Source organism: Amphibalanus amphitrite, unplaced genomic scaffold, assembly GCF_019059575.1.
Source record: "Amphibalanus amphitrite isolate SeventyFive unplaced genomic scaffold, NRLGWU_Aamphi_draft 000281F_arrow, whole genome shotgun sequence".
NCBI lineage: Eukaryota > Metazoa > Arthropoda > Thecostraca > Balanomorpha > Balanidae > Amphibalanus > Amphibalanus amphitrite.
In genome coordinates this window covers 239,075-360,970 of record NW_024881776.1, presented here as the reverse complement: position 1 = coordinate 360,970, position 121,896 = coordinate 239,075, and the positions used below count along the sequence as shown (strand labels likewise).

Below are 121,896 nucleotides of genomic sequence, written 5' to 3'. Positions count from 1 at the left end.
GGTCAGTCGGAGGCGGGTCGGAGAGCACTGCGACCCGGCCAGAGACGAAGAGAGACATGGCCCCGTCTGTTACCGTGGTGCCGTATTGAAATCGGTGGACGCGGCACGCTACGACTCCAGAAACGGCGACTGTCATCGGCCGGCCGAGCGCTGCGTCTGTGCAGTCGAGGATGAATGATGTGCAGATATTGACGGGGATGCAGGGAAACGCAGACGTGCCATGCGGCGATCTGGTCTGAGGAGGATATGCGAGTCATACTTCAGGGCGTTGTTTGACGTACACGAAATTTAATTAATCCAAACCTATCAACTAGTTAGCCTATGTCCATGTAAACCAAATCTCCTTCTAATTGTCTTAGTGAATATAATGGCCAGGCAACTACTCTATGTAAGAGGCTAAATGTTATTTATATGTCATGACAGAGTACACAGATCATTGCTACTTTGTCACAGAGATGAGGTGCAATGTTGAAATAAAAGCAAGATGGCTGTACTTGTAAACATTGGCCTTTTTGTACCTTCGTTTTTCCATGATACACACAAAATCAAATGCGTCGAAGTCAAAAGACAGGGTAAGTCCAAGTGCAGAAGCAAGTGCAGCAGAAGGGTAGATGTGAAACTGGACGAATAGAATTGCGTTGCATACGCTATCTACAATCTTTTTTTTTTTTTTTTTTGCTTTTCTGTAAGTGTTCCATCCGCTTTCCTTCTTTCTACTATAGTGTTTGCTTCATTCGAGGAGTGAATGCTGCGACTGGCGTTAGATTAGAGTCATTGTACTCATGTGTGCCTTAACCCGCGCCCCGTAGGGGGGGGCCGAAACGGCCCCCCCTGTCCTTTTCGGTCGATATCTCCTAAACGGCTGGAGATATCGCCAACAAACTTTCAGGACCCCTCCGGGCATCAATTTTACACATTGTGACCAAAAATTTTTCTAGAGGCTATGATAGGTTGGCCACAAATGACGTCAGAGTGACGTCATGTTCTGTCATTTTCGACCGAAAAAAGACCTTCGCGAGAAGACCTGTCAGGACTACAGCTTTGAAGATATAGAAAAATGATCAAGACATAAAAGGTGTAGAATTGACAGGGCTACAAAACTGCTATCTCGAATTTTTGAAATTTTTGAGTTTTGACCCCCAAAAATCAAAAAAGCATTTTTTTGGATATATTCGCCAAAAAATCCAAAAAGTTTTTGAGTTTCGAAAAAACCGGAATATATGTGATAGTGCCTACCATCTTCTATCTACATACCAAATTTCAGATCGATACCTCGTTTTTTGGCCAAGTTATAGCGAAAAAACTGTTCAAAAATGATGACGTCAAATTTTCAAACTCAATTTTTGGCAATTCTAGAACTTGTAGAGCAAAACGAAGACCACCATTAGACTCCCCGTGACGAGCTGCATCGAATCGATACCCATTTTATGCAAAAATATCAACTTTGAAATTTGACCTAATTTGACCTGACCTTGACCTGACCTTCACAAAAACGTGACCTAGGCTGGCCCCAAAGGCTGCCTAACCCACATAATCGCATTTGTCATGTAAAATGGACCATAAAACATGTATCACACGACACATTCATATTGTGACCCCCGGTGACCTGACCTCGCTGTGACCTGACCTGGTATCAGTGACCTCAGATAGCAAAGTATGTGTTTGACGAACAATGTACCATCGATGGTTTTCAATAAATTACCAATTTACTCGCTTTCACAGCACATTTCTTGAATTGCCTGTGAACGGTGAAAATCTGACCTTTGACCCGACCTGTGACGTCATCGGTTTGACCTAGGTCAATGAAATTTGGTCACAAGGTAGTTCCCGGGTGGGGCTATCGAACGCCGTTTGAATTTTGAAAATCAGCCGGTAACTTTCCGAGATCTTAGGGGGGGGGCCGAAACGGCCCCCCCCCCTACGGGTGGTAGGGTCCGCCGGTAGCCCTACGGGGCGCGGGTTAACCCTAGAACGCCTAGGGGGGGGGGGTTGTATCAACCCCCCCCCTGAGGTTTTTTCGAAGTGCACGCTAAACGGCTTGTCGTAGCAGGCTGAAATTTTCAATACCCTCTGGGGCAACCTTTGCGCATCTTTTGCCGAAAAAAATTGATCGGGTCATGTCAGGTCACGGAGTTATGACGTCATAAGAGGTACAGCCTCCGGCCGACAGTTACCAAACGTGTGCGCCGAATCCCTAGGTTTTCTGCCGGTGCTACCCACATTGTTTGATGGATCATGATGAAACTTCCCATGCATGTTGGGGCAAGCATTGGCTATCGTGTGGTGCAAGAAAATTGACCGGGTCAGGTCAGGTCACGGAGCTATGACGTCACAAGAGGAACAGCGTCCGGTACTATTTTTGAAAAGCGCCCGAACCACTATTTTGCTAATTCTTGTCACCTCAATGGGAATATGCAGCAATATTAGCTTCTATAGGGAGCAAATGGACCTCCCAAATCCAAAAATACAATCAGATTTCAAAAATTTAAATTTTGATTTTTCGAATTTCTGCCGCCGACTGTGACCTTGCCGACTTCCGGCGCTCCCAACGCGCCATTTTTAGAGCTAGGGAAACGAAATACATACCAAACGATAGAGAATTGATCAAGAAACACGATAGTGAAGGTTTCAAGTCGATATCTTCCACCGTTTTGCCGCAATCGCCGCGGAAAGTTGAAAAAGTTTGATTTTTTTTTTCGGAAAATTTGACCTTTGACCGGTCATAAGTAGGTCAAATGTTGACCTAGGACCAAAAAATATACCACCAATCGCGAGATCTCGTTGAGAGCAATCCGTTGGTTTTTTCCGCTAAGCTCTACGACCTTCCGTTTCGAAACGCCAGGGGGGGGTCGTAACAACCCCCCCCCCCTGGTCGTTCGTGTTATGAGAAATGGCCTGGTCGTGCGAGGGTTAACGCGTCTGTGAGTGGTGCATTTTCCCCTGTTTGATTCTGTTTGCCTGTTGGTTAGTGGAAGTAAGCAAAAATAAGATAATTAAAACTGAAATAATCGTAATAAAGTTCCCAACTCCCAATCAATTTTACCACCTGCGACAATGTTACGTTATGTGCTTTCTTGGAACCAGCTGTTATCACGTTAACTTTTGGTGCATGCTTCTCTAAAGTTGCGTTTTTACGTAAGGCATAGCCTAGAACATCCGTAAATATCGGTCAAATATTACAAGTAGCTTGCTGATCTGTTGTTAACAAGTTTGCTTGAATAGTTTCCTACTTGTGCGACAACATGGCGCTGGTTCCGTGAACTTGCACGACGCCAATAATTGCCCCGAAAACAAGCCTGAATGGCGACATTGAAAGTAATATTGCTTGAAGCTACAAATACCGTATTTGCTGCAGGTTTGTCGTTACATGCACTGAAGGGCATCTGCTCTGTCTAACCGATAGCATCCGAATCGGTGTCATCTTTTTTTTGGGGGGGGGGGGGTGGTTGCAACGATAATTGTGTTTGTATGTGCGCACAGCGCACGTGAACGCGTAATCATATTCACCGTTCCAGTCCACGTATTATTCCCCTGAATGAAGCTGGACACAGGGCCTTACTGTACTGTTTCGGTTTGATCAAATGTAAATACTCCTGTTAATGCTGCAAGTTTTCTGTGACTGCATAGCATTGAAGCTGTAGTAAAAACACGCAGCCGAATATTTCGTTTCAAACAAGAATGCATCAGTAATTTTTGACATGGCTGATACATAGAAAAAGACCACTAATGCACCGACAAAAACAAAAATTATAGAAAAAAATAGAAGAGATAAATCATAGAAGAAATAAATCCAAAATTAAACGCATGCACTTCGTGACTCCTAGTGCGACTTCAACATGTAACCTGACTGTTTATCATATATCATATCTGCATGCTGCCCTCTTCAACGGCACCTGAGCAAAGGTTGGAACTAAACATCCATTCGTATCGTCAGTTTTAGTTCCTCAGTCCTCACTCATTTAATGAAATTCCGTCGCCCCGATGTGGATTGACAGACACAGCTTTTGAATGACATTGGACCGGACTATGTAAGGTCATGTGACCGCTCAGTTCCCCGCCTTAAACCCAGGTCAATTTCTGCTGTCACCTAATTACCGAGAGAAGCCAACGATTATACAACTATTTTTATTGATCCAATGAAATAATATCTGCAGCTATAGCTTATTGGTTGCCGTTGAGCCTTTTCCTTTTACGCAGCTTATTTTAGGAGGCGTGGATGTTAATTGCCTGACATGTTTTTCACTAAAGAGAAACATCGATGCCTTAAAGTAATATAAGCAGTTTACCAACCTACGCTTCGTGCGTAGAACAATAAAACCAAGAGTCATTGGTACATTATACTCTGTGATTTATTGTGCGTGAACGTATGACATTTATGATAATGAATCGGACCATTTTTGCCAATACGATTGTGCAAGCAGTGTTTAAGTGCACATAATGGGACATCATCATTCAAAAGGTTTGACACGGCCTCTACAATACAAAGACTATCGTGCATAGAGTGCGGCTTCCATAAAGGTTAGCGTTCCGACCGTTTCCTGAATGCATCGCTAAACCGTGTGCCTGGCATTGGTGCAGTGAGACCTAAGCTGGCACGCAAATGTTCAGTTCGTCGCCTTGTGCGCGGTAATTGATCAACATTAGACACCCAACAACAGCTAGCGTGTTTAGTGCAATGACGTAGATTTAACAGTACCCTTTTGAAGCCAAAATCAAACAGCCAAATTTTGATCCAAAATAAGCCAAATTTTGGCTTATTTTGGAATAAGCCAAAACGACATCATAAAAATACTTCGAATATAACCGATTTAAAATGGGGAATCAGATAATGCTCGTAAGCATTGTATGTACTCCAGTATATAACGCTGCAATTTCAATAAAAATAAGAAAATGCGTGGATGCATGTTAGGAAATAGCTATGTAAAAAAGAGAAAAATGACAAACCTATAGAGATGCATCTTCTGCACCACATCTACTACGAACTCAGCGCACTTCTGTATAGATTAACTTCATTCTAATGATAACATTGCTAAGCATGCTGATTGCTGAGTCTGCATCTGCCCTGCACGTTGGACATTGCACATAGCCGGACAGTGAATTTTATTTGTAAAATGCTGAAGTGTGTCCTGGCTTGGTGTGAGCCTCTGCACCATGATGGAGTCACGGTCGGACATTTTATGTCTGCCGGCTCAGATGGCACGGGTGGCTCCCAAAATATCAGACTTCCGTCGCCGGCTGGGAGTTGAGTTACAGCGAATCCAGAGGTCACCAGGCGGCACCGCTCGGGTTTACAACTCGCCGCTAACTTTACCGGTCAGTTCAGTCTCGGCTGACGGCGTTTCCTGCAGTAAGAGGAAAGCGTAAAGGATTTTTAGCGCACTTTCATGAATTCGCAGAAAGGCGGTGGAACTAAAGAATTGGTTCAAATGTCAGTGATAAGTGATAAAACGTATATGTATAGTTCCATTTGCAATCAGTCTTGCTGGGATGACTACCTGCGCTGCGCCGGCTACCTCAATCAACCAAAGCAAATCTGACTCTTACTCTCACTAATGTCTAAGAGCGCATCAGAACTGCGCCTTTCTTCCATCGAAGTGGCAATTACCCCTCCTCCTTATCCCACCCTCTCCTCTCCCTCTTCCTCTCTCCGCCGGCGAGGTGGCGCACAAACACGACCTTCTTGGCAGCGCGGCGACGCACGACGAGGAAGACGGCTGTTCTGCCATCGGCGGGTACAACGCCTATCGATCCATCGAGGACTAATCGAACCTTACTGGGGCACTTACCGAACCAGGACTACAACGTCAAATTCGGGCGGCATCGCCAAGTCTGTGGTATGACAGTAAATACCCTGGTGTAGCCACAAGCATCTACAAGCCTGGAGCAGCACGATCGAGCCTGGGCAACACAGTCGTATCACCATCAAACTCTTGTGAAGCGCAATCAAATCTGCAGCAACACGATCGAAAGTGATTGGTGCAGCGGTGCCTTCCGTAGCAAACTCAAGTTTAACCCGTGCCCCAGTGGCGGTCTCCGCCAACTTCGCCCTAGTGAGGGGGGGCATATGTTACCACCCACCTCTAACTCAAAAACTAAGAGGGCTAGAAAGACGCGGTGAAAAGCAGTCGATAGCTCTTGATGCGTACGTTTGAAAGTATTTCGGTCATTTTTCATCTTAGAGCAATATTGGGGTCACCAGAGGTCATCAAAGGTCAAAATTTGCGAATTGTCATTATATTTTTCAGAAAACATGCCATTATCTCAGGAACTATGATAGCTAGAAAAACGCTGGGAAAAAGCAATCGATAGCTTTTGAACTCTTCTTTTGATAAGGTCATCATAAAAAATGACCTCAGGTCAACGGTTTAGCCTCCAGAGGGCAAAAACTCCAAAAATAGCTGTTTTTAAGAAAAGTGTTTTTCGACAATAACTTTTGACTAAAAAAGCTAGGTCATTTCTAATGCCATAATCGTGTTCCTCTCGCCGAGACGCGTCGAATGAACTATAATTTGACCTTGAAAGGTCAACTTCAAAATTTGACCTCAGGTCAAGGTCATGACCTGACCAAAAAAGGTCATGTTGCATATCAGTCGATGCGTCTCGGCAAGACAAACACAATGAGGCCAACCCCAGCGTTCTATCTCTTTCCAATCGAGAGTTATTGGCAAAAAACTGTTTGTAGCCTCAAATGACCTCGGATGACCTTTCAAGAGGCTATCAGCAAAAAAGACACCTTGGTCGTCACGGGTGGTCCAAATCATTGTTATCCTGAAATATTTGGACTGTTCCTATGCGTACACACGGATCTAGAGGCATTTTCGTTTTTCTCCATTGACTTATAATGGAAAGGTCACGCCACTGACCTGACCTTAGGTCACGCATATAAAAAATCCGAGATATACAAATTGTAGGCACCCATAACATCATGTAATCCACCAAGTTTGAAACCTCTCTGACAAACACTGCAGGCTGGACATGATTGCAAACTTTTTTTTTGGGCTTGGTCAGTTAACTTGACCTAGTGACCTGACCTGACATGACCTGGGGTCAAAAATTTCACACATTGTCCAAAATTGATGTACCAAAAGCTACCCCAAGCGGCGCGGCGCTACGCGCCGCGGTTTTTTATTTATACGAAAAAAACGCGACAGGGTGGTAACATATGCCCCCCCCCCCCACTGGGGCGAAGGTTTTAAGGTCGGCACACCGCACAATGGAATGCCCAGCCCAGCCAGCTGGCTACGATTACAGGCTCAGCTGAGGTAGTACTGCTTCTTCTTTTTCAATGCAGCTGCGACCTGTCGTATTTAGGCATGTATTTTATAAGAAACGGTCCTCGCGTTACCGCTAATGGGCAATTCACGTCTTTTTAGAAAGCACAACATAATAAACAAAAATAACAACAGCCATGTTGTGTGTTGTTTCGGTTTATCCCTAATTCAAAGCAGTTATTGTTGACTTTCTACTTCAAAAGCTGTCTAAGACCTGAAAAATACGATTACTGTAACTTGTCGCTTGTTGAATATGTCAGCGTAAAAGGGAGTAATGTATTCTGGTCGCTGCCGCTTTGTTCAACGTTCTGCGCGAGCTGGCAACGCAAACAAACACTTCTCTTCAAACGGTACGCACGCCTCCGAACGCATTCTTAGTAGTCTCACTTAGAGACATGGTGACAGGGTGGAGTGGCAGCTACTAGCTAAAGGAGGTATAGTTGTAGATGGAGTGGCAGCGCAGTCAGCCTGAGGAGGAGGAGGAGGAGGAGGAGGAGGAGGAGGAGGAGGAGGAGGAGGAGAGAGAGAGAGAGAGAGAGAGAGAGAGAGAGAGAGAGAGAGAGAGAGAGAGAGAGAGAGAGAGAGAGAGAGAGAGAGAGAGAGAGAGAGAGAGAGAGAGAGAGAGAGAGAGGCAGAGAGAAGCACCCGACACCTTATACATGCATCGCTGCCCGCTACCAGTGCAATGTGAACGCCGTCCTAAGTGAAGACATTCATGTCATGACACATATCCCAGTGTTCCCACGGTGCTTTGATGTATCAGCTGAGGCAGTGTGGCCAGGTGGAACGAATCGAGCCAATAGGAGATGGACAAGCGCTTCAGTGTGTGTGATTGTCGGTAGCTGCTGATATGTGTTTATTGGTATGTTGGTATGCAATACCGTAATGGTATGTCTGTAGTAATCACTTTTTTCAACAAAGTGTTCTTCTTTGATCAGTACCTAAATAGGTACCTATGTAAACTGTCACGAAACAAACCTAACAGGCTTGGGGCCAAAAAGGAAGTATGCAGGCTCTTATTATCCAATATCCATATAATCTTACTACAAATATGCCTGAAATAACCGATAAAGTCGCTACTTATTGGTTCCTACCAACCTTTCTGTTTTATAGCAACTGCCTTGGAATTGTTTTCACCGGTCATATCCTGTTTAGTGGAAGACCCTTCAAACTGACTTGTCCAATGTCCATATATCACCCAATGTTCTGGAAATTCATGCACGTGGCTGTTTTCAATGTTTACGATGCTATTCTCAGTAAGTGTTCGGCATGCACCGGACTGGTCAAACAAATAAAACACTTCTGAGTATATATGCAGCCCTTAAAGAGATAAAACTTAATGCCTCTCCTTCACAGGACTTATGTTAATGACACGTGCGACGTAAATACTCGTTAACCCGCGCCCTGCTGGGGGGGGGGGGTGTTTGAACACCCCCCTTGTGGTTTTTCGCGAATATCTCAAAAAAACGGCGGCGCGGAGCGCCGCCGTTTTTGGTACACCTTATCATGCATCAATTCTACACATGATGTAAAAATTTCAGACCAAGGTCATTCAAGGTCAGGTCACCAGGTCACTTGAAGTGACCTCACCTCATAAAAAGTTTCAATGTCTGTCATAGCTACACCGAGTGACCGATCGCTTTGAAACTTTCAGCGATTGCTAAGAGCAATAGCATGTATAAAATGTATATCTCAGAATTTTGATATCGATGACCTAAGGTCAGGTCAATTTTGCGACCTCCCCATTATAAGTCAATGGGAGAAAATTGAAATGCGTCTCTTTTGGACGGAAGACATTATAAACACTCCCAAACACTGAATTACAAGTGGTTTAGACACACTGAACATGAAAATGGTGTCCGTGACCCCTGTTTATGCCCTGAGGTCATCTTAGGTCACGAATGGTATCTAACAGTTTTTCGCAAATAACTTTTGATAGAGGCATGCTAGAGCGATGAAAACACCTTAGATGTGTTCAGCTCGACGATACGGATCGACTGATATGCAACATGACCCTTTCCGGTCAGGTCATGACCTTGACCTGAGGTCAAATTTTCAAGTTGAGGTCAAGTTATAGTTCATTCGATGCGTCTTGACGAGAGGAACACGATGCCGGTAAAAGTAAGCTCGTATAAGGCTTGGGTCAAAAGTTATTGCAGAAAAACTGTTTCCGAAAAAATCGGCTATTTTTGCAGTTTTTGCCCCCTGCAGGCAAAACCGTTGACGTTAGGTCAAATCTGAGAGAATTACTCAGAAAGGGCGTTAGTAGGGCTATCGAATGCGCTTTTCCGCGGCGCTGTAGCTCTATTGGTTCCCGAGTTATGCGTTGGCTTCTTGGAAATTTTCGACATTCGACCTGGAAATCGGCGAAATTTTGCCTTCAATGACCTCTGGTGACCTGACCTTTGACCTGACCAAAAAATTGACTGAAGTGATTTCGTCATTATTTTTGACGCTCTTTCGAACGCCGCCTTCCGCGTATCGCTACGTGGCCCAGGAGCCGAGTTAGAAGGGGGGGTGTTCAAACACCCCCCCCCCCAGCAGGGCGTGGAAATCCAGGACCCCCAGCCGGGCGCGGGTTAACAAAAAAACATGCAAGCAAACACTCAAAATGTTGTCAATAGTTTGCACTGCGTTTGATATTACCAGCATGCATAGAGAGCTCACAACATGCATCTTACACTGCTTCTCCAGTGCCAGGTATTCATAGAGATCCACTCAACACCGCCCCACAATTCCGATGCGCATGTAATTGCATCAGCCCTCGCCACATTACCACGTCTCTCTAAACACTGCCCGGATCTTGTCGCCACCGTCACCACTGTTAAACCCTCGCCCGCACATGGGGGGGGTGGTTGCCACCCCCCCAGGTAGTCTTTCTGCTCTGCACTCAACATTTTTAGAGCTAGAAGGCTGATTTTTCGTATAGCTGCTCCTCTATCCTTTCTTGATGTCCACTGAAAATTTCAAGTTTCTGTGACCTTTGGTTTCGGAGATATGACCTTGTTTTTCAGGTCATGTCATGACCCAAATGACCAATTCTCAACATCTTGCGTTGGCTATGGGCCTTGTGAGCTTTTGACACCTTGATTACGGCCTTTTTTACCACTCTTACCTCCCACCCATCATGGAACATGTTGTACGACGATGTACAGATGTCAAGGTCAAGGTCAAGGTCAACCTAGGTCATCTAAGATAATTGCGTTTTAGGCAAGCGGAATTTACTTTTTGTGAAGTTTTTTGACTGCATTTTTGGTAAAAGCTTCTCAGATCATGATTTCATGTAATATGGACACATAAACAATCGGTGCACACATCAGTATACACACAGACACACACAGACATACAAACACATATAATTGACCTTGACCTAACTTGACCTGAAATGACCTCAGCAGCAAAAACCTGGTCGGGTAGTGTGAGAAAGAGGTTCTAGCTGGCTTGGCACCAGAAAACGGCATCGTTATCGGTATATGATAAGCAGCGCACTTGATATCCAACGGTGACCCAAAACAGCAACATTTTTTAGTTTGACCTGACCTGGAAGGTCAATGACTGACCTGAGAAGGTAAAACTGGGTATCATTGGATTCGTCTCTTCCCAAAGAATCTTTTTGGTCTTTACCGCTAAGCTCTATCTCCAACAGGAACGAAATGGCGCGGGGGGGGGGGGTGGCAACCACCCCCCCCATGTGCGTTCTAGGATGGGAAAATGGCATGTGCGGGCGAGGGTTAATATCTCCAACAGCACCAGGGCCGTGCCGAGTCCCGGCGGCCAGCTTCCGTCGCCGTCCCGGACCTGGTATCGGCGCTCGATCTCCCTCATACTCCCATCAGACCTCACACCGCCGCCGCCGACGCCGTCTCCGTCTCCGTCGCGTCGCTGACGTCGTCGAAACCGACGACCGCCGCCCGACGTTCGTCGTCGAGAGCGTCGGCCAGTGTTGGTTCGGAGTTCGCGCGGGCGAGGGCGCTAGGAGGTCGCGGGGTTGCGTAAGGAGGTCAGGGAGTTGTGGACTTGGGTCAGGGGAGGTGCATACGAAGTTCAGGGGAGCTGTGTACGAAGCTCAGAGGTGGCGCATTGAAGTAAAAGAAGCAGCGTATCGAGAAAGAACTCTAGGCGTTTGGGACGGAAGAACAGTACGTTAGCGGCCGGACTGCGCTTGTGACTGAGGAGGTTGACAGTGAGTGAACGAGCTCTGTTATAGTTCGTTTTTCTTAAGTTTGCCCCTCACTGTAAACGTCTTTTTGAACACAGCACGAGAATTGCTAGCTGAATTACTGAGAAAACTGGTTGGCGCACATTGTATCGGAGATATGAATAATATTTTCAAAATAAGTTTTGAACACAGACGATGTAACGTTAATGTTAAACGCCGTGCAATTTATTAATTAGTTCAGACATAATTCCTGAGAAGTCGTCTATCACTGTGGAGCTGTAGGTATGGGTAAATACGAGCTATGAGTCTGTGAAATGGTAAACAAATTTGATAAAATTGATCGTCTGTGAAATCTGGTGAAATCAATGTGCGCCAACCAGTTTTCTCAGTAATTCAGCTAGCAATTCTCGTGCTGTGTTCAAAAAGACGTTTACAGTGAGGGGCAAACTTAAGAAAAACGAACTATAGTAAGTAAATATCTCAAACGGTGTGTGCTGGACTCGAAGTCTCAGCGTGGATCTCAGTGCGTCTCTGTGGAATCTATTGTGTCTTTGCGTGAGTGATATGGTGTGACAACTCTGCGATACGTTGAAAGTGTGACCGGACAACCATGATGATCCCTTGACCGCATCAAGGCGAATCGTTGCCAACATTTTCGGGTGACATTCGGGTCAATCGACTTGTCAGAACATCGGAGTCTGCGGCATGCTATCAAAGAGCCACCGGCACCCCATATTGCGTTCAGTTGTGGTGCGGTGACTGGAAGTTAGCGACTAGTGCCGTCTCTCTGGAGGTTGGGGTGAAGGTGTGTGGTTCGAGCTGCTAGAACGCACCGTTTTTCCTGAGGTAGCCACGATGAGAGTGGCGTGGCTAAGCATCATCCTGCTGGCTTCGTTGAAAGGTGAGTGAGTAGAAAGGAGCATGTAACGGGGCTTTCATTGAACAAACAACTTTCTAATTATATGAAACGTCGTAAGCATATTGGGTGACTGCTGATTCGCCCTTGATGGGAAGAACAACCATGTTCTTGACGAGATTGGGATCAGGATTATTTTTGACCTTACGATTATACATCGTAATTATCAGGATTATTATATCAGGATTAGGGTTGTTTCCGGACCGTACCCCGTTGATTACCATTGAGTTCAGAAGAACGTGCTGTTGTCAGCAGTGGCCGCTATCATGGTGTGGGACTCTCATTCTGGGCGCCTTAGTTTTCGCATGCGTCCTGCACGAGCACATCGTGGCCCATGGATCGGGCGTCGAAACTTCAACCTAAGGTACGAGATTATTAAGCTGCCCTTGTTAATACGACCTGAGCGAAATGATGAGGCAATATGACCTGATATTTCGTTTCTGCAGTAAGTGCTTTCAAAACGTTGTTTGCCTTATCATAACAAATAATCATTTTAAAAACTCACGCCATGTTGCAGATCAAATATACCCACCCTTCCAAATATTTACACCTCTGATGGCTTGCTACCTCCCAACCTTCGTACTGTTTGTATTGGTGAGGCGTCAAAGTTAGCGCCTGGTTTCACATAAAGGGAAAATGTTAAGTGTTCGGTACTCAGCGCTTGCATAGGTCTACAAACGAGTGTTAAAAATTCAAAAACATCGATGAGTGACATACACGATGAGAAAGTCGATGTCATTGCCATATAGATTCATTGGATACTGATAACAAAAACGTGAGAATGTCAGCATTTTTTTGCAAATGCACTCTACCGTACATTGTCGAAAACATTGGTATATCTGAAAGTAACTGCTGCTACATACAATTTTTCTGCATTAAAAATATAAATTAAGCGGTAGACCTCTGTACACAACTGGCACACCGAGGTCTGTATATGGTCAGGCTGAACCAACAGCTATTTAGCTTCAAATCAACGGGACGATTGATTGTTGCTGCATTTCAACCAGACCTGTTCCAGTCTATTCAGATTCAATATTGAAAATCAATATGTTGCTCAATCAAACACTGTAACCTGTGCACTGTGTAGTGTGCAGTGGGCAATGGGCATGCTCCTGCATTATGTTCGCTGTGCCAGTGCCGACGGGAAGGCTTGCCATTCTGTTACGGATGTAGATGACGCAAGACCCGCAAGAGTACATACCGGGTGAACAGCAGGCCTTATACAGTAGAGTTTGACTGACTGGATAGATTTGGAGAGAGAGAGAGAGAGAGAGAGAGAGAGAGAGAGAGAGAGAGAGAGAGAGAGAGAGAGAGAGAAAGAGAGGTGATCAAACGGCTTCGTCAGAATCATCGGAGGTCACTCTCCCCTTCCCTCTCTCTCTCTCTCTCTCTCTCTCTCTCTCTCTCTCTCTCTCTCTCTCTCTCTCTCTCTCTCTCTCTCTCTCTCTCTCTCTCTCTCTCTCCTATCTACCTATCCACCTATTTATCTGTCTTTCAACATGGGTCAATCAGTTCTGAAGTATTTTTCGCTATAAGGATTTAGAGTGGGAAGGATCAACTTAATCAAAACACATTGATACTGTGTAAATTTCTTGATATTTGATAATGGTGACCCAACTCATTACTACTCGTATGCATAGAAATATAAGCAATGCCCGCATACATGGAGTATAATTTTTCGCTTATCAGTGCTTAGCTTGCTTTTCAGCTTACTCATGAATCTACCTTGTACGGATATAAATTTCTAAACATGGTTAGGGATCAAATCATGTGCATGTTTCTATAATTTGTTATGATTGCTGGCAAGTGATCGATGGCCATCTAATACGAATCACTGAAATCTGCATAAAGGAAGTTTAGAGCTTGTGTTCCAAAATTGACGACATTCGTAGTGTGCCTTTATAACAGGCTGAACCGTCCCTGAGCGCTCCAATGCTGGTTTATGCGCCCGTTACGAGCTGTTTCTCTTTGTCCTGCAGACCGGCAAACTTGTGATGACCTTAATGGCGAATATTTGGCGGCGTATAATTGAATGGCGCGACACTGGCTCCGCCCTGGTTTGGCACAATTCTGGGCTGACCGTGACGTTGATGAGCAAACTTCAGACGTTCCTAGATGTGGGAGCTGTGACCAAAGCCTCCGTAGTGTTGCCAGTACTATCAGAAGGAAGGCGGTACCCAGTAAGTCGGTATTGCTGGTTCCAGACGCAGGCAGGAGTCTCGTATAGAGGAGGGAAACTTTGAATGAAGCTGAGTCACCAAGACTTGAGGGCTATTCTTCGGTCTTAAAGATGTAGTGACTGAAGCCTTTCTTGCATCTGTTGGATTGAGTTTTTTTTTTTAAATAAAAACAGGCGAGTGATTGTAGGGCTTGACAAAGACGGCAGTGCTTAACAAAAGAGAGCGGTGTTATTATATGCGTCATATCCACGAGCTTCTTCTAAAGTGAACGATGAAAAATGATATATGTTTGCTTATCTGAAATAGTAGGGGAGAGTGGGGCACATTCGTGCAAAAAATGGATAAACCCATACATCTGTTCTTTGGTTAGTGCAACGGCAAAATTGTTGATTGTAGTATGGAAAGGAACTATTGCAGATAGTTTTCCTCTTTAAAAGTTATCCTCTAAAATTATTGCTTTCATTAGAAAAAATTACTTTTAATAACTCTGAACATCTGCACGAAACTGCCCCACCTATGGGGCACATTCGTTCAAGAGATGGGGCACTTCCGTTCACCCTACAAAGTTCGAGAAAGTACCGGGAATTGCCAGAAATTTACCAAAGGAAATTGGCAGGGGGTCATTTCACTTGATTCCTTTCGACAAGAATGCATTGCACAAAATATGTAGAAAGAATGGGCTGACCAACAAGAATGTGCCAACTGCCGGCCTCCGTGACCTCGCCAAGTTCGCGTGAATTACTCGTCACGACGTCGCAAGCAGCCGAGACTGAGTCAGGCGAGCGTCATTAAAGAAAGCTACTACAGATAAAGTCATAAATCGCAAAAAAAAACTAAAAAAAAAATATGCACGAATGTGCCCCCAGGCAGTGCGTACACGAACCTGCCCCACAACGTTATTAGTAATATATTTCAAAATTTCTTTTTGAAAAAATGACACTTTTTCAACAAACAAGTTTGCAGCAGTTCCGTGAGTAGAATGAGCTTCTTCACCCCCAATTTTGAAAAGCTGAACCACATTTCCGAGTCAGGATCACGAAAATGGATGATATGAGAAAAGTTTGGAAAGCTCACGAATATTACAAATTTGCGTTTTTATCAAGCATGACAGCAGGTACAGTGTTGTCTTCTACGGTGAACGAAGGGCTGCAATGATAGACATATTTCCATAATTTACCTTGAGCTCGTGCAGTCACTCGTGTTCCCATAAACTGCTGAAAACGAATGTGCCCCATGCACGAATGTGCCCCACTCTCCCCTAGACACTCGCAGCACACATCTCATGGATGGCGAACGTCTTTGTGCGAACTAGAAGGCAAACAGGAGACAACAATCGCACAATACATCCCAATACTACTAATCTAATCCTACGACGTATTTCGTCTTTTCCCGGCTCTACAACGGTACCCTCCCCCCTCCCCGTCGCACCAAATGCTAGAGACTCAGATGTCTCTCTCTCCTTTTCGGCCTTACCCAGACGTTTTCATGAAGCCATTTGGAGGGCCTCTGTCCGAACTGGATCCGATGGCTACTGTGCTGCTTGGGGGGAGTAGGCACTAAAGAAGATGATGCTTAGCAGCTACGCATTGCGCGCATTTTACAAAATACTATCTGAGGCCTGTTTCACTAACAAATAAAACTTGTAATTACAAAGAAAAAGCTTGAGTTTACAAGAAATAATTACCAACATTTGAGATTTCGATTTCACGAAACCTTTGAGCATGAATTTTGAGTTTACAATTTGCAAACTTTTTTACAAGAAAAAGTTTGCTAGAAAACATGGGAATCGCAAACTTTCTGTTTCACGAAGACCAGAAACTTGAAAGAAAACATCGTAATTACAAACCTGAAATTCCAGTGGTCCTGACGTTCGGAATTTTGATACTTTTTGTGCAATAATGCAAAACAGTCATATATTTAGAACAACTATGCTTTGTTGAGTCGTTTCATGCTTTTTTTTTACTTAGCACACACCCTAAGAAGCAAAACAATCGGTATTAGAATATGGTCATGTTTTGTCATTCGCGCGCCATAATTACATTCAACAGTCTTCTGCTGCCAAATGTTTTGCGTGTTATTTTCTTTCAATAATAGGACAATGTGAACTATCATTTATATCTTTTTCCAACAGCATCATTATTTGTAATTTACTTAGGCAGCTTTTGACATGAATACTAGACAAAATTTGATAAAAAGAAGCAATATCTTTAACATGATATAGTTCTTGATTAAAAACAATTTTACTGTTTACAAGTTTATTTGCAAACATTTTCTTATCGGAGGTGCCACTGGCGATGAAGCTTAGTGAAATCGGTTTTTACGTAGTTGGTAAAAATACTTATGAATTGTAAACTACAAACACTTGTAAATACAAGTTTTTAGTGAAACAGGCCTCTGGACTGCTATATATGTAAATGACCGAAATCGTATCAAACGATGCGTTTATTTTTGTTACTTTTTCATATTCATAGTTATAGAAGACAATAATTGAACACCAGCTATTTCTTTATCTAATGGAGGCTTTCGAAAGCTATATTATGCAGCTTTCTTCGTCAACTCTGGTACAAAACACTAAAACAGATATTCACAATGCGTGAAAGATCGGACTGTTTGGTCACTTAGCCACTTGACTGCCCTCTACCCTTCTCGCTTTTATAATTGGATAAGCTTTTTGCATCACGCCATATCCTCGTCATTAAAGCTACTGGGAATGAAAACATAGGATTACGTGTGCCAAGTAGTTTTGAGAAATATTGCCGCACAAGAAGATCAGAGAACCCGCGCCTTTCTTTTTTCGTCGAACGTATTGGCAGCAATTACACGTTTGACCGCTAAGAGACTCCTTCAGGTGGTATTGGACCTGATGGGCTGTGCTGAGTGGTCTCGATTTACCCCACGGACGTGCGTCAGCCAGGCGTGGGATGACGTCAGGCTGAAAAGACCGAGACAATTACGGACGCGTCATCGACAGAATGTCTTTGACGGCCTGTCGGCTTGCTGTGTGCGCCAACGACTCAGCTGTGTCATATGCTGCTTCAGCACGAGGCCACCCGTCCTGGGCCATTTATATCAATAATGGGCCTACTGCTACGCGATTGATTGGGAGCAGACGACGTGAGTTTGTAAAGATGACAGAAATAAAACACAAGTCAGCTCCTCCAAACAAGAAGATTGCCATTATTTGGCCATCAAAGAAACTTTCAGCTGTTCTACATCCCTATCGTGCAATAACAGCAGCAGCAAAGCCCAAGGAACTAACAGTACGACGCGCTGACACATTGGTCAACGAACGGTGGTATTTGTTATCTAGTTGTCCCTTCTGTTGCCGTTTCACCCCCGTTTTATCGCGTTCTGCACTCTACTGTCTTGATTAATATTTACGTTCTGTCGCAGTTATACCACCGATCTATTACCATTGTCTGTAAACTGTCACTTATCTTTCGCAGTTCTGTCCCCGTTCTTTCGCAGTTCTGTCTCCACCTTGTCACCTTGCTGTCGCTGCACTGTCGCCTATCTGTCGCTGTTCTGTCACTACCCTGTCACGTGCTCTGTCACCTGTCTGTCGCTGCACTGTCACCACCTTGTCACGTGCTCTGTCGCTGTCCCATGCAGCATCGGCATCGCCAGCACCAATACCACCCTGTCCTTCACCTGTAGGGCTAGGTCAATACGCGCACGGAGGGGCTGGGGGTGGGCCAGGGTCGGAGCCAGGTCGCGACGGAAGGGACGGTGCACGGTCTTGCCGAATACCAGATTAGCGCGAATTTAATCAAAAACCCGACTTTCGATAAACTGTTATTGATACCTATCAGTGGGTAGGAAATTGTCTGAAGTTATCGGATAGAACCTTGTTTTTAAGCCACTTTACCATTTGAGGACTTATATCCCTGCCGAAAGTAGACCCACGCTCCGGTTCCTAAAATCGGGCTATGGTACTGATAAATATGTCCAGTTTTCAACGTAAATTTTACGGAAGTTTCGAGAAGACATATGAGAAAATAGCATATCACCGGATAGCACAATTCATGATGAAGCTGTTTCTGCTATCATGGTAGTTTTTCAATGAATGGTTTTTGAGTTTAATGAGTTAGAACAAGAGCCCTGCATATGTATCGTTCTCACGATAGTATTTGATAAAGAAGTTGAAAAATGTCAAAATGGATAAAAATGGATATGACGAATAGGGCATGGCTGAACTCTCCGCACCTTTCTGAACATAAGCGAGCAAGTTTCAGCTGCCAGTTTTTGCCTATTTGCCGTCAACTCAGCTTTGAACATGTCTAGTCGGCCGCCCTATGTGACCTGACCAAGGTCGGGGGCGGCGCGGCCGGACAGGCTCCAGCCTAATAAACTATCTCAAGCACACGAAATCGTGATTTCATGCACTCCTTGCAAGGTCCGATGCTTCACTTATGCATTGTTGGTCTTACGTGACGTCATTTATGACGTCAGGGTAATAAGAGTTTTTCGTCAATAACTCCCGATTAAATTGAGCTAGCGAGTCGAGAAAGCCACCAATGGACTCAGGAAGACTTGCCGAATCGAATGATATGCAACATGACCTCCTTCAACCAACTTCGTGATCTGGAGGACTCTGACCTGACCTTGACCCACGGTCAACACCATAAGTTAACTTCAGCCGAACAAAAAGTATACCATTCGACGCGCCTGAGTGAGGCGAACATGATGATACCAAAATTGCGGCTCTGCGGCATTTTTTCGCGAAGTTATTAATAAAAAATGAATCCGCGCCTGGGTCACTTGACCTGACCTCAGAGGTCACAGGTTGGCCTGAGACCTTAAAATCGGATACCAGTCGCTGCGTCTCGTAACGGCGCACACGCTTGTTTTTTTCCGCGGGGCTCTAGCTCCATCAGGGGCGAAACAGCGACGGGGGTCGTACCCCCCTTCGGCCGGCGCGTATTTTGAAAACCAATAAGTCCGGCGAGGGGTAAGTGTCAGTTTTGGAACCAGAGAACCATTTTCAGTGGATCCGAGCGGCGCTGGGATTAAATTCGCGCTAAACTGGCGTTCGGCCACACTGTGCGGTGGTCCTGGCAGCAATGGACAGCGGGGAGCTATTCGGGAGCTGTGGACATACATACCTGAGCCAATCAATCCGGGGACCGATCTTTTATGCAACCCCAACCGGACCTGTGGTCATTGCAAGACGCCGCGTGAGCTGAGGCTGAGGGGAGTAGCTTTGGACGACGGGGCGGCCCAGGTGGATGGAATCGGAACGCGTATCGATCCGTACGGAACGGATGAAACTTGTATGAGCCATGAGTGCTGACTGTCATTCTCAAAAGCTGAGTGAGAAATATTATTGAAGCGGAAGTCTGATAGAGATACCTCTGAAATCGATACTGAGTTGTGCATCCTGCATTGATTTACATTTGCACAGTGAAAAATGATTTTTTGCAATGTTTGATACGCATACAGTAACCAAGAAAATGAAAAGAGGGTTATTCCAGTGCTGATGACGTTTGGGGGAGTTGCGGCAAAGTTCACGGCGGCGACGGCGGCGGTGGCAGCTGTGGGGCGTGCCTTCGAAGATTGAACCGGGGATAGTGTCGGTGACCTCATGCATTCGTCAGGGGCCCGCGCGACTGTCCGTCTGTCTGTCCTCCCTCCCTCTCTCCCTCCCCCTCTCTCCCCCGGGACAGGCCGCCGGGCAGTCTCTGTCACTCTACATCAGAGCCAGAGGACGGGCCACCAAATACCTAAGACGCCGTATCGGACCATCATATACTATTGTGATTATATCCCGTCGTGCCAGCGTCTGTGCCATTGGTTATTCAGTCGCAGCCTGGCCCCGAATAGTAGCGGCGGTGATGTGCGTTTCGCGTGGCAGCCCGGCGTGGCATATTGACCTTCCTGACAGAGCGCTCCCTCGGGTGGGCTAAACATCAGCGTTGTGTCACGGTCGGAACAAACTATGGGCATGTGTGACCGTGACGGTGGATGGTGGACGGTGGACAGTGGACGGTGGGCGGTGGACGGTGGACGGTGGACGGTGGACGTTTGACGGTGGACGGTGGACGGTGGACAGTGGACGGTGGACGGTGGACGTTGAGCGGTGGACGGTGGACAATGGACGGTGGACTGTGGACGGTGGACGGTGGATGGTGGACGGTGGACGGTGGTAGGTGGAGGTTGAGCCGTGGACGTTGGACGGTGGATGGTGGACGGTGGACGGTGGACGGTGGACGGTGGACGGTGGACGGCGGTCGGTGGCCGGTGGACGGTGGACGGTGGACGGTGGACGGTGGACGGTGGACGGTGGACGGTGGGCGGTGGACGGTGGACGGTGGACGGTGGGCGGTGGGCGGTGGACGGTGGACGGTGGACGGTGGACGGTGGATAGCGCGGTGGACGGTGGATGGTGGACGGTGGACGGTGGATGGCGGACGTTTGACGGTGGACGGTGGACGGTGGACGGTGGACAGCTGACAGTGGACAGTAAGTAGACGGTGGACGGTGGACTGCTCCGTGGCTGTCGCTCAGATGCACAGCCCAACTGTCACTCGCGGCAGCAGCCGTCACCAAGAGTCCTCGCAGCTGCACGCCGGGTGGCAGTGCCCGGCTATTGGCTGTCGGCACTGTCATCCTGAGCGAATTGGACAGCTTTATTCAGGGCTTAGTGCGAGCCCAGCCAATCAATTTGTGAGAGTCCGATTTCGGCGAAAGCTTTTAGCGGCATTTGCATTACAGAGTAATTGAGCTGAGGCAATTATATAATTTCTACCGTGCGTCGCCACGCTAAATATGAACAGCTTGTTTTAACAGCTAAAATAGACAGGATTATAAAGGTAAATGTTGCAAGATAACACAACTCCAGGTAGACATAGCCATGCAAAATCAAGACAGTGATGTCCTAGTGCTATATTGAAGGACATTCGGATCATTATGTGCCTCACCCCGTCAGTAAATGCTTCCTCGCTGTCGTATGAAATGAATTGCGAATAGCATGCAAACTTTCGATGCTGGTCTACAAGTCTGACATTGCCATTCGAAATATTAGCGTAGTGAATGTATGCCAAATGTTTCAATGTTATAGTAGTCACTTACAGACGGAAGTGACTACTTCTGCAAAAGCACCCGAGTTAAAATGTAAGCGGATTCTTAACCCGGCAGTTGCTGGGGTATTTCGCCACCCACCGTTTGCTGGGGGGGGGGGGGGGGGGCGTTAAACGCCCCCAGCCGATAACTCGAGAACCAATAGGCGCAGCGAAACGCACGAGGCGGCAAACGAAAGAACGCGACGAGACGCTTCAGATGAGTACTTCAAAGTTGAATTTTGAGGTCACAGGTCGGGTCAAGGTCAGGTCAAACACCTGAAATCGGGCTTTCAGTAGCATGGATTTCAGGACTTCGCAATGGGCGCCTCTCGTCATAAACTCTGTTAAAACGGTGCACAATCCATCATATAAGGCCTACAAGAGTGTCAGCTCCATGTAGGGGTCAATCAAGCATAGGTCAGGGTCAAGGTCAGGTCAACCGGGTAGGCACATATGCCCGAAAATCAAAACTGATATTCGCAGCCTGTGACACATGTTTTATGGGTAATTTGGGGCGTAGAACACGATGGTCACATTCATTTTATCATATGTGTACGTGTTTGGCTCAAAAACCTCAATTTAAGAAATGCATATATCATGGTCGTGAAGTAGTCACGATAAATTGCCAAGATTCAGTTCAAGATTTTGGAAAATGCGGAACGATAATCAATAATCGAAGATAGCCATTTGATTGTTCATGGTATTGGCAGTCTAATGGCGTTTACGGCATGTCTGTATATCTATTCTGTGATTTTATATGATTTTTGAACATATGCCGTTTTTGGTCGAAAACTCAGAAATCATGACGTCACTAAAACCTCGATATCTCAAAAATTTTCCGACCGATTTTTTTGAAACTTTGTCACAATAAACTTCAATCAATTCCCTACAGGTACCCAAAATTTGGCGCGCCTGCGGCGCGCCGTTTTTATGCTATGGCCCGGCGAAAAAAGTGGGGGCGTTTAACGCCCCCCCCAGCAACTCGCGGGTTAACTCTACCAGTAAGCGACGTTGCTTGCTATTTATTTTCCTCACTTTTCTGGGAAACAAAGCTGCAGCATACAGTTAAATACACAGCATTTTTATTTATTTGGTTATTTATTTATTTATTTAGTTATTTATTTATTCTCAGAATGTAGCCATAGCCAACTGCAGTCAAAATCGTGTTAAATATTTACTTTGCTAATTCCGCTCTGTTGATGAGCCAGATTGGCGTGGCTGATAAACATAATGTTTTGATGAAACGAAAACAGTACAGCGCATAACTACTTCTGTATGTCAGCAAAGGGGTGACTTAATTTTAGTGAACGGTTTAATTTCAACTTGTGTAACTTTAACATTCCTAGTGACGTGATATGCGCATTTGAAGATCAAAGTGCCGCACGCCACTTGTAGTTGACATTTCTGTCACCGTGCATGCCTTTATCATTCTGCCACTGCCGCGTTGAGCTAGGTCCGGTTTTCACTCCGGCTCAGCTCGAAACTCGCCAAAGGGAAAGACGAGTGCTGATTTTCCCCGGGTGATCTCCTGAATCCCGGCTCCGGCGAACGTCCTGGAGCCGTCCCGTGTGCAGGGAACTTCCCCCGACACTTCAGCAAAGTTAGGCTTATAAGAACGAATCGCATCAGTGAACGCATTTACGGCACAACACAGCCGGCACAGCGACCTAAACAGCGGCATCCTGTGCGGTCTGTTGAGACCGAACTTAACAAAATACGTAAGAGAGGCTTTCGGTAACGCATATTGTCTGCCTTTCTTTGCCCAGTATTTAAACTCTAGCAACTGAATATCTACGCTTCAGCGGCATTTAAATATTACTTAATTCTTTACGAAGCAAACTAAATCATTGCATAAGGAAGCAATGATTTTCCCATTTTCCCAATGCGCCGCGAATACGCAGCAATGTGTTCGTCACTGGACAACATGGTGTCGAAAACTGAGCAACCGTTGACTGTCAATGCCACAAAGGTAATAAAGGACACCAACGAATCATAAGCTCATTTATCCCAGGGTTTTATTCGCTCGCTAAAATATCGAGCTAAGCAGTTTCTCCACATAACGACCGGAGCTTGTTTTGAAAGATTCCATCTTGTGATTACATTTTCCGCAGTTCTGCGGCTGACGTAAAATGGACCTAAAACGGTCCGCAGAGCCGAGCAGAGGCCTCGCACTGATCCATCAGTCGTCGAGCATGAATAGAAACGGACCTTAACGCGGCCGGCGTCGCAGAACTGGAGAATATGGTGCGGACTTTCTGACGTCTTCTCGCGAGCTTTGCCAGTCACATTTTGCCAGATATGTGCTCATATTGAAAATTATATATTACGATATTATTTTGTGAAGCTCAACATGTTAGCTTTTCTGCTGCAAGTGCGATAATATTGCGCGCTAGAAAGAATAATTTTGAAAGTGCCATTAGATGAAGACAATCAACGTGCATCTAACTATACAAGGCACGCATTGAATTTTAACGGAGTTTTGCACTAGGTGTGAGCAGTTTCTACCTTCTACTACATCACTTGATTGTCAAGTCCTGTTTATCAAATGCAAATTTATCCTACATGACCTGACAGGGAAGGATGGGTGCTCGAAAGAAGAGCCCGTATAGTTATCGATATGTTCTCTGTTAATTTTCCTCTCCTCTTGACTTCATTCGTTCATCTTTTTATCCATCATACTCGCGCTTTTTTGATGATTCGCTACGCTGAAGTACTTTCAAGGTTAGTCAGTGGTGCGATGACCTTGCTATTGGCTATCGCTTTATCTACTTCTGGCTGTATTTCCCATGCCATTAGCCGAGAAAGGCGATAATTGTGCACATGTCGCATACACAATAGCCCTGCTTCCAACGACTCTATACCTACCGCCGTATTCATCCTGCCTGGACAAACACTGGGAATGTACGTACCGCCCACTTCAGCACACCAGTCAGCATTCCTAGAGACCTAGTCAACAGCCTGTCCAGTAGCCAGCTCCTGTATGTGTTTGTGTGCGCCTGTATGCACACCTGTCTGTACCTACGTGTGTATATTGGTGTTTTCTTGTTGCCTGAGGCCGCTCGATTCGCTATTAGCCGTCGGAATGCGCGATGGTGACCCTGTTCTGTTGGCGCCCCTCCCCTGCGGACTGTGAATTAGTCCGACGCTGCTCGGTGAACTGGTCACCGTCCACTGTTGAATGCACCGCCGCGGTCACTGGCCCAGCAATGCCCGGCGCCATTCAGGGGGCGTGTCACCAGGGTGCGCCTGTCTGACGGACCGGGCGGCGGACCATTGATTAAGGTCCGCGTGAGACTGATCGGGGCCTGACTATTCAGAGCCATGTGGTATGGCGCGTTACCGAACGGCGGAGCATACAACACAGCACAGCAAGCAAAATACAGCAATCAGCATACCATAGCGAAATAGAACATACCGCTTCACAGAACAGCACAACATATCAAAACATACAGCACCGCAAACACAGCATAATTCAGCACATCGTAGTATAGCACGGTACAACATAGTTCATCACAAGATTGCAAAACACAACTTAGCACAACACAAGAAACCCAACTAACACAGTGAACTGTTTTACCGCCTTTTATGATAACAGTAACATAATACAGACCAATATAATGTTGTCAATACAACAACTCACATCACAATTTACGCAAAACAGCATACCAAAGCGCAACACATAGTAAAAAAAAAAAACAAGCCAAACACCACAACACCCCACAAAACAAAACAGCACAAGCTAGTCCAGTACAACACAGCACAATAAAATAAAATATAACACACAGCACAACAACACAACACACACACAGCATAACAAAGCACTCGGCACATCCCACCACACGACCCCACACGCTCGACACACGCTCGATGCTCTAGTTAGCACGCCGATGGTGTTCGCTGCAGCTATCATTTCACGTCTTTGAAAGGCTGTCTTGATGCGAAGAATGCAGCTTTAGGGGCCATTGAAGTGACAGACATATCGTCGTCGGCGTGAATTGTGAATGTGCATATCAAATCGATGTTCCATAGTGCGACGGGGCCTCATCCATGACCGCTTTAATGTTCTTTGCTGTGCTCATGGCGTTGACAGTAATAGGATTGGATTATGAGGATCTCTTTCAGAACCAATTCAAATATACGAGAGACTGTATTCGGCAAACACTCAAAGTTACGCCCCATGTTTGTGTGGCAGTTCAGTGTGAAATGAAAACAGACGAGCGCGTCTGCATTGGCTAGGGCTCTGAGTGGCTTGTGGACGTACGAGGGTGGCCTATGCATAGCCGACTGCAAAACAATGTCTGAGGTAGGTAATGAAAATATAGGTAATGCACACTGATCTGTTATGCGCAGCCTAACCAGCGTTATTCTAAGCCGAGGGCTTCGAATACACGTTACTCCGAAATTTAGCTGGCGATGTAATCACTGGTTCTTGTGCTCGTAGCAAAAGAAGCAAATAGCCACAAAAATGCGGCATGTGATCAAGGCTTAGTTGTGCTTTGTTCACTCGCATTGCAAAACAGAAGTTCGATGTAATATTTGCTATCGGTACTTCCCTAAATTCGTCGGTTCATACACAACTTCTAAACATGCATATTCTCCAATTCAACTACCAGCCAGGTCTATACGAGTTTCCGTGAACAGAGTTCTAGGAGGTAAATACTACCGACTGTTAATCAACTTGCCTTTGACTTATCAGGTTTCCTTTGTCATATGGTGCCGAATAGACTGGAGTTGATTGCGCACCTAGCGACGCGTTACCACTGCGTAGGCGTCCATATGCCTGGCTCATTGTGGCAATGCACTTATATGAATACATGATCTCACTGTGAAACAAAAAAATTCAAGGAGCTTTGTCGTAAAATCAGAAGACGTATTGTGGGTAAAGCACATGGGATATGCTATACGGTGTATGTGTAAAATGTACATTATGCACAGTTGCCTTATGCTATCCAAAAGAAGAAGAAAGAGTTGTCATGAGTAAAAGGTATACATTGTTCATCACACATACATGTAAAATGGTAGGTGAGCCGTGAGACATCACGTCATGATAGCGCTAATGCAGTGTACCGCCGCCGACTTTGTGCTGTTTGCGCGACGACATAACTATTTATACGTATTTCGTTATTAGACAGAGTATATCCAGCATTCATCTGAACGATACAGAAGACACAAAAGCCGCATACAGCCGATTCCTCCCATGTGTTCTTTTTTCCTATTCACCCTTTCTAACAGAGCTGTCCGTTCCACCGCTCTCCGCTAGCTTCACTCCAAATAGCATAGGTAATGCTGGGGACTCGCCTGGCGCAGCCGCCTGGCTGGGTATATTGTCCCGCCAGACAGACGTGCTGGGCGGCACAGCCTGCCCACGCAGTAAGACTTTGAACAACCCTCAACGTGGTGGCATAGCTGCGGTTTCCGCGAGCTGGGAGCCACAGGTGACCTGGAATTTATACCCATCACTTCCAGGAAAAGCATTTAATGCCTTAATTATAACTTATGCTGGAATGCGAAGTAGCTGGGGCGTTCCACGACAGATCGACCAAGCCATAACACCCTACCTCTCAGATTTTGATGAAATTGCGTCTATGGGGTTATCCGTACCGTAGATTCATAATCTCTTATTTTTAGCGTTATACTACGAAGGGTTTACGAGTTATAACCAGAAGCATTTTTCAAAATGCCCAGAGTAACCCTCTTTTAAACTCGTATTATCAAAAAATATAGCCAGTAACCTACATTAATATGCATATCATTGGAATCCTCATTGACAGTAGAAAATTATCCAACCAAAATATTTTGAAAATTTTCAAAATCGCAAGATTTTTTTAAATAATGAATTTTTGATTTTCGATTTTCAAAAGGTGGCCATTTAATTTTTGACAAAAATATCATGCCAAAAGATGCCTCTGGATATGGAAATTTAATGTCCAAAAAATAAGAGACATGTTTTGCCTTTAACTTTTTATATAATTTTTTGTTTACGACAATGTTTGTAGTAAAAGGGAACATTTGGTGATGCCTTCCAGAGCCAATCATTCTCCTACCCACATATCCTCGAACTGTTTCATGAAAATTAGAAATAAAAGCCTGGCACTCACACTCACAGACCAGGCATGCGATTATTGAATGATGTTTGCTTCACCTTCGCTGTAGTTTCGAACATTGTTCAGGCAAAAAAAAAGAGCTGAACACTGATATCGGCCGCCTCGCATGTAATTCTGATATGCTTCTAAGCAGCTTGCACTGGTAAAACGTTACACTGGCGGATCCAGGGGGTAGGGCCATGCTCCCCCCAAAGCCCGTTTACCCCCCCCCCCCCCGCAAAAACCCGAGTTTTAACATTGCGCCTATGGCGGTGCATGGAAAGGAAGGGGCCATTTCGGCCATTTGCCCCCCCCCCCCAAAAAAAAAAACGTCCGGCTCGATCTGCCAATGAAACGTTAGGAATTATCAAAATTGCTAATCGGACATTGTGGCCGGACATACCTACACAACTTCCGTTCATAAGAGCCGAGGCTGTGTTAGAGTTAAATGAGGAGAAGGCTCTAGCTAGTAATCGCATGAAGTTCGCTCTGTCCTTGTAATAACGGACTTTCAGTAATTTTGATGAATAAATTTGCCACAAAAAAATTATATGAGTACCAAAATGCGGCATTTGAAGGTAATTGATTGCAATTGCCAGGGGCGTGACCAGGTCAGAGTGGGCGGGGGTGACAAAATTACAAATACTTGAAAACTCGCCGATATTGAATTCTGTTTTCTTGAAACTGGAAGCATCTCTAACGTTTTGAAATTAATGCATTTCGAGGTAGCTAGTGGCTTGGGATGCTCCATGTTTCGCTAACATTCACTTTCATAGTATTTTTATTCCCACCCGGCCGAAGGGGAGGGTTTGATGTGCAGCCCCAACGGTTTTCTCGATATTGTTTGCAGTGGTGTAAGGCTGGAGAGCTGAAAGTTGACATTCCGAATCTGTTGACACCAACAGAACAGGCTCAGGTCAGCTTACTGACATATGACGTCACAAATAAACCTCGGAATAATGCAAAAAGTTGCAGCTTTGCACTGTACTCTCAGTGTAAGGGAACCTTTTGCAGGGGATGACACAAGTAACGGCAGTAACGGCTCTTGAGATTTCACAACATCAATTCCCCTAACTTTCCTAAATTTTCACCCGAAGTCAAGCTGGTCACGTGACTTCACTAATATAAGTCAATGGGAAATATTGAAACATTTGAACTGTTATTTGGATGCCGAAAATGATCCAAGCCCATCTCAAACGCCTGTAATCGTGATTTCATACACTTTTGCGATGAGCGATTCTTAGGTTTTGCATTGAGGACCTTGCAATGCGCCGTATATGCCGTTACATTGTACGGTCGTGTGAGGTCATCGGTTTTCTTTTTGTCAATGACTGAATGGAATTTATCTAACGAGTCGAATAAGCCACCAGTGAACTCAGGGAACCCTGCTGAACTGAATCATATACTTACAATAGCCGTTTTCACGACGGTTATCTGACACACATTAACTGATATTTGATGGGATTTGGTCAAATTTGGTTCATAGTTGATTCTTAATTGTTTTTAGCTTAGGTTGCGCTAGTTGCTTATTGACCTTATTTATCAAATTATCAGTCGTTACTTTTTACTCAAGCATAAGAATAAAATTACGTTATGAAAATAGCGGTAGTAAAAGATTTGGCTAGATTCGTCAGATATCCGTCGTGAAAACGGCTGAAATGGCGTCATTTGAACAGCTTCTTGACCTCAGCGGTTTTGATGTGGCCTCGACCTGAGGAAAACATCTTAAGCTGACCTCTTCCAAACCAAGTTTTATCATTCCGGCAACCGGTAACCTCTGAGGTCAGGTCAAATGCATTGAGGCAGGGATCCAATTTTCGGTCAATAAATCCCTTAAATGGTCGCAGAACCGTCATTTCGGTATCTGGCAAAATATTTTAGGTCCCGAAACTGGTCAATTGAGATAATACCGACCTACGGCAAAAGTATCTGTCGATTCGACAGCTCATTCTCAGTACATTGATGTCCCTCCCCTCAATGTCGTCATTTTGTTTGGAATCTATTAACGAAAAACTCTCGACTCAATCAGCGTTAGTGGCGTCACAAATGACGTTGCGTCATTATGACGTCATGCAAGGCCCACCAGCAAAACTAAAGCATCGGACCTTGCAAAGAATGCGTGAATTACATACGTTCTCTCCGTAAACTATTGTTTGGCGTTTCGCAATAGTAACATTTTTAAGCATTAGATAGGCTCACTTACGTGACGTCATAGTTCAGTAAAGTGACCTTATATGAAAGTTCATTTGATGTCACAAAATAAATCAACTAGATAACTTGTAATAACTTTCCGGCTTCAGCACTCTATCGCCAATGCGTCCCCAGCAGTGGCGAGAAAACCGTCAAAGGTGATTAGCATTCGCTCCCTCGGCCACAGGGGTTAAACCTCGCTCTCTTGAAAACAATACGCCATTATGACGTTTTTGGATCTTTGGGTCCTAACTTAGCTTTCGTAGGTGTCTTAAGCATCTTTAAAAAGAATTAACAGCGTCGCAATGAGCTCTTGATCACATTTCACCGTACTCCGTTTAGACTGGTTGACAGTTATTGTTATTTTTTTCACTGTACGACGAAATACAATGTTGTATAGCGACCTTTAGGGGAAAAACATGTTTTTAATATTTTCATCATTGAAAGTCAATGCGTTGACAAGACTTTTGCTGCAAAAATAAATTGTAAAAAAAGATGGCCACGTTCTCAAAATTTGATTTTTATAAATCAATTTTATGGTAAAAAATTAAAAGAGCAAAATTTTCAAAAATAATTGATATCACCAAAATCTTTGGTTAATTCTTATTGTGATGATATGCAGTTTTATATGAATCTAATCAGTATTTAGCTAAATATTTGCGGATGAAACTTAGAGTTTTTATGGTAGCCATTAAGTTGCCTGGGGCAATATCTCCCAAAGTATTGGACGAATGAGATTGAACATGTCACAACACGAATCGCCGGACAAGATAACCCCATAGACGAAATTTCATCAAAATATGAGAGGTAGGGTGTTATTTCGCGATTTTTTTGGTCGATCTGTCGTGGAACGCCCCAGCTGTCATATCAATTATTTCCAGAGGATGCAATCGTTGGCTTTGTAAGTCCGCTACTGGTAACCGTTAGCTTTTTCTTCTCTCTCTCTCTCTCTCTCTCTCTCTCTCTCTCTCTCTCTCTCTCTCTCTCTCTCTCTCTCTCTCTCTCTCTCTCTCTCTCTCTCTCTCTCTCTCTCTCTCTCTCTCTCTCTCTCTCTCTCTCTCTCTCTCTCTCTCTCTTTCAGTCACCGAAAAGCAACCATTGAATTGCATGTATTAATAATTGAGCCATTGTATTTACTCATGATAATTGATTAATTATCTAGAAATTACGCTTCCCTTTGATACAACACTATATACATATATTTTTATGTTACTTTTCTAGATGCGATCTCTTGCTTTGGACATGCTGTCAAAGTGGAGACGATTCCGGCCGAGACCAATTATCCTCAAACAACAGTGGCCCTGGAAACAGCCGCTGAGAACATCAGCCACGCTGTGACGTCCTCAACAATCGCTGCGACATACGACATTGGGGCAGTGACCGTTCCAAATTTATGCTCTGGCCGAGCCATCTGACTGTGCTACCCCTGTCACGTTTCTGCATTACGTCGGGCTCAATATCGTCTCTGAAATGACGCGTCACGTAGCACAATGGTATCTCATATGTGTCGCAGAGTTACTGGACATTCTTTAGGCCACATGACAGTTTAATTAGCAGTGGTAGGAGCGCCGAATATGTACCAACAGAAAATGTTTAGCTTTACCAGAGCCGTTTCCATGCAGAAATCCACGTGAAAAGCTGGACTCCCAATGTTTTTCAAAACCACTTCAGCATAGTGCCAGCAGCTGGAGATAATTAGAAACATTAACTCATCTGTCATGAACACTTTTCATGGCACTTTCTTTGCTAAAATGAATGTCAGTGTCATTTATTTCTATCCTCAGCCACAGCATTGGTATCCGCCAAACTAACGTTATCAAAGCAGCGCCGGTGACATTTCTCCTCTGATGGTGACATTTTCCGCGGACAAACTTGGACAAAGTGCGGCCTACCCTGCGGTCGAGGACCTCCCCATCCAACTACACACGTGTACATTATGTAGCGCGGCTCGTCCCGCCACCTCTAACGGCCACGCGCCAATTCCGGTCACACTCTGCGTCTCGTGGTGATCGTTTCGGCGCCGTGGTGGATATCCAGCGTCCAAAGTCTAGAGTGCAATGACCAGTGTCCATTGTCCATTGTCCAGTGTCCAATTTCAATGTCCAGTGTAGAGTGTCTGATGTCCAGGACTCTAGTACATAGTGTCCAGTATCTAATGTCTAGTGTCTAATGTCCAGGATTCCAGTCTATAGTGTCCAGTGCCTAGTGTCGGTGTATGCTGTTTTGTGTCTAATGTCGAGTGTCCAGAGTGCAGTGACCAGTTTCCAATGTAAATGTCCAGTGTCATTGTCCAATTGCAATGTCCAATGTCCAGTGTATATTGTCCAGTGCTTAGTGTCGGGTGTCTGATATCGGGTTTTTAATATCAGTTGTCTTATATCCAGTGCAAGATGTCCAATATCTAGTGTCCAGCGTCCAATGTCCAATGTGTAGCTTTCAGCGTCCAGTGTCCCGCGTCCAGCGAACAGCGCACGGCCACTGGCGGTTTCTCTGCCTACCAAAGTGCCTGCGCTCGTTCCTGGCGTGTCTTCAGACGTGACTCTGTTCTGGACGCGAATTGGGCACGAACTCGGCCGCGTAGTGCCTTCATACGTCATCGGATTGGCCGGCCGAACTGGCCCGTTCGTGTCGGCCCATACAATCGGCGGGACCGGACGGGCTGGCCCCCGTAACCGTTCCACGTTTGACCCCATCGATCGACCGCCGACGAGCAATAAGGCCCAGTGTGTCTGGACGAGCTGACGCTCAGAGTGTTACAACAGCAGCCGCCCTTTTCTGAAGTTTATAATTTTCTTGTGATGAAAAACAGCAACCATGCTCTGAGCTGAACTGCCGTGAGAAAGTAAACAAAGCGACTCGTGTAATACGGTAATTTGATTTGATGTGGCACGATGTGATCATCCAAATCTAAATAAATTGCAGCTACAACTTGTTTTACTTCAAGGATCAAATTTGAGATACTTAGCTAGGAGATCCAGCTAAATATCCAGCAAAATTCATTTTGTTTATTCTGAATAAAATGCATACTAAGCTTAATAAAAAAAACTTGGTGTCATTTTACACTGCAGATAAAAAAAAAAAAAAACCAAGCACTGACATGCTAAACAAAACAATGGACGCGTGAGAGCGCTGTCGTTTCTCGTAGTTTTCCATTGAACTACTTTGAAACAAGATGAAATGTGTTTCCTTATAGGGAACTCCCATCCTTCGCAGCGGGCGACACCTCAGATATTGACTTTCCCAACTTTCACCTCTGCACACAACAAAGACATACACATTGGCGCGCATCGTGTGGCCACGGGGAATGTCTCTGAATATTTTATCGGTCCAAGGACACTCAGACACACACGAGAGCGAGGCGGTGTGAAGACATCTATCAATGTGTCACTCGTAGGGTGGCGAACAAACATCGATAATTGACAACAAGAGCTATTTCTGCATGACCTTGGCATGGACACACTGTTGGAGTCAACAGATGAATATCGCAAAAGAAATAACAGGATTTGTTTATATTGCTAACCTACTTGCACTAATTGCCACGATAAAAGACCAGCATTGTATGAGGATGTACTTAGCTCTATAGATGCCACAATTTGCATGTTGTCAAGCGGTCGTCAGTCGTGGATGACTTTGACTACACTTGTAGGTATGTACATGCTTACTTCTCATATGTGAAGTCCTTTATCCTTTACATCTTATTGGTTGCACGAAGGCTTGTAAAAATCATTGCAAGTAATGTTCCACGGACTTCGTGTGACAACCCTGTGTTTTATTATCATAACGCAAAACCTATGACTGCCATTGCCCATAAGCATGCTTCCAAGTTGTTCTTTCATTGCAGCCGCCATTGACCTCTACACATCCCTATAATTACACCTGTCGTCGCTCAATGCGCTGCTTCCATCCACTGAGATTAGCTCTGCGGACTGGCATTTTCTCCGACAGACCTCTGGCTGACCGGTGACGGGCTAAAGAGCGATACCTCCCCTGAGATCCACAGCCAATCGACGCTGCGCCGACCACTGGACGACTGACTCGCGTTTGTCCACAGCAGCCCCCAGTCTATCAGCGCCGGTGTTCCAAAGAATCAGCGTCAGCGTCGACCGTAACTTCACGGTCGACTCACCTCTCGGTCGGCCGCGATTGGTGTTAACTTCGCGCCATAACTCACAAGTTTCTCACTTAGTCCCCGCGGCCGGAGTCGTAAAGCCGTTGACTGAGCTGCCGAGACTGAGTTGCCGGCGCGGTGGTGCAGTGTCTTCGTCGTGACGCCGGCTGACGAGGCTCATGGCGGTCGGGAATATTGACCGGTCACGGCGGCGCCACGACCGGAGACAGTCGGGCGAAAACATCCGGGCCATATCGCCAGATACCGCGACAGACAGCGGTGACGGAGCCGGTGGGGGAGGATAGCATGGCCGATGGAGTTCAGAGCGAACGGCCGAACGATAGGCACCAGGGATCGTAACGACGATCACAACGATTCCTCCAAACTGCGTCAAATGGGCGTTGGTCGTAACAACGATAAGAATGAGTCCCGTTTAGGATTAAATTGCACATGAAGATAATGTTGCTAGCACTGCAACGATCGGTAACATTTCACCCTTGCCAACAAAATAACGGTTGTGAAAAGTAACAAGAGCAACACCAACAAGAACTAAACCACAAGCAAGTACAACAGCGCCTGACCAGATCCTGGAACGAACTACAGGTATTGATTAGTGTGTTTGCAGTATCATCATTCACATATACAGCCATAACTGTCCCCTAAACCATTCATGATACCATGCATATGATCAGCTGAGGGACCGCCTACCATTAATGAATTAGAATGATTGATGTAAACTGCTCTGAAATAAGGCAATAATCGGGAACAAATTCATCATAAAAACTGCGGTATTGTGATTTTTTGTTTGCTCTATGGAGAATATTGACAAAGCCACAATGCTCATGGCATGCATATCGAATTACACAAAGCAGCTCAAAGCCTTTTCAGTAGACATGCATTGTCCCCAGAGAACCATAAGCGGACAGGTCATAAATTTTCCGTGGAAAAGCCGGCGGCTTTGTTTGCAGGTAGCGGGTGATTAATCTCCAGGTGAAAATCTGTCTGCCGAAATTAGAGCCAGCAATTAATTTCACATAGCATATTCTTCTTGATCGATCAGATTGGGTTCGCGTTAGCCGGTGTAAGCCGTGCGGTTGCCGATTTACATGGGCCGGTTCTGTTACAGTTCAGAACCATCTGGGTTATTTACAGAGGCGATTCCAGCTAATGCATAAAACATGGGGGCCAGCCGGCGCGATGGATCTATTATTTGGGATCGTTAATAACGTGTCTGATTTGTATCGGGGTTCGGCTCGGTCCCCGGCCGTACCGTCGCCGGAAGTCAGCCAGCACGTGGGTGTAACGCTGGCGGTCGACGTGGTGGCGGCTGGAGCAGGTGGTATGTACAGTAGGTCTACAAAATAAGTCCCCGCCGTGAGCGGGTCACCAGTGGGCAGTAAGCGCCTGACCGCAGGCGCCACCTGCCCGCATACGGAGAGGACTTATTTTGTAGACCTAAATACTGTACTGTGGAGGGTGTTTAGTACGGCCTCTTGCCGGGGGTTCCCACTTCCCGCACTCGTCGGTGTCGTGATACTCAAAGGAGGCGAGTGTTCCAAAAGTGGTAACATTTCCAGGTAGTGAGCCTGAGGAGTGAGGATTGTAACCACTCACCAGTCCGACGCTAGTATTTATATTCTTGAATACATAGTACGGTGTGTGTGGCGTAGTAGTGAGTACGATCAATGCACTTCCACTGACCATCGACTACAAGAATTATTACAATCAGCAGTAGCTCGCCTTGGTCCCAGCTGCCACTTACAGCTAGGCCCTTGGTGTTAGAGAATCTGAGCATTCAAATACCCACTCGCTAACCAGTAAGTACTTGCCACTGTATAAATATATGCACCGACGCTGATCAGCATCCATGGCCAGTCCCTGCCTCATCACTGCCCAGTTTACACCTGCAGTTAGCAGCCCCTGCCCAGTCCATACCCGTCTCTGACCAGCCTGCACCCATCACTGGCCCGCCCCATCTCGATATAGTCTGTTCCCCATCGCCGGCCCGTCTGTCTGTCTCCGAGGGCTCGTCGAACGCCGGACGCGGCGTCGGCAGGACCTCCATCACTCTGCCCGGCTCGGTTCCGGCCGGTTCCGGCGGGTTCCGGCCGGTTCCGGCGGGTTCCAGCTGGTTCCGCGCCGCTCGTCCGCCATTGTTGCTGTCCGTGTGAAGGACATTACGGAGGGCGAGTGCCGGCGCCCTGCGCCAGACATTGTTCTCGGGGAGGCAGTTACTGGGTGGCGTTGTTCGGAACGATTCTGTAATGACGGGGTAGGTGGCTGCTGTGCTGTAATGTATTCGCTGGAGGAGGAACCAAGAGTGGCAGGAAAAAATGAAGAGTAGCTTAGCTTCTCTGAGCGGTCCCGACAGTAGTATGTTTTAACTGTTAAGCGTTCATTGTAACTCCCGATGGGTGTCTAAAAGTTGCTAGCAACAGCTGAAAGACAAACTCAATGATTGATGAGAACTACATACAGCCTCCGGCAGCGACCCCAGATGTTCATACTCTGCAGTCTGTGGGCACTCAGAAAGTCCATCTGGTTCGGTTATTAGGAGCTCGTGTTATTCACGGCCTCTGAATTTTTCAGTCAGATTCACCAGGTCGTCCATTTAAGCCACTACTTTAATGATGCAGAACTCAATCTTCGGCTATTGTTGCTCGAACTTAGCAGCGGCCGAACTGGAAAAGAGCACAGAGACGGAGCGCCGAAGTTGGAAGCAGGAGTTTTCGCCGCCAGCAAGTTTCCTCCAAGGAACTGTGTATATCTGTCTATAGGGCGATACCGATGCTACAATCCCAAATCCAGCTGGGACAAGCTTGGGGCAAGGTTTGCACGGGCTGAGGTCAGCCAATTTGCTGATTATTACAGTCAAGCCCTTGTCGAGAAATGGAGAGCATGAAATAAAACATGTCTTGTGTTCGCTTTTCATCAGCTCAGAGAGTATGCAATGATAAGTGCGCTCGCTATTAAGCTGTGAACAATGAACACCTTAGTGAATATTTGGAAGTCCTGAGTGCATGAATGCTCTTGCAGGGGATGTTAGAGAACATTGTATCTTCTTGTCATCAACAGCCTCCAATAAAGAGGAGCGTCAACAAGACACCACAATGGTCGACAGCGTCACACAAAGCGGCCAACAGAAAGTGATATCTGCCTCAGGATCAACACGGCCCCGGGGCGTAATAAAAGCGAACAGTAAACCAGAGAAAATCACCAATCCGGAACAACGCTAGAAGCGCAGATTTGCGGTCTGACTTCGAAAGCATCGGCTGTGAGCTCAGAAATGACCAGTGTCGGATCTTCTTTAGGCCGTACCAAGCCCCTTCTAGCTTTCCCCCATCTATTGTGGTGCGTTATCGACGATGCAAAGTCGCCAGCCAAACTTTGCATGCGAACTTCCACCCAATGTTAAATGTTGGGGCGACATTCTCAGAACTCATTTATGGTAGTATTTATGCACACACTTCGCAGCAGCATTCTGCATTGAAACAGCGTTCGTTGTATAACAGTGTCGCTGCATTACAAATATAGTTCTTGTCGAGTTTCGGTTTCGCCCTCCCACTTCACACGCCTGGAGCCGCCTCTGCGCGGCGGCCGTAGCAGAATCGCCTCAGGCGCCGCAGCCGCGGATGGCCTGAGGCGATTAGGTCGGTGGCTCGGCCGGAGTGGCCGGCTCGACTGATGATCCAGGTCTGCGAGGGGAGATTCAGCTCTTGGAGGGGGCGAATGGGGGGGGGGGCACCTGACCGGATCTGCGCCCCAATCCGCGCTGAGAGACTGCGGCCAGCGCTGACGGTGCCGCTCAGATAAGCCGATCGGGGCCGCCGATATTATAGGCGTAATGATCGTGACCTGACCTGGCACAAGATGGCGTGACTGGCAATGAGATGAAGTGGCTTTATGGGGCCGGCAATAAGAATGTGCATTGTGCGTGCTAGTGATGTACGGGCTTGCCGGAAGTGCTGAAGGTGAATTTAGAGACCATGAGTTTCGCTTGTATGATGTATCCTGTAAAAACTGTTGAAGTTAGTCTTTTTTGCTCCCAAATATCTTAACAACATTTCAAGTTCTATTTTCCAATGCCGTGCTTAGTGATTGAATAAGGAGAAACACTGCAATTATCTATTTCGGCGTTGTCATGGAAATAAAGAGGCTAAAGTATCTGTCGTACATTTTCACGATCACCTTAGACCTACGTATAAACCGTTATTGCAATATATAACTTCCCAACAAAAGACTGACTGCACACAAGGTCCGGCTTTAGCCGTTTTATCTTCATCATGGGCCGCAGGTTCAACATCTTGTAAAAATAAAATGAAATAGTTTTCAGCGGCAGTTCGTCAGTGACAGTCGTTTTGACAAACGGTGACATCGTCGTATCTGACATGAGGGTCTCTCAGCTGCTGATACGGATTACCGTTTTGACAGCAGTATGATCTCTGCCCGGGCGCTGAATAGCTCGGCGGCAGTTCTTTTGACGAGCCGTTTATTTGGTTTCTATTGCCGCTGCAGATGCCTCCCGCCGGTTACCGTGGCGTTACTGCGTCGCAGACGATTTCGATGAATGTAAAATATTGTCGGCGATATTGGCCGGCGTCGTTCCGACCAGTCGCGCCCCCCGATGGTCGCATGTCGTCACGACCATTCGTCATTTGTGTCGTGGCGGCAGGATGCGGTGCGATCGTGATCCCCACCCCCGCCCCGCCCCTGCGACCCGCAACGACCCCCGCCCGTAGCCAATGACCCGAGACAGCGGTGGCGCGACCAATGCGAACCCACTGACTGAACAAGGGACTCAGCGAACGCTGGCGGCTCTCTTCAGCGACTGGACAGGGATAGAGGATGTGCCTTACAGAGTGAGGCGGCTCAATCGGACACAATTTATTCTGGGAAGACCGCAAGCGACCCTGATTTACATATTTGGTGCAATGTTCTTGATGTATTGACTTACCAAGCCGGGGCACAAGATGAATCTCAATCATGCAGCATTGTCCGTTTCTTTCAAAGCACATTGAGATAAATGATCTAAGCTATTTACCTTTTTCTTTGTAGCGGGATGCGCGAACCTTCCTTTAGGCGCTCTTCCAGCACTTGGTGGTCAGGGCGATGGCACTAACGGCGGCAGCGGGGGCGGTGGCTGACTCAGCGGAGGAGGGATCGCTCACCTTTATTGTGTACTTTTCGGTTAATTCATACTAAATGGCTCACTTTGTTGATCCCGTTGGTGTCATGTTGTGTAACTTAGTTTATTTAGGGGAGAGGTGCCCTGATTTAAGCGTTACGCTTTTGCACCAATTCTACTTGTTTCGCTGTTGCATTCATTAAGTCTTTTTTTGTGGAGAGTAAATGAGTTGAGTTGGGTTGAGATCGATCAGCGGTTTCATGGCGCTCTAACCCCCTGGGGATTGAGCCGGTTTCCGCTGCCCAATAAAACCCAAACTGGGCCACAATTTCCCCGGCTAAGAGCAGTGCTGTCCAAGAGCCGCAGTAGACTCCTTACTGGCCACAAACGGCCGGCATGCTCTGCGATTGTCAGAGTAAGTGCATACATAGCCGGAAGTACCCATAGATCGCTAGGAACGTGGACAGAAATGGCAAGGTCAAGGTCGTCTGACGTCATTAATGGCAACCAATCGGAACGGGGTACGCTACAGACGGCTGTAAAACACTGTGACGTCATGAAGAGACGACAGTTGACGGGATGGGCAAGTGCAGTCCGCGCCGAATTTGAAGGAAGTAACTAGGTGGTTGTAAATCTTATCGCCCTGAACAAGGCGCATGTTTGTTGAGGTTCTCAATAAAAGAAGCTTTTAATTGCGAGTGCGTCCTGCATTTAAACTTTTCTTTGAAGTTGTTTGACATATCAACATACAGCCACTTATCCAAAATTAATGCGGTCATAAATTTCGCTCAGCAATAAATACCAGGCTCTGACGTTAACTACACGCTAAAGAATGTCCGACAGGTCCTGCTGAGCAGCGCTGACATCACGTGACCAGGGCCTGCGCCGTTGACAGATGCACTGGCAGGTCATGTGACCGCAGTTCATACCAATCGCAGCCGCCATTAGCACGTCGCCGCCGGCATTCGACGCCAGGCAAAAGTGTCACGTGATAGCACTACGGGCGCCGACATGGGATGGCCGCCCGTCACGTGGCCGATGTAGATCAAAGGAATGTGTCAGCCGCCAGCTAATGATGTAGATCGGTTCGAACGACCGCCTTCCACCGTCCACCGTCCACCTTCCACCGTCCACCTAACACCTTCCGCATTCCACCGTCCACCACCCTCAGTCCACCGACCATCGACCGGCAACCACCCGCCGCCGTCCACCGTCCACCGTCCACCGCCTACCGTCCACCGCCCGCCGTCCATCAACCACTGCTTGCCGTCCACCACCTACCACCCAACGTCCACCCAAAATTCCACCCACTACCTACGTCCACCCGAGCCGCCCTCAGCGTCCACCACCGCTGTGCAGTCTGGCTCTCCCGCCCGTCCGGCCAGCCCTCGGCCAGTAATTGGGCTGGCTCCCCATCGCAGTCAGCCGGTACGCTCCGTTCGCCATGTGGCGCTCCAATATGGAAACAATCGGCCGATACGCCCATCGACCGATTGGCCACTGCCGGTGCCGCCGCACCCGATGGAGGCATTTCCATGCAAATCACTTAATAAACGCGCTCGGCCTCCAAGACGGCTGATGACGACCAACCAGATTGGAACGGGCTGGAACGCTGATGGTTTTCAAAGCCCTCCGATGGTGCCGACGAAATGAACAAACAGATATAGGCGAGCGGTTGGGTGACGCCTGGCGCGCGAGGGTGGGGGTGATTTGTCATTTACGGTGTCTTTGTCAGATAAGTGATTGTGTTTGGTGGTAATGGATGCATAATGGATTTGTGTAATGGTGGTGGGGAAACAGCTTGATCGTGTGATAGGAATAAACCAGCGTGTGCGCAGGGTATAACCTACATTCGTTTGTAAATGTAACACGATTTTATCACATATTTTTCCCCGTGGTTGAAGGAATTATATCATGGATACGTTTTATGCCACAAAAACCTTTCAAATGAGTACCCGACAAGTAATCGGGCCGTCTAACTTTGATGTATGTAGGTATGCATCTATTTCTGGGTTACGTGTTACTCTCACCGACAAAGCCACGTAGCGAATTGCCACCAAAAATTTGTCCCTGTTTCATGAGCGGTGAGGCTCACATGATTCGGTCCACCAATGCAATTCAGCATGCTCGGGTTTGGTTCTCCTGTTTTGATATGGTGTTACTGAATGTCATTTCAGCTTCAATTGAGTTAAATGTTTGGAATACAACGAAGTCGTGTTCTGTGGCCTAACTGTGGTAAAAGTCAAGCTGAACCTCGCACCGGAACACGAAATAGAAATTCACGTTGGTATGCTTTACTGTTCAAGCATCACTGGCTGATCCATAAAATACATGAGAACACAAAAGCTGCCATCTACTTCAGGTACACAATCAACTACATTCCATTGTCAAAGGGTGTGGTGCAAGAAGCTTAGCCGGCCAAGTTCTTTCTCGCTTATCTGGATTTGTTGCAACGTAGTTTCCCACTCACTTCGTAGCTCAATATATATCTTTGCTTCCTTCGCTCCTCAAGCAGCGACGCCGAGTGCACATGAGAATGCTCTCCAGCGATAAATTTGCGGCTCAAAGTTACAGCAAAATTCATGAGACGTAAGTTTCAAAGCATAAAGGCAAACTCTTATGCAGTTTCGGTGAAGTCTGCTGTAGTTTAGTCAGTGTCTGACGTCAGAGGTGATAACTTCCCAAACACTACTATGCGCATATCCAAAGCACTGTTTTTAAATATACAGTCCTGTATTGATTGCTCGTATTTGCCATGGCTGCCTCCTGATTTGCTCACTGTTTGATAAGCAGAAATGTTTGTGATAGCATAGATAAGCATTTCAAGGAATATAACTAAGCTGAAATATATTGTGTATGTGTGTAATATATGCACTTGTTATTGACCATTTCCCATTATTTGCGATTAGCCAATGCCCTCTAAATGCGACTTCAAATATCCACCTGACTTTGCTTAACTGCATGCCTTGCTCTATAGCGTGAGTGGCGATTGATCCTTTTCAGTCACCTATGGGTAACTGTGCTGCAGTCGACGGCGGCCTAACGAACTTAAATTCGCACCACGGTAAAAAGGTGGACCCACTTTGAGCACCTTTCACAAGCACTGATGCACTGACGTTCAGTGATATATGTAGGCGTACCTTTATTGCCAACTAACTATTAGACAATGTCAACTAAGTGCTTTTTTGGCTAAGGTGCTGGTGTTCGTTTGGATTCCGTGTCAGTTATATATGTACTTCATTCATTATGTTAACTTTGATGCTATGGCTATTGGCCTGTGTCAAATATAGCACTTCAGTCTGAGGAGAATAAGCCGCGGGATATAGCATTTTGTCACCGGGCAAACATCTCTCCCACGCCTTTTAACCAGATCTAGTCGGTTCTAAGTAACTCTAGCAACAATCTCATTTCTCATCGCCTTTATTTGGGACTGACTATACTTGGCCACGCAAACAGCTAAAGGAGGCGTCCAAAAGATGAACCAGACATCAACACGATGGCTCTTGACATCATGCAAAAATTGTGCAACATACTACTTGTATGCCCACCAAACATTAGGGGAAGTTGGGGGAACGCCGAAGACTTTTTTTCTGACGCCCGTAGCACGCAAGGTAGACAACATGAGCTATTCTTGTTGGCGTCATTCGAGAGGTCAGTCTTTTGCCTTTCAAACATACCAGGCGCATTTGATGAATTCGCATACCGTTAAGCGCACAAACTAAAAATATCAAAGAAGTGACTTTTTCGGCGTTGCCCCGGACTGCGGGGAAAGCCGAAAATGGGAGAAATGATCTACGGGGAATGCCGACATTGATGTTTTGCCATTTTATCTCAAACTTTATCCAGAATTCATCAAAGCTGACACGCGTTTTAAGAGCTTGAGGACGCGGTGCACACTGGAAGTTATAATTGTGTGATATAATAAGAAAATGCCAGGTAAATCATTCCTTATAGGTAACAGGCCGTTGTGTCGGTTGAAAGTGTAATTTGTGTGACTAAAAATACGCGTTGCTATTCTACAACAGTTAAGTCCACGTAGCGTGCTTTTAACACGTGCGTAATCGCACGTTTTCGGCATTACCCCAGCCAGCCATACTTTCATTTGCAGGCCCATAACTTTTCAACGTGCTGTATAAATTTCAAATAGGCAGCACACTTATGCAAAGACATGCTAAAGATTACTTGACCGAATTGGCCAGACAAACGGTAGCATAATGAGTAAGAAATGCAGCTTCAAAGGCGCATGTAGTACAAGGGAAACGTACCTTGAAAACGCTCTTGGCGCCCTCACAGTCGAAGTATTCCGAATGACGACTCGTAACAAACATGCGATAATTGTAGTCACTTAAGCTTCAGAGCATCACTGACAGGTGGCATCCATGTCTTACGGTTTTCGAAATATCTCGAATTTCGGCTTTGCCCCAACTCCGGCATTGCCCCAACTTCCCCTATTACCGCATGTCGTTTTCCATGCCTCTAACTTCTTATTACGTTTCTAGCCAAGCTAGTGTGTAGCTTTATTATCCTTAAATCTAGTATGCATGACATTTGCCATTACAACTAAGAGTACTTTTTTTACTCCAAAACAGCTCAAATTCTTGCACCTCTCGGGTTTATGCAGTGTCATCTCACCCTACCTTCCCCTGACCTATGACCACTTCCGGCGCTCGATCTCACCTCCGGCAGCGGCCAGTGATCTATTTTCTCTCTCGGCGTGGGAGGCCACCTGTACCACGCAGGGACAGGTGCACACCCCTCCCTAACTACGTCGTATCTTGTTGCAGAGGCGCGAAGCCAGTACCAGCGGCCATGGTCGAGGGCGCGGCGAGTGCCGATGGTCGTCCAACAGCCCACCTTTGACCCCAGCACGCCAACCAACGTGACAGCAGCGGCCGGCAAAACGGCCTACCTGACCTGCAAAATACGAAACATCGGAAATAGCACGGTCAGTTGAATTGGCCGGCAGAGATGGCTAAGGGGATTGGGAGGGATGAGAAGGGATGGACAGGATTGGGAGAGATGAGAGAATGAATGGCAAGGAAAGGGGAAAATGGAAAGGGATTGGAAGGAGGGTGAAGGGTTGAGGTTAACCCGCGCCCGGCTGGGGGTCCTAGATTTCCACGCCCTGCTGGGGGGGGGGGTGTTTGAACACCCCCCCTTGTAACTCGGCTCCTGGGCCACGTAGCGATACGCGGAAGGCGGCGTTCGAAAGAGCGTCAAAAATAATGACGAAATCACTTCGGTCAATTTTTTGGTCAGGTCAAAGGTCAGGTCACCAGAGGTCATTGAAGGCAAAATTTCGCCGATTTCCAGGTCGAATATCGAAAATTTCCAAGAAGCCAACCAGTGGCGGATCCTGGGGGGGGTCCACGGGGTCATGACCCCCCCCAAAAGGTCTGAGAGGGTCATTTGACCCCCCCCCAAAAGCCGAAGACCTAAATGCGCTATAGACGCCGTCTTGCATGCTCAAAATCACATGTCAAACACTTCTGAGCTAATACCTTTGTTTTTCTGGATCGTGTTGCGTGAAAAGGCGTATTGAAGGCCAGAATCTTACTCATTTTTGTCTCAACCGTGCGAGCACCAGGGGATGATCCAGGAAAACTCCAAGGGGATGGTCATGAATTTAATTCGTGGTGCCCCTACCTATACGCAAAATTAAAAACTCAACGGATTTCGGCCACTTAATTTTGGTGATGTCCTATTTCCATTTTTTTATTTTGTTTGTTTTATTTTTAGTGCCCCTGGGCCCTGGCAGGTCAAAATCACGTCGGAGGCGAAAGAAATTCACGGGAATCCCAAAAATCACGTCAGGACATTCAGGGCACTCTGACCAGCCTGACAGCTAGGGCCCTTCTTACTTCCTGGGGCCTCCAGTGAATAACCGCTAGTGTCTGTGTCGGCCCCTCTGACTCCTCAGTAGGTAGGAGGCCCTCTGTAGAGGAGACCCTCTGTGGAAAGGAGACCGCCTGAATGCAGAAGGCCCTCTGAAGAGAGGAGACCCGCTGTAGAGAGAAGGCCCTCTGAAGAAAGGAGGCTCTCTGTAGAGAAGAGGCCCTCTGAAGAGAGGAAGCCCTTTGCAGAGATGAGGTCCTCTGGCTCTTTGAAGAGAGGAGGTCCTCTGTAAAGGAGGCCCTCTGAAAGGGAGAGACCCTCAGTAGAGAGGAAGCCCTCTGTAGAGAGGAAGCCTTCTGTAGTTAAGAGGCCCTGTGAAAAGAGGAGGCCCGCAGTAGAGATCGGTGGTCCTCTGTAGAGAGGAGACCCCCTCTGTGTTTTGACAAATGTTTTTGCAAATTTTTCGCGGCGCTTCGCGCCGCCGATTCATGTACATACGTACAGGTCAATATGAAATCGTGACTGTAATTACATAAACCAACCGTGTCAAATTGAATCAGAATTCATATGTGTACTGTGAAGAAACTCCGGCTTGTACTGCCATGCTAAAAGGGTGGTAAAATTTGTGTTTTGGAGCGGAGCTGTGTTTTGACACATTCTTTTGCAAATGTTCTCGGCGCTTCGCGCCGCCGATTTATACACCAATCAATAAGAGAGATCGTGACTGTAATAACACCAACCGTGTCAAATTGAATCGGAATTCATATGTGCACTGTGAAGGAACTCCGGCTTGTACTAGCATGCTAAAAGGGTTGTAATATTTGTGTTTTAGAGCTGTGTTTTGACAACTTTTTTCAAATTTTTGCGGCGCTTCGCGCCGCCGATTCATACACAGGTCAATAAGAGAGATCGTGACTGTATGCTACTAATGCATTGGGCATTAGACTAATGCATAAGTGAGGTAACTATATCTACTACTTCTGGGTTTTTAAGTCGGTCGATCCGCCCCCCCCCCCCCCCCCCCAGTAAAAAAATCCGTGGCGACGCTCCTCTATAGGTGGGTTTCACTAACTAAAACTACTGAGCCGAGTGACTTACGATAAAACTTCAACTCAGAAACGACGAAGATCAAATGTCATTGGATCTCGACATACTCGCTCCCTACCCCCCCCCCCCCGGTCGTCAGAATTCATTCATCAGACCTGGCATGTCGGCCGACTGGTGACCCCCCCCAAAACGTTCCCCTAGATCCGCCCTTGAAGCCAACGCATAACTCGGGAACCAATAGAGCTACAGCGCCGCGGAAAAGCGCATTCGATAGCCCTATTAACGCCCTTTCTGAGTAATTCTCTCAGATTTGACGTAACGTCAACGGTTTTGCCTGCAGGGGGCAAAAACTGCAAAAATAGCCGATTTTTTCGGAAACAGTTTTTCGGCAATAACTTTTGACCCAAGCCTTGTACGAGCTTACTTTTACCGGCATCGTGTTCCTCTCGTCAAGACGCATCGAATGAACTATAACTTGACCTTGAAAGGTCAACTTGAAAATTTGACCTCAGGTCAAGGTCATGACCTGACCGGAAAGGGTCATGTTGCATATCAGTCGATCCGTATCGTCGAGCTGAACACATCTAAGGCGTTTTCATCGCTCTAGCATGCCTCTATCAAAAGTTATTTGCGAAAAACTGTTAGATACAATTCGTGACCTAAGATGACCTCAGGGCATAAACAAGGGTCACGGACACCATTTTCATGTTCAGTGTGTCTAAACCACTTGTAATTCAGTGTTTGGGAGTGTTTATAATGTCTTTCGTCCAAAAGAGGCGCATTTCAATTTTCTCCCATTGACTTATAATGGGGAGGTCGCAAAATTGACCTGACCTTAGGTCACCGTTATCAAAATTCCGAGATATGCATTTTATAGATACTGCTACTCTTATCAATCGCTGAAAGTTTCAAAGCGATCGGTCACTCGGTGTAGCTATGACAGACATTGAAACTTTTTATGAGGTGAGGTCACTTGTGAAGTGACCTGGTGACCTGACCTTGAATGACCTTGGTCTGAAATTTTCACAACATGTGTAGAATTGATGTATGATAAGGTATACCAAAAACGGCGGCGCTCCGCGCCGCCGTTTTTGAGATATTCGCGAAAAACCACAAGGGGGGGTGTTCAAACACCCCCCCCAGCAGGGCGCGGGTTAATGGGTATTGATAGGAAGTACGAATATACTCGTACATATATATATATGCATATGAAGGTGGAAATGAGCTGAGAAAAGACTGTAATTAAGTCAACCAGGATGGATGTGGAAAGGAGTTCAATATAATTCAAATAATCTTACGTTTTGTAAGGTAATCTAATTCGTGCTGGCTACTAGGCGTAGTCCTTTTTGAATGTTCCAAGGCAGCAGCGTTATCAGCTGCTAAGCAGCGAACCCCTTCCACCCGATCCGACGAGCTGTAGCGCTTTGCGTGCCGCCGTAATCTTAGCCCGGTAATGGTGGCAGCTTGTCCAGAGGATTATGTTGAACTCAGGCTAATTCCTGCTTTATTATCCCGACCCCATAGTGACAGCGTAATTTGACACAAATTTAGCTCATTCAAAGTCGTGTCTAACAACATTAGGAAAGTACCCAAGTTCAAAATGTTCCCATCGAGACGGACGTGCGTGACACTATAGTCACCAACCTTGAGGAAGGCTTTGATCGTATATTTTTGCACGAAAAGTACGACCTGTTAATCTCTCCAATTACCCAATTCTTTTTTTGCGCCGTTAACGGCGAAGTTTTATGATGCTTCCATATAACTTCAAAATATTCGAATAAGTCTGAAATTATAAGCCAAGGATGTCGTAAGCATCAAAATATCAACGCTTCCTGATATATTGCATTACATGTCCGAACATTACGTACGTACAATATTTTTTATACAATCTACATATCGACGATCAATTTTCAATAAAAATACACCATTCTAACGAATAGTGTTTGTCTATTTCACGTAGCCTTGGTTACCCATACAGGTCCCAACAACTTCATCCACCTTCGCTAAAAAAGGACACAGACCTTCCGCTGCGTTTCATTTTACACCGGAGCTTATTGGTTTTCTCCGACCATTCTCCAGTATAATGAGTTCAGCCGAGACAGAATGTATTCCTGCCCGCCGATCTCAGACGGGGGCTCGAGTGTCATGGTCGTGTGGTGGTGGCGTGAGTACCACACGGCCCCTGCGGTCGGTGTCGGTTCCGTTCGGTAATTGGGTGCGTGTAGGATCGTCGACATCGACGTATCGAGACGTCGACATCGACGAACCTGCGTTATGACCTGACGTGTCGGTGCGTCGGTCCCATGACTGGAAGGTGGTCGGTCAACGGTCTCATGGACGACCTTTACATCTTTCCAGGGTAGAAGTTGGACGATGTCAGTTGGGCGATCATGATTGGACGGTATGATAAATCTGCCATACGCCAAATCCATTGCAGGTTGTTTGTTGTAACGGTCACATTGATCTCTTTGTTTCTGAATTATCTCACTTTAATTACCTCGGGCCATGTAGCCCTGCCATGTCTGCAGCAGTTAGCCAAACGCTTAATCATAATACAAGCTTTAAGTTTGCCTGGGACGGTTATTTAACGAGGCCAATTAGTTGATTCTGTGCAATGACGGGGTTCGTTTCGGTGAACTATGACCGCTATTGGCCTGGATGGTCTCGGTCGGGTGTCGGCGCCTCTCAGCTGAGCCGTGACCTTTGACCAGAGGTCAGAGCTCAGGGGTAGAGCGGCAGCTGCCGAGCTGATGTCGGTTTGATAGCGCTGCGCCAGTGTCGGCTGTGATTAGTGGATACCGGGCTCGTGTTTAGCCGCACGGAGACTCCGAGTTTCCAACAGAGTTGGACAATACTCGAAACCAAATCAGAGCATGCCCAGCTGCCAGAGGTTTGTTCAATTCAGCATTCGTCTGGGGTTATACAACACCGAAACTCGAATGAAAGCTTGTACCCTCAGCGCAGTTTTTTCTTCTTCTGGGTATGACACTGCAATTTCCCAAGCAACAATGAGCAATGCCAACCAAAGATGATCAATGGGACAAAAAGACTGGCTTCAGTCAATAACCTTCTGATTGGGGACTCGCAATTCACGGCTAAAAATGGATTCACCATTATCGCCAAGGGATTTACGATTCCGATAACAGATTAACAAGTCTCAACGGGAATTTCCCAATCCTCTGATCAAATACATGTGGATCCCAACTGAGTTTTTACCGGACTACAAATATAGAGCCGAGCTGTTACATCAAAGCTTTACTTTTTCAAAATATAACTTTCTGTAATTTTATATCATTTAACCCTCGCCCGTATTGGTGTTTTTCCAGCCGCGAACGTATAAGGGGGGGGGGGGTCCGTTGGACCCCCCCTTGCCATTTCGCCCCTGATCGAGCTAGAGCTTCGCGGTAAAAACGAGCGTGTTGCCCGTGACGAGAGGAAGCCGATGATACCTAATTTTAAGGTCCTAGGTCATTGGTTGACCTTGCAGGTCAGGTCAATGACCCAAAAGTCGGGAAAATCGGGACCTGTTAGAAGGTCGTAAAGTGTGGCTGTTATGGGGTTTTTCGGGGCGCTGATCACGAATATCATGTTAGTTTTGATCACAGATAATGTCTTTATGCATTTAGTCCAGGTCGGGTCAGGTCAGGTCAGGTCAACCAGTAGGGGTCCTGCCGGGTATTCCTAGTAGGTGTCAACCACCTCTGACAGCTTCGTAACATGTTACGAAGGCACCAAAACTACTTCGTAAATGTTCATATGGTTGCTAAATTCGAATTCAGCTCCAAAAACTGGCCTAGAAACATGTAAAACTTGAAAAAGTGAACCGAGGTCACCAAAGGTCAATGACCTGACCTGACCTTCAGGTGACCTTAACACCCACCCTAATGCATGGGGGCAACATCATATCACATGTTTGAACGCTTGAAACCACGAAAAGACAGCAAACGCGCGGCTAATGCGAGCCGACATACGCCGAATCGCGATTCTGGCCAAACATGGTCTCGAAAAGTAGGTCACAGGTCAAAGGTCATTGGGGTCAGGGTCATGAAATTTTCAGGGTAGGTGTAAAATTGAATAACGCGAGGGTACTGAAAGTTTCGTCGCGATCGGCCGCTTTTTACGCGAGTTATTCGCGAAAAACCATGGGGGGGGGTCCGTTCGACCCCCCCCCCCCCTATACGGGCGAGGGTAAACGAAGAAACAGCTCATAAACCAAGTTCAAAGACGTTCAAATACACCCTGATTTTAATCAATTTTAACAATACGGTTTTGAGAACGACTGCGGCGTAAATATTTCATAATAATGACCGCGATGTTTTGCTCAAAGATGCAAGTTGAATTATTGACTGATAACATGACATGTGATTTATGCTCGACTTCCCTTTTGCGCAGTGAGAGGTCTACATTGCTATCAGTTGCGTCAGTGCCCGGCGGCAGTGGCTGTACAGACTCAACGACCGTACGTCCCTAGCTTTTGTGGCTCTCTTAATCGCGGCCGACCATCAGACGAATGACGGATGAGGCCACCGCTGAATTTATAGCGTCCAGGGCCCTGCGGGACATTTGGTGGAATTGTCATCGGCGGGCGGCTGGGAAACGTCTGCGCTCTGTGGATGTCTTCTCTCCGGATATCTCGCCCGAGAAGTTTTGGTTAGCTCCGTGCCGGTGGCCGCCGTCCAGCTTTCATATCTATTTCAACAATGCTTCTCCCGGCCGCATTAGCACAAGCCCTGGATTTTCTTGGTGTCGACAGTGGAGTCGTTCTCACGATGTCACACAACGACGAAATATGAATACTTATCGTGTGATAACTCGAAGGCACAGTCGGATAGCACACACTATAAATTCAACAGTATCATTTATGTTCCTCATAAAAATGAGAAAACCATTCAGAGCTTCTCTGATAAACAGAGACATTTTCTTCCAGCGTCGACAATCCATAAAATGTTGAGCCTGTATAGCATGTTGTAAGGTCTCTTGTTCGCCGCAATTTGTATGAGTTTGCATTATAACGCTGCAGTAGATACGATGATTTTGTTAAGGAATTAAATGGACTACATTTTCATTTTAATTAAGTCACAAGATGACGTCGAGTAATTTAATAACAAAAATAACAAAAAGACGAGAGGCACAGTGCGTAAGTCACACCGTAAATACACCTACCCCGTATTTCTGACCCATGGCCTTAGCCAATGCGCTTGGAGGTAGTAAAAACGCGACGGGTGCACCCCTCCTCACGTGGCCACGTACCCCGTCACGTGACAGCAGTCAAATCGATGCCAGAGCGGACATAGCTCCCGTCCGCAATCATGGTTGACCTCTGACCTCGAGGTCGATGGTGGAGGACGGCCGTGGGGCAGGACCTGCAGTGATACAGCCCGCCGCCGCGCCGCTGCCAATATGCCGACCCGGCCAGTTAACAGGAGCCCAACGGCCGACCGCTCCGCTCTATTATTCATAACGCTACGTCCGCCGTCAACTGAGGCCTCAAAACGTGCCGGCCATGAAACCGTGGCTGATGCTTGAAACATGCATTTGATTACAGCGACGTCATTCAATTTCTTTTGCATTAGCACACGTGTATTCGAGCCAGCTACCACAATGCAACGAAATCACAATTTAAATCGAATATGCTCGCCACGATTTTATGCAGAACGATTCAAAGGGTACGATTTTGTGGAAACCAATTGCTGGTAAGTAGAAAGAGCCGTAAGGAAAGTTATATATGAATCAAGCGACAGAACAGCTGCCGCATTCGAGTTTTAAATTCCATTACTGCAGGGTGAGGCTAGAGCTGGCATTACGTTTGCCTGCATCGTCAATGCAAGAACGAAATGCGGCTTCTATTAGCGGGCTTAGGTGCACGTCAAGTATATTGTGCACAGAACCAAAAAGGCCTGCACATACGCAACCTCTTGGCTCTTGCTTCCCAACTAACTAGATGTTCGGCATGGCACCAACAGCTTGCGTTCGACGGTGTAGTGTGCGTCTAGGCGCCACTGTGGGTACCGAATTCTGCCTTCCAAACTTGTGTGTGTCCGCCCTGTGTTTATCTGACGTTTTTCGTCACTGAGCCGACGAGAAACAGATCAAACAGTGTCAGCGCCAAGAGTGCTGCTGGAGAAGTTTGTTATTGTGCCATCAAACGGTGTTTGCGGACTCAGTCGGGCCATTTCAGAGCACTAGTTTGCATGTAAAGGCCGCTGAACCACCGTGCCGCGATATTGAATGATGAGCTTCACCGATCAAAGCACGCAGAAGACGGCTCACGGCAGCTGTTACTCCAATTTTACCAGTAGTTTGTAGCGCACTGACTGAGCTGTCAGCTAGCATTTGGTACGGTGCCCTAAAAAATGAACTTGTGGAGAAGCTGTGATCCCACCATTATTAAGTAGGTACCTATGTGATCCTCCTGCCTGATATACACAAAACATAGCTGAAAAGGCAAAAAACTCTCAGGTAATCGTATTCGCGGTGACTCCTTGCGGGAACTCTGTATTTTTCAAATGGAATATGTGTTAAATAATGGCGTATCCGTTATTTTCAGGCCCTGCAATCACTTTTCCTTGATTCTTATCGTTAAGATGATTGCCTATTGACGACAAACTGAATACAAACACTACTCAATTTTAAATCTACATACATCCTTTCCCCTGACCATAACTGCCCAATGTATCATGTTTACAAGCTACCTATTTACTGCATACGTTCAGTGCATAAAATAAGCGTCTAAAAGGACATATATAGTACTTATATGCATATTGGTTGCATATTGTATTGGCTGTTGCATATTGTTGATGAAATCGATTCAAATTAGTTGGAAGCAACAACTATAAACTGTTGGTTGATGTTCTAAAAGATTATTTCATTGTCATAATACTGAGCTGCCATCAAATCGCCCCTAAATGTATAAATAATTCAATTATTAATTAGCATTGACAGTACTCTTTGACTGCCAGCTGTAGTTAGTCAAATATTTAATAGTCCTGTGCCGCTTCCACTTCAACTGAAGACACCGTTTGTCGTTGTAAAATGCCTGTATCGCATTAAAACATTGACGAGCATGCATGGCACGAAGCAGGTGACCTTGTACTTACAACATTCGTGTTTCGCCGTCACGAACGTAACGTACATGCCAGTCTAGAAGTTCCTTTCTCCAGCCTACCATCATCATATACGAGGGGCGTTCAAAAAGTTCTCGGCCCGACCATGAAGGAGCAGAGATACGACGTCGACTTATTAGACCAAAAATGTTCATTTATTCAAATAACCAGCGTTAAGACAAAAACATTTCGCGCAGCGCTTCGCGAGAGGCCCCTGGGTCTCCATAGCCAAGTGGGTTTCGGACGCATCTGGCATGTCCAAGACGGCTGCTTTTGTCTCCTTGATGTCAGCGAAGTTGCCACTGCTAAGCAATTTCCTTATGTTGGGGAAGAGGTGGCAACCTGAGAGTGCAAGGTACGGAGAAAAAAAGTGGCTGTGACAACAACTCGAAGCCACAGCTCACTGCTTCGCTGATTGTCACCCTGCTCATGTGTGCTGGTGCATCGTCCTGGATCAGGTGCACACTTTTAGTCAGCTTCCCTAGTCTCTCCTTGATATCTGCTGCTCGCTACTGTTATCGAAGGGAGGTGTAGTATTCATCATTAATTGTGCGCCCCTGTTTTAGAAAGTTGACGAGCAGAGAACCGCCAGCATCCCAAAATGCAGCCACTGTCACCTTGCCGTCTGACTTAAACACGTTGCACACATTTGGTGGCCTTTACTCAGTGTGCTTCCACTTGTGCAGCTCGGTCACGCCCTTAGGGTCAACGTGTGACACCCACAATCCCTCCACGGTAACAAGTAGTTCAATGAATTCTTTTGGATCTTCGATATAGGGGCCAAAATTTTCGCATTACGCCTCCTTTTGAGTTTGCCTTTCCTCTGGAGTCAGCAAACGGGGGATGCACCTTGCAGAGATCTTAAACATATGAATACGCTGTCGAAGAATGGCTTTGAGGAACCTGATAGACAACTGCGCTTCTGCTGCGTTGTTCCAGACCAGAACATTTGTCATTTTTCACAAAGAAGTGCTTATTTTTCATATTTTCTTGAGTCAATGCTGTTGATGGCTGGCCACTGCGGGGGTGACCATTAATGATCTGTTGACCAAAATTGAACAGAGATGTCCACTTTTTGACGCTACTGTAAGAAAGACAAACCTCAACATGTGTTGGCACTAGCTTTTCGTGAATAACGTTTGGTGCATTTTTCTGCAATACATGAACCAAATCACTGTTCCCTTCTGGGCGTCGCCCATTCTGACCGGGAATGGCAAACTATGTTACGATTAATTAGCAGCCTGAACCAATCACAGGGCAGATTGGTTAATGGCTACGTAAGTGGACATCCCAATAACACATCATTGAACACACCGCGTTGCAGGCCGAAATTCCAACTCCTTCATGGTTGGGCCGGGAACTTTTTGAACGCCCCTCGTATGACCATATTTAATACTTGATGTCACCAAAGCAGCCAAATAAGTTTACCTTTGTTGTCTGTCCGGCTCTTCAAAAGTCATCAAACGCCGTAATTTCAGAGCTGTACCGTAAATCAGCCTAACGATACCATGCGCCTGGTAATTTGAAGCGACATCAACCTGTCTTCTTTTCGCCGCCTGGCAGGATAATCCATACTCACCGGGGTGTATTTACCGGTGGCGTTGTGGCGTGAGTCGCCCGGACTGTAGTTAGCCGCGGTCCAAGTTTCTACGCTACTCGTGTCTGACTTTGTTTTCTTGGTTTCGCGTCGTCAGGTGTCCTGGATACGTCATCGTGACCTGGCGATCCTCAGCGCCGGACAGCACACTTATGCTCAGGATGGACGAGTTGCCACCTACCATCAGGTAAGTGCAACGTGATCAAATTTTAATGTACGATGCTGCAAAAACGGTGCCACAGCTTCATATGGAATGAGACTTGGCTTTGCTGTATTACATAATCATCTTTCTCGGGGATCATTACGGATTTATTTCGAAGCTTTATAACACGATGTTAATCTGTTTGAATAGCGTAAGAGCTACATCAGAGGAAGGTGGGTTTGTTTTGTCACGGCTTAAGCCTCTATTTGGTATGATACATGTGTTGAGTGGTTCAGAATTCGGGTACAGGAGAGATAAGTCACCCGTGCTATGCCGTTACTACTGCTTAGTATCCTCACTATACACACGGCTCTGCGCCGCTGAAACAGTTTCGAGGGGGTTGGCTTGAGGAGGGAGTGGGCCCGCGAAGGTCAGACCCGAGACGGCAAACACTGACACTGAGGGAGCAAAATCGATGACCTGCAGGCGCGGGCCGGGGCGGGGAGGGGTGAACCACTTCGTGCGACGAGCCGGCTACCTTCGTCGGGTTCCCACGCGAACCGGCCGTCGAACACGACACTGCAGCGGGGCACATCAAAGGAGCCGACGGGCCGACTACAGTGCAGCAGCTGAGCCCCTGTGTACACTTTCGCCTCCCCTCCTCCCACCCCGTGACGGGGCCTCGCGACGCTCCTTCCTAATGGCGAAACAATCAGTTGCAAATCGTTTACGTGTTTTGCATAGTCTGCACCAAATTAAAGGGTGGGGATTCTCAGATGCTGAGGCTTTAGGCAGAAAGCCCGGACACAAAGAGGAATGTCCTGAAGCGCAGTTGTTGCGTAGGTACGTTTTAAATACTAAATTGTTTATGCTTCAAGATGAACTGAAACCAGTTTTCACTGGATTTCTTTTTTCTTGAGGTACGAACATAACACTTCGCGCCAAAATGCATTGAAGAACGATAAACTGAAGAGACACTAAATGAGTATAATCCTATACTGCGAGCGTACGAGCTTTTTTCGGCCATACTGTGTTTGTAATCCATCGCTATTCAACCAAAAGACCGAGAATGGTGTAGTTATGAATGGCTATCGTGTCAGCGTCAAACGTACGGACACAAGTCTTGAAACGCCACAGTAAGACGTTTTTGACAAAACGAAACATGGAGGTATACCTGCAATGGAAGAGAATATCGTAAGGTATTCGCAGTTGAACAAATAAAAGAAGTTTAATGGATGCACGCTAAATGTGCTTACCTATATGTTTTGAGTTTACCAGTGATACCGTTTTTCATCCACCTTTTGTTTACGTCCGTTTTGTACTTTCCTGGTCCTCTCTTTCTCTCTCTCTCTCTCTCTCTCTCTCTCTCTCTCTCTCTCTCTCTCTCTCTCTCTCTCTCTCTCTCTCTCTCTCTCTCTCTCTCTCTCTCTCTCTCTCTCTCTCTCTCCTTTCTCTCTCTCTCTCTTTCTCTCGCTCTCATCACTCTTTCTCTCTCTCTTCCTCTCTCCCCCTCTCTCTCTCACTTTCTCTCTCACTCTCATTTCTTTCTTTCTTTCTTTCTTTCTTTCTTTCTTTCTTTCTTTCTTTCTTTCTTTCTTTCTTTCTTTCTTTCTTTCTTTCTTTCTTTCTTGCTTTCTTTCTTTCTTTCTTTCTTTCTTTCTTTCTTTCTTTCTTTTTTTTCTCTCTCTCTGTGTCTCTCTCTCTTTCTCTCTCTCTTTCTCTCTCTCAGTTGTGTGAAAAGGCTCTGAAAGGGTGGTGTAGCTGGGTAAAGGGGAGGTGGTGGGATTGAAATGTCTCAGTCTGTTTACAAGGTGATAGCAGCCGAGGAGTTTCTGTCGGAGGTGTCATCAGCACCGGAAGCGATCACTTCCGGTCACGGAACTTGGACACTTTCGGTCAGGGAAGGCTGCTTTACGAAGAGAGCTCAAAAGTCGTAGCAGCGAGGTGCAAACCCTGTCACTTGTTTGGCCTGCAGGTGGGAATTTTTCTCTTGTGGATGTTGATAGTTGACGGGGTAATGGATCATGAATCATGAAACACTCAGATGTTTCAGGATCATCAAATGTCCATCACCACTGTTGTACAGGGAGAATTACATAGTCTGATTCCCCTGCAGTAACCTGTATTGCTTTACAACGCCAAGACCATTGGGCCTATACAGGTCAATGAGTAAGGAAGGGTGATAGTTACATACCACAACTTGACCGCAAACAAAGCGAGACGCCTTTTCAAAGAGCTGCTACGCTACGTAATACGTGTTCTGAATGCTTGGAGACTGGGAATGGGACAAAAGATGAAGCATATTTAGAAACATTTTAAATCAGCGGGCGTACTCAGAATCCTGCCATCAATGCCTGTCAAAAAGTGGCCGCAGAATATGCTTTATGAGTGATGACATTTTTGCTGATGTTGTTTATCGTCAGTGAAAAGATCAAGTGTGTGCAGTGTGCGCCCTGCTGTTCTAGCCTGACCTCTCGATGATCTAGCTTGACCTATGCCGAGCTGCTCCGTAACCTTGTTCAGAACAGTTAATCTCCGCGTAATCCATCAGAAGTGTAATAGTGGTGCGTTGTTTATCACCGACGACCCACTCAGTAGATCAGTTATATACGTCGGCCGTCATCTGCCATATAGGTTGTGCTCAGGTCAGTGACCCTCAGTAAAGGGCCAGAGCTGTCTATGATGAAACGTAATTACAGTATGACATTGATGAACGTTCCTAAACGTACAACTACACGTCTGCACTCTGCCTGAACCACATATGGTACATAATCGATTTTGTTCGAAGAAATGAAGCAGACATTCTGGCTATTTTTCCGTATTATACCTCCAGAGGATCGAGAGAGATCAATACATACATACATAATTCTTCCGAGATTACTACCAGCTTTGCACTTGTATTTCATATCTGTTCGAGCTACAAAGACCTTTTCAAATTTGTTTGGAATACTCATTGTTCAGTTAGTTATGTTATTGTTCAGTTATTTTTCTATTGTATCGTGCTTTTTTAAAGACATGTCGCAGACATGTAAAGGATTATTTTAAATGTAGCTTTCTTCTCCTGCGATATATTATGTTTATCTTCAGGTTGCATCGCTTCGGCTTTTACTGAGCAGCGGTTTTGCAGGAAAAGAAAGTTCCTGGTCTTACGTTGCCTCACTTCCATGAATTCAACAGCTGTATTAATAATTTCGGCATCTTCTATTTACAAACTAAGGTTTCAAGCAGGGTCTAAGAGCCTCATAAACATACTGGTCGTGACAGGGACTGAAAGCAGCGAGGGACCCGCTGTCGCTTTGTTCGGCTTTTATTTGGCATGTCAGGCGGGCAAGCCTGGTAGTCGACCCCCACGGAATGGAGAGCAGCTTTATGCTTGGATGAACAGCTGCCAACCTGTATAACATCGCCTCGTCTCGACCAGAGTCTCTGCATTGTGGGACGTAAGGAGTAAATCGCTGTAAGATGAGGCCCAGAAATATGAGTGCAGTGTACAAAAAAAATGATGTTTGGCAAAAAATAAAAATGAAAGCTAAAAAATGGTTTCTCCTCGTCAACTATATGCACGATGCTTCTCGCATAGGAAAATGCCTTATCTTGGTTACTTAACTTTCAACTTCTAAATGAAAATAATTAGAGTCGTGCATTATTTTTGTGAAACCATGAAAAACAAGTGACTTTTTGTCCAAACCACTGGTAAAAATGTTCAGATTGGCACACATTGACCCAAATCCTCAAAGGATATGCGTCAATTATTGGCACGCTTCTGCTTCTTTTGATGCTTGGCAGCGCTCATTAGCAAATTTGATATCTGAGACATATTCAAAATTTATCTTCTTCAATTATTTATGCATTTGTCGCTTTATTTCATTGATTTTTGTAAGGCATACGAAATTGAACTCACACTAAGATTGCATGAGAATTGAGAACCAATTAAACCTGACTGATCCTGATGGAAAGCTAACCGCTTTACTTACAATATCCTCGACCGCGATGGTGATTCCGTTCGGTTCCCCAGAAAGCACTGGTTGGCGATACCAGCACCGCCAGCCCGTATCAGGCGAGCTGACTATCGTCCACCCTCCCTTACTCTACCCTCCTCTCTCCCACCTCCGGCCCTCTCCCCTTCACTATACTGTGCCGAACGTACGGGTAATCTCCCCCCCCCCCTCACTTCGGACCGACGGTATCGGACAATTACCGCCGGACTGAGAGCCCTGATTGGTCCCGGACGAGGGTGGCGCGTACCACTCCTATAGGCGGTCTGCGCTGTGGATCGACGCACTTGAAGATCCATTGAAATCGGACACGATCGAGGGCCATGGAGCGGAAGTGAAATTGGAGCACATGGAGGCGTACGTCTATTCAGGCTATGGACTTCTAATATTTAATTATTTGCGTGAATGTGACCGAGCGATTAAAGGTAGATTTCCGAAACAACCGGAATGCGGATTTTGAGGTTACGACACGCATTTGTTGCGCAGAATTACCCATGGTATAGCAGTTTCAGCAGAGTTGTTGCCGCTTTAGATGATCAAAACTGAAATTGAATGATTGAAGGTATGGCAGCCGGGCTTGATAGTTTGATTGTTCTTAGAGCCAAAATAATTGAAAAGCAATCGTTGGTACTGGCATGCAGTGTCATGATTTTGATTTATGTGTTTTTATTCAAATGTTCATCGACGTGGGTGCTGGAAAACCCACTCTGTGAAAGCACCGAAATACATCATGTTTCATGCTGAAGCTAATCTTTGCTCTATAACATTTTTTTTTTGCGCTCATCTACAGGCCTCGAGTGATATTCCACTTTGCATGCAGAAATGTAACAAATACTTGTCGGAACCAAGTAGATTTGAGGTTTTATAAACTTTCCTGGCTCAGGGATACAGCAGGAAGCAACAGGGATAAGGGACCGCAGTACATATTTCCTTGCTACATGCTACATAATATTCCTTAACGCTGTCTTTATGGTTGGCCACTCGGCGAGGACAACGTAATGTAGTTTTTCCCCACTTTTTAATCTCGTAGTCCGGCTAGCGAACTTTTAAATGCAAAATATGATTCTCCACAGGTATTTAGCAAACAATTGTAGCAATTTTGATACTAATTATTTTACAACAATCATGCATCATGTTCTCTGCGAGCTAACTCCCACACGCCATTTTATGCATCTGTCACATCTATGCATTCATCTTCCACAATCACACCCAATTCGCGCCCGCCGCTTCAAAGGCAGCTCGCCATTTGCGTGCGAGTCGGTTTCTCTGAGATCGTTCTGTCGGAGACCCACCGCCATTGTTCTCGGTCGGTTTTCATACGGTCGGCCGACGAGCCGGCTCAAATGCTGGCAGACCGCGGCGGAGAGTGACGACCATCCGCCCGCCGTCGGTGGCGGGAGGGAGAGGAGAGAGAGAGAGAGAGAGAGAGAGGGAGAGAGAGATAGAGAGAGAGAGAGAGAGAGAGAGAGAGAGGGAGAGGGAGGGAGGGAGAGAGGGAGAGGGAGAGGGAGAGATAATTATTATGATGGAATGGTTGAATATTCTACGTTCCATAAACGTTATTTCTTGAGATGGTTGGTATGTAGGTAAACAGTGTTTGCTATTAGGTATAATCCTGTTGGACATTACAACTAACCAGCAAAACCAAGTTTCTCATATTTACCAAGATAAACTAGATTATCCCAGGTAACCAGTATTGGATATCACATGAACAGGCAATCTATCAATCAAATTTAATGGTTCGGTCTCTCACAAGTCAGCTCGCTCGAGCTGGCGAGTTTTCCAGTCGGCGGAAATTTGGCCAATGATCGGCACTGGCTGGAAAGGTCACCGATTTTTCACAATGTGAGCGGTAGTGTCCCGGGGGCGGTCAATGCCAGGTGACCGGGACCGCGGGAACGGCGCTGCGTTAATGAACACGGGCCGCCGCCGAGCTGTCAGAAAAATGGCGGCGCTAAATGTCATCGGCCCGCAGTGCCTCCCTCGATGCTGGCTTTGCGTCATCTGAAGCAACTGTAGATTATAGTTCACCTTTCTTGACAAGTGTCACTGAAATATTTGCATTGTTGTTGTTGCTGTTGCTGTTGTTTTTGTCAGTTGTCCTCGGTAGCTATGTATTCATTTATAAAACAAATGCGCAGTACAAGTTAGACGCCTATTCTTTTCGTTAAAATGAATAATAATAGGTATATTCAAAATACAGTTTCACCGCTCAACCGCTGTAATATTTCCTTTGTAATGGGACATCTGTCAAATGTTGTTGCTTTCTCTCTCCCTCTACCTCCCTCTTCCTCTTTCTCTCCCCAAAGAAAGGACCTCTCTTCCCTCTTTCTCTCTCTTTCTCCTCCACCTGTTCCTCCTGCTGCTCATCCTCCTTTTTTCCTCTTCTCATCAACGTTCGCCCTGTTTATTTTTACGCTTCTCAAAGTAAAATCTTTGAATGAACAAGCATGATTCAGCTGAATAACCCTCCACACAGGCTATTCAGATGTGCATCCTGAATCTTATAACTTTCTCACACTATCACATTACCTAAATGTTAACTTCTTTAATACGTTGCCTGAACTAATTCAACTAGCTCAAGTAACTCCTTACCGGATAACGGGATGCCAGCGATGTGTGGGTGTGCGAGGGTGTCTCTGTGTTTGTGCACGCCTCCGACACGAAGGAGCCGTCCATGAAAGACCCGCGCTGGATCGATGCCGAAGGGAGGCAGGCTGCGCTCGTCTGCCGCCGAACGACACCAATGGCCGACCAACTGTAAACGTCGCCACAAACTGGCGCGAATCATCGAATACGGCGCGGCGACGACCAAACCGGCGCTTCGCCGAGCTCGACACTGCATACCCAGGGGAGGAGGCGATGAAACCAAACGAGCCCAGTGCCAGGTCACTGGGGAAGGGAAAATGTCTGGGGCGCAGACCATGTCTGCCAACCTGCAAATATTTGGGCGCGAGTTATGACATGACCTTTGGAAGGATTGAAGGCGACGAAGCCGGAAATTCTGCTGTGCCCACTGTCCATGCCTGTGATGCCGATTCGGGAAAGTCACTGCTATTTAACTGTCCTAATGTGAATCCCCATGCCGGTCTGAAAACTTGCGTAAGTGAATACTTACATATGGTGGTAATGATGGCTCACATTTTGATGGCTAAGATTACCGCCGCGCTCCTGTGCTTATGACGAACACATACACTTTCATCAGCTTCAAAATCAAATTCGTAGTTTGCCAATTACTCGGAAATTCGAAATCTTTACGAGATTCAGTTTCACTGATTTTGCATGGGAGCGTATTTCGGTAGAGTTAATCACCCGCTGGCGTCTGTGCGAGCGACATGTCAAGACGCGCACTGAGCAACGCGTCTCCAGTATTCTTGGAACTGTCACTCGTAGCTCTGTGCAAATGAAGCGCGCTTCCATGGCGCTATTGCAGTGCGGCTGGCTGTCCACGTGCCGGGAGCGGTTGCTTAGGGAGCGGTCCCTTGTCAGCGGGCGATGGCGCTCCTTTCTGGGAAGGTCTATCTGCTAGTGAGCCGGCTGCAGAGAACATGGCCCGTTCAAAGTGGCACTTACCGTCGGCTCAGCTGGACCCTGGCGGCGTGACCGCGGTCAGAGGAAAGAATCCTCCGGCTTCCATATGAGAACGGATGTGTCGAGAAGATGCCACTGAACTCTAACGGACGCATCCATTAGACTTCCATTTCTTCAGCATATCTTTGTGCGTTTGTTTGTGCGAGATATGTTATTGGTCTCCATTGGGACTAAAAAATAATGATTTTTGTAAGTGGGCAGAGGTCCTTTTTCAGTGTGTCGTGTGTCTCGGCGCTACTTAGAATACAAGCTTGGACAAAATGCTATAATTGATCAGAAAATGCATTTTTTTGAAATTACGGTAAACGTAGTTGGCATCAGTGTTCGCCATGGGCTGCAAAACCCCAGTCCAGCCCGGCCCAGGCCCATTGGGCTCACAGCCCGGCCCAGCCCGAGCCCATTCACGGTAAAGGTGTCAAAGCCCAGCCCAGCCCGTCAAAAATGAATTGATTAAAAATTATTGAAACCATACAGGTGGCATATATGGTATGGTGTAATCCAAATTCCAAAGCTATAGCAAAGAAACAATGTTTTGAGAGCTGCATGCACAATGCACCTTGCACCTATTCCCTTTTCTATAACTCTTTTTGAGTCTCGCACAGTAATAAGCTAGTTACGGTTTTTGTTTCACTTGTTAACCCCTAAGTCCACCTCACAGTTCCTAGCCCAGCCCATCCACAGCCCATCGATCCTTATTATTTGAGGGCCCAGCCCAGCCCGAAGCCCAGCCCAGCCCATGGCCCATTGGGCTGGCCCGGCCCATGGCGAACACTGGTTGGCATGAAACTAATTATAAGGACTAAGGATCCTACAGGCAAATAGAACACCAATTTGTATACCTACATTGAGAAAAGGAGCTTAGAGCTCTTATGCGTCACTTTTACGTTTTACATGACATAGACATTCCAGTTTCTTATATTTTCAAATTTAAAGTGCGCTTTTTTGCGCCCACACCGCCTCACTTTCCCACTAATAAAATATTCATTACGTACTCCTTTTGTGTCTTGCATTGACTGAGAGGTCATCATCGGACACACCGTTCACCATTGTGTCGCCGCGCCCCTGTCCACCAGAGCGTCCCTCCCCTTCTATCAATCAGAGGGCGTGGCCATCTCCAGAAGCAGCCCAGACGGCAGCGCCATCAGCAGACACAACGTCCCTCTTAGCGCCGGGCCGCGTGGTCATAACAGTTACGGGCCGCTCCAATTGGCCCAGCAACAGTCGCGGTCCTGTCGGAAAGCGACGGCCGTTTAGCGCTAGTGCCCGTATTTCCACGCCGTTTGCGGACCGCCGCCGGCTCGGTGCGAGCTGCCTCGGGGCGTCACCGAGGCGTCATCACTCACCGAGGCGGCATACAATGGCGGCCGCGCGCGCCGGCGGGGAGGAGGCCGACCAAGTGCTGTGGAGCGGCAGAGGTGTAGTGGAGGGGCATGCAACCGGCGGGATCGACCGACAGGGCTGAGACGCGGTATAGGAAGAGGAGGAAGAAAGCATGTGCGGGATAGATGAGTCCGGGAGACTAACGTCGTCTGCAGCTTGCAGAGGAGGGTCAAAAGGTAAACAGTTCTTCCTGTTCTTTAGCAGAATGGAAGAAAATGAGTTATAGTGATAAAACAAGAAACAAGGGAGGCTTAGCACATGCATTTACCCGAAAACACGACAATAAGAACGTCTGACTTCACCGAACTCAGGATCTATAGAACCAGTACAGGCCCAGGGTGTGTGCCAAAATAAAAGAATATGTTCATTGTGCACTGTTCAACGCATACCTAGTTATATCAAAAATACTTCCTATATGGCTCAAAACATTGCCTTGCCTACCTTAACCCGGCAGTTGCTGGGGTATTTCGCCACCCACCGTTTGCTGGGGGGGGGGGGCGTTAAACGCCCCCAGCCGATAACTCGAGAACCAATAGGCGCAGCGAAACGCACGAGGCGGCAAACGAAAGAACGCGACGAGACGCTTCGGATGAGTACTTTAAAGTTGACTTTTGAGGTCACAGGTCAGGTCAAGGTCAGGTCAAACACCTGAAATCGGGCTTTCATTAGCATGGACTTCAGGACTTCGCAATGGGCGCCTCTCGTCATAAACTCTGTCAAAACGGTGCACAATCCATCATTTAAGGCCTACAAGAGTGTCAGCTCCATGTAGGGGTCAGTCAAGCATAGGTCAGGGTCAAGGTCAGGTCAACCGGGTAGGCATATATCCCCGAAAATCAAAACTGATATTCGCAGCCTGTGACACATGTTTTATGGGTAATTTGGAGCGTAGAACACGATGGTGACATTCATTTTATCATATGTGTACGTGTTTGGCTCAAAAAGCTCAATTTAAGAAATGCATGTATCATGGTCGTGGAGTAGTCACGAGAAATTGCCGAGATTAAGTTCAAGATTTTGGAAAATGCGGAACGATAATCAATAATCGAAGATAGCCATTTGATTGTTCATGGTATTGGCAGTCTAATGGCGTTTACGGCATGTCTGTATGTCTATTTTGTGATTTTATATGATTTTTTTGAACATATGCCGTTTTTGGTCGAAAACTCAGAAATCATGACGTCACTAAAACCTCGATATCTCCAAAATTTTCCGACCGATTTTTTTGAAACTTTGTCACAATAAACTTCAATCAATTCCCTACAGATACTTAAAATTTGGGGCGCCTGCGGCGCGCCGTTTTTATGCTATGGCCCGGCGAAACAAGTGGGGGCGTTTAACGCCCCCCCCCCCAGCAACTCGCGGGTTAAGGAGCGTGCGTGCAAGTAAGTGCGTCGCACAACAATACCAGCAGGGACGCCGAACAGCTCACCGTGCAGTGCTTCAATGACAAAAAGGAGGATGCAGTGCCTACCCTGAATACTGAATAGTTACATGTCAAAAGCAGCCCTACCTCCGTGCGCTCGACGTTGGATGGCGTGACATGCCGACGGGCAAGGTCAACCCAAGGTCGCGCCTGTCGTGCCCCGAGGCGTTTACAGCTCTGTCCCAGAGCTCACGGCTCCACCCACGGTGCCTATCTACGGCACGTTACTTTGTCTCTCCACGGTAGTTTGAGCTGGCTCAGGGACTGTTCGATGCCGGCAAACTATACGCTATATTGAGGGGTGGGGATGCCTTCCTTGTCTGGTGTTTCTATCAATTGTTTTCTTGAAAGAAGCTGGTAGATGGTCTTTTGAGTAGGTTGAATGCGACCTCTTCTATAATACATTGAAGTTTTCAGCTGACTTGAATTATCAATGACGATGTTTCTACTAAATGCAATCTTCTTTCAGTGGAAATCATTTCAGGCTTCGCCTTTCAAGTCGCAATGCTTTCCCATTAGCACAGTTGCAGTCTGGAGAGCCTCAGACATTGTTATTTTCGTCTCCATTTCGCGCCGTTTTGTGCCGCCTCTTAGACAGGTTGGCTCTGACATTTCTCTTATCAAAGGAGCACGCGCTGCTTGCGTGAGGCGAGGGGCTTCGCAAAGCGTGGTTGGGCGACATCGGGCGACTTTTTAATCATCCTGGAAAACTGTCGCTGATATGCTACAAGCTTTTTAGATTCGCTTTGTATTTTCTTGTGCAGATTCGTACCATTTTCAGAAAACATTTGAAAGTAGACAAGCATGAAACGACTTTGTGAGCAGCTGAGGAAAAGGTTACATAAGGACCAAATTGAAGCATGTTAACCCTCGCCCGTATTGGTGTTTTTCCAGCCGCGAACGTATAAGGGGGGGGGGGTCCGTTGGACCCCCCCTTGCCGTTTCGCCCCTGATCTAGCTAGAGCTTCGCGGAAAAAACGAGCGTGTTGCCCGTGACGAGAGGAAGCCGATGATACCTAATTTTAAGGTCTTAGGTCATTGGTTGACCTTGCAGGTCAGGTCAATGACCCAAAAGTCGGGAAAATCGGGACATGTTAGAACGTCGTAAAGTGTGGCTGCTATGGGGTTTTTCGGGGCGCTGATCACGAATATCATGTTAGTTTTGATCACAGATGATGTCTTTATGCATTTAGTCCAGGTCGGGTCAGGTCAGGTCAGGTCAACCAGTAGGGGTCCTGCCGGGTATTCCTAGTAGGTGTCAACCGCCTCTGACAGCTTTGTAACATGTTACGAAGGCACCAAAACTACTTTGTAAATGTTCATATGGTTGCTAAATTTGAATTCAGCTCCAAAAACTGGCCTAGAAACATGTAAAACTCGAAAAAAGTGAACCGAGGTCACCAAAGGTCAATGACCTGACCTGACCTTCAGGTGACCTTGACACCCACCCTAATGCATGGGGGCAGCATCATATCACATGTTTGAACGCTTGAAACCACGAAAAGACTGCAAACGCGCGGCTAATGCGAGCCGACATACGCCGAATCGCGACTCCGGCCAAATATGGTCTCGAAAAGTAGGTCACAGGTCAAAGGTCATTAGGGTCAGGGTCATGAAATTTTCAGGGTATGTGTAAAATTGATTAACGCGAGGGTACTGAAAGTTTCGTCGCAATCGGCCGCTTTTTACGCGAGTTATTCGCGAAAAACCATGGGGGGGTCCGTTCGACCCCCCCCCCCCTATACGGGCGAGGGTTAAGGAGCACGCTGGACCTAATTTGACCAAATCTGCACCAAATATGCACTTAATGTACACCAAATGTGTACCAGATAGCTGTCACGTGGCCGTGGGCCCTTGAGAGCGACTGCAGTAAATAATAAAGTGAACAATACAGTGAACTCAAGTACAATAAAGTAACTGTAAGCATACGCGTTATCAGCAAACATAAAACCAAGGCAATGCAAATCTTAGCAGATTGTCAGAGCAACACAAACCCAGATAGGATTATAACTTAACCTGGCGGCCGCTGGGCCTCCGCGCCACCCGCCGGCCGCTGGGGGGGGGGGGGGGCATATAGCTGCCCCCTTACTTCTGCGACGATATCGTCGCAACGCGAAGAGATAGAGAAGCGAAACTTAGCACACATCTTTCTGAATACCTAGCCGAGGTTGTGTCCAAATTTGGTGTCGATGCCATTTGAAATGACGTCACAGTGGCGTCATAAGTGAAATTATAGATTTGCGACTCTCATATTCCTCACGATACATCAGATATATGGGACCGAATATAAAGGGCCGATTATTGGTTAGGAACTGGATGGAAGTGTGCTTATATAGATGTTTTAGGATGACAGCAGGCGCTGTCTAGATCATTTACAGTTGAGTTTCATGCTCAGCGTCATCAGAAACGGTCTATATCGGAAAACGACAAAACTTTATGACGTCACGTGACGTCATCTAAGGTGCTACAACCACCAAACTTTCCTCAAACATTGCCTAGGTATTCATTTGAAGCTATGCCAAGTTTCACGTTCGTAGCTCATCAGGTTTCGGAGATATTTCACAAAACGTAAAGGGGGGCAACTTTATGCCCCCCAGCGGCTCGTGGGTTAAAATACAGGTGGGAGCATAATCCACTACTACTTCTCAAATATTAAAATTATTAATTTGCAAAAAGAGCCGTGGATGGAAATGAATCATAAAATGGACTGCATAGCAGTTTTCTGGGTCAAGCTCTTCAGGACAATGTCGGCGCGTGTCTATATTTGAGGCTTGCGTGCCGGACTCCTAGTCCCCATAATGTTGCCGACGATTTGCTGCGAGTGACCGAAGCCATTTATGCATTCCTGCAGGCCCCTGTTCACCGCCGCTGTGATTGCCTGACAAAAAAGGCGAACAGGTTTGCAGGCGTTAGTTTATGGCACCAATCAGAGACGGTGTAATCACAATCACTTCAAATGGTTTGGTTAGAAGCAAATTGATAAGCTTACGGGCCGCAACATTTCGATGCAACATATGTACAGTCATTGCTCTTAGAAGAAAAACTAACGTAGCTAAGGAGGAATGGTCGAACCATCCAAATATTTGTCAGTTGAGTGTGCAGTTTTTGTAAATAAAGGTAAAGCCGATTAGGCTAGGACATCTCTTATTTACGCTTTCGCATTGTGGTCCTACAAGATTGCAGACTTCCGTTTTATTTCTTCAAATCAAACGGCTGTATAATTGATGATGCTCAATGCTTATCGCTCAGTGTTCGCGGCTCCTCTTCCACTGATTTCGGACAGACGAACATGATAATTGCGCTCTCTTTCCTTTTCCTTTCTTACGCTCAGACAGTGATATTTCATGTATTTATTTACACCCACTTCCCACTTTTTTCGGCAGCCGGACAGCGACGAGTGGGTGCTGCGCATCAAGTTCGTACAGCTGCGGGATGCCGGCATGTACGGCTGTCAGCTGCCCTCCTCGCCGCCACTCAGCAGGGACATCCGCCTCCAGGTGGTCGGTGAGTGCGACCGCAATGACATCTAGTGGGGGTCACGGAAACTACTACTTTCCATTGTTTGGGAGAGGGGATGTATAGAAAGCCGATGAAACTTCCTTCCTCCCGCTGGATTTTTTGTGATTTTGATGACGCTGAGCGCGGAGTGAGCGGTTGGCGGTAAAAAAAATCCAGCACCTGCACGACGCCTAAAATGATACAGACGCCAAAGCCAACGGCATGATAAGCTAGTTTTTCCCACATGCTAAGATGATGATTATCAAACACCGATGACAAACGCTGACTGAAGCGTCAGCTAGGTCACCCTGTCACCGTGGTAGTTTACTGAGCGATTTTGCATTTCATTTGCATATCATCAACCACATTTCTTTGTTAGCTCTGCCTTGCAACGTCTTTACACTAAAGCAGCGACTGCTTTGCAACGCTAGTTCTAGCTGCGTACACAGCCTTGATCTTGTCGAGCCAAAACAGCTCCAAATCCAGCTAAATTTAGGATTCACCTTCACAAATCACCGTGCATGGCCAATGTGGACGGTCTACAGTCGAGTGGTGTAACACCGGGAACGTTACTTTGAGAGAGAAGAGTAAATCTTCCAAAATCTGGTTCGTCTAAGACGCACACACACGGTTAGGGAGAAGCACGACGAATTCGTCAGCTATTGCATGTTTATAACGATCATCTGATTATAGCTGGTCGTATTTTAGGGTCAAATCTGCAGTCAATCTTTGCCAGTCAAAGAACCTTTTAGAACTGCCGGAGCGTTTGCGTGTGGAGAGAATGCCGAGCGAGGCATCTAACTTTCGCGTTGTTTACATCCACAAATGTGTCGGCCGCGCCCTAAGTGGGCCTCCATTTGAATTCCTCGTTCTGTGGCTCACCTTTGATGTTGAAACAGGACGGAAACATTTAGAGAACCGCCTCGCCTGCGTGGGTTGCTTGAAGCGACTTGGAATCGGTCGAAGCTGCCATTGGAGTAAATATAACATGTGTTAGGTGCCGTCAATATCATTGCTCGAAAAACACATACATACGTAAGTAACCCTAAAATGATAAAGAAACATAATCGATGTTGGTTTTGCATTGGCTTACCAAACAGTCGGTACTCGATTGACCCATCTTTTCACCACCCCTACCGTCCCCGCTATAGCGACCCTCACCGCGCCAACGGAATTCGCCATGGCCTCTGAGAGGGCCGTCCATTCGCGGCATCTCCCTCCACAGTGTGTTTTATGTTGGGTCGGCGGCAGCGAGAGCAAAAAGGAAAAGTCGCTTTCACGGTCGGTGGGAATATCAAATAGAGTGCATTTACGTAGTGGAAAGAACATCATGCGATTGGTGGAGAGTCAGCAACTTTTCTCAGATGGCTTTGGAAAGTGAAACAAAAGTATGGTTTCCTTAGCTGGCTTTGGAAAGTGAAACAAAGGCAGTGCTTTGACTTGCAGACGTCCGCTATGCTCTCTGGTCTCTACTTAAGCATATGTAATTCGTGAAGCGACTCAAACAGCATGATAACGCCTTGGCAAGGAATGCAAGATGGCTTGATTATGATAACATGAGGTACTAAAATGCGTCACCATGACAGATGACGTAGCCACAGCCAACATATAATTAGTAAAGATGGCCAAACTGACAATGCCTTTCGATACGGGCAAACAAACTATAAAGCATATTATTACGACGGAGAAATATGAATGAACCCAGGCAGTCATGCATGCTTGGTTGCTAAATCAATTAACGAGGCCGTTCTTAGCAGTTTGTATGACATGTTCTTGATCAAGGCTTGAGGCTCAACTCATCAAAGCGATCCCGTAAGTGAAGAAGTGTTTATAAGCCGTTTTCACGATGGCCATCTGGTACACATTTGGTGTAGATTAGATGCACGTTAGGTGAGGATTTGGTTCAAATCAGGTTCTGTGTATTTCTTAGTAGATATCAGCTAGGGTTGCACTAATTGCTCATATACTTGCCTTGTAATAGCATCAGAAATTGTTGTTTGTTAAAACCGTGAAACAAAGTCATTATATGAAGATATTTGTTATTAAGAGATTATGTGCAGATTTGGTGAGAATTAGGTGCATTCGCCAGACAGCCCGTCGTGAAAACGGCTATAATTCACCTACCATTTAGCTAGCTACTCCGCTACTGTCTCCCGAGCCGCCTGTCCCAAAGAACAGTGAATGCTGGGACCCATGGGGCATGGAGGACCGTGACCTCATTGCCCGGAGGATAAAAGGGGGAATGCCGATTGTTGTGAAGACACAATGCACTGACACTATACTTGGCGTCTGGGAAGACAGAACCATTGTAAGAGAGCGGTGGACTGCATCGCCGCACGAGCATTGTGAAGACACTATCTGGGGCATTGTAGGCACTGTCACGTATTGTATCTTCTAGACAGCGAACCAGTTAGTATTGTTCGGAAACATTGGTGTGACAGGACAGTGGATTTTGTAGAGTTTCGCGAAAGAAATGATTATCACTTGAGAGTTGTGCGTGCGCGTTTGGTGTTGACCTCGCTAAGAAAAAAAATGAGTGACATTCAAAGTACACGTACAGTTTTCAATGTCATACGAGAGCGCTACGCAACATTGCAGGACAACATTCATGCTATTGGAATGCTATTGGCTGCACGTGTTTACACGTATAGCGAGCACCCTGTATCATAGCGGCGCTGATGGACGCTTGATGCATGCCGCTGGGAGAATGTATCACTGAGAGATTTGCCTGGACGCGGTCGGTTGCGAGGGTTGCGGTATTGGCCCACTGTGATGTATCGCCGAGATGCGGTCGACTGTCGGGAGCCACATTGCGGTGCCGTAAATTAGCAGCCGACGTCGATCGATTTCAAAGCGCCTCCGGCCGGAAAGAGGGCGAGGGGAGGAGAGAGGGTGAGGGAGGGTCGCCACTGGGAAATGTTGTAGCCGTCGGGAACTGGGCGGTGGAGAATTCGTCGGATGGCGAAACACGATACTCTGCCACGGCGAGAGTATTCGATGTGAACCGGGGGCAGGGAGCGCGACGGTGAACTATACACGGGTGGGCGAGCCAGTATCGCCGGCATGACCCGTTCCCGAGGGCAGCATTAGAAAGATTCAGTTATACGTTGCATGCAATGTACCTACCTTAAAGATTTGAACAACTCGAGGATTACCGTTGTCAAATATGTGTCGAGCCCTGCAACCTTATCGCTTCTGTTCATAAAAAAATCCATCCCTATTCTATTGCGAACATAAGAAAAGAAAAAGTTGAATCTTTAACTGACCTTCGAGTCACAAAGACCACTACGAGTCTTTATCCTCCCGTTTGACCCCTGTGCGGTGCCCGTTGCGCCTTGTCTCAGTCTCCGACCAGCGCCTTCCGCGGCGCGTGTGTCGGAGTCATCGGCCGCTCGCCTGATCGGCCGACGTCCGTCAGCCGCTGCGGGTCGGTGCGACCTCTCCGAGTGCGCGCTGAGTGCCCGCTGAGTGCCGGACGCCGCGTGTCAGCGACTCACTCGGGCTGGCCGCACGCTGCTGCAGTAGCTGCTTGGCGTGGGAGAGCGCCATTGAGCTGAGCCACTTCCTGGAACCGCAGTGCGCCCCGGCTCAGTAGGACGCTCAACTTGGGCTTCCTCGGCAAGTTAGCAGTGCCATAAGTAAAATATTTGATGGCGGGTGGGTGAGGGACAAAGAACATTGATCAAATAGCTCGGTCTGGCATTAATATTTTGACCAAAGCCCACCTCCAGTCTGTGGACCCGAGGTGGTGCGTTTCCGGAAACCCAACAGCGCGCACCCCAGTGAACCTGTGGCGCGTGCAGGGTCGGCGCCCCTATGCCACCGACTCGTTATACGCGGCGCAGCGCTGGGTCGGCTCACATTACCATGGTGCACTTGACCCCCGATGGGAGCATTACGCCCTAATAGCCACCATATTATGGGTTCGTATACTTGGGGTGGGTGCCACTGCACAGAAATCATACGGTGCTGCGGCCGGGTCGTTCATTTGATGGGCTTGGCGCGATGATTGCGCTTCGGGGACGTTGTGTGGCGCGGCGTCCGGCAGCCGGCCGGAGGTAGCCATTACTGGGGTTACGCCACCCGCCGGTCGAAGGGGTCGTGCCGTTTAGACCGGGAACTGTAGCGGATGCGAGGCTTACTGAAATGGGGAACGAGTTCTGCCTGGAATTACAGGCGGTGTCAGGCATTTGGTTGAAGAGCCATAGTTTATTCATTATTTTTTTTTTACATAGCATTATTTTTTATTCTAATTTGTTCATTTTGAGCACTTATAAAATGTTTTGTCAATAACTGTACATTACACATAGAGAATCTGTGTACCCAGCTGTGTTTACCCTCATGCCTTTTTTCGTCATGGTTTTGAAGACGAAAAGGAAAGAAAAAGACTCGGTGAAGTTCATAGCATTTTATGCATAAAATATATCCATAAAATATGCATGTCCTATTAAAATTAAGGCAGATAATTATGTCTGCCTTCTGTTTTAACCCTCGCCCGCACATGCCATTTTCCCATCCTAGAACGCACATGGGGGGGGGGGGTGGTTGCCACCCCCCCCGCGCCATTTCGTTCCTGTTGGAGATAGAGCTTAGCAGTAAAGACCAAAAAGATTCTTTGGGAAGAGACGAATCCAATGATACCCAGTTTTACCTTCTCAGGTCAGTCATTGACCTTCCAGGTCAGGTCAAACTAAAAAATGTTGCTGTTTTGGGTCACCGTTGGATATCAAGTGCGCTGCTTATCAAATACCGATGACGATGCTGTTTTCTGGTGCCAAGCCAGCTAGAACCTCTTTGTCACACTATCCGACCAGAATTTTGCTGCTGAGGTCATTTCAGGTCAAGTTAGGTCAAGGTCAATTATATGTGTATGTATGTCTGTGTGTGTCTGTGTGTATACTGATGTGTGCACCGATTGTTTTTGGGTCCATATCACATGAAATCATGATCTGAGAAGCTTTTACCAAAAATGCAGTCAAAAAACTTCACCAAAAGTAAATTCAGCTTGCCTAAAACGCAATTATCTTAGATGACCTAGGTTGACCTTGACCCTGACCTTGACCCCTGTACATCGTCGAACAACATGTTCCATGATAGGTGGGAGGTAAGACTGGCAAAAAAGGCCGAAATCAGGGTGTCAAAAGCTCACAAGTCCCATGGCAAACGCAAGATGTTGAGAATTGGCCATTTGGGTCATGACATGACCTGAAAAACAAGGTCATATCTCCGAAACCAAAAATCACAGAAACTTGAAATTTTCAGTGGACATCAAGAAAGGATGGACGAGCAGCTATACGAAAAATCAGCCTTCTAGCTCTAAAAATGTTGAGTGCAGAGCAGAAAGACTGCCTGGGGGGGTGGCAACCACCCCCCATGTGCGGGCGAGGGTTAACCATACCCACTTTATGTAGCTGACACTTAATTATATCTGAAGAGAATGCTGGATTACATTTTGTAGAACTTCACAATAATGTTCCAACATCGGCTTACTTCCCCTCCTTCTTTCTTCTCCCTCTTTCTCTTTCACCTCTCTCTCTTTCTCTCTCTCTCTCTCTCTCTCTCTCTCTCTCTCTCTCTCTCTCTCTCTCTCTCTCTCTCTCTCTCTCTCTCTCTCTCCCTCTCTCTCTCTCTCTCTATCTCTCGCTCTCTCTTTCCCTCTCTCTCTCTCTCTCTCTCTCCCTCTCTCTCTCTCTCTCTTTCTCTCTCTCTCTCCCTCAGAGGAGGACACAAACAGGCTCATCATTATCCCGGCTGTTCTTACCAGCCCCAGCGGTGGGAGATCGGCCCCAGAGCTCGCACCTCGGGGAATCCTTCCGAAAGCGGCCACGTCTCTTCGGACGATTAGGACAGACGATAAAAAACGACGCCTAGGAGACGGTGTCGCTGACAGCTAGAGATGACGTATTTATGCACTTTGATGACAGATCTAACGACGCTTGGGAGTATTTGCATACAAGCAAAACACCCGGGTGAATTTGATGACTCTCCTCTGGTGGTTTGTGCAAGATTTAGCAAAGTTTTACACAATGGAAAGCGTTGTTTCGAGCTGGGAGGAAAATGAGTTTTCTTCATTTTATTTATGTGAGCTGTGTCTGTGCGAGGTTCAGACGAGCTGCAAATTTGAACAGATGTTTGTTTGCAGTTGAAACAAGCATCACAAACAGCATTTACCGTGAGTTAATGTTCATGTACATTGTACCTACATATGTATCAATGAACAAATATTCATGTACTCATATGTATTCATGTACATATGATTTTTCTATTTGTTTCCTTTATCCCAGGAATGAAGAAAGTCGAGCAGGAAACACGGGTTCTATGTTGTTCTGCCTTTAGAAAAAATGGTCTCTTTTTCACCGACAGAAGCGGAATGGGTCCGATCGTTTCTTTGAGCACACTGAGCGTCAAGCTCTATAGCTCTCTAAGTTTTCCCGTCTCTGCTAGTCGAGCAGAAACAAAATTACGGCCGCATTGTTGCAGTCCAATCTACAGAAAAGAATCACGCCAGCATTTTCGCAGTTCACTCGAGTTAAATCCATAGCCATCCGTTGCGATCATCGATGTTATAAACTGTGCGGCTGCCTTTTGTCTAGACTCGATCTTCAGTTTATGCTGGGGATCCTCGCGCTCCGTTTGGTGTGAATGCTCACCGCGTTTTCTGAGAAGGACGGCCACCGGTCATTGCTTACATAGGACGCCTATGAATCCCTTCACTGGACGTTGGCGCGCTGGATGAGGTCATGGTGCTAGCTTGCTAATACTACGTTGTTTCCTCAACTTACTTTTTATTGGTATTGGACAAGGCTGTTTATTAGGGAAAGAATTACCAATAGGGCTACAGATTATACTTTCCATCCATGATTTTGCCATTTCTTTCGAGCTCAGAGTCAGGACGCCCAACAAGCTTTTATAGTTGTCAGCAAAACTAACGTCAGCCAATTCATTTGATGCACATGAGCTGGCATCATCATTAAAATAGGTTGTCAACGAATCGGTTTTCTCCTTGACTGCAAAAATCCAAACTCCGTGGTATTCGGCAGGTCTGCACACATCACTCCACCATTTCCCCAGGTAGGGTGACTCGATATCCCCCGCGGAGACGAACCGCGCGTCTCCCGGCTACCTCCGGAGGTTTTTTCACCGGTCGGCGCGCTGGCAGAGCGATGGTGGCGCCCTCCGACCGTCGGGGTGTCCGCCACTAAATTCCACCAACTGGCGGCCCGGCGACCGAGAGCGCCGCTCCTGTGATTGGCTTGTTTGTTCAGATACAAAAACCGAAGCCCTCTGGCCGCGCGGTGATGTACTGTGGCATCCTCTCGAGTAGCGGAAAATAAAACCGGCGAGAAAGTCGCCACCAGTTTGGAGGAGCGTCGACGAAGTTACACGTCACATCAGGGGTCCTGAGAGTCGGACAGACACCGGCAAAGGCAATGAATGGAGTGATTTATCGGACCAGCGGGCCCCCGAGTGAAATTAGTGCTCAGACGGGCCGTTAGCCCGACACTGATGGTCTGATCAGCGAACCGGCTCAACTGGCGCCGAGTTGTGCTTATCGGGTCAATTTAAGCCGCTTAACGGCGCATTGGATCGTCATCAGATGTTATTAGTGGTGCTGTTTTCAATCTTCTCTGGAATGGCATGCCATCAACGATTTGGGGCACTTTGAATTATTGTAAAACATTTTGATTGTAATTGACTGCCTTGATGTAATGGTTAGTATCACGCAATTTTATCAATACCGACTATCTTCACAAAAACAGTAAATGTGTTGAGGATTATCAATAGACAGATGTGACATATTAGAGTGCATGTGTATGGCCTAAACTTTTGAATTCATTTTAAAAGGGGAAAAACACAAGAAATTACTCAACATTTCGCATTTATTGCTTAGTCATGGGTCTTAGAGTGCGATTGTGTGCGACACAATCGCACTCTAAGACCCATGACTAAGCAATAAATGCGAAACGTTGGGTAATTTCTTGCGTTTTTTCCCCTTTTAAAATGAATTCAAAAGTTTAGGCCATACACATGCACTCTAATATGTCAGTAAATGTGTTGTTGTTGTAGCTACATACATTTGAATGTGGGCGGATACATTTACCCTGTAAAATTTCAGTTGTTTACGCTCGTTTACAATATTGGATGGTGCGTCTAGTAAAAATGATTTCTAATAAAAATGTTCAGCAATGCATATTAAACAGCTTGAAATTCCTTCAGCATGGCAGCACGCCATCTGATAACTTTTACCGACTAAACATTATAAGACCTGAATTTTTCACTGAACTCAACAAAATTAGGTAGCATGCAGCGAAAAAAGAGCAGGTGATATTACAGGAGGAAATTCAAGTCACATAGGATTGTCCATAGCTCTATGCACTGCTGCATTGCTTCATCAAGATATCGGCCGGACAAAAACGGTATGCTAAAAGGCTGGCCGAAGTCAGTTCATCAAGTTATTAGTCAATTTATATATTTAATTATAATTATTTATGATATACCATAGACCGGCCTTCCTGAAAGTAGCTTCATTTGCTACATATTCCATGGTAATCAATAACAGTGGAAAACCTTTTTCTGGCGCCTTCCTGTGCCGTCCCTTTTGACCACGACCCGCCCCTGTTCGTCAAGTTCCGTTCCATTGTATTGCGTTCCTTTTCGTCCTGATCCATGCCGTTTTGTCCACTTCCATAGTCCCTTTATGTCCCTTGGTATGCAATCCAGTGGCGTATCGTTCCGTACCGTTCCGTACCGGTTCGTTGCGCTCATTTTCGTTTTGTTCCGGTGCTTCCATGTCCATTCCGTTTCTTCCCATATCTGTTCTCCCGTTCGGTTCCACCTCACTCCGTTCCGTCCCGTTTTGTACTGTTTCATGTTGTGTCGTACCACGTCTTTCCGCTCCGTATCATTCCGTATATACTGTCCCATTCCTTCCCTATCCTTGCCGTACTGTGATATGCCATTCCGTTCCGTGTCGCTCCGTTTTGTATCGCCCCGTTCCGTGTCGCTCCGTTCCGTGCCGCTCGCCGAGCGCGCTCGGCAGTCAGCGCTCGACCCCGTCCGGTAGCGTGCCGACGCTGTTGATCCCAATTCGCTCGGCTGTGTCTGACTGATCCAACGCCAGTTTGATCGATCGGTTCGTCACGTCACAGAAATGCGCCGTGTCGGCGGCCACTTGTCGGGACAAATTAGTCCATTAATCCGCAGTGCGGCGTCAATGCGGTCCTATAATCGCTGACCAGATCGGCCGGGCCGGACTGGCGATTTTTCACCTCATCTGCGCGAATGGAGTGGCCGACGGTCGAGCAAACGACGGGTGAAAGGGCGCCATTAATTTGTTTCATATTGGTGTCGGTGCTATTTGGTAGCGATACGAGGAAGTGCTGGAAGCGGTGCTCAGGGGCATTTGGGCTGGTGCTTTGGAGTCCTGCTGCGCAGAGATTTCTCGCGTTGGTAGGCTGGTCGGAGTGGTAGCGAGCTATCTTATACGGCCTTGGCGAGCTATAACGTTTGTCGAGTTCATTGTGGTGGCAATGTATGCGCGCTCCGTATTACGCAACATTATGCTCGCAACGTGCCGTTTGTTTAGCGCCTTATCGTAGAGTGGTAAAAGTTGCTGAATAAATCAAGCTTAATGACATATTTAGAGTGGAACTACATACAGTCTCAAGTCTTCTTTGCAGGGTTGTATACGACTCAATCAATAGCAATCAATTCAATCACGACAAATTTGGGAAACCAATCAGATCAATCAAGTCAGAGCAGTTTTCGGGAATTGATTCAATCGACTCAAACGCGACAATGAAAGGAATCAATCAACTCAATCAAACGACTCAAACCAAGATATACATTAGGTTTTTTGCCCCACCAACTTGGAAAAGTGTCCATAGCAGTCTGGTGTACCTATCTACCTACCTACCTACAGAAGAAACAAAAATATTGTCATTTAAAATTATAAATTGCCATGCCATTCAAAGTTTCTATGTAATAAGGAAGGATACCTAGTGATGGACAGGTGGATCATGATATTGAGGTTCAATGGGTAGAATTGGAGCAGAAGTTTCATTTAATGGGTGCAAAATAACCCAGTAGTTGACTTCAACAAACGCCCCTTAACCCAAATCACCACCTTTCACTTAAAAGTTGTCAATTTAATTTTGGCCATATTCCAGCTAAGTCATCAGGCCATCTACCCCATGTAAAGCCCCCGTCTGTCTCTTATGTGAGTTATGCGGAGCTCTTCTGAATTGAACCCTGAACATAATGAACCTAGCTAGGTTACATGCCACACTGACACCATATTGATATGAAAGTGTTGAAAATGTGCTATAAATTTGACAACTTCATTAGGTATGCTTTATGAAGACAGCAGGAAAGCAGGTAGGTACCTACTTACCTGCCTAGATGTGTCACTGGCTACCAACAGTACCAACGAAGGTAGATAGGTTATATGTGAAGAATTCAAAACATTTTATTGCAATACAATTTGAAACTGTTAGGACTGGGGGATAGGGATGAGCATTAAAAATATATCTAAAAGGAAATTGAAAGGACAGGGACTTTGGAACCACAGGATAAGTTAAGGACAAAGGAAGAAGAACAAGGAAAATTAAATGCCGTTGCAGTTGGTGCGACTGCGAAAAAACAAAGAAAGCGTTTTGCCAAGAAGTATGCTAAGCTTTTATAAATCCTTATTCTACGTCTTTTGATTTTTTGGTAAGATGACGTCATTGATTATCATGTAGTATGGTAGATCATCATAAAATAAATCGGTTGTACAACACCAATTTCGTTTTAATTATTATTTCATTTGAAATAAAACCACTTAATAATATTCGGTAAAATATTTTAAGGAAAATGAAATATATTAAATATGTTATGCCTAGGCTCTCAGGAGAAAAGGATCAACAAACGTTCTGCTGCAAATTAAACAATGCAGCAAATTAGCTATTAATGTAAACGTAATTAGCGAGACGAAAACGGCGCTTTTGTTTCAGTTATTTTTGTAGGGGTTTCAGATATTTATAGAGTTCAGTGGGTTGTTTCTGAGGAGATGTGGAGATGTGAATTAGTAATTAATCACACTTTATTAGTATATAGGGCCTTGCACTTTATCATCTGGATTAAAAAAAAGTTTCCTGCTGAGTGCAGAAAGGTAGGTAGGTGCATCGCCAGGTTCTATCACAGGATTGGAGCAGTTATTGCAGTTGAAAGTCAAAGTCAAGTTGGCTGTTCATGTTTAGGCCCTGTTCTTTATTTGGCCATCTACCCCATATTGCAGTTGTGATGACAAGCAGTTTTCAGTGTAGTTTTGTGATCTTTGATGTCATCAATTGGTGTCCTTATTTTTCGTCAACTAAAACTTATTTCAACTTTCCATTCAATCGACTCAATCATACGAGTCACTCTAATTTTCGGGAATCAAATCAGTCAACCAGTCGCTAAAGTCAAACGAGTCAGTCAACCAGTCATCTCAAAAAGTCAATCGACTCAATCCAATCAACTCAAAATACGCGTTGAATCAAATCAATCAATTCAATCGACTTGATTGGTATACAACCCTGCTTCTTTGAAGTTGTTTTGTGTACAGGTATGTGTATAAACGATTCCGTTTGAATGCCATGCTGCGTTTAGCTTCTTGGAACGTACCAGCCACGTGCTAGTGCCGATGGGTTTCCCCACAGCCCTCCTGATGCACGTTGTTTTAAGTCCAAATCGTGTTGGCAACTCGGTTCAAAATAGCAGGCTCGGCAATGCCATTTCCACCGGTCGAACGCAGGGCGAGCCGCCGCCACAAGAATGGTAATGCGATAATGGCTACCATTTATGCAGGCCAACGCGTTTGGCATGCTTTCTGGGGAAGGCAGCGCTCCGCAGAATGCCACCATAATCCCCGAGGTCGGTGCAGCGCGACTAGCGCGCCGCTGGTGCTCTGACTTGGTCACGAAAATAATCAGAGTTAGCGGCACTTAACGCGGCGCCGGAGCATCATGACAACTCAAGGCCAGATAGCCGTGGCTAGAAATGAGCTCCATAGATAAGCGCTGTTCAGTGCTCGCCAACTTGTACCTTATTTATTGGAGGACAGAATGTGCTTAATTAAAGCCCACGCTGGAGCTGCTGAATTTGCTGGAGACACTCTCGGGAATTTGTTGTAGAAACCTTGTGTGAGTTATCTTAACGGTCTATTTAACTAGCATTCGAACCTTAATTATCAATTTATTTGTTATGTATTTGTTTACAAGGATCGTCGACGGGATTCCCATTGAAAGGCGAAACCACTGCATGAAATCATGACCTTATTTGACCTTATTGTGTACGTTTCGGAACATCATATAATAGCGTGATGTAGGTATATCAAAAATGCGTTAGAGCAGTAGGCACCACAACACCATGCTGTCCCTTACAAATGTCCCCCGGCGTCGTCGTATTTCTACTGCTTCCTCTCCAGTGCAGCGGCACTGAGTGAGTCTCGAGCTGTCGTGAGCTCTGCACGGTTGAAGCGGTCGGCTAGCCGTCTAATTCGTCCAGGACTGAGCGGTTCCTGGTGCAGACAGCCCTGTGGGCGTCACGAGCTACTTATGGTTCACGGTGACCGGAGACGGAGGGACGCTCTGCATTAGCGGACCGCCTGCAGGGAGGTACTGCTTAGAAATACAGCTGGGAGACAGTGGCTGGCTGGGACGACGACTCACTAGACGGGAGTTGTGGCTCACTGAACAGACTGGGATACATTGGTCCACTGACAGGCTTAGTGACAAACTGAGTGGGAGATAAAGCTTCACTGGTGAACTATTTTTGAGAGGATAAGAGAAGCTGGTGACACTTTGGGGGGCGGGACAGACACGAGTGCCAAATCGTTGGCAAGGGTTAATATTGATTTAGTTGATCGCTTGAAATCATCGGGCCATAGGACGAATATCGACATGCCGAAATCATCGCATAAAATTGACCGCTGAATACTGATAGCCGATGGGGATTATCGACTGGCCAAAACGATACTCCCGAACTATTTTAGGAACCACGAACTGCTGAATCTAAATCGGATTGCACTGAATAGGCTTTGAACGGCTGCTTAAATATACAGAAATTGTTGCAGACTGGTCAAAGGCTGATGCCGATCAGTTCATAATAGAATTTTCTAAAGCTAGCCCCACTACCTAAGCACTGCAAGAGCTATTATTCACTCACATTATTGCCGTCATCGTCACTTGCATTGCCGATGTTACCGTCACCCTCACAGATTTACACCTTTGGGATAGCAATCATCTTTTCCACATGTATATGATGATGACAAGTTACATAGCAACTCCAAAATGTGAAAGTGATTATGTATTTATGAATACTGCTGAAGAGCGAGAAATGCTAAGAAGTGTTCTACTAACTGACGGAGCATTCTTCACACGTTTTTCATGACTATTCTATTTTCCCCAGAATTAGCAGAAAATTGCTTTGTCTTTCGTGCTCACTTAAGAGGACCCTGATATCTTAGTTAAGCTCTCACACGATGATCCACCAAATAGTTTCTAGTGGTTGACCTGCCGACTCTACTTTATCAACGATCCGATGAGAGAAAAACTTCCCTAACTCGGAAAGATGAATAGTTAAACATTCAACTAATGGAAAATGCAGAAGCTTTTCAATCTGCATATTGTGTCAGCTTCCCTGCTTCGATCGTACCTTATGCAAAGCAATGTACAATTTCATTGTTAATCGAGACGTACCAAAGTTGCGAAAAGTTCGGTTGGTCTGCTGCATCCAGGGGCGCGGGAACTACTTTCCGACTGGGGGGGCACGCCATGATAGAGATTAACCTAGGGTACCCCCAAATCTAGTTTTCTCACTGGTTTTAGGCCACTTATTTTTCACCCCTCGGCTTTTTCAACAAAAAAAGAAAACATTTGCAAAACAAAGTGTGGTATTCCGTCTCAAAGCTGTGGGGGCACCGCCCCCCGGCCCCAGAGTTGGGGGGGCAAGCTGCCCCCACTGCCCCCCCGGCTCCCGCGCCTATGGCTGCATCGCGAATGAAATAGCGACATTGTCAAAGGCAACGATTCTCCAGATCCTTTGATGACAAGCACCTGTATCTTTCGAGGATACATAAAAGCAATAATAATGAGGTTGGGAACTCGATTTTTTAAGAATGTATAGAAATGATCAAACTATTTTCACATAATTTATAGTGCAAACAATTTCCTCATAAAATAAATATGCTGAGAGAAATGGGGGAAGACAAATAGAAAACATGTTTTTTAAAGTTCTTGACGCTTTTGATGCTGTTACGTCACATGTCACCTTCTGCAGTTGACAATAACGGCGCATCTGGCGCACCACCGATTACATGTTATATCTATATGTTAAAGAGGTTGTTTGTTTGACTCTGCCACTCGCGCTGTTTTTAAGTTTTGATTTTGCTAAAGCATTCACGGATGAAAGGTTCAGTGTCAAAAATTGATGGGTCTGCCGTGTACTGTTCCCATTAATATTGAGCGTGTGGTAAACATTATTGTTAACTCATATGAAAAACATGATGAATCGGAAGATGCTGAAGGAAAAAAGCTCTTGCCCTTGCTGCTGAAGCTGAAGCTAAAGCCCTCGCTAGCTTTTGCTGAAGCAAAAGTTATTGTGTTATTCTGGGTAGTTCATCGCATACTTTGCTACTGTAGCGGACTGAGCCGGAGCGGGTTGGCCTGTGCGTTGCTCGACAGGTGGCGCTAGTTGTGGACACAGGGGGCGACGATGTTCGTACTGACCATTGGATGGTGGCGCCACCCTAAGCCAGTGGTGGCGCAGAGAGTCCAGTGCGCCGCCCATCGACGTGGCGTTTTTTGGCTGTGTGGCACTGCTGTCAATTTAGCAGCAGTTTGATTATCCAACTACAGTTTGATATTCAGGGTGCGCCGATTTCGCCCAAACCTACCCCAGGGACCAAGTTTGTCACGCTGAGCACGAATCTGGTGTCAGAAATCCGCTATTCTCAACCGATCACACAAATTTACCGTTTTTCAGTTCGTCCATCTACAGATTGACAAACTCCAGGGGCCCTCGATTTCGCCCAAAAATGGGTCTACGGGACCAAGTCTGACACGCTGAGCACAATTCTGGTGTCAGAAATCTGCTATTCTCAACCGATCACCCAAATTTACCGTTTTTGAGTTTGTCCATCTACAGATTGACAAACTCCAGGGGCCATCGATTTTGCCCAAAAATGGGTCTACGGGACCAAGTCTGACACGCTGAGCACGAATCTGGAGTCAGAAATCCGCTATTCTCAACCGATCACCCAAATTTACCGTTTGTGAGTTCGTCCATCTACAGATTGACAAACTCCAGGGGCCATCGATTTTGCCGAAAAATGGGTCTACGGGACCAAGCCTGACACGCTGAGCACGAATCTGGTGTCAGAAATCCGCTATTCTCAACCGACCACCCAAATTTACCGTTTTTGAGTTCGTCCATCTACAGATTGACAAACTCCAGGTGCCATCGATTTCGCCCAAAAATGGATCTAGGGGACCAAGTGTGACACGCTGAGCACGAATCTGGTGTTAGAAATCCGCCATTCTCAACCGATCACCCAAATTTACCGTTTCTGAGTTCGTCCATCTACAGATTGACAAACTCCAGGGGCCATCGATTTCGCCCAAAAATGGGTCTAGGGGACCAAGTCTGACACGCTGAGCACGAATCTGGTGTCAGAAATCCGCTATTTTCAACTGATCACCCAAATTTACCGTTTTTGAGTTCGTCCATCTACAGATTGACAAACTCCAGGGGCCATCGATTTCGCCCAAAAATGGGTCTAGGGGACCAAGTATGACACGCTGAGCACGAATCTGGTGTCAGAAATCCGCTATTCTCAACCGATCACCCAAATTTACCGTTTTTGAGTTCGTCCATCTACCTACAGATTGACAAACTACAGGGGCCATCGATTTGGCCCAAAAATGGGTCTAGGGGACCAAGTCTGACACGCTGAGCACGAATCTGGTGTCAAAAATCCGCTATTCTCAACCGATCACCCAAATTTACCGTTTTTGAGTTCGTCCATCTACAGATTGACAAACTCCAGGGGCCATCGATTTGGCCCAAAAATAGGTCTAGGGGACCAAGTCTGACACGCTGAGCACGAATCTGGTGTCAGAAATCCGCTATTTTCAACTGATCACCCAAATTTACCGTTTTTGAGTTCGTCCATCTACAGATTGACAAACTCCAGGGGCCATCGATTTCGCCCAAAAATGGGTCTAGGGGACCAAGTATGACACGCTGAGCACGAATCTGGTGTCAGAAATCCGCTATTCTCAACCGATCACCCAAATTTACCGTTTTTGAGTTCGTCCATCTACCTACAGATTGACAAACTACAGGGGCCATCGATTTGGCCCAAAAATGGGTCTAGGGGACCAAGTCTGACACGCTGAGCACGAATCTGGTGTCAAAAATCCGCTATTCTCAACCGATCACCCAAATTTACCGTTTTTGAGTTCGTCCATCTACAGATTGACAAACTCCAGGGGCCATCGATTTGGCCCAAAAATAGGTCTAGGGGACCAAGTCTGACACGCTGAGCACGAATCTGGTGTCAGAAATCCGCTATTCTCGACCGATCACCCAAATTTACCGTTTTTGAGTTCGTCCATCTACAGATTGACAAACTCCAGGGGCCATCGATTTCGCCCAAAAATGCGTGTAGGGGACCAAGTGTGACACGCTGAGCACGAATCTGGTGTCAGAAATCCGCTATTCTGAACCGATCACCCAAATTTACCGTTTTTGAGTTCGTCCATCTACAGATTGATTGAGATTGAGAATAGCGGATTTCTGACACCAGATTCGTGCTCAGTGTGTCAGACTTGGTCCCCTACTAGACCCATTTTTGGGCCAAATTGATGGCCCCTGGAGTTTGTCAATCTGTAGATGGACGAACTCAAAAACGGTAAATTTGGGTGATCGGTTGAGAAAAACGGATTTTTGACACCAGATTCGTCCTCAGCGTGTCACACTTGGTCCCCTAGACCCATTTTTGGGCGAAATCGATGGCCCCTGGAGTTTGTCAATCTGTAGATGGACGAACTCAAAAACGGTAAATTTGGGTGATCGGTTGAGAATAGCGGATTTCTGACACCAGATTCGTGCTCAGCGTGTCAGACTTGGTCCCCTAGACTCGTTTTTGGGCAAAATCGATGGCCCCTGGAGTTTGTCAATCTGTTGATGGACGAACTCAAAAACGGTAAATTTGGGTGATCGGTTGAGAATAGCGGATTTCTGACACCAGATCCGTGCTCAGCGTGTCAGACTTGGTCCCCTAGACCCATTTTTGGGCGAAATCGATGGCCCCTGGAGATTGTCAATCTGTAGATGGACGAACTCAAAAACGGTAAATTTGGGTGATCGGTTGAGAATAGCGGATTTCTGACACCAGATTCGTGCTCAGCGTGTCAGACTTGGTCCCCTAGAATCGTTTTTGGGCCAAATCGATGGCCCCTGGAGTTTGTCAATCTGTAGATGGACGAACTCAAAAACGGTAAATTTGGGTGATCGGTTGAGAATAGCGGATTTTTGACACCAGATTCGTGCTCAGCGTGTGAGATTTGATCCCCTAGACCCATTTTTGGGCCAAATCGATGGCCCCTGGAGTTTGTCAATCTGTAGATGGACGAACTCAAAAACGGTAAATTTGGGTGATCGGTTGAGAAAAACGGATTTCTGACACCAGATTCGTGCTCAGCGTGTCACACTTGGTCCCCTAGACCAATTTTTGGGCGAAATCGATGGCCCCTGGAGTTTGTCAATCTGTTGATGCACGAACTCAAAAACGGTAAATTTGGGTGATTGGTTGAGAATAGCGGATTTCTGACACCAGCTTCGTGCTCAGCGTGTCAGACTTGGTCCCCTAGACTCGTTTTTGGGCAAAATCGATGGCCCCTGGAGTTTGTCAATCTGTAGATGGACGAACTGAAAAACGGTAAATTTGGGTGATCGGTTGAGAATAGCGGATTTCTGACACCAGATTCGTGCTCAGCGTGTCAGACTTGGTCTCCCTAGCCCATTTTTGGGCCAAATGGATGGCCCCTGGAGTTTGTCAATCTGTAGATGGACGAACTCAAAAACGGTAAATTTGGGTGATCGGTTGAGAAAAGCGGATTTCTGACACCAGATTCGTGCTCAGCGTGTCACACTTGGTCCCCTAGACCCATTTTTGGGCCAAATTGATGGCCCCTGGAGTTTGTCAATCTGTAGATGGACGAACTCAAAAACGGTAAAATTGGGTGATCAGTTGAGAATAGCGGATTTCTGACACCAGATTCGTGCTCAGCGTGTCAGACTTGGTCCCCTAGACCCATTTTTGGGCCAAATCGATGGCCCCTGGAGTTTGTCAATCTGTAGATGGACGAACTCAAAAACGGTAAATTTGGGTGATCGGTTGAGAATAGCGGATTTCTGACACCAGATTCGTGCTCAGCGTGTCAGACTTGGTCCCTGGGGCAAGTTTGGGCGAAATCGACGCACCCTGAATATCAAACTGTAGTTGGATAATCAAAGTGCTGCTAAATTGACAGCAGTCTGTGTGGCGCCGGCGTGAGACGCATGGAGTTTGTGCGCCGCCGTTCGCCACAATGTGATTCGGTGGAAAAACTTTGGTATGTTCTTTCATTATTTTATATTATTTGCCGTTTCTATTGCATTGTTAATGTGATATGAGCCTGATATGATATTAGAGATATTTCGGCGATAGGTAGACCCATGTCTATCGGATAGAGAGTGAAAATGCGTTTCTGGCTGATTTCAGAAACCTACCTACATTCTACATTCTACATTCTACGTTGCTACACTGCTACTACTTCTATCTACGGTCCGCATTTCTCCGCTATGCCGCTGTCTTATTTGTCCGTTCCTACCACCAATTGTTCACCTAAACAACTTCGCCTTACCATATTGTTTTCGCCCTTGGCACGCTGCCAGATGACCCTTTTGCTATGAAAGCCTGAATATATTATTTATTTGTTTTTATTTGTAGTGTCTCAAAGCCCTAACCGTTTCCCACAACAGTTTCAAAGTTTCCACAGCCTAGTGATATGGTTGTAGGTCTATGCAAAAGTTTGTCAGAATGCCCAAGGACTTTCCGAACATGATGAACATGATGGTATGAGTGTATCTCATTTGAAGATTCTGTCTTGATCGCCCGAAGAGGCTTCTCAGGGTGTAGGTCGTGTAAATGACAGTTTCTTGTGGCGAGAAGTTTTGTACTTGCTGCTGAGAATTGCAATTGTGACTCAGTTCCTGATTGGTGTTGTGCTGTTAAATCCAGAACATGTCTGTAGCACAATTGAAACAGAAGCGAGGCAGATTGTTAGCTGCACTGACCAGGGTCAGGAGGAGGGCTTTCGTCTTGATTGATACCAGAGGTAGTCGGACTCAGCTAGCGTCAATCGTCCATGAGCTTGATCAGGCACTCGAGCAGTTGGAGGAGATGACTGATAGTTTAGTTTCTGTGCTGACATCTCAAGAGGAAGTTGATCAGGCAAGAGTGTATCAAGCAGAAGCAGACAGGCAGCATGAAGAAGCCGTGACCCGGATTGAAGTGCATTTGAAGGAGAGGAAGGATGATCCACCATCAGTTGCATCAAAGCAGGCGTCAGACTCTGCAGCATCAGACAAGACGTCAGCATCCCGGCTGGCAGAGATAGAGGCCAAGGTGAAGCAGCTAGAGCTGGAGCAGCTGCACCAAAGGCTTGAGACGGAGAAGGAAGAGCAACAGATCCAGAGGAAGATGAAGCTACAAGAAGCAAAGGATGCTCATGCAGCCGCCGAGCTGCGTGCACAGTTGGCAAGAGCAGCTGAAGATGACCTAGCGTGGGACCGGAGAAATTATTTCTGTGGTGAGACCAAGGTCTGGGAAGCCCAAGGGGCACCTAGTGAAGAAGCTGGTTCGACTCATCTCAGCCGAGCCATCCCACCAGCTGCACGAGCTGTCCAAGGGGCAGCCACTGTTGAAGTAGCCGGTCTGTCTCGTCCCAGCCACACCATCTCACCGGCCGTTGGAGCTGTCCAAGGGGTAGCCACTGTTGAAGTAGCCGGTCCGTCTCGTCCCAGCCACACCATCTCACCGGCCGTTGGAGCTGTCCAAGGGGTAGCCACTGTTGAAGTAGCCGGTCCGTCTCGTCCAAGCCACACCATCTCACCGGCCGTTGGAGCTGTCCAAGGGGTAGCCACTGTTGAAGAAGCTGGTTCGTCACGTCCCAGCCACACCATCTCACCGGCCGTTGGAGCTGCCCAAGGGGCACTCGGCGCCGACACAGCTGATTTGTTCTATTACAGTCATGTTCCCCCACCGGCTGTTGGAGCTGCCCGAGGGGCACCCACTACTGAACTAGCCGGTCAGTTTCGACCCACAGCCAGTGATGCAGTCGCCCAAGGGGCGCCTTGTGTTCCATCGCTGCTGCACAATAGTCTTCCGCGCTTGACTCTGCCGAAGTTCGGCGGCGAGTCGGCCGAGTGGCCGAAGTGGTGGGCTTCTTTTAAAGTTTTAGTACATGAACAGATCTCACTCTCCCCAACAGAAAAACTGATACACCTGCAAGCATCAGTGGTGGGTACTGCTAAGCTCACCATCAGTGGGATGATGTTTGATGGGGCCCTATATGAAGAGGCGGTGCATGCTCTGCAGGACAGGTTTGGCCGCCAGGAAGATGTTGTACACGCGTACCTGCAAGAGATCTTCTCCTGCCCTGCGCCCTCCCAACTAGATCCTGTTGGACTAGAGCGCCTGCACGCATCAGTCCACTGTGCTGTCATGATATTCAGGAGTCTCGGCTACGATGGGGATCTGAATAGTTTCGAGAACCTCAGACGAGTTGTTCAAAGGCTCCCATCTGAGATGAAACGTCTATGGGGAGAATATGTCTTGAACCTGGGAGAGAGGCCGACACTGGTGCACTTTGACGAATGGCTTCGCAGGCAGGTCAGGGTGGCCCTCAACTACGCTGCCGTGTCTCCACAGCAGAATACGGCGACTGGCAAGAAGCCGGCAGGACAGCCTCAGCGGTGGAAGGGCGACGTGAAGCTGAGGCCCGTCCAAAGAAGTGCTCTGGCCACAGAGATTGATACATCAGGGACGACTTGTGTATGCTGCAAGGACCAGCATGAGGTGACAACGTGTCCGATTTTCTTGAAGAAATCGGTTGATGAAAGAGCCCACTTCATCGCCAGTGCGAGGTGCTGTTTCTTCTGTCTGAAGGCTGGACATGGCGTTCGGCACTGTCGCTCGGCAAGGCCGTGCGGCATCGACAGCTGCAAGATGAGACATCATCAGGTGCTCCATGGCAGCAAGAGGGTCGACCTCAGGAACACTGGCCAGCGCGTGGTAGCAGCAGCATCAGTGAAGGCGGGCGCGACCACAATCCTGCTGCAGGTCGTACCAGTCACCGTCCTTGCCAGTGGTGGCAAGGAAAAGCAGGTTTGGGCTCTACTAGACCCTGGTTCTCAGACTTCACTGGTGTCCGAAGAGGTAATGACACAGCTGAATCTTCAAGGGGAGCCACAAACCCTCCGCCTGCAAAACGTGGAAGGATGCGGGCGCCTCCAGAACTCCGTGAAGATGAAACTGGAGCTCAAGGCGTCAGGTGGCGACGGATCAAGAATAGTGGTCCCTGAAGTTTTCTCCGTCAGGGACATCAACGTTACGGTTCCAGAGCTCCCTGACAAGAGGATCGAATGGAAGCACCTGCTGGACCTCGACCTTCCAGACTGCTCAGGGAAGAGGGTCGATCTTCTTCTCGGCGCCAACGTCCTTGAAGCGGTGCTTCAGCTGGAAGCGAGGACAGGGAAGGCGGGCCAACCGGTGGCCATCAGAACCGCCTTCGGGTGGACGCTGACGGGCACGGTGAAGGGATTCCTGCCAGAACGAACGCGCCAGGTGATGCTGATCAGGAAGATGGCTCCAGACGATCAACTGTCAGCAGCACTCCAGGAGTGGTGGAGCACGGAATCGTTTGGGAGCAGGTTTGAAGGCCAGGATGCCAAATCTCCCCAAGACGTCAGAGCCGTGAAGATCATGGAAGACACAACCAGGAGACTGGACAATCGCTACGAGACGGGACTCCTGTGGATGAGTGATGATGTGTGCCTACCTGATAACAAGATGATGGCGGCCAACCGGCTGTACTCCCTGGAGAAGACCCTGATGCGACAATCTGAGAAAGCGGAAGCTTATAAGAAGGTTGTCGAGGGATACGTCGAGCGCGGATTCGCTCGCAAGCTAACCCCAGAAGAAGATCAAGAAGCACACCCAAGGAAGTGGTACCTGCCACATCATGGTGTAACGAACCCCCGGAAGCCCGGGAAGCTCAGAGTAGTGTTTGATGCGGCTGCCAAGTGTGGCAACACTTCTCTGAATGATGTGCTGCTCACGGGACCTGACCTTCTTAAGAACCTGCCCGGCATCCTCCTGAGGTTCAGAGAGGAACCCGTCGCTCTGACCGCTGATATCGAGTGTATGTACCACCAGGTCCAGATAACTCCGCAAGATCAACCAGCACTGAGGTTCCTCTGGAGAGATTTGGATGCAACGAAGCAACCAGAACCATACACCATGCAGGTCGCGATCTTCGGGGCCAGAAGCAGTCCCGCATCAGCAAACTTCGTCCTGCAGCAGACCGCTAAGGACTGCAGCAGTAGCACCCCGGCAGGGAGAGCAGCTAGAGAAGCGGCACTTACAAGCTTTTATATGGATGACTTCATCCACGCTACGAGAACCGAAGAAGAGGCAGCTGAGATGCAAACCGAGGTGACAGAACTTCTCAGAAGAGGGGGGTTCAGGCTGACAAAGTGGATGAGCAGCTCGCGGAAGGTCTTGGAACGGATCGAAGCCGCAGAGCGCGTTCAAGACATCGATGTCGCGGTTCAGAGTGTGCTAGGCTGCGCCTGGAACACCATCAACGACACCTTGGGAGTCAGAGCTGTTGACTCACGTGTACCGTCAACGAAGAGAGGAGTAGTGCAAGGAGTAGCTCGACTATTCGACCCTCTGGGCCTAGTCGCTCCGTTCTCTCTCCAGGCTAAAGTTCTCATTCAACGCCTCTGGGCGGGGAACTACGACTGGGACGATGAGCTCGAGGGGACGGAGCTGCAGAGGTGGTCTCAGTGGCTCTCGGAGTTACACTATCTGGAGCGGGTAACCGTCCCGCGATGCTTCGGAGGCGGGTCGGCAAGTGACGGCTGTCGGAGAGAGCGTCACATCTTCTGTGATGCTTCTCAGGATGCCTTCGGTGCTGCCGCGTACGTCGCTACGACGATGCCTGATGGTCGCCGCGTCTGCTCCTTGGCTATGGCGAAGACCAGGGTGGCACCCCTCAAGCAGATCTCAATTGTAAGGCTGGAGTTGCAAGCAGCTGTGCTGGGCGTCAGAGTAGCAAACGTGCTACGGACGGAGCTGTCGGTCAGGGTGGATAGGGTCCTATTCTGGACCGACAGCACAGTTGTTCTGCAGTATGTGAAAAATGACAGCCGCCGCTTTCACACATTTGTCGCTAATAGGGTGGCAGAAATTCGAGAGTCTTCTTGCCCTGACCAGTGGCGACACGTGCCGTCGAGTCTGAACGCAGCTGACGTTGTTTCCAGGGGAGCTACGTTGTCTGACCTGTCATCAGATTCTCGCTGGAGTGCGGGTCCTGGGTTCCTGCTCCAGGAGGAGAACTGCTGGCCGGAACAGCCATCTCTCACGAGTACGGCTGTACTGAAAAACGACCCAGAAGTGAGGACGGAATCGGTCATGCTCACTGTGAAGCATGACTCTGATACTACGGTGCTTCCCGACGCTTCGAGATTCTCTTCGTGGACGAAGTACAGAAGAACCGTGGCATGGGTACTGAGGTTTGTGAAGAACTGTGCCCCAAAGTCCTGTCAGGAACGAGCAGACCGGAGACGCGCAGGACCTCTGTCAGCAGAGGAACTGAAGCTAGCAGAGACGAAGGTACTGAAAGACTGTCAAGCTAGATGCTTCCCTGAAGAACTGGCAGAGATCCAAGCTGGCAAAGAAGTGAAGACTGAAGGGAAACTGCGACAAGTGACACCTTTCCTGGATGGTGAGGGTGTGATGAGAGTCGGTGGGCGTATCGACAAAGCGCCCGTGGCCTATTCGACTCGCCACCCGGTGATCCTGCCATCGAGAGACGACGTTACTCGCCTGGTAGTGACGCACTGCCATGTGAAGGTTCTTCACTCAGGACAAGAAAGAACGTTGACAGAAGTCAGGAAGACATATTGGATTCTGAAGGCCCGCTCGACAGTCCGGAGGATCCTACACGAGTGTACCGTGTGCAAAAGACGAAGAGCGATTGCGCAGGTCCCAAGAATGGCAGAGCTGCCGGCCAGCCGGTATGACACGTCCAGAGCTTTCAGCACGGTAGGAGTCGACTACTTCGGGCCAATGTTCGTGAAGAAGTACAGGAGGACCGAGAAGAGATACGGCGTCTTGTTCACCTGCTTCTCGACCCGCGCAGTACACCTGGAGGTAGCAAACGCTTTAGATACGGACAGTTTCGTCATGGCACTGAGGAGATTCATGGCAAGGAGAGGGAAGCCAGACTCAATGTACTCTGACAATGGGACGAACCTCGTCGGAGGTGAACGTGAGCTCCGTGAGTCTCTACATGAACTCGACCAAACTCGCATTACTGACGAACTGAGTCAGGAAAACATTAAGTGGACTTTCATGCCTCCCAGCGCCAGCCACATGGGCGGCGTATGGGAAAGGCTGGTGGGCAGCGTAAAGCGCGCGCTCAGAGTAACTATCGGATCTCAGTGTGTGACCGATGAAGTACTCCACACTGCTCTGCTCGAGGTGGAGTCAATGATCAATGGACGGCCGCTGACACACGTCAGTCCTGACAGTACGGATATTGAGCCACTGACGCCAAATCACCTTCTGCTCGGGTGTGCCAGCGCCAACATGTCTCCTGGCATATTTCAAGACAGAGAGATCAGCAGCAAACGACGTTGGCGTCAGTCACAAGTACTGGCAGAACATTTTTGGAAGAGATGGCGAAATGAATATGTACCAACACTAGCCAGTCGGCAGAAGTGGTTGCGCGAGAGAAGAAATCTCAAAGTTGAAGACGTCGTGCTGATGATTGAGGCAGACTCGCCACGCGGGTTCTGGCCCCTGGCCCGAGTTACAAGAGTGTTCCCGGGCTCGGACGGAGTAGTTCGTACCGTGGAACTGATGGCAGCGGGGGGAGGCAAGTACCGGCGCCCGGTCAGCAAAGTGTGCCTCCTGGAGGAGGCTGAATAAGCTCAGAACTGTTCTGTGTCAGAACTGTGTTGAAGGATGGCTGTTATGTTGGTGACGACAGTGCTGTCCTATCACGTATATCCCAAGTATCCTATGTTTTCCTTTTGTTTCTTCCTAACAGATCCCTCCTGATGGCGGCTAGCTGCGGCGGAGGTGCTCGTCGGCTGAGGTGAGCTGGAGTCCTCCGAAGCTGCGTCCGGGGACGCTCATCGGCGGCGGCGAGCTGGTGCTCTCCGAGGCTGCGGCGAGCTGGTGCGCTCGTCAGCTGCGGCGAGCTGGTGCTCTCCGAGGCGGCGGTGAGCTGGTGCTCTCCGAGGCTGCGGCGAGCTGGTGCGCTCGTCGGCTGCGGCGAGCTGGTGCTCTCCAAGGCCGCGGCGAGCTGGTGTTCTCCGGAGCTGTGGCAGAGACGCTCGTCGGCTGCGGCGAGCTGGTGCTCTCCGAGGCTGCGGCGACCTGGTGGTTCTCCGGAGCTAGTACTGCGGGAGCTCGCCTGCCGCACGGAGCTGGTGGCAGTGGGCGGCGGAGATGACTGCTGCTCTCCGGAGCTGTGACTTCGGCAGCGAAGCCGATACCGTGCGAGGCGTGGTGTCTTCAGGATGAACGCTGTATATGTGTGCGCGCGGCTGTGGCTGCTGAGTGGGCAACGTACCGAAGAGGTTTTGTGTTCAGGCTTCCGTTATCCCCGCTCAACGAGGTGTCATTACGACACCGGGGGGAGGATGTAGCGGACTGAGCCGGAGCGGGTTGGCCTGTGCGTTGCTCGACAGGTGGCGCTAGTTGTGGACACAGGGGGCGACGATGTTCGTACTGACCATTGGATGGTGGCGCCACCCTAAGCCAGTGGTGGCGCAGAGAGTCCAGTGCGCCGCCCATCGACGTGGCGTTTTTTGGCTGTGTGGCGCCGGCGTGAGACGCATGGAGTTTGTGCGCCGCCGTTCGCCACAATGTGATTCGGTGGAAAAACTTTGGTATGTTCTTTCATTATTTTATATTATTTGCCGTTTCTATTGCATTGTTAATGTGATATGAGCCTGATATGATATTAGAGACATTTCGGCGATAGGTAGACCCATGTCTATCGGATAGAGAGTGAAAATGCGTTTCTGGCTGATTTCAGAAACCTACCTACATTCTACATTCTACATTCTACGTTGCTACACTGCTACTACTTCTATCTACGGTCCGCATTTCTCCGCTATGCCGCTGTCTTATTTGTCCGTTCCTACCACCAATTGTTCACCTAAACAACTTCGCCTTACCATATTGTTTTCGCCCTTGGCACGCTGCCAGATGACCCTTTTGCTATGAAAGCCTGAATATATTATTTATTTGTTTTTATTTGTAGTGTCTCAAAGCCCTAACCGTTTCCCACAACAGCTACCTTTGATCAAATCTTACATTTTTTGTTAAACATACAATAGATCAAGCGATAATATTAGGTGTGCGTTATTTTGCTACCATAAATTGAGCAAGCTAAGCTTATCTTCCCGATATCTCCATAGACATATTGTTTCCCTCCCTCCTCCCTACCCGTTTCTCTAAAGCCATCACCAAACATTCACTTATACCGTAAATCAACAAAGCATCAGAAAGCAGTCTCCTAGCCCTGCAATGGTAGCCCATGACCCCACAGTGCGCAGCCGATACCGTCGTATCCCTTCCGGCGGCCACCTAAGTTACTGCTTCCGGGCCGGACCGTAATTGGCGTAGGTTCGGCGGGCGGTCCGTAATTGAAGCATGGCCCGGCCCGTGACCTACAACGTTCGGGCGGCGCCTGGGGCGTTCGAGCGTCCATTGCGGGTGACAGGGGCGTCCGCCGCCGCCCGCCGTCGCCTCCGGTCAATGACAAGTCGCTGACACGCGCCGCGGCGGCGCCAAAGTGCTGCTCTGTGTCGCGCAGTCCGCCTCGTCTCTGTGCCCCCGGTCGACGGTGCAGCGGCCACCGCGATAGCTCCTGGTTAGAGCCCACATTAATGGGATTTCGCGAAACTATCGGCGCTGCCGGGTAAGCCCGGCCGCCGACAGTAAACTGGCGGATTTAACGGACCGCCGCCGCCAGCCGAACCAAGTTTCATTTCGGGTCGGGGCCGGATTAAATATACTTTCCTATACTGATCGGAGGATAGCTCACCAGTATAAGAGGCCTTTCTCGAAAGACGAGCCCAGCGGACGTGCCGGCATGCTAATCAGGCGACTCTTCTACCATCTGAACTCATCTGGTTAATTGATTGGCCTGGCTGCGGGAACGAACATCTTCTCACAATCCAATTCAGCAGAAGTTCAAACCAGCATATTCTATCGTTTTCTTGCGTGTGTGAACACCATCTTTCGCCCTCAGCGTGTGAATGACGAGCCGATTCGGTTTGTTCCAGTGCCCGAGACCAGGATTCTGGGGGAGACAGAGATCTACGTGGACCTCGGAAGCACTCTGAACCTGACCTGCACTGTCTCATCGAGTCCCGTGCCGACTGAGTTCATCTTCTGGTATCGCAACGAAACGGTCAGTGTATGAATGAGGAGAGGGAGGAGAGGGAGGAGAGGGAGGAGAGGGAGGAGAGGGAGGAGAGGGAGGAGAGGGAAGGGAAGGGAAGGGAGAGCAAGGAAAAGGGAGAGTGGGAGGGAAAGGAAAAGGAGAGTAAGATGGATGGAGAGGGAGAGGATAAGAGAGAGAAAGAGAGAGAGAGAGAGAGAGAGAGAGAGAGAGAGAGAGAGAGAGAGAGAGAGAGAGAAAGAGAGAGAGAGAGAGAGAGAGAGAGAGAGAGAGAGAGAGAGAGAGAGAGAGTGTGGGACCGATTCCCTTCTTCCATATCGTGATAAAGAGAGTACACGTTCAAGCTTTGTTACATAGAAATAGCCGTCACTTTCCCCACGTGTCGGCACCGTCCACCGACCCGGCGGGTCGGCGGACCGGTCCTTCATTGTGCAACCACCATGCATATAACGCACAGGCACTGGCGAATCAGAATCAGAACCACAGTTGGAATACAAGTCTCGGCCCGCTCAGTCTCTCTCTACTTCCGCGCCTCCGCGACAATGGTGGCAGCGGCGGTCGAGGGGACTTGTGCCCCTCACAACGGACTCCAGCCTCTACATCTGCACTGACATCGCAGACTGGTTAGTCCGTGCTCCGTGACAGTGTATCGCCCCTACGTCACGTCATCGACTAGGGAGCTGACCATCCTGGACTCGTCATCGTCCAGCAGCACCGTCTCCAGTGAGTAGCTCTGCCCAGCAAGACTATCTGCCCTGCGGCAAGGTCATCAGCTACCCTGGACTACTACGGAGCCCGCCGACAGCGCACGGCTCATCAGTCCGCGCCGTCCTCCTCACCGTCATCGAGTGATGGACACCACCTCGCTGAAGGACTCAAGCTCGAAGGAGAGAAGATAAAACAAAAACTTCAACGCTAAATTCAAGACAAATTGGCACCGAAATCAAGAAAATTCACCCATCATGAACTTTTGCTGTATTTTCGTCAAAAAGTGACAGTGAAATTGTGCTGTGAAATTTGTTTTAACTTCATTGTGTTTCAAAACCATACTGTTTCATTATCCGTTTTCGTCAGTGTTTTGTCGTTTGTTGCGCTTCATTGTGGTTGCTCACCCCAAAATTTACGGAGAAATTGCAAGTGCATTTAAATTTTGCCTGCACTTTGCCGTGTCATTTTGACACTAGTAAACGTAGAAAGAGCATACTCTGAACGGTATGAACATTCAAATACGTTAATCGTTGTCAATTCACTGAAATTATATTGTATTGATATTCGGCCAGAGATGCCGAGGGCCATGGAGATGCCCAGGGACGGTCCCCGCCAAGAGTGCGGAGGGATCGCCCGGTAGTAGGTGTAATTGTCACGAAACTTACTTATCTGTTCATACCATTTTGTGATACGCTCATATGGAAATTTCTTTCTCCGTCAGCTAAACGTTTCCTCTCTTTGTTATGATCGCTTCGGTTCCCTACGCTTCCCTGGGGGAGGGAAGATAATGTGGGACCGATTCCCTTCTTCCATATCGTGATAAAGAGAGTACACGTTCAAGCTTTGTTACATAGAAATAGCCGTCACTTTCCCCACGTGTCGGCACCGTCCACCGACCCGGCGGGTCGGCGGACCGGTCCTTCATTGTGCAACCACCATGCATATAACGCACAGGCACTGGCGAATCAGAATCAGAACCACAGTTGGAATACAAGTCTCGGCCCGCTCAGTCTCTCTCTACTTCCGCGCCTCCGCGACAAGAGAGAGAGAGAGAGAGAGAGAGAGAGAGAGAGAGAGAGAGAGAGAGAGAGAGAGAGAGAGAGAGAGAGAGAGAGAGAGAGAGAGAGAGAGAGAGAGAGAGAGAGAGAGGAGAGAGTTTGGTGTTAAGCTTTTGATATTCATCCTGACGTTTGCAGGGCTGCAGATGGACCCACTGGCCCATTCAGTGGGCAGTGATATCGATGCGCCCCGTTCCCGTTGGCCCCAAACCGTCGGTCGTCCATATGTGCTGCCTTGTGTCCGTCAGTGGCAGCGCGCGGCCGTTTTGGCTATCATTATGCACCGCCATCCGCGGCAGCCGAGCCCCCGCAGAGATTGAATCTGCCGCGCCACTCTCGTTCCAAGCGAGCTGCATTTCAATGTGGCCCAGCCGCTGATTTTATATGATATGACTGAGGTGTTTTTGCGGTAAAACCGCTTATTAAACGCGCGTTTGGCACCCCGCCCAAGTGTTATCTGTGGTTCTTAAATGTGTGCTTTGGTCTCATTTCTGGAACGAAAAAAATAGAGGAGTGATAAAAATGGTGTTTGATAGGCAGTAAAATGGGAAAACATGGATGTTACTGAAAATTCGGAAGTGATATTTTAGAGGCCTATCGCTTTCATGATGAGTAATGACCGTATTTTGTAACGATAATTAAATTACTAATGTGAATGAAGGTTTCCGTCTTCTTGAAAAAATCTAACGTGTTATTTTTGTTTCTATGTGCAGAACAAATTTAGATTTATTTGGGACCAGCTTGCAAAGACGTCTGCTACAACTCTAGCTAATAGCTCCTTTGAAAACGTCTTATACTCTATTGAAAAATCTGAATTCGTGTTCTAACGACTAAATTTTGTCATAAAAAGATTGACAACGTTCTAGATGCTCATTCTATTGCAATGTTTTCATACGTGCAGTGCTGCTTCCCATTGCCATTGCGCATGCCAGAAATTGCTCTTATACATTATCCTATGACCGTGTAAATCAGTAGTAATAAACACTCAACTGGGTGGGTTAAATTCCAGATATTCAGACACCTCATAAGTCTAGTAGAACCAGAAACAATTTTACAGTCAAATGGAGCCAAAAAGCATAGCCTCCACTTTCACTGCCGCGGCCGTCGCGTTGGATGCCCCGGCGCAGCGTCACTGGCCTGGTAGGCTGCACCGCACGACACCGGTGTCCAGCGGCACAGTCTACCAGTACAGTGGTTCCGCCGGCCGGAGCAGCCTGCTGCCTTCTGCGGCCCACAGTCGCACAAACCCAAACCAAACGCAACTCACTCTAATTCATTCTCACTATCTAAATTATAAATTATATAAAGTATAATTCATACTGTTTCCTACGCCTTCTGATTTTTTTCTCTCCGTATTCGCTGCAGGTTGTCAACTACAGCGCGCCACCAGGCCGGGTTACCGTCATCACTGAGGACTCTGCCGCCGCGACCACCAACTCGTACCTCATGATACGGAACGCACGTGTCGAGGACTCGGGCATCTACACGTGCACCCCCTCCAACGCCAACGTGGCCAAGGTCAAGGTCCACGTGCTGAAAGGTGGGTTGGGTTTCTCGTGACGCGTATGGAGCTCTGTAGGCCGGTGATCGGATGATCATCATAGCCAAGTTAATTGAATGTCACCAATTTACGCCTACGCTTGTGGTGGAAATTGCTGTGACTTGGGACGGGCTGGTGATGGACGTAACTGTGTGTTGGACGTAGTCGTGTGGTTGATGACACGATACATTGGACGTGGTGGTTGGTTGGAAGTGGATGTGTCGGAGGCGACATTTTGTTGAACGTGACCCTGTGCTAGACATGCCGATGTGTTAGACAAAGCTGTGTGCTGGACGAAGCCATGTGTCGGACGTGAGGGTGGACAAGACGTGATGGTGGGCTGGACGTCTGGACGTTGAGGATAGATGTGCTCAGCAAAGGTGGAGCTAAATTAGGGCCACCACCTGGGGGCTCCCACGCCTCCGAACACTGCAAATGTCAAAACAGCTACAGCCGGCTGCTGTCTCGAATGCCGGTCTGTGTGAACTACTGTTCTTGTCAAACGTATTTCTTCAACATATTTCCTCTCGGCTTTCTGGTACTGTATTATTTGTGTTGACAAGGTTAGCGTCAGTCTTGTTTCTGTTTTTCTATCGGCTGTTGGTCGCTAAGTGGCGGCTGCGTTTTTTATTGAGATCTCGGGTCTCCCCTGCAGTCTCTAATTCGACGTGAGATTCTCCGGGAGACCACCACGCCCCTGATAAACACCACCGCGTCTACACATGCTGTGTATCCGCTGACGCTGAAGCTGCCCCGTTTTCCCAGGGGAGAAGCCTGCCGCGATGCAGACCAACGGAGTCGCGACGATATCGGCCGCCCTGTCACTGGTCGTCATGGCAACCGCTCGGTGGCTGATCTAGGGCTCCAGATACCGCGCGGCCCACTGGTGACGTCACACCTCCTGACGCGATGACGTCACTAGTGGTGACGCGTTTGGGTCGGGCTTTACCTGTCCAACCGGCGGGGGCAGGTCGTGGCTTGGAAAATAAAGCCAATGAAGCGGTGCTAAGGCTCAGACCTGTGCTGATGGAAGCTGCTGCTAGGCTGGCGACGGGTGACGATTCGCAGCCGAGGTATGCTGAAACGTAACCCCGAACTGCGCTGTGACCTGTGACGTCAGAGGTCACTGACCGAGTGTTCTCCGTCAGCTGTCAGCCGCTAGCGGACAGATCAGGCAGTGAATCACATGGTGGCTACAAATTAGGTGGACCACTGACAACAGGAAGCCGTGATGACGTCATCAGAAGAGACGTTCCCGACTGGTGCGTAAAACAAAGGCCGGGTCGAGAGTGCTCAGCTGAGGGCCGTGGTTACAGTCTACAGATGTGGTGAAATCAGAGGGGTTCTATCGAATAGGCTGGGACAGAGCCGGGCCTGGGTCTACGGTAAGAGAGACAGGACGAATGCTATCGTCTAATTTATGTAGCGTCGAGGTTCGTAATGTTGACTGTACCTTTTGTTTTCAAATGACGCAAAGATGGCTCCGAAGGCTACTAAGATATGAATTACTGAATATCGATGACAAATGTTAGGCTTTTTTTTAATCTGTAGGGTTCATTGCGTTGTATTTTTTTCCGGAATGGTTGAGACGAGGTGTTAGTATAAGAGAAGCTGGGTGTTAAGCTCTCGTTCCCGTCTTGAATTAGTTGTTATCTTCACTGCTGTTCACTGCTGTGAACTGCTGTGCTGGTTTTGTTCGGTTGAGGAAATCGTATATTGTGAGCAAATGTGAAAGAGTGTGTTCGTGGATTCTATACGTACGAAGCTCGTTGTGTCACGCGGCATTGTGAGTGTTCTTTGTGACTGCCTGTTCCCCAAGAGCTTCTTTGTTAACAAAATGTGAGCTGTTTTGTCTCTCAGTGATGTACAACGGTCATTTACTTTCCGACATTTATTATTCCGCGCGGAGTCCACCGTAGACTCTAGTGGGGGTCAGCGGGCGTGCTTCGAATGTTCTCCGACCTTAATTTCCACCACCCATTTGAATCTGACCTCAGAGGGATTTATCATTGCCCCCATCGCAGCTAGTTTTTCTACCTGACTGATTCGTCGATATATTGCGACTGCGTTTATCGGAGCAGTGAAGTGACCATCCTGGACAGACCCATTGCCCGTCCCAGACACTCGCATTATGGGGTCGGTCGGGCTCTCAGATACCGCCTGCGGCTAGCAGACGGACTCTACTCTGATTGGCCGGGTTCAGCACCGCCCGCCGGCGTTCGACTGGGCCGGCCGCCGAGCGAATTCGAATGTGGCAGAGGAGAGCTCATGGCATCTCTGCCGGGATCTCATCCGATTTATCGGCGCCAGATATTGAAGTTTCCCAGTAGATTTATGGGGCCGCTGCGTAGTGAGCCGTCGCGAAAAACGTGAGCATGATGTCGTCAGTAAATCGTCGGCATCCGCTGTTGACGCGAGCGCGGCGGCCCGGTCCGGAAGGGGTCCATTACTGCGGGCGCGACCGGGGAACGGTGTACAGTTTGTTTGGAGATGTCGTCATGACCGAGAAATGCGAGAGCCGCGGCCAGCCTGTCGCCTGGCATTGCTTGGAAGGACGATTTGTCTTTCGGATACTGCGAATGTCAGTGATGTTGTTGCGGGTGAATGTTGACACGGCCATTCGAGCTGAAATAAAGTCCCGTTGTGTTCGTGTATTTACAAAACAAGGCGTTTGTTTGTCTCGGCAGAACAGAAACGGCGAGCTACTACCATTTCATTGAAATATGTACTTTCCGTCAATCAATTATGTCAATGTCATGTCAATTATGTTATGTCAATTATGTCAAATATGTCAATTTCCGTCAATGTATACAGAGGTCTATGCGTCAATCTAATTTAAATATATTTTGTATAGTGTAGGGGAAAGTGGGGTAAGACGGGCACCTTAACTTTGGAGCCATTTTTCGGCCGGTTAGAAACATCATAGGAACGGGAAACTGAGTGAAAACCTTTTTTAGACATTTTACATCCATTTGCCAGAAGATGAGACTTAGATCTGATTCAACAAACTACATACAGCTATTTTTGCAAAACATTGCAAAAACCCGTCTTACCCCACCCCATGGGGTAAGACGGCCACATGGGTAGGGCAAGACGGCCAGCTTCTTTCACCGACCAGCACAGCTCGCAACAAATGCCCGAGATTACCCGCATTGATACAGTCGCTCGTTGGTCTCAACTCTCAAGTGCTTCGGAAATGGCAGTATACGAGATTCGTGCAGAAGGCGTATGCTCGTATATAGGCCCTATGTTCAGAAGCCATGTAGAACCGTGTTTCACATTCATTATTCGAAAATAAACTGTGCCGAAGTAATATTGCTAGCATGTCTTTGAGTATCGGAATCGAACATATTCTTATTAGAAATGCTTCTTTTTTCCTACAGCAACAAAAATATTTTCACCATTACAGACCCATTGGATTCATAGTTGCCCGTCTTACCCCAAACTCAATGTCAGAAGTTCAGCACGATTTTTCTCTGTGGACAATTTGATGCAGACAAAGCAAATCCGCGGTAAATGATGGCTAGTGGCATATGAGTGTACCACATAGTGGTTGCGAGTTTTTAACTCTATAATGCTGCACACAAAAGCTTGCACAATACATTATGGATGTTTTCAATGAAATGAGTGTTCTGAAGAAATCAAAATAAAAGATTATCGACTGGACACAAATTCACCAGACTTCTATGGTGGTGTGTAGTGGGAAAGGCAATTCTGGTCCTAATTTTTCTCGCTCGTAGCCCTATTGGTTTGGTCTGCAGAGGAGGTGCCCGTCTTACCTACCCTGACCGTCTTACCCCACTTTCCCCTATGTGTTTCAAGGACAGTCTCGGGAACATACTTCAAGTGGTACAAATATATCCACTCTACTCAATCTGTTGAAAGCTAAACCATCGTATATTTCATCGTATCAGAGATAAGTGACCGGGTTTGGAATTTCCCCGCTGCCTGTGGGTGGCGCAGCCACGAAAATCCGGGCATATCATCTCGGCCGAGACATCCATTTCTTCGGGTCGTTAAACTTTCACCACTAAATTACGCCGACCGGCCGAAAGCACGCAGTTGAGTGGTTATCGTTTTCAACATCCACTTCTAACGCCTCACTACAGCCGTTCTAAAATCAGATCGTCAGCGGCCGTCGGCTGACGGCCGTACGAGCGAACCATATGCGTTCCGTTCATCGAGTCCCTTCTAATCTGCTCCTACATTATAACTACCCCATGAATGAGTTTGCTGATGAATCAATACGAACTCACTCCCATATAACACCCACAAGGTTCGCCCACTGACCAGCGCCAGTTAGCAGACCGGGGTTTGTCATTCGGTCGGAATCGACACCCAGCTCGTCTGGTAGCAATTCTGCGCCACTCAGCGGAAAACGGAGTCATCTCTGGCGCTCCCGTTGCCACAAGCCGGCCCGTGATTGCCGCTTTCTGGGCCAAACGACTCCCGATTTATGGTCGGGATGGGCTGGGCGCCGATCAGAGCCCCGGAGCGGTCAGGCGAATTTTGAAAGCCGCTGGGACTGTACTGCGAGTCGCGGTCACAACGCAGAGGAGGCCCAGAGGGCAGCGGGTTAAATGTGGAGAGTCGTACAGGAGATACGACGAGCACCACTTCGTCGCTGACTGAGCTGAGCTGGAGAGATGGCCAGTAGGGTGTCTCGAAAGTGGGGTCAAAAAAATTAATTCACTTCCTATAGCAAAAACCACATGCATCTAGCCTTATTATGACATGAAATGATGATTAAAAAATTTTCATTTAATGTTAAGAACCAGCGCACCTCGTCTATCGTAACCCTTTCCTGACAATTTCAGGCGTTGCAGTCTCCATAGGCTTTCTTCGGTGTCATTTTCACGTAAACCGTATAAATGCGTTCTCGCTTCAGCTTGCGATCTTTCAACGAATCAATACATTTGTTGCATAAACATTTACTAAAACACTTTCCTAGCGCAACATATCCAAGAATTGCTACCTGAGTGATACTCATCCTGCTGACAGTATGTTATGCTAAAAGCTAATATCCATGTCGCTGACTAGGTAAAATGCAGTAAGAATGCCAACACACATGATATACGGCGTTTTCTACGTTTCTGTCTTGCTCTTGAGCGCACTCCATTCCAATTTTTTTTGTCCGGATAAGTGGGAGGTCGAGCCTTGACTTCGCACGGCTAACATTGATATCGGCCGTCATGGCCGACACGCTTCTGCGACACTCTTCTGCGCTAGCAGCATTCCTCTGCTTCAGGAATCATCGGAGAACATCGCTTCTCCACGAAAGCTACGTGCGAGGAAGACTAGCGGATCCAGATTTGCGTTTTTTTTTTTTGGGGGGGGGGGCAACTCATGTAGGAGCCAAACCTAGCGTACCCCCAAATCCTATTTTCTCATCGGATTTAGGCCACTTATTTTTCGTCACAGCCCTGACACGATGAACATTTTTTAACTAAAAAGAAAAAATATAGAAATGGTAACCCACCCGACCCATGCCGTTACATCACTTTGTATAAACACTTCACATTGCTTTTGTCGACCAGTTAACCCGCTCCGGGTCGGTGCTTGGAGCAACCTTTGCGGGCCGGGAGGTGGTAAACACCCCCTGTTTAACTCGGCTCCTGGGCCACGCACTGATTGAACTATGTTTCATTATCGTTTGGGGGGGGGGGGCAAACAGACCACTTTAGGCCTTTGAGGGGGCATAGCCCTAAATGCCCCCTCCCTGCAGATCCGCCAGTGTAAGAGACCATTGGAGCTGGAGGAAGCTCTGCTGGGTGGACATTCAGGACCAGGACCACGGTCTGGTTACGGGTACTTGGACCGGGCTTTGCCATGGCCTGAGAATGAATGAGGAACTTCACCACCAATGCATACATCGACAGTCGACACCATCACGAGAGTTCAATCAACACTGGCGGCCGCAGCCCCTCGAGGTGAAACTCACCAAGCCTCCAGGCGGCAGCTGGCGTCGTTCTCGTCCTCGCCAAGTGGCAAGTAGGCTCTGGACACGAGACGGCTCACAATTATGGCTTGGGTACTATGATTATGGTTAGAGCAGACGAAAGTTATCACTGTGCTGCTGCCGCGACGACGCTCGAGGTCGGGCGTCGACTACTGTTAACGCCAGACCCCTTGAGACCCTAATTTTTCGCGATTTTTTTTTTAAAATGCGTGGAATAATTTCAACAATATTTAGGAAGTAGCTGTTTCAAGACCTGCCGAAACTTTTTCTTCAAATACATTTCGTTGTCACTTAAATATTTGTGGCACTTGTCATTGACTCGTAATGTTAACTGTTTTTCCATCCTGGATAGAGGCTTTCATACGTCATATGACATTAGGCTCCGCCCACGACTGCGGCATTGACCCGTGCCCATCAGCGACCTCTGTACAAACGACACCCCTGCCATCTGTAAAGGACTATGAATTTCGCTGACGCTTCACGTGCTATGAATCAATTGCAGCAGACGGTCAAGTAAATGTTAGGTTCTTGTTGACTCTTGTATATAGGACCAAGAGGACCATCACTCCTCAACCTACTTCTCACACGTGCTTCGAACAAACGTGAACGATTCCTAACAAATACGATTTTCGATGTAGGATATCTGTTTGAAATACGAGCGAGCCTTATGATGTGAAGCGACGGCAATTAACTTATTATTGCGTTGTTCGATGGTTGCATAGCGATGTACAAATCGGCAGCTACTTGGTAACATCCGACATCCTATTATTGCATTATCTGCAACGCCATAGGCTTTAAATACAGGTGAATATTTCCTAACCTTATGTCAGTTATATGCCATCTGCCCGTCATTTGCAGCTTATAAAAAATGAAACAAGTATCAGCGAACATATCAGCATTGTACAAGCAATGCGCATTGAGCATTTATGGCTCATCAGTCATTATGTCGCTCTTTGGGTTCTGTCAGCCACGACGTTACGCACAACTCCGCCGGCTTTCGGCACCGCTCGACCGTCCCCGCTCCCCGCCACAGCGAGAGTGACCGCGCGCCGGCCCGAAACCGCCGCAGGCCAAGACCACAGAGGCGGGGCTTAGCTGTGACGTCATAACGTATCACAGGCTGACTGGTGATAGCCTCTACACACCGGGTGAAAATCTTGCTTGAAATTTAACATTACGAGTCAATGAGAAGTGCCTGAAATATTGAAATGGCGATAAAATATCTTAATTGTAAAAGTTTCGGCAGGTCTTGAAACGGCCATGTCCTGAGCTTGGTTGAAATTCTTCCACGCATTTAAAAATAATCGCGAAAAATTAGGGTCTCAAGGCGTCTGGCGTTAACAGTAGGCGTCTGTGGCGCTAGCGTGTCTGGTTCGAGTTCCGACTGAGATGATGGGCTGGTGCCGGACGTGGTTTGTCCAGAGTTTAGCTGCGCTGAAGCGAAGGTCACATTACAGGCGTGACTTTAAAAAGTGTATCGACAACGTCTACACTAAAGAAAGTCAATTAACTACCGTTTGTTTGTTTTTGTTTTGTTGGGTTAGGCCCTTTCGGTCGACAAGACCATTGCAGAGCCGGAAGGATGATAGGAATTAGGGGGAGACATTGGTCTGGGCAGGCACCCTAGTGAGTCGCCGGGGCTGAGCCCGTCCGGAGGACAGGCCACCCAGCCCCAAGGCACTCACTGCACCCGGCTACGGGGTGCGCTCCCTCAGGAGCAGCGGTACCGCTCCAAGGGAGCAGCCCGCATGAGATAAAGTTGCCTGTCCAGCCCGGAGGGGGGTTGCGGCGTGGAGGAGAAGGATTTCAGTATCCTGAGGATAGAAGCACGGATAGAATTAACTACCGACCTGAAACTACGCTTAAACTCTTCACCCACGAACTCTGCCTGAGACTTTCGTGAAAACCACCGTATTATTACTGCCACTAACACCAAGCAAAACCAATGGAGACTGCAACGCCCGAAAAGTAGGTGCAAGCTTTAGGAAATCGCGACTGCGCTTGTTGAAGACAATGGCTCATAATTTTTTAATTGCGATTTTCGAAACCAGCAGACTCGATTGCAAATGCTTTGGGCTATAGGCATGTCAACTTTATTTTTCGAGACACCCTAATGGCCAGGGTAGAGTTCGTGCTACAGTGACTCTGCAGAACATTGGCGACTTCTCTGCTGTCCACTTGGCATTGCTGGCTGAGATGTTCAAATGGTCCTATAAGTCATTTAGATTGTGCTCTAAGTCGCCGAGCATAGTTCCGTTGGCTGCTGTTGCTACTTGGTTCCGTTGGCAAATGCAGTATTTTGCATCTTGCATTTTTATTAACGAATGATATTAAAGCTGGAATACAGTACGGAGGCGAAGACAATGATGTTGATAAAGATGACATATCTGAGCACGAAGGACTCAGTCAACCATATTTGTATACCAATAAAAGGAATAGGACGCCAGCAGCGGCTGTTGATTGTGAGGATGACCTTGTGTACACTTAACCCGCGCCGGGCCGGGGGGTGTTTGAACACCCCCCCTGCGGTTTTTCGCAGATATCTCAAAAACGGCGGCGCGGAGCGCCGCCGTTTTTGGCACACCTGTTCGTGCATCTTTTCCGCACATGTTGTGAAAATTTCAGACCCAGGTCACCTTAGGTCAGGTCACCAGGTCACGCCAAGTGACCTCACCTCAGAAAAAATAAGAATGCTCGTCATAGCTACACCGATTGATCGATTTCCTTGAAACTTTCAGCGATTGATTAGAGCAACATTATCTATAAAATGTATATCTCGGAATTTTGATATCGGTGACCTAAGGTCAGGTCAATTTTGCGACCTCTCCATTATAAGTCAATGGGAGAAAATTGAAAAGCGTCTGTTTTGCACGAACGCTATTCTAGACACTCTCAAACATCGAGATGTAGGTAAAATGGACACACTGAACCGGAAAATGGCAACCGTGACCCCTCGTTATGTCCCCGAGGTCATCTCAGGTCACGAACAGAATCTAACAGTGTTTCGCTAATAACTTCTGATAGAGACGTGCTAGAGCGCTGAAAACGCCTTAGATGTGTTCGGCTCGACGTTGCGGATCGACTGATAGGCAACATGACCTTTTCCGGTCAGGTCATGACCTTGACCTGAGGTCAAATTTTCAAGTTGACCTTTCAAGGTCAAATTATAGTTCATTCGACGCGTCTCGACGAGAGGAACACGATGGTGGCAAAAGTAATGTGGTGGCTTTTTTGAGTCAAAAGTTATTGCCGAAAAAACGTTTTTCGTAAAAACAGCTATTTTTGGAGTTTTTGCCCTCTGGAGGCTAAACCGTTGACCTGAGGTCAAATCTGAGAACATTACTCAGAAAGGTCTGTAAAAGGGCTATCGAATGCGCCTTTCCGCGGCGCTGTAGCTCTATCGGTTCCCGAGATAGCCGTTGGCAGTTTCCAAAATGTTGAAATAGTAGACATTTGACCTTTGGTGACCTCTGGTGACCTGACCTTTGACCTGACCCAAAAAATGACCCAAGTGTTTTCGTCCTTATTTTGGACGTTCTTTCGATTGCCGCTTACCGCGTGTCGCTACGTGGCCCAGGAGCCGAGTTAGAAGGGGGGGGGGTGTTCAGACACCCCCCCCCGGCCCGGCGCGGAATCTCAGAGCACCGGCCCGGCGCGGGTTAAGTGCAGACTGATAATTAACCCGGCAGTTGCTGGGGTATTTCGCCACCCACCGTTTGCTGGGGGGGGGGGCGTTAAACGCCCCCAGCCGATAACTCAAGAACCAATAGGCGCAGCGAAACGCACGAGGCGGCAAACGAAAGAGCGCGACGAGACGCTTCAGATGAGTACTTTAAAGTTGAATTTTGAGGTCACAGGTCGGGTCAAGGTCAGGTCAAACACCTGAAATCGGGCTTTCAGTAGCATGGACTTCAGGACTTCGCAATGGGCGCCTCTCGCCATAAACTCTGTCAAAACGGTGCACAATCCATCTTATAAGGCCTACAAGAGTGTCAGCTCCATGTAGGGGTCAGTCAAGCATAGGTCAGGGTCAAGGTCAGGTCAACCGGGTAGGCACATATCCCCGAAAATCAAAACTGATATTCGCAGCCTGTGATACATGTTTTATAGGTAATTTGGGGCGTAGAACACGATGGTGTCATTCATTTTATCATATGTGTACGTGTTTGGCTCAAAAAGTTTAATTTAATAAATTCATGTATCATGGTCGTGAAGTAGTCACGAAAAATTGCCAAGATTCAGTTCAAGATTATGGAAAATGCGGAACGATAATCAATAATCGAAGATAGCCATTTGATTGATCATGGTATTGGCAGTCTAATGGCGTCTACGCCATGTCTGTATGTTTATTCTGTGATTTTATATGATTTTTTGAACATATGCCGTTTTTGGTCGAAAACTCAGAAATCATGACGTCACTAAAACCTCGATATCTCAAAAATTTTCCGACCGATTTTTTTGAAACTTTGTCACAATAAACTTCAATCAATTCCCTACAGGTACCCAAAATTTGGCGCGCCTGCGGCGCGCCGTTTTTATGCTATGGCACGGCGAAAAAAGTGGGGGCGTTTAACGCCCCCCCCCCCAGCAACTCGCGGGTTAAAAAAGTATATTTTGGGGGTTAACTTACAATCCAATACCTGCGCGACGTAGCTGGGACAGATATGATAGCAATGCGTGATCCAACGCGGACTGTTTTTATCGTAAATGGAATAGGCTGCAACAACCATCGGCGCTCGGTACTCGATCTGACAAAGCTGTCGTCGTTGCCGCTCGCGTCGGGACGACGGGACCCGTCGGTGGAGCCATTCGGCGACGGGACGCGACCATAGCGTGACCGCGTCGTCTAACTTTGGAAAAGCCGATTTGGTGAACTTGAGGACCCCAACGCTCACCGGGTCACAGTATAAAAAGGAGTTGCAGCCGGGGAAACTTGGGAAGTTCTCCGACCCGATCCTCCATAATCCATGATGTTTTGCATTTTTACGTGACGTTTGATCATGCGGTTGTGTCAGCATGTTTGGATGAGACTTTTCAGACGCAGCTTGAAATGCTTATTGCTTACATATTGTGCGTTTTGGGAAGTTTCCGTACTTTAAGCAATTACGTTCAGGATGCGTGTTATACGAAATTTGCTTGACTGAACATATCTACGGAGCTGGTAGAGTAGCCAGCCCAATACCTACCTTTCTTACCGGCTTAACTTGATCTTTGAGCCGATTTCACGAGCATGCCCCGATAAAACGCAAAACACTGGCGGGCTTTTTTTTTGCAGAATCACGCATAGTGAAGATCTCACACATTTAGAAGATAAAGTAGAGACAAAATAACTACATCGAGGCCACATCCTAATCACATATTGCCTTCAGTAAAACCACATTTCTGTCTATTTGTTGATAAATTTTGATGGAAGCGTGTATCCATTACACTTTGTGTCCGATGCCATCAGCAGAATTCATGTCCGGAACTTTTGTGCATCATCTATTCTTCCTCCAGATTTATGGTGCGTCATATCATGCAAACGCTTCTGCTGTTCTGGAAACTTTACCAGGCTCCAGTTGCGATATTGCGTTTAGAACCATTGATCTCCCGTGCGCTAACGTCATCAATTATCTCCCTATCATCACGCAGTCTTTATGATGAGCCCCTGCCATCAGCTGGTCCGCGACTCGAATACCGACCGAGGTGGCTCGGCTCACACCGTCTGGCCGCGATAAACTCAACTGATCACCGCGATATCACCCTCCTCTTTCCTCTCTCTCGATCAATCCACACCCTCAGTGGCCACGGCAGCTCTCTCCTCCCTCTCTCTCTCTCCCGCTCCCTCTCTTTCTTTCTCTCTCTCTCTCTCTCTCTCTCTCTCTCTCTCTCTCTCTCTCTCTCTCTCTCTCTCTCTCTCTCTCTCTCTCTCGCTCTCTCTCTCTCACTCTCACTCTCACCCTCACCCTCACTCTCACTCACTCTCACTCTCACTCTCTCTCTCTCTCCCCTCTCTCTCTCCCTCTCTCCACGGGGGAGGGTAGAGTGGCGAGGTCACCAGGGAGCCAGTTTATCGGGTCTCACTCCATCATAGCGGCTCATCCGGCGGCAGCGGCCCGGCCCAGAGGTCGGACGACGCCGCAGAGACAATAACGACGCACCCACCGAGATGACAAACGACGCCGCGTCGACGACGACGGAGCCCAGCGTCGACGACGACGGAGGGTCGGGAACGACGGGGGAGGACGCTCAGCGGTTTGCCGCTTATCGCCAGGGTGGAAAAGTGAATCGCCTGTCTGCAAATGCGTTGGCGTGGGTGTATGCTACCGGTGTTTACCAATGCATTGTGACAGACACAATACAATGGGTTTGCTTAGCAGTAGCACCCATTGTGAGGATAGGTATACATTTTCTATCGTCCGCCGTCCACTGTCCAGTGTTCGCTGTCCACTGTCCACCATCCAATGTCAACTATCCACCATATAACGTCCACCGTCCACCGTCCTTGTCTACTGTCCATCGTCCACCGTCCATGGGTGTCCACCGCCCAACGGCCACCGTCCACAGTCCATCTCCCACCATCCACCGTCCACCGCCCACCACCCATGGGCGTCCACAACCCACCGCCTATACCGCCCACAATTGGTTCGACGCCATTGACATAAGTAAGGTTCACGGGGGTCAACACGGCAATGTTAGCGGGTAACGGAGCCAAACTGGGTCGCGGTGGTGGCCACGCCAACTGAATGGTAAAGGAGGTCTGCCGGTCGCAGCCGTGGCCACTGACGGCAGCCAGGCATTCAGCCAGGTCAGGGCCAATGTCCTTGGCGGCTGCCAGAAGAGAACGAGTCTGCTCAGGCCGTCACGGTACGGTGAAAAACGGGAGACATGAAACCAGTGTAATGCCGTTTGTTAAAACAGTATCACAGAGAACAGCAAATCAACATGTAGGTAAGCACTAGCCGTCTTCACGACGGTCATCTGTTACACATTTGGTGCACATCTGGTGCAGATTAGGTGCAGATTTGGTCAAATTAGGTGCACTCGTCCGTCGTGAAAACGGCTACTAGTAGCGTAACAAAAGTGCTAGGTTTGTAAATTTGTGAAAATTAGGCAAATTAACACGAATAGATGATATATAATTTATTGTTAATACCTAATCATAGAATAGGCGCAGTCATTTTGATACTATTTCATATCCATGAAATTAGCGTCTAGGATTTACGAGTTTGATGGAGCACCCCGTCCCCCTCTCGGGCGGCCAGCTGCAGCTGACCGCGTCCCCGGGTGCAATGTCTGGTCGGCGGAGCTGCGTGGATAGGGTCAGTGACCCCGGGCCAGTCGGTCCGTGAGCCCTGCGCTGGTATATATCAGAGACAAACTGCTGAGAAGTGAACGTTAGGTTGATGATGTGTTTCTCTAAATAGCGCCTCCCTTCACATTACTTACGTTCAACAGAATATGTGTATCCCGCGTTTATCTTATAGCTGCGGAATAAATCCTGAAATTGGCCACTTTCTGCAATTAAATCCCTTTATAAACTTGACAAGTTATTTAATATCAGTTGCAGCTGTTTAAGACTGGCTGAATTAGAATGGGACACATCACGCTAGCTCGTAATCGTTTTCCTTCGTTAGCCGCTATTTCGTTGGATAATTTCGTGTAGCGGCTTTAATATTATGATCGCATTAACAGCGCGTAAGGAATTATACCGTACGGTTTAATGTCACATTATGCAAATACGCATGGCGGAGCGGCATTCACAAACTGCCCCGGTCGGAGCCGAGATAAGGCGGCCAATTTGTCCTGCGCCAGACTGCAGTCATGTGCAGAGAGGTTGGATCATGGAAGCCAATGAATTGGCAGTGACGCCTGAATCGTTATAATTATATGAGTATATGATACACCATTTCATCAGAGCTAGCATGCAATACTATGTGGTTTCATTGCTTGATTGGAATAAGCTTTCTGCTTAAGCTCATTCCGTCAGAGTGGCAGAGTGAGTATGAGTCTATGAAATTTAATTGTTTGAAATATTGTTATAAAAGGTTTGCATTTTTCAAATTCGAGCAGTGTGCTTGAAGCTGCTGGTTGATGATCAGTGATCAACTAAGGTGGCTTGTCTTCTGCCATTGCCTTATCTATTCTTTTTATGAAGAAAATATCATATGATGTTTACCTTTGAGTCGACGCATATTTGATCAACATGCCCTGCTTGAGGCCGTTGATAGCAGGCTGGCATGTATGGCTCATTCAACCCAGTCACCATCATAATAATCGCACGCAATATGCGCTACGTGACAATCCGTGGCTTGCAGAAAAAAATCCCCTACCGGTTGAGGAAAGGTCAGCAGGGTCGCCGGCGCGGCGCTGGAAAGGTCAGGGGTGCTGATCGGCCTGCGTAGCGTGTGGCGGGGATGCATTACCGGTCACCCCCGTCCCCGCCCCCTCCCCCAGGGAGCTGGTCCAAGTAATTGCCGCCTAGATGAATCGGTTGGCCCCGACTCAGAGGCCCGCTATGGCTCCGGCAGTGGACCCAGAGGTCGTGGGCTGGCTGGAGAGAGAAACGGTCAGAGGTAAAACGGTGCTCCCCAACCGCTCACAAATAGATGCATAAGGTCAGCCGTTTGGACAACGGATATCTTTGGTACAGAGCTGCAAAGTTATGCGGGATTAATAAATGTCATCTATAATGCCCACAAACCCTGTGCTCACCGATCAGCCTTTTATAAGTCAGCCCAATCCTGGAAAATGTGTTCATTGTCGGTCATGAGCTGAGGCTGTCCTTTTAAAACGCATATTACATTTACTATTAGGATATTTATATTTATACTGTTTGTGCCAAGTTGCTGCTTTTGATGGAAAATTGAAGTCAACAGAATATATATTCTCAAGGTGGCGATTGAAATTACAAGAAAAAAGTTTTGCATCGTAAGTCATACCGCTCTTTTTTTGTCATTTCTTCCACCGTCATTTCCCCACAAATCACAACACGGAGACGTTCATTGCTTCCACGCAATTATGATCCCAATATTTATTCCGGACTCCCTTGGGGCGAAAAACATTCATCACCAGCGCTATTGCGAGGGAGGTCGCTAATTTTTACACCCCATGCACGCACTGCCGCCCTGCTCAATGTCTCGAAAGATATTTATGATCCCGGCTGTGTCATTATTTTGAGTGGTGCCCATATACATTTCAGTTTGCATCAGTGGGACGGCGTCCCCGCAGAAAAAGAAAACACGCCGCCCTTGGCTCGTGTGGCATGCCTCGCCAACTCACGCAGTTTAGATGATAAATGAAATCATTAACGCGTGGAGAGACAGAGCCTGACACAGGAAACAGCAAAGGACAAATCCAATCCAGACCTATTGGCAGTCATAAGACACGTGATACACCGAAGACAAATATGAAAATTAAAGTTCAGTATTGTTAACTTGGCTCTCGTATGTCAACATTCCGTGTAGTGATCTTTTTTAGCTTCGAAGTTTCCTCCAAATTTTCAAAGTGACATTCAAATTATATCTTTCATTCGTGCATTCATTCATTGCATAAAATAACACAGACTCCCTCACCATTTACATACGTACAGAAATGGTGATGAATAAAATGAATATCGCCTAGCGGCCTCGCCCATGTCATATCCTCATCTTATCCCCCACTCCCATCTCTATCCTGATCTCATCCCTTACTCTTTCGCGATCTCACCCATCTGCTCATTTTTCCCCTGACACGTGACTGGACCTCGATCCGAGGCATCATCCTGCCGACATTTGAATGTAATGTAATGTAATGTAATGTATTTAATGAGACAATCCTCGATGTACTCGGGGCTATTACAGTCTCAGTTATGTAGTACAAAGCATGCAACATATGTACACAGCATTTCCTGCCCTATCATAAACCACGCCTAGGTTGCTGTAAAATATAGCACATCTTATACACACACGAGACGAATCATCCACATTTAACAACAATCGCTCGATAGTCATTGCTCTAATAGTTCGGACATCGGACCACGTCACTCTTGCCCAGTCACGGTGCGACTGTCACATAGGTGGCTTACTAAGTGACTCCGGAAAGCTGGCGTCGAGCGTAACGTCAGATCATGTGGCAGCGCATTATACTGGCGAGGTGCACGACAGCAGAAACGCCTTCGTCCCATCTCTGTATGTGACATTGGTACGTACAATGTGTTGTTTTGTCTAGTATTGCGGTCACGGGTCTCTGAGCTTTTAATGAGATTTTCAGCCAGTGCTTCAGGTTCGCCTGCGCGACGTACTCTATGAACCATGCACATAGTGTGGTACTGGACGAGCTCATTAGCTTTCAACCAACCCAAACGTTGAAGCAGATCGGACACATGGTCAAATTTCTTGCGACGGAAAATGACTTTGGCGGCATAATTGATCACTTTCTGAATCCGAAGAAGATTTTTGTTTGTGGTATTACCATAAACGGATAAACAGTAGCGGATATGAGATAAAACTAAGGCATCCACTAGAATAGAAATGGTAGATGGCGGTAAATGGCCCCTCAATTGCGACAATCCGGTAAGAATTCCGAAACAACGGTGCACAACAACAGAAACATGAGTGTCCCAGCTAAGGGCACAGTCAAAATGAACTCCAAGATTCCTCGCTTCGGAAACAGGAGTCAAATTACAATTATTAAATTTTACAACATAGCTGGAAATGTTTCGCAAATTCTGTGGGCTACCTAACAACATTAATTGAGTTTTCTCAATTAATGCAAGCGATACCACATCTGCGCCGCAATCCTGCCAACGTGGCCGGCCACAACCACACCTACTCCCGCCCTCCCCATCGGAGGAAGGGGGATCCGGGTCAAAGGGGAGGAGATTCACGCTTGCATAATGAGTTTGTGCCGTGAAGTTTGAAGTGTTCACTTTACTAACTAAGAAATTGTGAACTACAACAAGACAGCCAGGCAGCCAGCAGGATGGAGTTTTCGATTCGGAGGCCTTAACCCTCGCCCGTAAACGGCGATCTGCCACCTTCGCCCATGCAGGGGGTTGGTGCGACCCCCCCCCCTTGGCGTTTGAAAACGGAGCGTCGTAGAGCTGAGCGGAAAAAAACCAACGGATTGCTCTCGCCGAGATCTCGCGATTGGTGGTATATTTTTTGGTCCTAGGTCAACATTTGACCTACTTTTGACCGGTCAAAGGTCAAATTTTCGGAAAAAATAGACTTTTTCAATTTTCCGCGGCGATTGCGGCAAAACGGTGGGAGATATCGACTTGAAACCTTCACTATCGTGTTCCTTGATCAATTCTCTATCGTTTGGTATGTATTTCGTTTCCCTAGCTCTAAAAATGGCGCGTTGGGAGCGCCGGAAGTCGGCAAGGTCACAGTCGGCGGCAGAAATTCGAAAAATCAAAATTTAAATTTTTGAAATCTGATTGTATTTTTGGATTTGGGAGGTCCATTTGCTCCCTATAGAAGCTACTTTTGCTGCATATTCCCATTGAGGTGACAAGAATTAGCAAAATAGTGGTTCGGGCGCTTTTCAAAAATAGTACCGGACGCTGTTCCTCTTGTGACGTCATAGTTCCGTGACCTGACCTGACCCGGTCAAGTTTCTTATGCCATATGATAGCCAATACTTGCCCCAACATGCATGGGAAGTTTCATCACGATCCATCAACCGATGTCCGTACCACCGGCAGGAAACCTCGGGCGTTGGCACTCAGTTTGTGAAAATCCGGCCGGAGGCTGTTCCCTTTGTGACGTCATAACTCCGTGACCTGACATCACCCGGTCAAATATTTTTTATCAAAAGATGCGCAAGGTTTGCCCCATAAGGTACCCAAAATTTGGCGGCGCTGCGCGCCGCCGTTTTTGCACTATTTCCGAAAAGCCTCAGGGGGGGTGCACCAACCCCCCCTTACATGGGCGAGGGTTAACCCGCGCCCGGCTGGGGGTCCTGGATTTCCACGCCCTGCTGGGGGGTGTCTGAACACCCCCCTTCTAACTCAGCTCCTGGGCCACGTAGCGATACGCGGAAGGCGGCGTTCGAAAGAGCGTCAAAAATAATGACGAAATCACTTCGGTCAATTTTTTGGTCAGGTCAAAGGTCAAGTCACCAGAGGTCATTGAAGGCAAAATTTCCCTGATTTCCAGGTCGAATGTCGACAATTTCCAAGATGCCAACGCATAACACGGGAACCAATAGAGCTATAGCGCCGCAGAAAAGCGCATTCGATAGCCCTATTAACGCCCTTTCTGAATAATTCCCTCAGATTTGACCTAACGTCAACGGTTTTGCCTGCAGGGGGCAAAAACTGCAAAAATAGCCGATTTTTTCGGAAACAGTTTTTCTGCAATAACTTTTGAGCCAAGCCTTGCACGAGCTTACTTTTACCGGCATCGTGTTCCTCTCGTCAAGACGCATCGAATGAACTATAACTTTACCTTGAAAGGTAAAGTTGAAAATTTGACCTCAGTTCAAGGTCATGACCTGACCTGAAAGGGTTATGTTGCATATCAGTCGATCCGTATCGTCGAGCTGAACACATCTATTGCGTTTTCATCGCTCTAGCATGCCTCTATCACAAGTTATTTGCGAAAAACTGTTAGATACCATTCGTGACCTAAGATGACCTCAGGTCATAAACAGGGGTCACGCGATAGGCGTTATCACAAGTGTATTCGCGGCCATTGGGGCGACGTAAGAAAAGAAGAAACAAACTGGCCCCAAGAACTTTAAATTATCAGTTAGCATGCACCTTTTCCTTGATGTGTAGAGAACTTACCATTATTTGCTACAGAAAATTGCATTTAAAATCTTCCATTTATGATTTTTTCATCGTTTGCACAATATGTTCTTTTACTAAGCTAGAAACACTAATTAGAAATAGTCCCCGCATCATCAAGAACAATGGGGAAGGCTTGAAGTGAATAAAATAATTTAAACGGTTTTGTAATCTATGTGAAGGCACTTCTAAAATTGCCTGTAGAAATATTGAAGGCAAAAGTTCAACTTTTTCACAAGACGGATGTCTATAAACCTATTTAACTTGTGACAACTCAGCCGGTATTTCGTCGCCTACAGCCCAGCTTTCCCTAGTGACCGATAGAGGCGCTGCTATCGATGTCCGCCCGTGCCGCCTAACGGGACACCATTTTCATGTTCAGTGTGTCTAAACCACTTGTAATTCAGTGTTTGGGAGTGTTTATAATGTCTTTCGTCTAAAAGAGGCGCATTTTAATTTTCTCCCATTGACTTATAACGGGGATGTCGCAAAATTGACCTGACCTTAGGTCGTCGATATCAAAAATTCTGAGATATACATTTTGTGCGTACTATTGCTCTTAGCAATCGCTGAAAGTTTCAAAGCGATCGGTCACTCGGTGTAGCTATGACAGACATTGAAACATTTTATGAGGTGAGGTCACTTCAAGTGACCTGGTGACCTGACCTTGAATGACCTTGATCTGAAATTTTCACAACATGTGTAGAATTGATGTATGATAAGGTGTACCAAAAAACGGCGCGCCGCCGTTTTTGAGATATTCGCGAAAAACCACAAGGGGGGGGGGGTGTTCAAACACCCCCCAGCAAGGAGCGGGTTAAAAGGTATGATTGAAAAAAAACCCGCAAAATTCCGCAAGCAAGGAACGTAGCTTATTTCATGAAGAAAGATTCAGGGCTAAAGAATAATGTATTTATTTATCATCGCTGTAGCAGCGATAGCACAGTGCAAAGAGCGGTCCCTACCAAAAATGCTACGGCGATTGCTGTAAAAGCGTAGACAGCTACCCTGTTTACATGAGTTATTCGGCCTAAACGGAAATATCCGATTAGCCGGGGAACGGAAAAAATGCGTTTCGGTCGTGTCACTCGCAAAAGGTCGGTCCATAGCCATTTCTAAATGGAGCCTCCCTCAATATGACACCACACCCCTCTCATGCCGACCTCTCGTCCCTCGGCACTCCCCAAGGTCAAATCTCTCTAGCCAGCGCTCTTCATTGGAAGATCCCGTATTTGTCGAGTACACGTGACCGCCCTGCTAACAAGCTCCGTGGCGGGAGTCGGTTCGCGGGTGGATCTGGCTAAAATATCACCCGGGCTCATTTGTCAGAGTCGACAGTTGACACACGCTTTCTTAGGAACGTGCTACGCCTACAGCTAGCGCTTTTGTGACTTGTGAGAGTACTATGCTATATCGTATGCACGTTAGCAAACCGTTGTGTTATGCAAAACTGTTCATATTTGCTCAGCAAATCAGTAAATGGCAGAGCTGGGCGCGTTCCTCGATTTTCGGTAGTGCGTTAGCGTTCCTGCGTTCCTCCGGCCGCGGTTAGTGCGTTCCTGGAATAGCGTTCCTCAATTTTTTTCGCTCGGTGCGTTAGCGTTCCTGCGTTCCTGCGTCCCAAACTATTAACCCGTATTGTATTCTGGCTCTACCAAGCAGCAAATCATACCAAATTCAGTGCAACGCAACACTGTAGCGGACAAAGTAGGCAAATCGCGCCAGTCCAACACTACAGGCGTGTTCTTCACAACCGAAGTCGTGGACAAAGAAATACCGGCTACCGCCGAACCACGCGGCGCGGGCCCAACCAAACACGGGGCGAATCGATCACAGAATACCCAGAATGGCGACGCGGGGCCGAAAAGCAACTCGACATCTCTTTTCCGAATCGAATATCTGAAATACGTTTTACCAATATCATCCGTAGGGTTTTCAACAAAAATACGACCAGCTTAAAAACAATAGTTAAGTTGAAAGATGTATCTAAGTAAAAGTTATCATATTTACTTTACACATTTAATGCCTGAAACCGAATCGAATAGTGAATATCACCACTAAATCTAAACAAGCCTTCCTCGATTCGACCGACAAGTGGCGCCTCTACCGGCAAACACACGTAGGTACTCGAGATTCAAACATTTGACACAGAGGTCATTGGCAGCAATATGATTTTTCGGGTGGTTCCGCAAGAACGCAGGAACGCTTCAAAATTTCGGGTGGTGCGTTCCTCTTACTTGCGTTCCTTTGAAAAACTTTGCGTTCCTGCGTTCTTGCGTTCCTAAAAAGGGCGGTGCGTACGTACGGAAGAACGCAGGAACGCACTAAAGGAACGCACTTGCCCAGCTCTGGTAATGGTCTTTTCACGTCAGTTCCGTGCAAAATACATTAACGCTTGGCGTTAGAGGTGCAACCGGCCCCCCGTTTCCTGGAGGTGCCCGGCATATGAGGGAGCCGGCCACAGAGGGTGCGAGCGCCAATAGGAGGCTAGATAAGCGCCAGCGGTCGGGTAAGCAAATACGGCCCGCCCGGCCTGGCGAGGACACTGCGCCGGCCGCCGGGCGCCTCCAGTGCGTGAGTGGCACGTCAGACGGCGGCCGCTCATGTTTTTCGTGCGTGCGCGCTCAAGCCGCTGCGATCATCTCCCGGAGATGGGACGCTCCACACGCGAAAGGGCATCCGGTAAGTCACGCCTGCTTGCTGGCGTCTCCCCATTGTGTCCAGGCTGTCACGAGCGACCCCACTACCAGCAATCTTAGGCCCGCGGGCGCTCCGTGCCGGCGTACCTACCGCCCCCTCGTATTGTTGTGTTGAACATTTCAGAGTGGTCCACGTTCCACTCGTGTGTCGATTACTGCCGTGGCGATCACGTTGCGATTACTGCTCCTTTGCTTGTCTTACCGCCGACACGTCCCGCGCCGTCACGCCGCAGCTGACATCCCGCCATGCTTATGTCATGATAGTTTCTCGGACGGCCAGTCCGCCCTGCCATACTATAACGCCCATCTCACCCGTCGCCGGTGAGATTTCCCGTCGGCTATTAGGCCGTCACGCCGCCGCTAGCATGGCTTCTATCGTCAGTCGCCTGGACTGTGCCGACTTATACGCTGTCACGCCGCCGCTGACAATCAACTATCTCGCCCGTTGCACGGCCCGTCCCGTCTGTCATACGTGGTCAAGCCGCTGCTGACTACCTCTTCTGTCACACGGACTGTTCGTCTGTCATTTACACCGTCACGCCGACGCCAGACCTCGGTCTTGCCGCCGCCGCCCCTGCCTCGCCCGTCACCCAACATGTCACGCCGCCGCTGACACACCCAACCGTCACGCCCGCTACGTTCGTCGTCACCGCTGTCGTGCCGCCGCCGACAGCCCACCGTCACACCTG

At 47.5% G+C, this 121,896-nt stretch overlaps 1 protein-coding gene across 5 annotated transcripts; it reads left to right on the top strand.

Annotated features, from left to right (window-relative positions):
* The first annotated feature begins 11,932 nt into the window (after window positions 1–11,932).
* On the top strand, window positions 11,933–102,461 carry LOC122387310 (zwei Ig domain protein zig-8-like). 5 transcript variants are annotated; one of them, XM_043377415.1, is made up of 7 exons: window positions 11,933–12,331; window positions 43,878–44,038; window positions 54,773–54,862; window positions 68,593–68,713; window positions 96,371–96,498; window positions 99,621–99,795; window positions 100,561–102,461. In XM_043377415.1, the coding sequence occupies exons 1-7, from the start codon at window positions 12,286–12,288 to the stop codon at window positions 100,653–100,655; spliced, it is 816 nt and encodes a 271-aa protein (XP_043233350.1). In that variant the 5' UTR covers window positions 11,933–12,285; the 3' UTR covers window positions 100,656–102,461. The 5 variants fall into 5 exon arrangements, 2 of the variants coding, with proteins under 2 accessions (XP_043233350.1, XP_043233349.1); XR_006257552.1 differs by lacking the exons at window positions 11,933–12,331; window positions 43,878–44,038; window positions 54,773–54,862; window positions 68,593–68,713 and adding exons at window positions 94,309–94,966; window positions 95,116–95,178; XR_006257550.1 differs by lacking the exons at window positions 11,933–12,331; window positions 43,878–44,038; window positions 54,773–54,862; window positions 68,593–68,713 and adding an exon at window positions 87,279–94,966.
* The last annotated feature ends 19,435 nt before the right edge of the window (window positions 102,462–121,896 follow it).

Coding starts and splice junctions, on each gene's coding strand:
- LOC122387310 (XM_043377414.1), top strand. CDS start 88,020: ATGTCTGTAGCACAATTGAAACAGAAGCGAGGCAGATTGTTAGCTGCA.